General features: G+C 38.5%; 6 protein-coding genes and 8 long non-coding RNA genes across 17 annotated transcripts; 5 read left to right on the top strand and 9 right to left on the bottom strand.

Annotated features, from left to right (window-relative positions):
• The first annotated feature begins 3,120 nt into the window (after window positions 1-3,120).
• LOC108607442 (choline/ethanolamine kinase) lies at window positions 3,121-6,584 on the top strand. Of its 2 annotated transcripts, none has more exons than XM_017998275.2 (8): window positions 3,121-3,312; window positions 3,696-3,802; window positions 3,873-4,245; window positions 4,301-4,453; window positions 4,659-5,029; window positions 5,086-5,151; window positions 5,273-5,341; window positions 5,408-5,467. In XM_017998275.2, exons 1-7 carry the CDS (start codon window positions 3,178-3,180, stop codon window positions 5,301-5,303), a joined length of 1,236 nt encoding a protein of 411 aa, XP_017853764.2. In that variant the 5' UTR covers window positions 3,121-3,177; the 3' UTR covers window positions 5,304-5,341; window positions 5,408-5,467. The 2 variants fall into 2 exon arrangements, with proteins under 2 accessions (XP_017853764.2, XP_017853762.2); XM_017998273.2 differs by lacking the exon at window positions 5,273-5,341 and adding an exon at window positions 5,893-6,584 and having other exon boundaries at window positions 3,137-3,312; window positions 5,408-5,825.
• A 13,744-nt stretch (window positions 6,585-20,328) lies between these two features.
• LOC108603358 (maker616) lies at window positions 20,329-21,362 on the bottom strand. The gene is made up of 3 exons (XM_017992103.2): window positions 21,210-21,362; window positions 20,509-21,147; window positions 20,329-20,451 (listed from the first exon to the last, which is right to left on the bottom strand). Exons 1-3 carry the CDS (start codon window positions 21,277-21,279, stop codon window positions 20,423-20,425), a joined length of 738 nt encoding a protein of 245 aa, XP_017847592.1. The 5' UTR covers window positions 21,280-21,362; the 3' UTR covers window positions 20,329-20,422.
• Window positions 21,363-33,398: 12,036 nt separating this feature from the next.
• Window positions 33,399-34,031, bottom strand: LOC108604888. The gene is made up of 3 exons (XR_001915365.1): window positions 33,931-34,031; window positions 33,690-33,830; window positions 33,399-33,621 (listed from the first exon to the last, which is right to left on the bottom strand). It is a non-coding gene; the product is annotated as an uncharacterized LOC108604888 (long non-coding RNA).
• A 346-nt stretch (window positions 34,032-34,377) lies between these two features.
• On the bottom strand, window positions 34,378-34,869 carry LOC108605152. The gene is made up of 2 exons (XR_001915372.2): window positions 34,761-34,869; window positions 34,378-34,707 (listed from the first exon to the last, which is right to left on the bottom strand). It is a non-coding gene; the product is annotated as an uncharacterized LOC108605152 (long non-coding RNA).
• Window positions 34,870-35,227: 358 nt separating this feature from the next.
• On the bottom strand, window positions 35,228-35,827 carry LOC117135029. Its single transcript, XR_004458954.1, has 3 exons — window positions 35,721-35,827; window positions 35,570-35,640; window positions 35,228-35,514 (listed from the first exon to the last, which is right to left on the bottom strand). It is a non-coding gene; the product is annotated as an uncharacterized LOC117135029 (long non-coding RNA).
• Window positions 35,828-35,978: 151 nt separating this feature from the next.
• On the bottom strand, window positions 35,979-37,025 carry LOC108602204. Of its 2 annotated transcripts, none has more exons than XR_001915237.2 (4): window positions 36,878-37,025; window positions 36,659-36,808; window positions 36,354-36,592; window positions 35,979-36,272 (listed from the first exon to the last, which is right to left on the bottom strand). It is a non-coding gene; the product is annotated as an uncharacterized LOC108602204 (long non-coding RNA). The 2 variants fall into 2 exon arrangements; XR_001915236.2 differs by having other exon boundaries at window positions 36,659-36,818; window positions 36,878-37,022.
• Window positions 37,026-37,159: 134 nt separating this feature from the next.
• LOC108602196 lies at window positions 37,160-37,610 on the top strand. The gene is made up of 2 exons (XR_001915235.1): window positions 37,160-37,269; window positions 37,328-37,610. It is a non-coding gene; the product is annotated as an uncharacterized LOC108602196 (long non-coding RNA).
• A 536-nt stretch (window positions 37,611-38,146) lies between these two features.
• LOC117135032 lies at window positions 38,147-38,724 on the bottom strand. The gene is made up of 2 exons (XR_004458957.1): window positions 38,616-38,724; window positions 38,147-38,549 (listed from the first exon to the last, which is right to left on the bottom strand). It is a non-coding gene; the product is annotated as an uncharacterized LOC117135032 (long non-coding RNA).
• A 771-nt stretch (window positions 38,725-39,495) lies between these two features.
• On the top strand, window positions 39,496-40,069 carry LOC117135030. Its single transcript, XR_004458955.1, has 2 exons — window positions 39,496-39,600; window positions 39,667-40,069. It is a non-coding gene; the product is annotated as an uncharacterized LOC117135030 (long non-coding RNA).
• A 3,101-nt stretch (window positions 40,070-43,170) lies between these two features.
• Window positions 43,171-43,730, top strand: LOC117135031. The gene is made up of 2 exons (XR_004458956.1): window positions 43,171-43,265; window positions 43,337-43,730. It is a non-coding gene; the product is annotated as an uncharacterized LOC117135031 (long non-coding RNA).
• A 473-nt stretch (window positions 43,731-44,203) lies between these two features.
• LOC108605453 (male-specific sperm protein Mst84Da) lies at window positions 44,204-44,681 on the bottom strand. Its single transcript, XM_017995141.2, has 2 exons — window positions 44,576-44,681; window positions 44,204-44,519 (listed from the first exon to the last, which is right to left on the bottom strand). The coding sequence occupies exon 2, from the start codon at window positions 44,500-44,502 to the stop codon at window positions 44,344-44,346; it is 159 nt and encodes a 52-aa protein (XP_017850630.1). The 5' UTR covers window positions 44,503-44,519; window positions 44,576-44,681; the 3' UTR covers window positions 44,204-44,343.
• Window positions 44,682-60,416: 15,735 nt separating this feature from the next.
• LOC108596026 (protein madd-4) lies at window positions 60,417-115,681 on the top strand. The gene is given in 21 exon segments (XM_033294856.1): window positions 60,417-60,772; window positions 71,639-71,727; window positions 81,664-81,774; window positions 81,836-82,167; window positions 83,130-83,313; window positions 86,118-86,262; window positions 90,499-90,628; window positions 91,457-91,559; window positions 91,767-91,862; window positions 93,638-93,856; window positions 93,937-94,235; window positions 99,427-99,467; window positions 99,470-100,579; window positions 100,646-100,751; window positions 104,794-104,914; window positions 106,040-106,162; window positions 112,658-113,029; window positions 113,884-114,285; window positions 114,398-114,560; window positions 114,673-114,725; window positions 114,727-115,681. Coding segments are annotated over 20 exon segments (4,236 nt in total). The 5' UTR covers window positions 60,417-60,772; window positions 71,639-71,673; the 3' UTR covers window positions 114,799-115,681.
• Window positions 66,442-67,866, bottom strand: LOC108607802 (formin-J). 2 transcript variants are annotated; one of them, XM_017998841.2, is made up of 3 exons: window positions 67,671-67,864; window positions 67,184-67,618; window positions 66,442-67,127 (listed from the first exon to the last, which is right to left on the bottom strand). In XM_017998841.2, exons 1-3 carry the CDS (start codon window positions 67,731-67,733, stop codon window positions 66,492-66,494), a joined length of 1,134 nt encoding a protein of 377 aa, XP_017854330.2. In that variant the 5' UTR covers window positions 67,734-67,864; the 3' UTR covers window positions 66,442-66,491. The 2 variants fall into 2 exon arrangements, with proteins under 2 accessions (XP_017854330.2, XP_017855200.2); XM_017999711.2 differs by having other exon boundaries at window positions 66,879-67,120; window positions 67,671-67,866.
• On the bottom strand, window positions 96,062-97,483 carry LOC108607801 (opsin Rh5). Its single transcript, XM_017998840.2, has 3 exons — window positions 97,191-97,483; window positions 96,794-97,140; window positions 96,062-96,740 (listed from the first exon to the last, which is right to left on the bottom strand). The coding sequence occupies exons 1-3, from the start codon at window positions 97,430-97,432 to the stop codon at window positions 96,172-96,174; spliced, it is 1,158 nt and encodes a 385-aa protein (XP_017854329.1). The 5' UTR covers window positions 97,433-97,483; the 3' UTR covers window positions 96,062-96,171.
• Window positions 115,682-120,526: the final 4,845 nt, after the last annotated feature.

Here is a 120,526-nt window from a genome sequence, read left to right as displayed (position 1 = left end):
AAAACCCTTTGTTTTTATTATATTCTGCATTGCTTTGTTTTTGTCTTTTATGATTCATACATAAATACAATTCTTAGTAAATTCCCAAACACGTCATTTTCTTCTTTATGCAGTTCAGTTTGATCGTCACTAACAGCGATTTTTAAATTACCTATTTACGTTCTAACCAGACAAAAAACTTTATGATTGCTCCACGTTTTTTGTTTTGTTGTTGTCTGGTGCGTTTCGTTTAATTTCGCTAATCTCTGCAGAGAGAAACGCTTATCAGTGCAAACAGCTTGATACATTGTCGCTACTCTTGATAAGGTTGTTAACTCGTTCCCGTCTTTATTTTTTGCGTAAAGCTCGTGTCGCACTTCAAGTCAATCACCCATATTCGGCACTACTCATACTCATGTGGCAAGCGATAAGGCTCATAGTTCCTTTCATAGGCCCTAAAGTCTGTAGACAGCCAGCTCATGTGAAGCTCAAGCACACGTGCAAAAATATAAATAATACAAAATATGTGAGTTTTTACTATTACTATTAAAAGTAAAATCATGACGAAGTTTTTTTTTATTTTATTTTAATTTAGACTTTAAGTTTTTAATTTATTTTTAAGCCAGGGACTTACAACACATATATAGCAATTGAGGAAAGTCTCATTAGTAAAAGTCTATTAAGCTTAAGTGCGTTATTTTATCGCGAATCATTTGCAGTGAATTCGTTGCGGTTAATAGACTTCCATTTGACGAAACGTAATTAGCATTCAGAAATTAGTAGCTTGTTGTGGTTTTCGGGGTATTTCTCGCAGTTGTTTATAATAAACTAGTTTGTGACATATTCATTCATAGTGAATATTTATATTTCTCTTTATTTACTAAATTATTCAAATAATTTGCTGAGTTCAATAAACAACTATTTGCGGTTTCAATAGATAACGTAAGCAGTAAAGTCATTCATTGCGATTCACGTGATTTAATTGCAAATATTTAGCTGAAACCCATTATTATTACCATACAAACATTTATATTGACGCGTAGTTACAATAAACTAAATTACGTATGACATGTAATTATATCATAGTGTCAATAGATTGCAACAATGTAGGCAAATGATAGTAAAGTGTATATAAAAAATAGCTATTTGTTAAAATTATATAACTAGTTAGTTATAACTAATAGTTATTATGATTATGAATACGTAGTAATTGCCTATGACACGTTTTTAAAAAGGAATGCAGAAAATCTAATCTGGAAACTTAAACTTATCGCTTTAAAAAACTTTTGAGCCAAAAGTTTAATTTAATATGTAACTAACCGGTGCTGACCTATATATTATATATATTGTATAGCAATCTAGCTGACTAGATCTATAGAAACTAATCTGCTTTTTATTATTGTAGGCCTATTTTGCTCTGGAGTTTAATCAGTTTTAACGTTCAATGATCGTCATACTTCAGTTGGGATTTTTTCTAGAATTTCTGTTGATTTACGATTTGACTTGACTGATTGTAAAAACCACTTGACCGCATTAATAGTATATAGTATAGTATATAAATACTTTAACTGAACAGATGATGTTGCTGACGACCTTTTCGCACAAGTGTTACTAGTGTTGATAAATCGATAGCGATAATTGCATTTGGCCTAATAAAAGTTAATATCTTTTAAGCCTTTTTTCTGGGTGCTCTGTCTTATTGCACTTTTCTTGAGGGTTATCTACCATGGCGTAACAGTTAATAGTCTTTGCATTTTACATTTTACTTTGTTTTGTTGTTTTAAGTCTACACCAGTATTTTTATTGTTATTTAATTGCGTGCTACATGGGGCGTTAACTTGATAAGACTTTCACTTTGTCTGTAAGCTCGGAAGTTTAACGGACAGACATATGTATATTTTCTTATCGTTCCGCAATGCAATGGAAAATTCCATGCGTGTAATGCGGGTGAGCTATACTAACAAAAGGCAATATCAATAAATATAAAAATATATTATGCATTTGATTTCACATAATAATGAACAAATAAAACATATATAGTTCATTCTCTTGTATTTAAATACAAAGTGTATAAAAAGTGCAGTAGAGACTGGTTTCCAAATTTAAGAGAGTGGAATTTGGTTAAAGAGAATAAAGAGGACATTCAATCCGTCGAGAATCATCTCGAAGGGCGGAGAGTAAATGTATGTACATATATATGTGAGTGTAGGGAAAACGTTGATAAGTATAAGTACCTGATCTAGTAATTTTACCTGTGTTAAGCCTTTACAGATTTATAGAATATTCTAGATAGATTATTTAAATCTCCCTTACTTCACCTCTTTAAAATACTGAGAAACTGCTAATAAAATATTTAGACACCAATAAATTACAAAGTAGTCCAGCGCTAGTTGCTAGCACTTGCTTCTTTTAGTTATTATATTATTTTTGTACATCAATTAATAATGTATATAAATAATAAAAATATTTATACATACCTTGTTTTTCTGTCTTTAAGAACCATAAATCTTTGTATGTAAGTAATATAACTATATACATATAACTCTAACGTACTACTTCAGTTCGAAGTGTCTTGTACAAGATTAGCAAAAATACTTTCGATTAACAAATGCCTAATTTTGTATTGTAGTAATTTAATATTATCCCTTTAGTGTGGGGTATGGCTCGATTTAACGCTAGCAGGTGTCAATTAAGAAGTTTTTACCTGTTTGCCAGACATTAACACGCAATATAAATAGTTCGTTCGTTCTAAACATCTGTTGAGAATCACAACACGTTAAAATTTTCGTTTTCTAGCTGCCGACTGACGTCTTTCTCATGGTTACGGCCTAAAGTCTGTGGGCTAACATATGTTTCCCTTAGCTGCTAGTTTAAGGGGTGTGTGTGTAAAGCGGTAGTGGTGGGTGCTGCAACCACCGCAAGAGCGGCAGGTATATATATATGTATGTACGTACATAGAAAGAACATCGGGGCGAAATTCATTGCGCTCTATGCCGCTGCCGATGAGTCAGTTTGTTATTGACTGCTCAGCTGTGAGGAACAATTGAATCTTAGCCGCATATACGTCAATCGAAAGAATTTTGCATTCGTGTTGGCAATTGTAGACAAATATTTTTTATATAATTAGAACTATAATATACATTTTACTGCGAATTTTTGCATTGAAATTATATTTTGTGCATAAGTATAACGCGTAGTATGAAAGAACGAAATCGTTTTAATAAAAATAAATCACGCCGTCAACAGCAGCAGAAAGTTAAAGAAACTAATCAGAATTGTTGTCTACGCAAACATTGCAAATATGAACATATCTGGCAACATTTTCGACGCAATGTAAGAGCTTAATTTCCTTAATTTAAATCCAAAAAAGGCAAAATATAAGCTAGAAAATAGTTGGATTATTTTTAGCACATTTATTAGACCTTGTCAGATTTATATAGCAAGCATTTACTATTTGCATGCAATATCTAGAGTATGTACTAAAAATTTAGTACGCCTTTAGTACAGACTGTAGGCATTGCATTCAGATATATTTATGCATTTAGTATATAATAAATTCAACCGCAACTTTTTGCCTCCAACTAACTTTAGCAGCAGCAGGCAATTGTTTTGTCAATTTTACAACTGACACTCTCTTATGTTACAACACTCTCTTTATTTTCTATTGCATGTGCTCTTTGCTTGTGCGCTTGTTCTCTTGGCACAACCCCAAATAGGCCACACTCGAGGAAATTCGCCAAGCAGCGTCTCGAATTTGCCGTGACTATCTAACCGGACGCTGGAAGGTGGTTACCCCAGAGCAACTTATTGTGAAGCGCATCAGGTGAGTGCCGGCGCATCAGTTGAATAACCTTTACACATACTATATAAACGTTATATGTTATATATTACAGCGGTGGCCTTTCCAACTTTTTGTATTACGTAAGTTTGCCCGATGTGGATGATTTCGACGAGCAGCAATTGTTGGAAGTGGAACAGCAACAGCAACAGCAACAACAACAGCAAAGACAGCAAGGAAATGTTAAGCACGTCATAGCCGCATCGACATTGGCTAAAAATAATTATAAAAACTACAACGCAAGCGGCGAGGCGCCACATTTGGGGGCCAACGATTTAGCACAAAATACTGTCGTGGGCGTGTTGGATGAAGACGACGACGATGACGTGGCCAATAAACAGGCAAATAAACGGCAGCGTTTTGATAGCGATAGCGGCGATTCAAGTTTGCTGAGACGACTACACGCACCAAAGCATGAACCGCGTGAGGTAGGTCATCAAAGCTAAACATTTGTTATATATGTATATATTTAATTGTCAACAGGTGCTGCTGCGTATCTATGGACAAACCCATGGTGATCACGCATTGGAGAGCATGATAACCGAGTCTGTGGTGTTTGCCTTGCTAAGCGAGCGCAATTTCGGACCCAAGCTACATGGCATCTTTCCAGGTGGACGCATTGAGCAATATATACCGGTAAATACAATCTAGGGTGCCACAAAATTTCGAATCAACCTCAAATCTAATCAAAATCAGCTTCGAGTTCGTGCGCTTTTTTTGGGCAAAAGCTGCTGTGTTTCCTACAATTCGGTTTAAGCGATTCTAGACGTTGATTTCTCGAGATTTCTTTGGCACCCCTGTATATGTTTCACTTCATGTTTTTAACTAAATATTTTATTAGGCACGCTCCCTGCACACCACTGAGCTTGGCGATGCGCGCATTTCAATGAAAATTGCTGAAAAAATGGGTGAAATTCATAGCTTGAATATACCCATGTCAAAGGAACCGGATTGGATTTGGAACTGCATGGATCGTTGGCTTGCAAGCTTGGATAGCATTGTCAAGGGCGCAATGGAATCCAAGCCCGACTCAACGGAGATGCAAAAGCAGCGTGAACTGATGAGCAGCATCGACTATGTGCAAGAGATTGCTTGGTTAAAAGCAGTGATAGATGCTGGCAACTATCCGGTGGTCTTTTGTCACAATGATCTGCAGGAGGGCAATATACTGATCAGACAGTCCAACAGAATTGAATCTATGAGCAGCTTGCGGTAGGTTGCAAACGAATTATAACAATGAATTTATAACTAATGGTTTATCCAATTAGTTCCAACTTTGATGAAACTTTGGGTGATAGTCTGGATGGCACTAGCAATTTGGATGCAGATGACAAGTAAGTTTGTGGCTTAGTTCGTCACATGCTAACATTTACTTCAGTTGGCTGCTAACCCGTATTTATTTGCTCTTTTGCCAAAAATTTAGTTGTAAGTTCTAAAATCTAACTACAATTCTAGCTGGCCCAATTGCTGCGGTCTAAAAACTTAATTCGAGCCTGTTAAGCCGGCTTAAGCAAATACATGCAGGTTATCCATGCCATCATACATTTTAAAATTGAACTAAACAAACGTTCTCTTTATTGTGATATATAGTAAATCGCATAGTCCCTCGCCCTGCGCTGAACTGGACACCACAGATGATTCGGCGCTGGATACCAGCTTTATGTCAGATCATGAGCCGGATCTCATTATCATAGACTTTGAATACTGTGCCTATAACTATCGCGGCTTTGATTTAGCCAATCATTTCATCGAATGGACCTTTGACTACACCAATTCACAATTTCCCTACTTCCATCACTACAAGCAGCAATATGCAACAGCGCAGCAGCGACGCGACTTTATAGTTACTTATCTAAGGAAATATCATGACGATGAACACTATGAACCCACAGGCGAGGAGCTGGATGCAGTTGATGCTGAGATACAATTCTTTACCATGCTGTCGCATCTGTTCTGGAGCTTGTGGTCGGTCGTCAATGTCACCTCTACCATTGAGTTTGGGTATTGGGTGAGTTACTTAAAAATATACTGAAATGGCAAACGGATTTTTAATTAACATTCTTTTATATCTTTAGGAATATGGCGTTGCACGCATCTTGGAGTATCAGCAACTGAAGTCTGCCTTTTTGGCAAAATGATTTACAGCTGGGTTGGAGTTAAATACTTAATGAAAAGCACTTAATCGAATCGGATCGAATCGAAGCGTACTTAAGTGGCCTTAACTTTAACTGATAACACTGATTAGACAGGAATTTTATTTTCCAAACTAGTTATTGTAGCTTACACACACACACACACACAACGGCTGTAACTAGCAAAGAGCTGATACCCTTAACCTGATTTGTATAAATATGTAGCTTATGTTTAAGTATATAATTGCTGAGAAGAAAAGTCAAAATGTAATAACAATTGCAGCTGTGATTAATTATGTGTGAGCCATGTACTGTTTGTTGTTGTTGAAAGATAGCAAACGTAACTTAATTAAAGTATTAGCACAACATCTTTAACTTGCACACAGCTTGCTGAATTGGCTTAAATTGAATTTCTTGCATTTTGCCCAAACGAATTTATTACTCGTTCGAATTTATTTCGGATTATGGTATTATGTTCAATTCTATTGCTTGTAGCACATTTATTTTAATTGCAACAACAATCAACAACAACAACAACCATTACAACAAATTCTGTTTTTACTGTACCTTCCTTTAATCCCTAAATGAATTTAGTTTATATTTATGTGTTTAGTGTTTAGTAGTTTTGCGTGTATGCGATTAATAAATAAATATTTAATAAATACTCAAGGGCAGTTTAAATCTCAAGTTCAGCTGCAGGCATAAATGTTGTGCAGACCTTTGTTTAGATTGTATATAGAATTTAGTTGTAATCAAACACGCAGACCAATGTTTGATTAGCTTGGGTGTAGCTGCTAATTAATTTAGTTAGGCAGCAAGCTTGCATGTTAATTGAGTTTTTATTGAAAGATAAGACAGACAGGACTGCACTCAAAACATATCCGCAGAGCCAGCATAACAATTCATCATCAAAATGAAACTGCAGCGTGCTACGTGTAGCTGCAACTGCATGGGGCATGAAGTGCAGTATTGATTCCACATCTATTTTGTATTCTCATGTGTTTAGCGACTGCTGCGCATGTTTATATATATTGAACAATAGTCTGTCATGCCCACGGACACGGACACGGACACCCCGCAGACAATTGCTTTGAATTACGGGCTGAGCAGTCGAGCAAGCGAGAGCATAAAGGGCCGAAGGAGCTGTTGCGCCCCAAATGATTTCAAGTGCAGTTTGCTGCAACCGCAAGACAAGACAAGATAGCAGCATACAGGACAACACCGAACAAGGACATGGACATGCCACAGCAGCAGTAGCAGCAGCAGCAACTACTGACTGATTGTTAAATAGTTGTGCTATGTGCTATGTGTGGCTCTCTTGTTTCATTAATTAAAGATGCGCTGCATTATGTGCCATAGTAACGGCAATTAAGTTGAACTGTGTGGTCCTGACAGCCTTATTGTGCTTTTGAATTAAGCTCAAAGGATTTGTGTAATTGCTTGCTATCTTTTACAGGACCTGCCTCAGCTCCAGCCCCAGCCACTTGTCTATTGATTTACCTATTGCTGCTAGTCAATCAATTCAGTCCGAATGAGACTTGGAATTAACTCATTTGATTTCACTGAAAGAACTCTCTAAGCATAAGCTTTGATTCCAGCTTAGATTTATCATACGCAAAACTCATTGCCCAAGTCATAAATCACATTTTCTAATTTAAAGTGTCTGGCAGCCAAAAACTAATTCCGTTTCTCTCACCTTCTTCCCTTTTGCATAAAGGGATACAAATTGCTGCAGGCTGTGTGTGAATTCAACATCCATTTGTTTACCTTTCAAATCAAGCAACCAACTTGCATTTACATTTATTTACATTAAATTGACACTTGGGCAACAAGAGTAGTGTATCTATGGGTTACAATCTCTAGTTTACATTGAAACTTGTTGAACTGGCACAGAATGTGTGTTTAAACAGCTTAATATCAACATAAATTTGCTAACTTCTATTTACTTTAGAAGGGCATTGTTAAGATGGTAGTCAAAATAGTAGTATATGCTATAGTTGAAAATGTGTTGCTCACTACTTTACATTAAATTCATGCTACTACCTATCAAAAACTTATGTTGTTAACACTAAAGATAATAACAGACCTAATTGCATTCTGTTCTTATGCGCTCAACAAATTAATTGAATGTAATATTTGCTTATTTTTAATAAATATAATTACAAATTGAATTAACGCAGATCTACAGTCTGTATAACATCTTATATAAACTAACTTGGTCAACCTAGCTAAACAAATTGATTGTAAGTTAATATATTGGAATTATTAATATTCTTGCACTGCTTGTTCACAGCTTGTTTAGGCGCCAACAGTCCATACACAACTGACCGACCTTGCTTGCTGCTCTACCTGCCAGCCTCCAAGATTCAGATCACAGTGCAATAATTGAATGACGGGAGAGCAAGTCCTTCAGAGAGCGTAAGCGACAGCAATGATGCTCGTCTTTCTAGATCGCCGCAGCGAGCTGAACGACAGCGTCACTGCTCAGTAAGTGATTTGTAAACGAGCTCACTCTCAGTTAATCTGTCGCCTACATTAGGCAGCGCTGCTCTTTATCTATATGCGAAGTGAGGGCTGCAGCGAACTGAGCGGAGATTATCGATTTTCATATGCGTAAGTCGCTGCTTTTAACGCCTAAAGAGCGCAGTGAGTTGTGGAAAAGTTTTATTTTCGATCAGTCCTAAGATCACGTAGCCACTAAGCAGTAACTAAAGGTCGCTTTGACTAAATTGCATAGGTGGCGTGATCTACTCAACTCAGAATCAATTGGATAGCAATAGTAAGCTTGGCTAATCATTTCACAATTATTGCAAGCACTGATTTAATAAAAACACATTAATAACGCAACAATAACGTTGCATTATTTGAATTGTTGCATCTAATTGTGACTTATTTAATATTTAATATGAATTGATTCTGACTAGGGGATATGCGATCAATTGAACTGAACTTTCATCATATATGTATTTGATTATTGACGATTTAGCATTTTAAGTTTACAACCTTGAACGTTTTTTATTGTTGTTGCTATAGCGCTTAAGCAGTGAAGCAAGCCCAACCTTAGGCAGGTACTAAGAAATAATACAAATGTGTTTTGATTGATTTTACTAAAAAAAATATTAAGATTTAGTTTTGCCGTTTATTAAATTTTGTTGTTGCACATATAAAACACTTGATATTTGAATTGCAGTCAAATATCTCAAGGGGTGACTTGACAATTTCAATAGTTGAAACAATAAAACCCCAACTTATGGCTAGAAAGAGATGCCAAAGTCAAACGAAATGAAAAGCCAAATAGAAACTGCCAGAAAAGTTGTAAAAAATCCAAAACAATAAATCAACTTTTGCTGCACTTGCACGTTTGACAGTGTCCCAAGGGACGGCCAGCTGAGCAATATAGCACTGGAGCCCAACCCAGTCCCAGTCCCTTAAGTTAGAGAATAAAACAGAAGAGGACAGAGCATTTTGCCCTGGCAATGCAACTGCAAGTTGTCTGTCTGTTTGGTCTGCTGGCCTGTTGAGTTTCTCTCTTTAGCGGAAGTGCAAATCTTGTCAGCACGATACGTAGTCTAGATGGGCCAAGGCAGGGGATGGGGCTTTGTTGCACAAAAACTTGGTCAAAGTAATTTAGAAGCAGTTTATACACAGCAGTCGGCCGACGCCGCCTCCGCCGCCGCCGCAGTGAGCGGCCAACAAAGCTGACCACAGAAATAAAAAAGAAACTACAATAACAAAAGCTTGGAAACCATTGTGGGCGTCAAGCAGGATGGAGATGCACTGAAAAATTGAAACTTAAATAAATATTGAGAAAGTTGTTTGCCTGTTCAGAGAGTTGCAAAATTCTCGAGACATTTGCTGATGAAAAAACGGATGCTAAATGAAAATGTTGAGGGCCAAGAGCGAGAGACAGTTAGGCAATTTTAACTTTTATTAGATGCAGCAGTGTGTGTGCGTGTGTTTAATATTCATAAATTCAAAAATAATATGACGTATGATATATGCGGTAGCTAAAGTCGAAATATAAATGTGAAGCATATAAAATTTTGTCAGGCCATTAGTAACGAAACTTGCGGCAAATTATATATTTCAGCTGTCTGCGTTTTGGCCAAGTTAACTACAGCGACGACAAGTCAATGATAATTTGTCAAAAAGGCTTGGAGTTGGTAAATTTAAAGAAATTTAGCAAGGATCAGCTACTTCAGTTGCCTCTTTGTATAATTTAAATCTAAAATGAGCATGTCAACAAAACAGACAACTTAATGAAGCTAGCAAACATATTGTTAGTGTGCTGAAAGAGATGGTGTGGAGGAGGGGCGGGGGAGGGGAATGGGGGCTTGAAAACCTATAAACATGTTGATTACATTTGCAAGATTAAAGCAGACATAATCAATCTCGACGATTGCCTCCTTGTATGCTGCTCTGGCAAGCTGATGGACTGAAAGACTGACATACTGACTGGCAAGCGCTTCGAGAGTGCGACAGAGACAGCTTTCTAAATGCAAAAGGTGCGAAGCGCTTTACAGACATCGCGCTGACACAAAGAGCGACGTTTGATTAAGCAAAACGCCTTTGGCAGCAGCCAGGACATGACACCTACATCACACAGCTGTTAGCCCCCAACCACACCCCCAACCTGATGCCTCTCTATCTCTTTTGCTCGCATGCCTTTACTCGCAGCGCTTTGTGCTGCTGCCAAATGCAATCAGATTACACTTCGTTTGGCGTTTTGCTGTTTTTTATTTTCAGCTGCTGCTGCTGCTGCTGCTGCTAAATTGTCAGTGATAACACAAAGCGAAAGTAGCGGCGAAACGAACATAGCATAAGAAAAAAAAGTATATGTATAAAAGTAGAAGCAGAAAAAATAGGGTGAATATTATGCAAAGTTTGCCATTAAGTATCAAGTATACGACATGGTCAACCAGGAGAAACTCTTGTAGCCTGCGGCTATGCAGTCTATTTTACCAGATCTCCAAACATTGTATTCAGTTTGTTATGCATGTGTCTGCAACGCATTGCCATTATGTATATTATAATTTGTTGCGCCTCCAGCTGTTTGCTTAGTTGCGACCAGAAATCGTAAAAAATGCCAACACGCCAAGATAGCCACAGACGCCAGACTGAATGAGATAGCAAGCTTGTATATAGTATAGTATGTGTATATCATTACATTTGTATTATGTTTATATAGCATGACACATATAGTGCGTGAAATTGGTAAAAGCAGTTGCCTGCTGACTGAATGCCTTTTGCTTTATGCATAAGTTTGTGGTTCGTTGGCTGTGACTATTGTGTGTGTGTGTGTGTGGGTGTGTAGTTGGTGGTAGCGCCTGGAGCTAAGCTTGGTCTACAATATTCTTGAACTTGCTGCCTTGAGATCTGCCCAAAATTAAGCTAAACTGCAAATGCTTTAAATACCAAAGCAACGCACTGCAAACATAAATAAAAACATAATAAAAAGCATAACAAAAAATTAATTTTGTTTGCCAGCATCTTGATTTTCGTTTTGAAATAGTACATAAAGTTAGACAGCAATGCTAAAAAATAAAAACAGCTTTAGCAACTATAGCAAACAAAAAATATCAAATTCAAAATAAAAATTTCATAATAATTTATTGTAATTTAATTGACATAATTTAAGGACATGTATAACTTCATAATATCCTTTTTCAATTTTTGATATGTCAAAGCAGTTAATTGTAAGAAAATATTAAATTGTTGCAGTTGCATTTCCACTTTAAATTGTTGGTTGCACAAAATTTTAAATTTAATATTGATTATTATTAAATAATTACAATATTTACAAAGCCTGCCAGACGTTTGTTTAAAAATATATTAATTTGTACCATTATTTTTTTATTTATATATTATATCATGAGAGAGAGAGAATTCAAAAATTTTAGCTTTGTAACACCATGTCGATACATTTTTGTATTTATTAGAAAGAAAACGTAATTAAATATTTATCAATTTGCAAACTTAGAGAGTAAATTTAAATTTAGTTTAATATAAAACGTTTACTATTTTGTTTATATTAAATTTAGTATGAGTACTGCAAAACATTATTTTCTCTGTTTACCTGCACACATCTGGCAATTGTGTGGATAATTGACACACACTGACTTGGCAACACCACAACAGCTGGGGGTCCAGAGTTATGGAGGCTTGTAGGAGAGAGCTTGTAAAACTAAGTGACAAACAGAATTGGAAACCGATGCCACGCGCGCGTCGCCCAAAAAAACTTTAAGAGTCTTTGGCTGCAGCCCGAGATAGAGACAGAGACAGAGGCGGAGTCGGAGTCGGAGTCCGTCAAAGTTTAATGATTGTGCGGTGGCGCATAAAGTGCAAAGCAAAGTACAACATTGAGAGAGTGCAGTTTGGCCTTAGGGTAGAGCAGTGTGGGATGTGTGATGCGGATGGTAGCAAAGGCACTTCAGGCAAACACAAAAGCCAAGTGTAAGAAGCTGTGAGATTTGTGCGCTCTCTAACTCGCTCTCGCCCACACACACTTGGACTCAGACTCGAGTCTCAGTCTCACGCGTTGCAGTGCTACTGAGTCTTGGGAAACTTTTGAACGTCTCTTGAGAAAATTCACACCTCAGGACCTCGGCGAGCAGCAAAACTTGAACTTTTAATTTGTTCTAAAGTAAATTTTTGGCAAAACTTTAAGTCATACTCGGTATTGGGTAGTTTGGCTGGCTGGCTGGCTGGCTCGGCTGCCTCGTCTCTCTCTGTATGCGACATATGTGGCGCCACACAAAAGCGAACCGAACTGGGGGATGCATGCAATCACATACGCTTCAACCAGGGAGGGGCAAGCGACGAATGTTTGGCATTTTAACTAAAATTGCTTCAATGGTTTTCCACTGGCCGCAATCGATGCCGCCTGATCCTCGCCCCTTTAGCCAGCAACCTTCATCCTAGAGCCTCTGTTGCTTGCAAAAACTTTTTCAATTAAATTTATGTGCAAATAAAATAAAATTGTGTTATAGTACTCGCATTTAGCGCAGAAAGCCACGAAAATCGTTTAACAAATTCGCAACATTGACGAATTGTTCAAGTGGCGTAATTATTTATGGGTTTCAACGTAGCGACAAAATAAGCTGAGTAAGAATTGCAACTGTAATAAAATTCAGTTTAAGTAAATGCTTTTTGGAGATGGTTGACGGGGTGCATCAATCAATTTATCATTAATAATTATGAGATTTCAGACTGCCAGCAGCATGATTTAAATTAAAGTATGCAATATATATTTTAAATGTTAAATTATGCTATGGCCTTCATTCAAGCCTTAACTTGATTTTGTAGCTTTTCCTTTGCTAAACATAAAGTTTAATAAATATATGCAAATTATGCGTACACATATAACAAAGTCATTTTTCGAAATTGTTAAGATTAGTGTGTCAACTTTTTGGACACAGCTCCCCGAGTAGCTGTATACCCATATGGATGCGTCATCATCATCATGATGGAATGAAAAATTGTCAAATTCCCCCGCCGGCAATGTCCAAGTGCCTTTGTATATATACATATAAATTTTTTTTATAAGTTGTACATCAATAAAAGAAAAGGCAAGTGGCAAAGAGAAATAAACAAGTTTGACTTGTTGTTGTTGCAGTCAAGAGGAAAACTACACAGAGAGAGAGAGAGAGAGAGAGAGCAAAGTCATAGGGCAAAGGGCAAGTGTGCAGAGTCAGGCAAACAAAGCCAATATAATAAAGGAAAACACAACAATCATATTTTTATGGCAAATGCAAATAAAAAAGGAGCAAAGTGTAGAGACAGGACGAACAAGCAGAGCAGAGTTTCTTGGCCTGTCCTTGCCAGGCAGTCATTGTCACGTTGAGAGCAAACTTGGCTTAAACGAATAGCTAATGCTTTTTATAAATAAATAACTAAATGTTAACTTTGCAATTATTTAAAATAGTTCTTATAGCAAAGTCTTTCGTTAACATTCATATTTTGCTTAGATTTTTTGCTGACTTAGATTTTCTTATTTTTAAATTCCTATCATTACTGCAGTGAGTGTATTTTGATCCTTTTGTCTGACTGTAGTAGGTGGCACTATGCTTTGGCGGTAGCCGATAAAATGATTTGCGTACAAATTGGTTTGGGCCAAATTCGATTGAGCTGTGGGAATATGCGGCGCCCCTTTCGTTAACCAAGTTAACGCGCAAAAGGCAAAGTGGAAAATATGGCAAAAGAGCAACGCGAAAAGGCAACAGCAGCAGCAGCAACATGGAAATGAATCGAAAAAATCGTTGGCCAACGCTTTCTAACTTCGCAAAGGGCTAAAAGCGATTTGTCTGCGCCGAGCTGCAAAATATAAAAGCGGAGAAGCGAAAAAAGCCTTCACGGCAAAAGAATTTGTTCGTAACTTATTAATACATATTAATAAAAATGTCAAACGCCAAAAAGCTTTTGTGCTTATTGAATTTTTGAAGCATTCCTTACGCCATTGATGGCTGGCTTTTGTTGACGCCGCAGCAATCTCTGCCGCTTGCCAAATATGCCGGAAAATTTTAATGATTTCCCGTCATTGGAGACGTGTTCTCACGGACGGACACAGCATAGATCTCAGACTGACATACTAAGTAAATGAAAACAAATCGACTTGCAACGAGTCAGCAAAAGTCGTCGCGACTGCATTCATTAGAATTGTCTACTCTGTCTCTACTCTCAGCTGCTCTGCTGGGAAGCGATATGCCAAAAAATCGCTGACCAGCATAGAAGCCACAGCCACGGCATTCGATACGTCATCATTAGTCTTATAGCCACAGTTCGTTGCATTTTTGCTAACTCATGCCTCAATTGGCAAATGATGCACAGCAGTGAATGCAATGAATAAAATCCTTATATATATTTTTGTTTGCAACAGCTGCCATTATGCTGTGTAAATAGAGTCAACATTTTTATTTATTTTTGAAGCACGTTATCTTATTCAAAGCGTTAAGCTGCGTTGGATTTTACCAATTGGCTTAGGTAAATACTAAAATAAATAAAATGCAGCAAACACATGTGGCCAATGCTCAGTTGTTGTTCTGAAAATAAAAATGTTATACAAAATTTCCATGTTTGGTATTAATTTGCAGACACAGCAGCCACGATCACAAATCCTCACTGCTTGAGCTTCGAAGGTCGACTGAGCCCTTCCTCGCTAAGCTGTCATCGATATAAAGTTGATGCAGCCTACTTACAAAAGAGTTCGAAGAGTAAGAGGGGGAGCGCGTTAAGTGAAGTGCGCTTATTGCTTAGAGAGTGGCCTAAGCATGCCCGCTCTCTTTTTTTTCGCTCTCGCGTAGCTGCGCTGTCTATCGTGGGAAATTTAACACGCACACATACAAGAAAGCATCTCAGCTTACGCCAATGCATGGTAGAATAATACAAGGTAGCGGACTGAGCTCTTAGGTTACTTAGCTTCTTCTTCCTTTTTGGGCTGGCTTTCTCCTCTCGCTTTTTCGTTTGTATAGTGTGAGCAGCAGCAATGAAGGTAGGGTGTAGCGCGAGAGACGTGCCGAGAGAGGAAGAGCCAGATCGCACCTTTTCTTCTACCATGCGCCAAGCAAGCGGCGCAGCGCTCTGAGTAATGCTGGGAGCGTAATTGTGGCTGCATAAGTCAGCAGCTGCTTGGAGAGCGCCAGATTTACCTAGAAGTCAAATTTAGTAGGCAAGGGCTCAGTCGTCCATTGGAGCTCAAGTAGTGTGGATCGGTGATCGCGGCAGCTTCATCAGTAAATTAATTGCAAATGCTGGTATGTTTTATATATAATATTATATTTATTTATTTTCCAGCACATATTGAGTTCAATAACAACAATTAACATACAAATTAATGACAATTAATTTTAATTTCTGCAGGTTGCAGTCAATTGCAGGTTGAATGTGTCAAAATATTTCGCAACATGTGGTCCTCTTTACGCATACACAGACACACGTACGAATTAAATTGCTCATATTTGGTTTTATTTTGTCATTTTTCGCACTCAAAACGAGCGAATTAATTACGCTAATTGAAGAGCCAACATACACATGAATAGAAGCTGTGTGTGTGAAAGAGTTTTAGTTGTGTGTGGCTTTGGCTTTTCAATGCAATTTTGATTTAAAGCATTTGGAGTGTTTTTTTTTTTTTTTTGGTTATTTTGTAACTTTGCAACAGTTTTTCAATCAATCGAAGGGCATAGAGATCTAACTAGCATTCGCTGCTAGCCTTTAATTACCGAAAAAAACTAACAAACAAACAAAACTAAACTCAATGTGTAATTAAATTATGCAAACAAATGAAATGAATAGAAAGCGTCTGCAATAGACAGCCAAACGTTGCACACAGTTACTGCGATAAAACTTTGCCCAGGCAAACTGCCAAGGCAGGTTTCTGTGTCTGATGTGCTTTGCATGTGGAAAGAAGCTTCAAGTTCAGCGGTGAACAATGTAAATTCAATTGGTAAAGAGCTTGGCTGCAAAATGCAGACTCATAATATTTATGCGTAAAACTTAATGGACAGCGCGACTTGGTGCTTAAATTTGCTAACCAAAATGCAAATGCAGTCAACGTAGCAACGTAGCAAAAGCTACAGCAGCCGCCCCAGTACGGAAGTTGACACTTAAGTTTCTAAATCCAATAAAAATCACATTAGCCCAGCGGCGGAAACTCTGTTGGCAAACAATGGCGGCGACCAGCCGCACTGACACTGAAATGGCGGCGTTGCAGGGGCGCGAACAAAGTGTGGCCGAGTGGCAGAAGTGGCAGCGGGGGCAAGTACAAATCCCCGCGACACATTTAGCTAAGCCACTTGAGGCACGACTTACGCGAGCCAGCTGAAATGCTAATGATAAGGCCAAGCTCATGCTCTTAGACAAAAGTGCCCAAGACGCTGGGCCATCAAAATATATTCAGATGGAGGCCATAGTATGCTTTTAATATGCGTAATTTAAAATTGAGGCTACTAAACAAATGGCTAATGTAGCGGTTACTCAATTGTCCTGACAATGGATTGGAAATGGCATTTCAATAAGGAAACTCAGAAATACAGTGAATGTTGGGAAATGCGAACTAAATTGACAATGCTGTGCACATTATCGAATGTTTGAAATATATAATGTTTTATTATTGTTTTGTATATAAATTTGTTAGCATACATGTTCATACGTATACGTAATATGTATATACGCTTATACGTATACGTATTATCATATAGGTTATTAGCGTTTTGTTAATTGTGAAAATAATTTTGTTGGTAAATATATTGAAAAGAAAAGAACTTGTTTTCTTGCTTATTTAAATAAATTCTTTTATGTAAAATAACAACTTTGATTTAAATAACTAAAAGCGGCTTTAAGAGATATCTTAGAAAGCTGTTTTTGGGTAACATTTGTTGAATATATTCTGATGTCGATATTGTTGTTGTCTCTACTGCTGCAGTTGTCTCTATATTTATAAATGTTGCTGTTGTTATTGTTGGCGTTTCAGTAGTTACAACTGAAGACGGTGTTGGCGGATCTGCACTGCTTGGAGTAGCTTCAGTCTCTAAAGTTGATTCAGTGACACTTGTTGTTGTTATTGTTGGCGCCAACGTTGGATTACTTTGAGCCAAAGCGTATTGCTGAAGCAGCAGCAACATTAGCACGCATAATAAAGACTGAAGAGTATTTAATTGAGTATAAAAATAAAAATAGCTAGCTTAACAAGGTCTTACCATGTTAAATGTAGTTTTAGAACTAAATTGCTGCAACTTCTGACAACTATTTATATAAGAGTGTAGCTGGCATTCATATCGCTCACATTCCTTACAATCAATAGAACACAGGAAGCAACCTTAGATAAGCTGCAATGCGCTAATGGACTGAGCATGGTTTTCTATTACATATTTGTCCAATTAGCAGCTATTTTTAGAATGCTAAAAATAACTGACATGTTTATAGAATTTGTAATGTAAGGTAACTTGAAACAATTTATAATTTAATTATGTTTATTAATTGCATTAGAAAAAACTCAAACATAAAATAGTTTCCAATTACACGTCCACATTTATATTTGCAAAGAGTGCAATTTTTTTTTATTAAATACACTTTGATATGTGTCATTTTTTCATCAAGAGCTTCTAATCTCAAATTGTTTGACAGATGGGTATCAGCCCTTTCAAAGGCTGACATTAACTGTTGAAAGGCATATTGAAAATTGTATGCCTGAAACTGGCATAGAGAGCTGGGAGAAGACAGACTCACTCTTCTTCTTGTGGCAGGCAACTCATCATCAACGTCAGATGCAAAGTGAAAGATGTTGGTAGAAATTTTTTAGCCATCAGCGGCAACAGCAGCAGCAACAACAACAACAACACACAGCTTCAGTTACTTTTAGTGTGTTGGCAGCTCTTTCTCTCTCAGCGTTCACGCAATTGCATTCACCGTCTTCGTCTTGTCCTGCATAAGTGCCGAGTGCTTGCCGCAAATAAATTTGATTTGCATGTGCAAATGAACGTGGAATTGAATTTCCTTATGCATGAAATGTGCGCATAATTGGTCTATGGCCAACACACATACAAGCACACACACACACACACAAAAGCTTTCAAACGGAGCATAGACATTCAGTGTGAAAACTAAGGATATATATATATATATGTATAGCCATAGCTATTTGCTGTCAGACAAGTGCCTTAGTTTGTAATTGCTTGTATATAAACTGAATTATTGTAGTAAAAAAAATATTAATTTTTTTAATCAACACCTTTATAGCTAAATGGCTTGCAACGCAAGTGGCTACAAATGCGAGAAGTTCTCATTGTTCAATAGCTGGCATTTCGCTTTGTGTTTTTCATTGATGCGAGTGGTCATCTGACTGTTGTCATCGCCCAAAAAGCAGCAAACACACTACATTATACTCATCGCACTTTACCCACTTGACGAGAAATACAATGCCCATTGCAAATAATGTTGGAGAATCTGAGCAGCAGAAGCAGCAGCAGCAGAAGGACTTGCACTCGAGAACTTGAATAATTAAAAATACAATATTGAAGTGCAAACAGTTGGCAAAACTGGAGCGCTCTGTCGCTGACATGACATGGCTGTCCTTCTGGCTGCACTTAGCTAAAGATATCCACTTACAGGACAACTCAGCTGCCGAGGCCAACCACCCACCGACCGACCGACCAAGTGGGAGTATGCTGACAAGCTGTGCAAACATTCGCAGTCAGAGGCCAGGATAAAAATGCAGCATCAACTGTGATTTGGCCACAAGTCATCGGCGTCGTCGTCGTTGGTGGTGAGTGAATACGTATGGATCAGATAAATATAAGGATAAGCAGTTGGCATCACAGTATTGATTGTGATATGTTGATGGTTTGCTAAAAGTTTAGAGCATGCAACTAATTGTCAATTTATAAAATACATTGACCTCATTTCTTAAGCAAGTTGGCTAAATAAAATATGTATCTCAAGTCGAGCCTGATTTATCGCAAAACTTTCTGGTATGTAGGCTAAGTAGTCCGCCTCGTCATTGTCAACGGTTTTTAGCTTTGTTTTGCTCTCTTAGCCATTTGGTATTTTACTGTTACAGCTACTGATGCTATAGCTACTGTTACAGTTACTGTTTTATTTATTGTTTGCGCTCATTTGAGTCAATTACGACAAACGGAGATTGTTAATTGTTTTGCTGCAGCGGGGCATAGCGCTCAAGTCCAAGACAAACAAGTCACATCCTGTACGGTGCTGTCCTGTGCTCAGCATTTTGTGGGTGGTTGAGTTTTGTAGTATTTATTCGCTTGTCTTGTTGCCTTTGTTTTTATGCTGCTGTTGCTGCTGCTTCTGCTTATTGTTTGGCTTTTGGTCTCTGTTGGCCTTTGTTTGTTTGCTTTTGGCCAATAAACGGCCAGGCTGCAGCCCCCCATTCCTTTTCGAGGGTTGGGTCAGTGTACCGCGTGTAATGGTGCGTTGAACGCTACATTTGCTCATCGTCTGCCTCAAAGCACACACATACACACACACACACTGCCACATGCTCTCTTCTTGCTGTGGTTGCCACTTGTTGTCGTGCCTCTTGCGTAAACTTTAATTGACTGTCAGTTCATTGAGGTAAGTTTTAATTAATTTTTTTTGTTTTCCCAAGCAAGTCCACTTGGACTTGCTTAGTGTTAAATGGTTGGTAATATTTGTGTGAGCAATACTCATAGCTAGCCAAGTGGCGCGTTAAGTTTGTCACTCAAATGTTTGGCTAATTGAGCTTAGACAATTTTGTGCTCAGCAAATTTTTATAACTTTATAGAAGAAATGCAAAAAAAATCTAATTTTTCTATTACACATATATTCTTTTAATTATCTTATTTTATAAGTCGCATTAGTTTTATACTCTGGGCAGAAAATTACATACATATAATTATTCCATCAGATTATTGCTTACAATTTAAAAGCGAAATTTATATGCTATATATAAGTATAATTTATGTTAACACTTTAAATTTGAGTTGCGTCATGATAAGTTCATTCAACTCAAGCGTGGTATAGTTCGTGCACCTAAGTAATAATTTAAATTATATAATTCAAGTAGCTATAAGCTTACTACAAGCTTACCAAAATGCCACATCTTGAGGCTATGAACTGTTTTCAATTTTAGAATATTTTCCAACTGCATTTGCTGAGCCTTTTGCTTCTTTGAGCCTGCTGCACTGCCCGGTGGCCGTATCACCTTGCGCGCCTTCTTGCCCAGCCTTATCGATTCGACAACTTTTAGTTTTAGATCTTGAGTTTGTAGTCGCTTACGAAATGGTATTCTTAAGCGCCAGCGATTCATATTGCAGTTATTTTGTGGCTTGAAATCTATAACACTTATTGTGCTTCCATTGCTTGCAGGTAGCTTGAGATTATCGCCATAGGACTTCTTGGTTACAGACAGCGCCGCATCCATGGCCATTATATCACGTAAACGCTGTGACATTTCGGGCAGCTGACCTATCTCGCTTTCTTGTTGTCGTCGTTCTTGCAACTTGCGCAAATAGTGCTCCTTAAGAATTTCTTTGCAACGCTGACGTCGCTGCTCAGCTAGAAAGTTCTCCGATGGTTTCTCTGTCAGTGCATTGCTGTTGAGCAAGCTCGACTCTCGCAGCACACTTGTAGCTGAAATACGTGAGTAGTCGTGATCGCTTTGAGTTGGTGTTAGGCTCTCAATGGGCCTGCAAGTTGCAGCTCCTCTAAATGGCAAAATGTTTTTGACTGCGAATTTTTGATCAATTTTGTAGTATATAAAATACAATCGTTGGTAATTCATAGCTTACGTTTGCTTAAGCCCTTATCAATGCTGCAAAGATTCAAACCACTAATTTTGAGCATATTTTTGATGGCCATTTAGTACAAATATTGATAAAAATGTATGAATAAATTCTGTTTCTGAATCACAGCAATTTTGTTTATCTGACTATTATAGTGTTTTGAATTTTTTTTTATGTTCTGTGCACCTATGGTACCTCAATAAATGACAAACAAATCTGAAGCTGCTTAAAATAAATAAATTTTAGTCTTAAGTAAAGAGCATTATTAAGCAGTAGCTCATTAATATTAGCTAATGCCCAAAGATGTGCTTCATTACCGCTGTATCTTTCGAATTTAAACTGCATTACGTATTTTGTAATACTTAATGCACGCCGAAAAGGTCAATACATTTTACCTGACCCTCATTATCAACCTGATCAACACCATCGTCATCATCATTCACATTCTAAAGCAAGCATGTCCAGCAGCCGTAACCGAAACGTGCTGCTTCTCTTGCTCTTAGTGGAAGCCTCGTTTAGAAAAATTGCTCACGCACGGGTTTGTCTTTTTCTTTTTTTTTCTTCTTGTGGGTGGTTATGGGTCGGGAGATTTTAAGTACTATTAGGTCTGTGGTTTGCTTTGCTCTTGATTTTGTTTACCATTTACCGTTCAACATTTTCAGCTGTATATTGTGTTCGTCGCCTAAGCGCATTAAAAGTTTATTTTTATTTTTTTTGCTTTTCTTTCGGCAGTTACTCTCTTTATTTTGTGCACTTTATTGAAAGCACATCACGTTTTGCACCTGATTTGCCGGCAATCCTTGGACATTCTAAGCAGGCAAGCAGCAGCAGCTTAAGCCCGAACCCAAAACTTCTGACCTGTGCTGCATACGAAATTTTCTACACTGATAATAATTAAGATTAATTGTTTTTGTTTTGAACTGTCTTAGTAAATAATTTATGTGGTGTAGAGTTCTTAAATGTCACAATAGCTTAAGTGGTTTGTAAATATTTAATTTGTTTTAGCTTTTGTGCTAGTTTTATTTTTTTTTTGCAAATTAGCAAATGTTTATCTTATTCTCACTCATATTTTTTCAGTTGCCTGCTAAAACTATACCAGGTTTCACCTTGTCAGTGCTTAGGTCCAAAAGAAAGCTGAGGAACTTTAAATGTATCTAGTTAAAAAGCATTACTGTTATCAAGAACATTTTTTCCAATTGGAATTCAACTAAGACTAATAACAAATATTTTTGACGTTTAAAATTGTTAACCATGCATAATGGTATTAATTAATTTAATTTAATTTAAAAAAGAACTCAACCAGCAACAGTTCTGTTCTAAAAGGTCAGTGGCTTCTTCTCCAATGGCTTTTCTGTGACATTGATGTATATATGCGATAAGGCTTTCTTTGCATGGAAGTAAAATTTTAGGTGTAGTGTGCATTAGCAGACATCAAAATAATGTATTTTTAACGCTTGTGGCTTTGTTTATGAGATTGTAATGCATTGACAGGAAATCTTTGGGTATCCAACATTTGGGTAATATGTGTAGTTTTTTAATTATTGCAAGCTCACCACACGAACAGCCAATGTAATATAAATAGCTCTCCATAATAATTTAGAGCTAGTGCTTTACGGGAAACCGAAATGGTAAGGCCTTTTTTAAATCTTTTGGTATGGAGGAACTAAGGTATAGAGTCTTTTAGCTTACTAGGTTATTGGGGCTCCTTTTGGTTCTTTATCAACATGTGGACTCGGCAAAGGGTCAAGGAGAAGCACCTTCCTTTTGTCGACTTTTCCCTTATTGGCCGAGTTGTCCACCAACAAGAACTACAATAGCACCAATATCAACTGATCCAGCCTTCTGTGAACAATTTCCCTATTGGCCCACTTGTATAACCATACAACACGATCTTCAACAACAATCAGTACGGAAACCAACTCCACGTCCAAAACCAACCCCACATCCGCATCCACATCCACATTCAACTCCATCTACAACTTCCAACACAATTTCCACACCATCTTCGACAAGTGTCAGTACGCAAACGGTCAGTACGCCAACCTCTTCGACGACATATGCCGGCATTTGTGACCTTTGCCCAATATGGCCTCCATGTCAAGCTACAAGTACGACTATGTCAACCACATATCCAACACCAAATCCGACCGAACCATCCAAAGCCGGAACTAATGATCTGCCAACCGATTTATGCGACCTCTGCCCATTATCTGAACATTTGTCAAACAACTAAAAACCCAACAACAATTCCAACATCGACAACTGCAATCACAATTTCTACACCATCAACAACAATCAGTACGCCAATTAGCTCAACTCCATCGTCAACAACTTTAAGCACAATTTTTACACCACCTTCGACAACAATTAGTACGCCTATATCCTCAACCTCCATCTTCAACAACTATTAGCTCAACTCCATCTTCAACAACTATTAGCACAGTTTCTACACCAACTTCGACAACAATCAGCAGGCCAATAAGCTCAACTCCTTCTTCAACAACTATTAGCACAATTGCTACACCATCTTCGACAACAATCAGTAAACATCCAACACCACATACCCATCCAACTCCACATACACATCCAACTCCACATACACATTCAACACCACATACCCATCCAACTCCACATACACATCCAACTCCACATACACATCCAACTCCACATACACATCCAACTCCACATACACATCCAACTCCACATACACATCCAACTCCACATACACACCCAACTCCACATACACATTCAACTCCACACACACATCCAACTCCACATACGCATCCAACTCCATCTACAAACACACAATCTTCAACAACAATCAGTTCGCCAATAAGCTCAACTCCATCTTCAACAACAATTATCTCAACTCCATCCTCAACAACTATGAGCACAATTTCTACACCATCTTCAACAACAATCAGTACGCCAATAAGCTCAACTCCACCATCAACAACTATTAGCTCAACTCCATCTTCAACAACTATTAGCACAATTTTACATCATCTTCGAAAAAGATCAGTACGCCATTAAGCTCCAATCCCATCTTCTCAACAACGCAATTAGCTCAACTTTCCATTTCTCAACAACTATGGCACAATTTTACACCATCTTCAACAACAATCAGTACGCCAATAAGCTCAACTCCACCATCAAAACTATAAGCTCAACTCCATCTTCAACAACTATTAGCCACAATTTCTACACCATCTTCGAAAGCAATCTCAGTTATACCAATTAGCTCAACTTCTCTTCAACAACTATTTAGCTCAACTCCCTCGTTCACAATTAATTCTACACCATTTCAACCATAAATCAGTACGCCATAGCTCAACTCCATTTCAACAATTTAAGCACATTTTACTCCATTCTTCGACAACAATCAGTATGCCCAATAAGTTCAACTCCATCTTCAACAAACAGATAGCTCAACTCCATCGTACAGCCTCACAACTATTTGCCACTACATGTTACACCATGTGGCACTGATTCCAGTCCTATGTCATCTCAACAACTTAAGCACATTCTACACCATCTTCGACAACATAGCTAACCCAAAAGCTCAACTTCCATCTTCACAACTGTTAGCCAATTTCACACCAGTCTTCTACAACAATTCAGTACGCCGAATAGGCTCAACTCCATCTTCAACAACAATTAGCTCAACTCCATCCTCAACAACGATTAGCACAATGTCTACACCATCTTCTACAACAATCAGTACGCCAATAAGCTCAACTCCATCTTCAACAACTATTAGCACAATTTCTACACCATCTTCGACAACAATCAGTACGCCAATAAGCTCAACTCCATCTTCAACAACTATTAGGACAGTTTCTACACCATCTTCGACAACAATCAGTACGCCAATAAGCTCAACTCCATCTTCTACAACTATTAGCACAATTTCTACACCATCTTCGACAACAATCAGTACGCCAATAAGCTCAACTCCATCTTCAACAACTATTAGCACAATTTCTACACCATCTTCGACAACAATCAGTACGCCAATAAGCTCAACTCCATCTTCAACAACTGTTAGCACAATTTCTACACCATCTTCTACAACAATCAGTACGTCAATAGGCTCAACTCCATCTTCAACAACAATTAGCTCAACTCCATCCTCAACAACTATTAGCACAATGTCTACACCATCTTCAACAACAATCAGTACGCCAATAAGCTCAACTCCATCCTCAACAACTATTAGCACAATTTCTACACCATCTTCGACAACAATCAGTACGCCAATAAGCTCAACTCCATCTTCAACAACTGTTAGCACAATTTCTACACCATCTTCGACAACAATCAGTACGCCAATAAGCTCAACTCCATCTTCAACAACTATTAGCACAATTTCTACACCATCTTCGACAATAATCAGTACGCCAATAAGCTCAACTCCATCTTCAACAACTATTAGCACAATTTCTACACCATCTTCGACAACAATCAGTACGCCAATAAGCTCAACTCCATCTTCAACAACATAGCACAATTTCTAACTCTTCGACAACAATTTCAGTACGCCAATAAAGCTCAACTCCCATCCTTCAAGCAACTATTTAGACACAATTTCACACCAACTCTTCGACAACAATCAGTACCGCCTAATTCAGCTCCACTCGCATTATCAACAACTTTAGAGCACCAATTTCTACACCATTCTTCGAACAATCAGTACGCAATAAGCTCAACCCTTCTTCAACAACTAATTACACAATTTCTAACCATCTTCGACAACAATCAGTACGCCAATAAGCTCAATCCATTTCAACAACTTTAGACACATTTCTACACCATCTTTCGACACAATCAGTACTACCAGAAGCTCAACTCCCATCTTCAACTACAATTACGCTCAACTCATCCTCACAACTATTAGCACAATTCTACCACCATCTTCGACAACAATACAGTACGCAATCAAGCCTCAACCCATCTTCAACAACTATCTAGCACAATTTCTACACCCATATTCGGACAACGAATCAGTACGCCATAAGCTCAACTCCATCTCAACAACTTATAAGCTCAACCCTCCATCTTCAACAACTGATAGCACAATTTCTACACCCATCTTCGACAACTAATCAGTACGCCAATAAGCTCAACTCATCTTCTTACAACTATGTAGCCACAATTCTAACCATCTTCGAAACCATCAGTTACCCAATAAGCTCAACTCCAATCTTCAAACAACTATTAGCACAATTTCTACACCATCTTCGACAACAATCAGTACGCCAATAAGCACCAACTCCATCTTCAACAATTGTTAGCACAATTTCTACACCATCTTCTACAACAATCAGTACGTCAATAGGCTCAACTCCATCTTCAACAACAATTAGCTCAACTCCATCCTCAACAACTATTAGCACAATGTCTACACCATCTTCTACAACAATCATACGCAATAAGCTTCAACCCATCTTCAACAACTATTAGCACAATTTCTACACCATCTTCGACAACAATCAGTACGCCAATAAGCTCAACTCCATCTTCAACAACTATTAGCACAATTCTACACCATCTTCGACAAAAATCAGTACGCCAATAAGCTCAACTCCATCTTCAACAACTATTAGCACAATTTCTACACCATCTTCGACAATAATCAGTACGCCAATAAGCTTCAACTCCATCTTCAACAACTATTAGCACAATTTCTACACCATCTTCGACAACAATCAGTACGCCAATAAGCTCAACTCCATCTTCAACAACTATTAGCACAATTTCTACACCATCTTCTACAACAATCAGTACGCCAATAAGCTCAACTCCATCTTCCAACAACTATTAGCACAATTTCTACACCATCTTCGACAACAATCAGTACGCCAATAAGCTCAACTCCATCTTCAACAACTATTAGCACAATTTCTACACCATCTTCGACAACAATCAGTACGCCAATAAGCTCAACTCCATTATCAACAACTTTAAGCACAATTTCTACACCCATCTTCGACAACAATCAGTACGCCAGTAAGCTCAACTCCACCTTCAACAACTATTAGCACAATTTCTACACCATCTTCGACAACAATCAGTACGCCAATAAGCTCAACTCCATCTTCAACAACAACTATTAGCACAATTTCTACACCATCTTCGACAACAATCAGTACACCAATAAGCTCAACTCCATCTTCAACTACAATTAGCTCAACTCCATCCTCAACAACTATTAGCACAATTTCTACACCATCTTCGACAACAATCAGTACGCCAATAAGCTCAACTCCATCTTCAACAACTATTAGCACAATTTCTACACCATCTTCGACAACAATCAGTACGCCAATAAGCTCAACTCCATCATCAACAACTTTTAGCACAATTTCTACACCATCTTCGACAACAATCAGTACGCCAATAAGCTCAACTCCATCTTCAACAACAATTAGCTCAACTCCATCCTCAACAACGATTAGCACAATGTCTACACCATCTTCTACAACAATCAGTACGCCAATAGGCTCAACTCCATCTTCAACAACAATTAGCTCAACTCCATCTTCAACAACTATTAGCACAATTTCTACGCCATCTTCGACAACAATCAGTACGCCAATAAGCTCAACTCCATCTTCAACAACTATTAGGACAGTTTCTACACCATCATCGACAACAATCAGTACGCCAATAAGTTCAACTCCATCTTCAACAACAATAAGCTCAACTCCATCCTCAACAACAATTAGCACAATGTCTACACCATCTTCGACAACAATCAGTACGCCAATAAGTTCAACTCCATCTTCAACAACTATTAGGACAGTTTCTACACCATCATCGACAACAATCAGTACGCCAATAAGTTCAACTCCATCTTCAACAACAATAAGCTCAACTCCATCCTCAACAACAATTAGCACAATGTCTACACCATCTTCGACAACAATCAGTACGCCAATAAGTTCAACTCCATCTTCAACAACTATTAGCTCAACTTCATATTCAACAACTATTAGCACAATTTCTACACCATCTTCGACAACAATCAGTACGCCAATAAGCTCAACTCCATCTTCAACAACTATTAGCACAATTTCTACACCATCTTCGACAACAATCAGTACGCCAATAAGCTCAACTCCATCATCAACAACTATAAGCACAATTTCTACACCATCTTCGACAACATTCAGTACGCCAATAAGCTCAACTCCATCTTCAACAATTATTAGCACAATTTCTACACCATCTTCTACAACAATCAGTACGCCAATTAGCTCAACTCCATCTTCAACAACTGTTAGCACAATTTCTACACCATCTTCTACAACTATCAGTACGCCAATAAGCTCAACTCCATCTTCAACAACAATTAGCTCAACTCCATCCTCAACAACTATTAGCACAATGTCTACACCATCTTCTACAACAATCAGTACGCCAATAAGCTCAACACCATCTTCAACAACTATTAGCTCAACTCCGTCTTCAACAACTATCAGCACAATTTCTACACCATCTTCGACAACAATCAGTCCAATAAGTTCAACTCCATCTTCAACAACTATTAGCACAATTTCTACACCATCTTCGACAACAATCAGTACGCCAATAAGCTCAACTCCATCTTCAACAACTATTAGCACAATTTCTACACCATCTTCGACAACAATCAGTACGCCAATAAGCTCAACTCCATCATCAACAACTTTAAGCACAATTTCTACACCATCTTCGACAACAATCAGTACGCCAATAAGCTCAACTCCATCTTCAACAACTATTAGCACAATTTCTACACCATCTTCGACAACAATCAGTACGCCAATAAGCTCAACTCCATCTTCAACAACAATTAGCTCAACTCCATCCTCAACAACTATTAGCACAATTTCTACACCATCTTCGACAAGAATCAGTACGCCAATAAGCTCAACTCCATCCTCAACAACTATTAGCACAATGTCTACACCATCTTCTACAACAATCAGTACGCCAATAAGCTCAACTCCATCTTCAACAACTATTAGCACAATTTCAACACGATCTTCGACAAAAATCAGTACGCCAATAAGCTCAACTCCATCTTCAACAACAATTAGCTCAACTCCATCCTCAACAACTATTAGCACAATTTCTACACCATCTTCGACAACAATTAGTACGCCTATAAGCTCAACTCCATCTTCAACAACAATTACCTCAACTCCAACACCATCTTCGACAACAATCAGTACGCCAATAAGCTCAACTCCTTCTTCAACAACTATTAGCACAATTTCTACACCATCTTCGACAACAATCAGTACGCCAATAAGCTCAACTCCATCTTCAACAACAATTAGCTCAACTCCATCCTCAACAACTATTAGCACAATGTCTACACCATCTTCTACAACAATCAGTACGCCAATAAGCTCAACACCATCTTCAACAACTATTAGCTCAACTCCGTCTTCAACAACTATCAGCACAATTTCTACACCATCTTCGACAACAATCAGTACCCCAATAAGTTCAACTCCATCTTCAACAACTATTAGCACAATTTCTACACCATCTTCGACAGCAATCAGTATACCAATAAGCTCAACTTCATCTTCAACAACTATTAGCTCAACTCCTACACCATCTTCGACAACAATCAGTACGCCAATAAGCTCAACTCCATCTTCAACAACTATTAGGACAGTTTCTACACCATCATCGACAACAATCAGTACGCCAATAAGTTCAACTCCATCTTCAACAACAATAAGCTCAACTCCATCCTCAACAACAATTAGCACAATGTCTACACCATCTTCGACAACAATCAGTACGCCAATAAGTTCAACTCCATCTTCAACAACTATTAGGACAGTTTCTACACCATCATCGACAACAATCAGTACGCCAATAAGTTCAACTCCATCTTCAACAACAATAAGCTCAACTCCATCCTCAACAACAATTAGCACAATGTCTACACCATCTTCGACAACAATCAGTACGCCAATAAGTTCAACTCCATCTTCAACAACTATTAGCTCAACTTCTACACCATCTTCGACAACAATCAGTACGTCAATAATCGACAACATCCAGTACGCCAATAAGCTCAACTCCATCTTCAACAAATATTAGCACAATTTCTACACCATCTTCGACAACAATCAGTACGCCAATAAGCTCAACTCCATCATCAACAACTTTAAGCACAATTTCTACACCATCTTCGACAACAATCAGTACGCCAATAAGCTCAACTCCATCTTCAACAACTGTTAGCAGAATTTCTACACCATCTTCGACAACAATCAGTATGCCAATAAGCTCAACTCCATCTTCAACAACTGTTAGCACAATTTCTACACCATCTTCTACAACAATCAGTACGCCAATAAGCTCAACTCCATCTTTAACAACAATTAGCTCAACTCCATCCTCAACAACTATTAGCACAATGTCTACACCATATTCTACAACAATCAGTACGCCAATAAGCTCAACTGCATCTTCAACAACTATTAGCACAATGTCTACACCATCTATCAGCACAATTTCTACACCATCGTCGACAAAACAATCAGTACGCCAATAAGTTCAACTCCATCTTCAACAACTATTTAGCCACAGTTTCTACACCATCTTCGAAACAACAATCAGTACGCCAATAAGCTCAACTCCATCTTCAACAACTGTTAGCACAATTTCTACACCATCTTCTACAACTATCAGTACGCCAATAAGCTCAACTCCATCTTCAACAACAATTAGCTCAACTCCATCCTCAACAACTATTAGCACAATGTCTACACCATCTTCTACAACAATCAGTACGCCAATAAGCTCAACACCATCTTCAACAACTATTAGCTCAACTCCATCTTCAAACAACTATTAGCACAATTTCTACACCATCTCGACAACAATCAGTGTACGCCAATTAAGGCTCAACGCCATCTTCCAACAATTTATTAGCTCAGATCCATTCTTCCAACAACTATTACAACAATTTCTACACCATCTTCGTCAACAATCATACGCTCAATAAGCACACTCCTCTTCAAACAACTATTAGCTCAACCCATCTTCAACAATATTAGCACCGAATGTCTACAGCATACTCGACAACGATCAGTACGCAATAAGCTTCAACTTCCATCATCAACAACTTTATTGCACAATTCTACCACCATCTATCGACAACAATCAGTACGGCCAATAAGCTCAACTCCACTTTCAACAACTATAAGCTCAACTCCATCTTCAACAACTATTAGCACAATTTCTACGCCATCTTCGACAACAATCAGTACGCCAATAAGCTCAACTCCATCTTCAACAACTATTAGCACAATTTCTACACCATCTTCGACAACAATCAGTACCAATAAGCTCAACTCCATCTTCAACAACTATAAGCTCAACTCCATCTTCAACAACTATTAGCACAATTTCTACGCCATCTTCGACAACAATCAGTACGCCAATAAGCTCAACTCCATCTTTAACAACAATTAGCTCAACTCCATCCTTAACAACTATTAGCACAATGTCTACACCATATTCTACAACAATCAGTACGCCAATAAGCTCAACTGCATCTTCAACAACTATTACCACAATTTCTACACCATCTTCGTCAACAATCAGTACGCCAATAAGCTCAACTCCATCATCAACAACTTTAAGCACAATTTCTACACCATCTTCGACAACAATCAGTACGCCAATAAGCTCAACTCCATTCTTCAACAACTATTAGCACAATTTCTACGCCATCTTCGACAACAATCAGTACGCCAATAAGCTCAACTCCATCTTTAACAACAATTAGCTCAACAACTATTAGCACAATGTCTACACCATCTTCTACAACAATCAGTACGCCAATAAGCTCAACTGCATCTTCAACAACTATTACCACAATTTCTACACCATCTTCGTCAACAATCAGTACGCCAATAAGCTCAACTCCATCCTCAACAACTATTAGCACAATTTCTACACCATCTTCGACAACAATCAGTACGCCAATAAGCTCAACTCCATCTTCAACAACTATTAGCACAATTTCTTCACCATCTTCGACAACAATCAGTACGCCAATAAGCTCAACTCCATCTTCAACAACAATTAGCTCAACTCCATCCTCAACAACTATTAGCACAATTCCTACACCATCTTCGACAACAATCAGTACGCCAATAAGCTCAACTCCATCTTCAACAATTATTAGCCACAATTTCTACACCATCTTCTACAACAATCAGTACGCCAATTAGCTCAACTCCTTCGACAACAACTTTAAGCACAATATCGACAGTAACAACATCAAAGACGACATCACCGAAAGTAACCAAGCACCATCATATACATTATCACCATTTACCAAAGCCTCCAAAATTGTCCCCACTGAAGCCAGTTTTTCCACCTCATCATTTGCCTTTGCCACCACTTCCTCAATTGCCAGGCATCCTACCGCCTCCCAAAAAACGGCCAAAACCCCCAAGTCGACAGCCATCAAATAGTAATCTGTCGGGAAGTAAAAAACCATCATCATCAGTTCCCATAAAATTATCTTCCAATAATAGTCATCAATCTTTACATAATGTTAAGCCTGCACGACCAGTCAATGCTTCTCGTCCTAGTTCTGGCAGTATGCAGGCATCTAAAAGGCCTTCTAAGCCAAATACAGTCTCTCGACCCATACAGCGGCCAATATCTCGTCCCCCTTCAAGACCACAGAGTCCTGCTCCTCCAAGACTACCAAGACCACCGATTCCTGCTCCTCCAAGGCTACCAATACCACCGATTCCTGCTCCTCCTAGGCTACCAATACCACCGCTTCCTGCTCCTCCTAGACTCCCAATACCACCAATTCCTGCTCCTCCTAGGCTTCCAAGACCACCGATTCCTCCTCCCCCGAGGCTACCAATACCACCGATTCCGGCTCCCCCTAGGCTTCCAAGACCACCGATTCCACCGCCTCCTAGGCTACCAAGACCACCGATTCCTCCGCCACCAAGGCTACCAAGACCCCCGATTCTTCCTCCTCCAAGACTACCAAGACCCCCGATCTTTCCTCCTCCAAGGCTACCAAGACCACAGTCACGAAAGTAGATAACTCGATTACTAATACTACAAATAAGTAAAGTTTTGAAACATCTATTTTTTGTATACAATATGTAAAATTGAATTTAAATATATTATTGCATGTTTTTTTTAGTAGGAGTCCAGTCTTTCTTATATAACTAACTAGAACCTTAATATCTTTCCGAAGATGTTAACAGCATGGCCCACAACCACAGCCATAGCAACTCCCGCAGCAACTTCCACAAGGGCTACAGCAAGGTGAGCAACACGAGTAGCATGGGGAACAGCAGGGGCTGCAGCATGACGAACAGCACGATCCGCAACCCAAATAGCAAGGATAGCACATTTTGTTAATCTAAAAAATTAATTGATAGAGACAAGAAGAAATAGTACAAGTATTTAGGAAATAAATAAATACCTCACCTTCTTCACAGGTACTGAATGTATACAAAAGACAATCGACTCAGTAATGGATTATTGAATTTACAAGAACTTGCGGAAGTTCTCCAATTTCAATAAGCAAGAAAGTCGATTTGTGTTGTTTATCTTAAGAAAGACTAGTACCTATAATTTATGAATATGTATAAATATAAATATAAGTAAAAAAATGTCAAAGTGTATAAAAATATTTATATGAGCTACAAAATCTATGCTTGTTACATACCCCAAAAACATGAAACAGCGGACAAAAATCACTTGATGTTTACTGTACAATTTACAATTGAATACTGTGAATGCTCCACATTTTTGATAAGACGACAACTAATAAATTATTTGAATTCTAATTTCAAGGCCTATTATCTGCTGCACAGCAAACAGAATTATTTCAAATTTGCATAACTTTATGATATAGCCCAGTTTACAATTTTTGCAGAGAATCCCGAATTGTGGATGTTGCACAGATGACACCATATAAATGTTCTCAATTCTAATTTTAAGGCATATTATTCGTTTTAGAACGAACAGAATTAATTTAAATTTGCATAACTTTTCCTTAAAGTGCAATTTACAATTGTTGCAGTGAATTTAAAGCAGTGAATTTAAATTAAAGTGTTTACGAATAGCCTAAAAAGACATAATATATATTATATTTAAATTTCAATTTCAGTTTTCTATTATTTCTCACATCATTTATTGTCTAAATTATTTGGGGTTAAGATAAAACGTTATATTTTTCCTTATTTTCTTCTGCAAGAGAGATCTTCCAACCGCTTCAAACTAATATCACCTGCCCGCTGCTCGAAAAGAAGGCGAATCACATTGATTTTAGCAGCAACGTCCGTGCCAAAAGCCTGGACCGCTTGGTCCACACCAACTATTGAATGGGCCGTTAAAAGGTCCATAACAGGAATCATAGAATCCGCTAGGCCCGCAACCACCGCAACTTCCAATGCAGGCTCCAGGATAGCACGATTGACCGAACATATTTGTTTGATTTTAGCTGAGAATTGTAACTTGTACACAGAATATTTGATTGTTTACTTAAATACTCACATCTCGTCACACGAAAAAAGGAAAAAAAAAGTTTTATCTTGTGAATTTAGCGTGTGGATTTATGTATTTTGAGCAATGAATTGGTTTCGACTGAGCAAAATATAAACTGCCAACTTAAAGGTATAATTTAGCTTATGAACAGTTTGACAAAGCCTACTCGGAACAAATCTAATTATTATTATCTACATTAACGTCATTACACTAATTCAAAAAGATGTGCGCAATAAAGTTGGGCGAAACCAACTTTGGCTCAGGTATTAGAGTACTTACTCGTTGCTCCTACAGACAGAGACACAGATGGGCACGATTATACTGATTCCGTTTATCTTACTGATCTGTTGATTCTTATATATATTTGGATTCTCTCACACCTTTTTCCCCCTGTTACGTACATTTGCATAACTTAATAATACCCCTTTCCATTTCTTTAAAAAAGTTTCTTTAAAAGTTAAAAAAATTTTTCAGCTATAAAGTTACTTTTATTTTTGGTTTGTCATATAATTGTTTAAAATTTTATAGCACAATTCCGAAAAGGGCATTATACTTGAGTGAGTCTTAAAAGGGTACCTCGATTTCTTTCTGAAGTTAACAGTAGCCACATCCACCGCAGCAGGATCCACAAGGACCACACTGAGAGCACGGAGAGCAGCACGGTGAGCAACACGGTGGACAGAACTGTGGATAGCACTTGGGTGGACGGAACTGATAAAAGTTTGAGATCTGACAGCACGGCATGTCGATGATAAATCTAAATCTGTGTAATATACATTTTTGCAAGATAAAAAGATACTTGTATTAAAGGCTATTACCTTCAGTTAACTTCACGGAAATAGGCACACAGATGGTGTATCGTCTCAAGTATTGTTTGATTGCCAAACAACTGCGTTACATATCGGAAAGAAAATAAAATATAAACTTCACATACATATATTTATAATGTAAAAATCCCTTTTAACTTACATGCCAATATGGTTACTTCCGGTTTAGTTGCGAACTGATACTGATATTTTATTTGGTTATGTCGAGAGGTAGTCCAAAATAGGAAGTCAAAAATACAAGGGCTGCTTTGATGCCGAAATCAATATTTGTAAATTCAAATAATTAAAATCTTTCATTAAAAATTTACAAATTGAAGTTATTTATTTGGATTTAAATATTTTCATATCATTTTCCATGGTAATATTGACATAGCACCTATATTTCGTTCTGAAGATTGTTAACAGCAACCGCCACAGCCGCCACAACCACCACATCCGCCGCAACCATATCCTGTACCACAAGCACCACAAATGCCACAGCAGCCGCAACATGGTGAGGTACACGAGTATGCACAGGAGAGACATGGGGAGCAGCAAGATCCACAGGCAGAATAACACATTTTGATGGGAGTTTTCTGTTAACTTCTTCAAGGAAAAAGGTACAGTTTTGAATTTAGGGACACAATTGACTTGTGTAATTGATTAGTCTGCTCTGCTTAAAATCAATAATAAAAGTCCTTGCGTCCTATATTTACTGTGCAAAAAGTGATCACCAACCAAAAAAACATAAAACAAATAGATGAAATGTAATATATACAAAAAATAATTTACTCACATGTCTGGAAATGAAAAGGGGTGTGAGATGTTAAGGGTATCAACTTCAAACTGCAATTGTTTGAATTTCTAATACGTTTTAGAATCAGAAACAATTCTCTTAAAAAAGACCCCAACGCCTACTAGAATTTATTTTTTTTTTTCGTTATGTTTATTTATGTGCATTGTTTTTAATTAATATTCTTTAAGTGTAATGTAATCACCATTAAAACGTAACTTGATGCCAACAAGAGACGAAATCTGAGGAATGAAGAAAGATATTAAGTAATAAATGTTTCATTATGACAATCGAAAATTCACACATACATAGATCTTAATTCCAACGTATGGCTAAATCAACAAATTATTGTAATACAAAAATCAAAAATCAGACAAATAGCTTATGTTCAATATGTTAAATGTTTCATCGAGTGCAAGCAGGAAGTGTACTCTGCAGGAATGGGGGAAAACGTCCTTCTATAAAATTCTTAAATCAGTACAATAAATTAGTGTTCAATAATTATTACGCTTAGCTCATTTGCCTACCTTTACTCTAACTTAACTAAATATTTTTCAATCAGTACTTTTGTTTTTAGCCATTTTTGGAATTATGACATACTAACAATTTATACTCTTCAAATTTCGATTTTTATATTCGAATACAATGCTTGTTGAACGACTGCTAGATAAAAATTGTGAAATATCTGCAGTTTATTTTGCAGATTATAAAATAAACATATCATGGCTAACTCTGATTCCATATTTATTAAATTCTAAGCGACACAGCATGCCGCGACTTTAACAATGAGTAAAATCATTTTACAAAATGTATTATGCTTAGTTTAATACCGACATTACAACAGCTCATACTAGATCAGTCGAAATTTTTATTTTCGACCTTCTTGCTTTTTTCCTAATTTTCGTGTAACGCGAACAATGTAAATTTACGGGATATTATATTGCAGATTGTTATTAATGTTACCTATCAATTCGCAGCTTATATCAATTCACAATGTGTCAATGGCCATGTTATCCTGCTGCCTGCTTAGGATCATGCGGCGGTTGTGGGCCAAGTGGATTCTACGATCCCAGCTTTGGACCCTTTAATGGACCAGTCAACAGTTGGTGCGGGCCGTGCTGCGGTCGAGGACGCTGGTGTTGAGCAACAAAAATTCATATTTTATGGTTATAAGGTTTTCGCTTACAGAAGAAATTTAGGAAAAAAATTTTTGTGTTTATGAAGCAAATTTTCTATGAATAAAAAAACCAAAACTATTTATATAATATTTTCAAAGTATTTTGCTGTCTTAGGCCGGACAGTCTGCGCATTTGCATGATATTTTGCTGTCTAATAATAAGCCTAAGATACACCGATAATTTATGGTATTATTAAATTATTTCTTACATCAACAATTTTGTGTCAATTTATTCGGTTTAAATTCTGTATAAAGGTGAGTAAATAGGCGACGCATGTAAAAGTGCGCATGGTCCCATTCATTATAAATTAGAACAGAACAAAATAGCAACAGCACCACGATATCGAACTGAACATATGATATGCAGTTCGGCAGCGTATGCATCCCTGTTTTACAAGCACCGTCAGTCAGTTAATATCAAAAGGCATTAAAGCATGTAAATATGTTTTTATCGAGTTTAGTGCAAGCGTTTATAACCAATTATGCAATTGTCAGTTGCAAGATTATCTGCAGATTATCGACGGCAGTTCTCGCGCTATCAAATCGGTAAGTCAACAAGCATATATTTCATATTTATTAAATAGTATTTTATATTAACAGTTAATTTACAACGGGACCCCACCTTTCCTAGTAGAATTGATAGAGCACCTAGATTTCCTTCTGAAGATGTCAACAGTAGCCGCAGCCATAGCAACCGCCACAGCAACCTCCGTAGCAACCGCCACAGCAGCCGCCGTAGCAACCACCACAGCAACCTCCACAGCACGAGTAGCACGGAGAACAGCAAGATCCGCATCCGCATCCATAACATCCATAGCATCCGTAACACATCTTGAGGGATATAAGACTATAAACTTCTTCACGGAAATAGGTACAATTATATATTGATTTGGACGCAATAGACTATGATTATTGAATAGAAATTAGGAGCTGCTTCTTATGGATTTATATGGCTATTGACATATAATTGTAAAAGCTACAAGTCCATGCGTCCGTTTGATAACTACAGGAAAGGCTGGTACCTGTTGAAAATAATATTTTAATGTTTTCTGCAATAAATATTCTAATCTTTTAATATATTTACTTACATGCCCAAGACAGAAACAAAAAGCACACAAAAGGTGAGAGCTGTTTAGTGTATCAACCAAAATATGTTAATGCCATACAATTCAACAAGAGTTTGGGACCTTAAAAATTTTGACAAATTTTAAACTCATGGATTACTTAGTTTTCCAAATTGTAGCTATCAAAGCAACTTGGCAACGAAATAGAAAAAAAAATTGAGATCTCTTTATGAAATAAATTTATATTCAACCATCCTATTCATGAAAATTAATTTCAAATAATTTTTAACAGCATAGTCTTTTTTTTAAACTTTTTCTATAAAATCTTGGCGATGTCCTAACTTGTTTTACTCTATTATCACCCATTAACATCTCATTTTGATTTCATTAAATTTACATGAAAGACAATTAAACAGGCTCCAACTCTTTATGGGAAATCAGGTCGCACCATTAGCTTATTAGAATTGTCTTATTCTCAAAAGTTGTCAGAAACTTATGAACTTATTTAAGGTCATCATAACATATCTTTATTAACTTAAACTCATGTTAACTCATGTTAACTTTAAGCTAAAAATCAAATTATCGTTGCACTAAATATGGCCTAGTATTAAATTCGCTTGACTCAGAGAAATTCTGAAATAACCCAAGCTTAAATATGTTCACTATTCATAAACATACGGCTATCATTGGTTAATTATTATTTATTCTGTGGATGATGTTGTATTTTTTTAAGGCCAAAGCTTTCATATACGTATTTTATTAGTTTCATTGTTCTTGTAATTTATTTTTCTTATAAAGAAATTATATTGTCCTTTGTTAATATTTGTTTGGTTCTCACTATTACATTTCATAAGCTACAATCTTAAAAACTAAGAAAGCCATGACATTAAAATTTGAACAAGTTTTTAAGATCCGAAACTCTTGTTGAATTCTATGGCATTAACATATTTTGGTTGATACACTAAACAGCTCTCACCTTTTGTGTGCTTTTTGTTTCTGTCTTGGGCATGTAAGTAAATATATTAAAAGATTAGAATATTTATGGCAGAAAACATAAAAATATTTTGTTCAACAGGTACCAGCCTTTCCTGTAGTTATCAAACGGACGCATGGACTTGTAGCTTTTACAATTATATGTCAATAGCCATATAAATCCATAAGAAGCAGCTCCTAATTTCTATTCAATAATCATAGTCTATTGCGTCCAAATCAATATATAATTGTACCTATTTCCGTGAAGAAGTTTATAGTCTTATATCCCTCAAGATGTGTTACGGATGCTATGGATGTTATGGATGCGGATGCGGATCTTGCTGTTCTCCGTGCTACTCGTGCTGTGGAGGTTGCTGTGGTGGTTGCTACGGCGGCTGCTGTGGCGGTTGCTACGGAGGTTGCTGTGGCGGTTGCTATGGCTGCGGCTACTGTTGACATCTTCAGAAGGAAATCTAGGTGCTCTATCAATTCTACTAGGAAAGGTGGGGTCCCGTTGTAAATTAAATGTGTTAATATAAAAACTATTTTTAATAAATAATGAAAATATATGCTTGTTGACTTACCGATTTGATAGCGCGAGAACTGCCGTTCGATAATCTGCAATAATCTTACAAATGACAATTGGCATAATTGTTATAAACGCTTGCACTAACTATAAAAACATATTTACATGCTTTAATGCCTTTTGATATTAACTGACTGACGGTGCTTGTAAAACAGGGATGCATACGCTGCCGAACTGCATATCATATGTTCAGTTCGATATCGTGGTGCTGTTGCTATTTTGTTCTATTCTAATTTATAATGAATTTAATACATGGGACCATGCGCTCTTTTACATGTGTCGCCTTTTTACTCTTACATAATAAGCGCACCCTTACACAGAATTTAAACCGAATAAATTGACACAAAATTGTTGATGTAAGAAAAATTTAATAATACATCATTAATAATCGGTGCATCTTTCATTGTTCTTGTAATTTATTTTTCTCATAAAGAAATCATTTTGTCTGGAACTAAACTTTTTTTAATATTTGTTTGCTTTTCACTATTTAATTTCATAAGCTACAATCTAAACAAGTGGACAAATTAAAGCCACCAACTTTTAGATACACTTTGACTGGACCACTAACATACACACATACGAGGCGTCAAATCGAACAAAAAGTGGCTGCATAAAATGTCTCGTACGATTGAGCCCAGGCAACTTCGTGAACTGTCGGGCTGAGTTTCGCAGACCTCGAACACTCTTTGCGAAATCAATGCAGTGTTGCACATCATTGCTAAGAGGCTTTCAACGAATTGAGGTGGGTGCGCTGCGAGCGCGTATTATCTTTCTATGTATGGCATTGCTTAAGCAGTGTTGAAGCAACAGCTGCCAGCGCACTCATAAGCGATCGTGTGTGCGAGTGGCCAGTTGCAATAAGAACCCATTTGTATGTATGCGTCCGTATGTGTGTGCTTCTGTTTGCAAGCCCAAGAACTTCAAAAATTCAATTTTTATATTTTCTGCCGCTGACCGCTTCTAGGGTATGTAGGGTATATTGAATTTTTCAAGTTCAGCAACAGGTCAGCGCAATATTTTATTACTTGTGCAGGTCAAAATAAATATATTGAAATATATTTTAAGGGAAGGATGACACTTTTTAATAAAAAAAAATGCAAGTGAAGCGCATGTGCATGTTGATGTATACTCGTTGCAAACATTATTTTATGATAATTAATTATTTATTGCTATTTAAATATTTCTTTCCTAGATAATAAAATAATATAATAAAGCATTGGAAGCATTCTGCTAGAACAATAAAATATATTTCAATATATTTATTTTGACCTGCTGCATTTGGAAAAGTTCAATATACCCAATATACCCTACAAGCGGCCAGCACGCATGAATGTCTAACAGTGCAAGTGCGCGCCAAATTCAAATTTAATTTGCCGGCGGGAAACACAAAATAGGCAAACAAACGCTCGGCGTCTGAAAATATAAGAATGCGAACAGAAGCACTCACATATGCACGCACACATGCATGGGGCCTGATGCAACTGTTCATTCGCACTCATAAGTACTGACATATGCAAATGGGACCTGATGCAACCGGCCACTCGCACTCACGAATGTTCGCAAAACCAAGTGCGCTGATATTCTTTGTGTGTATGCGTGCATGTCTAAGAACATGTGTGTGAACAACAGCGCACTCATAAGCAAGTGTGACACACAAAACACACAAAAATCTAATTTTATGAGTCGATTGGACAGTTGATCAGGCCCCATTTGCATGTTGCATGCATGATGTGAGTCTTCTGTTCGCAACCAATGCTAAATATATAATTCTCCCATACAATTGTCAGCCGCTTGGCGCTTATAGGTATATGTGAAAATTCCAATGCAGCAAGATCAACAATTATATTGAAAATATTTTCATTGTTTCAAACAAATCTGCCATGCTTTGATTTGATCTTAATTACCATACCAAGAAAATTTAACTATTAATAATTATTATTATTATTAATAATATTATCTAAAATAGATGTTTGCATATATTTCAAGTATATTATTTTGACCTGTCAAGTAATAAAATTATTGTGTGAACGTTCTTGAAATTGGCAAATTCAATATACCCTACATACCCTAGAGCGTCAGCGAGAAAATATAAAAATTTGATTCAATTAAGTTCTGGCTTCAAAACAGAAGCACCAATTACGGAGCGCTCCGCATATGGTTGGCAGGGTAGCACTCACGCTTATATGGGTGCATATTAGTGCGCTGTTGCTTCACACACATGCTCAAAGGCATGCAGCATACATAGAAGAGAATATGAGCGCGTGCGCAAGGCGCACCCCCTCATGCAGGTTATTGAAAGCTCTTTAGGCATGAATGCGCAACACTGCATGATTTCGCAAAGAGTGTTCGGTCGAAATCAGACCGAAAGTTCACGAAGTTTCTGGGGCTCAATCTCGAGAGAACGGAAAATTTTATGCAGCCACTTTTAGTCATGACGCCTAGTGTTTGTATGTTGTGCTTGGACTCCATCGCACAAATGCATGCACTCTATTGAACAATTAACACAAAACAGCGGACGCTCGAGCAACGATGCAGCGCCGCAGCCGTCGGCAGGCGACTTTGTATGGCGCTTGCACGTGCAACCCGATTCTATATGAAAATTGAAATTGTAAATTAATTCAAATTATATTATCAAATCGTTTGAATTTTCACATTCGAAAACATCTAGGGCAATGTTTGTACCTTATTTCAGATTTTAATGATTTATATAGTATAGTTTTTTTTTTTTTCTTTTATATAAAGGGGGAGAAATAAAAAAAAAAAATAAATAAGCTACTGATGAAAACTGCTTTGATTCTTTTGCAAGTTTTGTCATCAGACGGACGGACAGACGGCAGACAGATGACATGGTATATTGATCAGTTTGTCTTGCTGATCAAGAATATATATACTTAATGGGGTCAGTCCCTGTTACATACATATGCACAACTTTATGATATTCTACAATTTTTTACAAAATTTTAATGTGTATAAAAACTAAGAAAGCCATGAATTTAAAATTTGAACAAGTTTTTAAAGTACCAAACTCATGTTTTATTATTTGGCATTAACATATTTCGGTTGATACAGTAAACAGCTCTAAGCTTTTGTGTGCTTTTTGTTTCTGTCTTGGGCATGTAAGTAAATATTATATATTAAAAGGTTAAAATATTTATTACAGAAAACATTAAAATATTATTTTCAACAGGTACCAGCCTTTCCTGTAGTTATCAAACGGACGCATGGACTTGTAGCTTTTACAATTATATGTCAATACACATATAAATCCATAAGAAGCCCCTATTTTCTATTCGATAATCTGTTGCGTCCAAATCAATATATAATTGTACCTATTTCCGTGAAGAAGTTTATAGTCTTATATCCCTCAAGATGTGTTACGGATGCTATGGATGTTATGGATGCGGATGCGGATCTTGCTGTTCTCCGTGCTACTCGTGCTGTGGAGGTTGCTGTGGTGGTTGCTACGGCGGCTGCTGTGGCGGTTGCTACGGAGGTTGCTGTGGCGGTTGCTATGGCTGCGGCTACTGTTGACATCTTCAGAAGGAAATCTAGGTGCTCTATCAATTCTACTAGGAAAGGTGGGGGTCCCGTTGTAAATTAAATGTGTTAATATAAAAACTATTTTTACCAAAAAAAATATGTGCTTTGATTTTTTCATACTCTACAAATTACCAGAAAGATGGGAGCAATGATTAATATATATTATATATATTATAATTAAATTAACTACTTTGTTAACGTAGGAAGTAAAATAGGATTGCTTTTCCTATATTCGAAAACATAATTTAAATTCACCAAAATCCAGACATAAGGAAAGTAAATGTCTATATTGTCAAAACATTCAAATCACACAATATTCCAAAGGTTTGGCTAAATGAATTAATAAAATATGAGTTTAATAAAGTTGAAAGAATTCTAATTAAGGATTTCGTTGGAGAAACAAAATTTAATTGAGTTTGCTCCGCTACAGATGTTATAAGTGGAATATAATGCCATTAACAATTCTTTTTTATCCTGACTATCCTAAAATTGATTTAAAAAGAAATTGTAAATTTGTTGTTTATTTATTTAATAAGTATAGTTACTGAGGATGTAAAATAAGACAATTGTTTTCCCTGAATTTCTTCTGTAAGCGAAACTATCATAACAATCACAATGTAAACAGTTTCGTTTGGTTGGATTGACCATAAGGTGTTAGCACCAGGCACCTCTCCAAATCGCAGGACAGCACGGCCCACAGCGGCTGTTGAAAGGTCCGTTGAAGGGTCCAAAACTGGGATCATAGAATCCACTTGGACCACAACCGCCGCATGATCCTAAGCAGGCTGCTGGATAACATGGCCATTGACACATTGTGAATTTGATATGAGCTGCGAGTTAGGTTAGATAAAGACAAAAAGAATAGAATATTGTAATTTAAACTTACATTGTTCGCGTTACACGAAAAAAGGAAAAGGTAATGAGGTCTGAATGGTTTTAGTCTTGATTTTTAACTGACTAAATAGAATTGTTTATACGATTTTGAAGCGTGCTCAGATGTGAGTGAATACTCAGGGTGAACTAGAATTTAGTTTACTTACTTCACTTTATATAATTTAATTAAATTTTGAAATGCTAGTACCCACATACCCATTAGAACAGATTTTATGGTCGAGTAGCTGCTCTTAGCAAAGGTGTTGCTATTATAGTTCATAATTAACTAGAGAGAACCACATAAATGAGATGTGTTGGTTAAGATAAAAATGTCAAGAGCATGGAGCATGGAGACAAAAGCGGAAATTAATGCCACACATGCTGTGACAAAACTGAATAAATTAAATGATATTAGTCGCTACTTTGTGCGCGCTCTCTACGCTTGTGGTGTTGTCAACCTTGCGTGTGACAGCTTCCCAAGCAAAGCCAAGTGACTTGTCAATGCTGTCAGACCAGCACTCAATCGCTCGCCTGCTCGCTCTCTACAGCAAAATTTAGTGCGAAAATGTGCAAATTAGATTTTGTGGTTGATGCAAAGGCAAGCGCACACCTACGCCCCGGCATTGCTTTAATTACAGCCAGTCAACGTTGCGTATACGCAACAACTTTTTGACACGAAGCGTATGAATTAATTAGCAATCGCTAGCAGACTGAGGTACTTCTATTTACAAGCCCCTTTTGTGAAGTCTACCTAAGAAATTGATTGTGTGCTGCGATTAACAAAAATAGTTCAACTACAGCTTGCATACAATTATAAAGCCATTAATGTCAAACGTCCTGACACAGGACACACATTCGAACAATTGCTTTGCCCACACGGACAGACAGACAGACAGAGAGAGAGAGAGAGAGAGAGAGAGAGAGAGAGCATTATAATTGATTACACTGGGGAGCAGCTTCAGTTTGATGTGGCTACCCCAAAAATACAACCCAAACTATCAGAAGTGCCTCCTGCCTGCCATTTACCAAGCACTTAAAAATTGTTTTCCGGTTTATTGTGCGTGGCTCAGTTTTTGGTGAGGGTGTCTGGCAGGCAATTTGTGTGTCGCCAGCAACTGTCAATTTGCATGTCATAGGCGATAATAAACAAGCTCATACATACACACACACAAACTTAACATGGCAGTGCACTCGTAAGTGTCCAATGCACATAATACAGGAATAAATGTTAATTGTTGTAAAATCAATTGTATGACTGAGCATTTTTCAAGTCCTTTTTTTCTGTTTGTAGCAAGCTCTTCAAAAAAACAATGCCAGACAGTTTATTTATTAAAAGCAATTGTTAACTAAAGCTGTATAAGTATTTAAAAAACAATTGTCGAAGCAATAGAGTTACACTTTATACTGTCATCAACACACATGCCTCAGAGTTCATTATTAAGTAATATATTTAAAATTTATTTAACTATTGATAATTAACACTATCCCAAATCTGATTGGGGTTTTCTCAATCTTTGCAATTCTTGGGTTTATAAGCTTATATAACTTTTTCTTAAAGGAAAAAAAATTTAATTTTAAACTTTTTTAATAATTTTTGTGGTATTGACTATTAACTTCCATATATAAGCTATTTAACTTTTTCTTAAGGAAAAAAAAATTAATTTTAAACTTTTTAATAATTTTAAATAATTTTTGTGGTAATTGACTATTAACGACAACTATTTATATTTGACATTTAATTAATAAATAAATATCAATAGAAGTTTTACTTAAGATATACTTATCTTTACTTATGCTACTATTCTTCTCTATCGAGATCTGCACGATTCTTTCTCAAAATTGCTTATTATCGAAAGCTTTAGGGATTGACTAATCCTACTACACTATTGGAACCAATAGAGATATCATTTATGATGTTTACAGTCATTATTAGTATAAGCTTTTAGATATACACGTCTTTGTATATATATATATATATTATATATCCTATATTCTATACTCTACAGAGTTAGACTAAAGTTAAAAAAAAGCTTCTGCCTGAATTGCTTGAATAAGGCAAACTCAAGTCAAAATGCATCGTTGATACGTTAATCGTTTGAAGCAGCGCAAAGCTAATGCCAAACAATTTGTCAATAATACGTATTATCAGATTTTTGATTGAAATTTTTGCATTGTTTTTATTTTTGCCTGTTGAGTGAAGATTGATTTGCTGCAATAACAAAAACACCAACAACCTTAAGAGAAACAGCAACTCAAACAGCAAGTAGAACAAGACTAGCAAAAGAATTTTAGAGCACAGTGTGCAGTTGTAGATGAAAATGATTGATTTGCCATAATGCCAAAGGCAAAAGCAGTGATGAGGTGGTGGTTTGAGTGATGGCGGCTTTTGAGTCGTCTCCAAGCCAACGCTATTTGAGTTTGCCAATTGTTGTTTTAAAGCATAGCGCAGTGGCTGGTGCAGAAATGCTTTTGCTATTGCCAGCAGGCTTCAGCTAATCATCAATCAATCATATGGCCTGCGATTGCCCCAACCACACGGCCATTGAGTTAAAACAAAAGGCAACTTGCTGCGCCGTAATGTATGCAATGCTTTTGTTTGCACTGCACACACAAAATTATGCTACGGCTATGTTTACTCAAACAGAAGCTGAGCGGAGAGACAGACGGACAGACAGACAGACAGACACGGTCTTTATCTCAGACTGCCGAATTTAATTTCAACTGTCAATCAGCATTGAATACAAGTCTGTGCTGTTCTGAGCTACTGTGTTGCTCTCGCTGACATTAAAACCGCATTTTAAGCGCTTGCCAACGTAGATTGCGCATACGCAACGCTGACGACAGGTAAACGTAGCAGGCAGCCGGCCAAAACCGAATTGATTGTAATTGACACTTATTGGACAGCCGATGCTCAGCTGAGTCTGAAAACCTTACTCATGTTGACTTTGAGCCAGTCCGAGAAAATTCGAAAAAAGCCAAAAATAAATCAATAATAGCCAGGCGAGCAGCAATAGCAACTCATAAAGGCAGTCAAATGTATATTCAATTATAATTGATTAACGCTAGTTTATAAACAAATATTTAGCAAATGCAAAGCTATATATGTGTGTTGATTGAATGAGCATTAAGTTTGGCTTCAGTCTGTGCAAAGATATATAAGAGATTATAAAATAGTGTATACCCTAGCATATTCAATAGATTTGTTAGCTTGGGGTCAGCAGCATATTTACTTGATTTAAATTCATTGCAGTGCAGCTCAAGAGCTTAAGCCTCTACACACACACACACACACACACACGCACACATATGAGTGAAGCGTAGCTGCGCGAAAGTTTGTTGAATTACGAGCTGACTTACTTGCCATGCATTGTGCTTACTTACGCCTTCTTCGTTAGCCAACCAGGCGTTGGAATTTAGCAGAGAGCTCTGAACCGATGCTAAGTGCAGCTTCCGAACTCTACTCCCATCCATTTGCTTCGAACGTTGCTGCATTTAAAGTTTGAGCAAAGTTTTTAATTTAAATTGAGCAGTGCAATGGCAACTCCAGCGGCAGCTGCAGTTCCAGCTGCATCTGCATCTGAAGCGCATCCAAACGGAGCTGGGGACGCGCTTTCAGTTTGATTGACGCAATGAATGATTGCCAACGGATTTTGCACGCTCTTCTCTCTCTCTCTCTCATAGCCCACAGACCTGCACTTGACATGCAAAATCTTTCTACTGGTCGTTTATTTATACATCTGCCTACCGTATTGGACTTCCAGATGCTCAACTTAGATGTTGTCTATATAATAAGAGTTCGAGCTTTAATACTAAATTGCTACATTGCTTATACATTTCATGCTGCAATAAAATCAACAACAATCAACAGTCAGCAGCACAAAATATCATAATATATAAATAAAACGCTCATCATATTTTTATAACCACGTGGCACATAAAGATTTCCATCGTCGCATTTCCTAAGCACCACACACTACGCTACGGAAACAGCAACTGCCTGTATATTTTTTCTTCTTGCGCTTACCCAAACGAATTTGTTGCTGCTCTCTGTATTGTTGTTGCTGTAATCTTTTTGTTATGTGACCAATAAAGTAGGCGGCAAGCAGTTCGCCCCGCAGCCCCAATGCGCAGACTGACCAAACGGCATGAGAGTATGTGGGTGGGGGCGTGGTCTGGCGAAGGCGTGTTAGCGTACAAAATTGGTACGTAAACCCGGCATAAGCCAAAATGTGCAATAAAAGGATTTGTGTGAGAAATTGCATGAGCACGCATTTAAAATCCACAATTAAGTGTTGTGTTGTGTGTGCGCGCGTGTGTGTGTGTGCAAAAGTTGACACCGAGTTCAAGAGCGTGGGTCCAGCCACTCTAGAGGGTGTGAGCTGAACACAAAAAAAAGTACATAAATAAACATGAAATAAATATGTAATGAAATGCGGTCAGTGGGTGTGGACCAGGAGCAGAGCAAACAAAAGCGTTACAAATTGTTGAGCTGTTGCGACACGATTGAGAAATGATTTAATGTTGTAGTAGCAAAGTTACTAGAGGTAGGACATATTACAAAATAAGCAGAGAATGAGCTACTAGTTTAAATATATATATATTGTTAAATAATAATTAGTAATTGTAATCATTATTAATTAGATTATTGCTGTTTAAAGAATTACCATCGATTTAGAAAATGAATGCGAAATAATTCGATACTATTTCAAAAAATTAAAATGTTGAAAATAATTGATCAGAATAATGAATTTTCTTAATTTTAATTTTCAATCAAATTATTGAATAATTTAAATATTTAAGCGTTGGAATTATTTTGTAATTTAAAATGAAACATAAGACAACAATGCTACGCTTAATATTCAAAAGTTATTAGTAACTAATTAAATATTGAACTATTGGAATTTCTATTTATTAAGATTAAAAATACCTCAGCTCTGCCGGTTATGGTTAAGACGTGAGTAGAAATAAGATTAAAAAATAACTACGACTTTTGTATTATTGCTGTTAACTAGTTTATTATAGATTAATTCAATTTATATTCAGGCCTAAAAATTACATAACTATTAAATTGCGTTCATCATCATTTTTATACTGGCAATGTAATTCAAATTGACATGCACATGCGTTTTCTCTCTAAATTAGTCATAAATGAAAGCACTTAAGTAAATGTTACAAAGCCATGTTTAAATATAATTTGCTTGGGTCATAGGCTACTTAACCTAATGCAGATATCAAAGAGCTGTGCATGCCAATTAGGTTTTGGCCAACGGCCTGAGTCAGTCAGTCAGCTTGGCAAACAATATATAAAAGCCAACTCTTCTGACTACGTGTGGGGCAGGCCTGCAGATAAATCAAGTTTGACGCCTTTGGGCAGTGCCTTGTTAGCAGTTAGCGATCCGTTGTTGTTGATCTGCAGTCTTTTGTCTTCGTTAATAAATACTAAGGTAACTGGGCGTGTTGCTCACAGGTAATGTGAATAAATTGATTAGGGTTCATAAGTTTAAGCTCAGCCCAAGCTCAAGCTTAACTAAACTGCGTAGGAGCTTGAGTTCATTTCAAATTAATGTACAAATGAAATTGTAAAAATTTCCAAACAACAATTGATAGCTTGAGCAATAATAGAAATACTTGGGCGGGCCAGAGCGGTGGGACGGTGGCACAAGTAAAACACACAGTTTTAAAATAAATACAACGCAGAGCTTGTGTACAACAACTTGAAAACTTTTGCACAAACAGCACTAAAACAATAACAAACACACACACACATACAAATATACATATGTGGGCTCTGGGCCTTCTACTTGAGTGGCAAGGGAGCAAAGCCTCTAAAGCGCTGCTGCATGTTTGTTTACTTTGCTTGTGGCGCAACAGCAGCAACAACAACGACAACGCCAAACAACTTTAGCAACAGAACAACAGAAAGTTTCAAGTGTACGCTTGTGGTAGTTCACCTAATTTTATTTTATGCCCACTGAGTGTGTTGGCAAATCAGTTATAAGTGCAAATGAATAACAAGCTAAACAATATATGTATTAATGTATGGAATGGAATTGAATAGAAGAACAAGAGCTAGTGGTCATTGCGATTGACAATGGACTGTGGGTAAAACTGCGAATACTCTGGCATATAAGTAATTTTTTTATGTCAAATATTTTAAATCCATTTTAGCTGATATAAATAATTTTAAAACATTGTTATGGAATGAAGCTGCTTAAATTGGAAATAAATAAATAAAAATTTATATTAGGTTAATTAACACATCTGTTAAGTTTCAATTCAAAGCATTGAAATCAAAACTTATGCCAGCATTTTCGAGTTTTTACAAATAGTGCAATGCTCAACTAATTTTGCTTTGAAAACTCAATTTGAAGTAAATATCAACGGAATATTATTAATCACAATGAAGTGACAATAGATACCAGAACCTTGTTCTACATATTTTTATTTTAATTTAAGACCAGAAGCATTGCTTAGTCATGTCTCAATCTCAAGACATATTTTATTAATAAACATTAAAAAACATTTGACAATTGTGCCTTGGATCGATGCCAAGTTAAGTTTGCTGGCTAACTAGCATTGCAGCTTGCAAGCCCAACTCATTTGATAATCAATTAAATATTCTGTGACCGCCCGTTTTCAAATGAATGCCACATCTTGAACATATAACGAACAAAGCGTGGCTCTTTGCTTAAGATTCATTCATTGGTTTTTCTTTTGTGACTGCGTAATTGCGTTTAATGAATTCAGTAAAATGAAATTGAAAGAAACAAAGTCTTGGGTTGGATTTTTTTACTTGTACGCTTCGCTTTTCATTTTGCAGACATGACAGCGCCAGTGCATGCAAAACCTTTTCTTATATACATGTGTATGTGTGTGTGTCTCAGTTTATAGTACACACAAAGCCAATTAAACACTTTGGGCTATCGATTTTGCATCTAACCCCAGACTCGATGTAGCTTGTCGATTCCCTAAGCAACTTGGCATCCTTTTTGGCGTTTTGGTTATTCGGCAGCTGCTGCTGTTGCTGATGCTGCTGCTGCTGTTGCAAGTGTTTTAAGCACAGTTTTGGGTAATTGACATCTTGACATCAATTACCGCAATTTTAGGGCTTAAAGCTTCTCAGAGCTCAATTTAGCAATTGAGGTGCCCACAACAGCAGAAAGCAAATATTATGTGCAAGTGCTTCAAGGATTTATAAATAATTTAATCACACTACTAGTAGCAGAGAAATTTGCGCATTTTTACAATAGCGTTGGCAATTGTCAAATCTATGAAATTGAATCATTTTTTTTCGCTTTTGCTGCTTTGCAAATTTTTGATAGTGTGACTTCAACAAACTTTTGTTGGCCATGGCTTGCTGGCTGGCTGGCGCCTTTTTGGCCAACGAGCGTAACAGTTCTAAGCTGTCAGTGGGAGCTCAATGCGCCAATGGGGCCAGACTGTCAGGCTGCCAAAAGCGGGTCAGGTCAAGCTAATGCACATACATACATACTATATATTGAAATCGGAGCAACAACAAGCAGTTGCCATTGCAGCTGTAGCTTTAGCTGTAGCAGCTACAAAGGAAATGTCATTGAATTTTGTTCTAGTGAATGCTGCTGCTGAGGCATCAAGATGTGAATTTAACGCTTGGCTCTTGTTTCACTTTGGTTGCTAACATTTTCAAGTCATTTTGGTAATGGAATGACTTTTGAATATTTGAAGAGCTTGTTCAGCTTGTACACGAGCGAACAACTGCAGACTGCATTGGCAGAAAATTCTTGGGTACTGGGAGCCGTTTATAAATCCATACCCAACCCCCCCATATCTACTACGCCCAACAATCGTCGCTTTGAAATTTTCATGAACTTGCTGCTGCTGCTGCATCGTTGCTTTGTTTGCTGCTGCTGCTGAAGCTGCTGAAGCTGCTGCTGCTTTCCTTTTTAATTTTTAAGCTTCTTTCGCTGCGCAGTTTTCAATTTGCTGGCATGCAGCTATCTGTCTATCCAGCTATCTATCTCTCTGCGTAACTACAACTATTTTCGCAACTCGCAAGGATATGTTAAAAAGCGAATACGAGAGCGCGCAGGGGGTGCCAGGGAGTGTGTGTGTGTGCCAGGGCAGCAGCATCAATTGCTCAAGTCAAGTGTCAAAGTTTACAATTGCAACATAAGCGATGATTGGAGAACTGGCGCTGCGGGACTTTAACTGTAAGCTAATGCTAAATGCTAAAGGGATTTAAGTTTTAACGCTTACTCTCTGGCATTGAAAGGCGGCAAAGTGCGAATGTTCTCACTCAAGGCGTGTAAACTAGCAAGACTTAAGTCAAATTTTTAAAATAATGAGCTTAGATTTGCTATAATGCAAGAAAATTTGCTTAAGATAGTGTAAAGTAGTTTAAAATATGCCGAATTGTTATCCAATGTTCAATCTCACTTTTTTGAAATTTGATTTGCTGTCATTGGGAGTTCTCTCTGTTCAATTACAGCAACTAAAATATTACAGCAAAAATTATTGAATCTTATAATTCTACATAGCAATGGGCTTAAATGACTTTAAACCTTTTCTGTTTGCCCCATTGAGCAATACAAATTATATCAATGCCCTATAATTTTTAAGTAAGATTCAAGACAGTATTTTAAAAATTTTTTGATAATAAGTCTTCGGTTGTACTTTTTTCAATTGCCCAGGAGATAAATGTTGTACCTTTATCTTTTATAATCAAAAAGAATGAAATAAAAGACTTATCAATGTGATTTTAATAAAAATTATCTTTCAATTGCCGTCTGCGATGCCAAAATAATAAATTAATTAGTTTTGCGATTACTTTTCAAAAGAATATAAATAGACCTATAAAAACATATAAATACTGTGCGAAAATTGTTTGATTTTATTTATAGTTGAGCCAGAATTTTCAAGCAGAAGTCAACTTTTGTGAAAGCTTTTTGCCAGGATATTTCCCATTAGCAAAATATGCTAGACAATCCTTAATACAAATCGTTGTCAGCAAAATGCTTTGAAAACACTTCAAGCCAACTTTCTCAATTAGCAACAGACATTACTTTGGGCTATAACTAATGTATACATGAACTCAAGCTGGCGACTAATTAAAATAATACATTGCCTTATCATAAATAATAAAAGACATGTCCGCTCCCCAGCACCCACTTGTGAGCCTGAGCCTGAGCTGCTAAATAATCTTTTTGTAGAGTGTTTGTAGTCAAAGGTTATGCTCTCTCTCATATTTATGATCAGTCTATTATGGGGCGTTGCTATACATATACACATACAAATGAAAATCCGTGTGTCTATTGTGCATTTTCATTTTCATTTCCATTCTCATTTATGTGAGAACATATTATTTATGCGTGCTTTTGGCTTTGACTGTTGTTTGCCTAAATTGGCATCAATATGCCTGCCACATACCAGGGCCACGCCCAGCACGCCCACTGTCGCTACAGTGTTGACTTTTTGCGCTTGCGGCTCGTGTGAGGCATTAATGTTAATAATGCATGTGGCAAATGCACGGCAATGTACTCGTAAATAGTTAAAAATTATATTTGATTACTGCGGCCATTGCCCCAAATGAATACACAGCAGCCAACATCAGAGGCTTTAGCTTTGGCTTTGGCTTTGGCTTTCGCTTCGGTCGGTCTCTCTTTCCTTTTGTGGGACAGTTGGCGAATTGATTTTGTTGCTGTCCGAGGTCCGAGAGAGCGTGCAAATGTTTTTATCGTAAATTGAGATGAATTGTTTAGTAGGCAATTTGTATAAGTGTTGAGCAGGATGACACACACACTCACAAAGGCAGTTAAAAGTGTCTCTTATGTGCGTAAACAAATCTTATTTTATTTTGTTACTCTTACTTAAAATGTTATGAGCTTTTTATGTCGCAGTACTTTTATATTTGAGTCAATATCTTAAGTCAAAGCAACAAAGAATTCAATGACAGTATTAAGCTGAAGATTCTTTAGATAATGCAAACATAAAAAGTCTCTTAGGCTTATCAAAAGTTCAATCTGCTGCTGCTGCTGCAGCTAATTTAGAAATTAATAAATTAAGACAAATTAAAATAAATAAATATTTAAATGCAGCTTGCTAACATTGACTTTCAGTTCTATTCGTAGAAAAGCTTCTCGTTGCATTTGACCGTCTCTGTTGGCCATCAGCCTAATGCAGTTTTCTTGTTAGCCGGTTGTATTTTAAATGTCAGTCGGAAGTTTTTCCACAACCGGTAAAAATGACATGCAATTTAGCCCCAGACGGAGAATGTAGAGCGCTCTTTTCAAGGCAATTAGTCAAATTTTGTGGCTGAAATATGCACGAGCTGAACGTTCAGTCGAGTATTTATTTTAATTTCGAAAGCCACCGCAGTCCAGACAACAGCATCAGCATCAGAGACAATGAAATAAAAAGAATTAGACTCGACTGACCTTTCAACACCATTCGTGCGTGCGTATCGAATCTTAATTGAAAACACAGCCAAAGAACAAAGAGACGGACAGACTGACTGAGAGATAGAGAGCGAGAATAAAGGATAAACTACTTTACAAAATTGTAAACATTTACATTACATTTAAAGGTCAGCGTCGTCGTCTGCAGGTGATAAAAGCAATATGTTTAAATCCATCAAGGGTCTCGGCCTAATTGATAACCAGACAAGCGGACGGACGAACAGAGCAGTGGAGTTGAACTCAAGGGTTAAGTTGCGTGTGGGGTCGTCGGCTTAAGTGTTGCAATGTGGTCAGGTAGAAAATTTAAATTGGTCATGCTTAGATTTGTATGCATTTCGCTCTCCACCCCTCCCCCCACACACCATAAAATTGTAGCTCATAATGAAAAGTTATGTGATAATTTCTGGCTACTCATCATTATTCAGATCGATATAGCAGTTGGCCTATTGTTTGGCCATCGCGGGTGTAACGCATTTTGATTTTGTTTACCTTAACTCCATAATTATTAAAAGGTTTTCTTTGTGTGCAGCCTCTTAAAGATTTATGTTATTATGGGATTATTAAATATGATATACAAAAATGCATCTAGAGAAACTCTTCAGATATCTTTACAAGTACAAAGTTATTTTTATTAGGAAAACATCTGTTTTGATACATTGAACAAAGTTCAAATAGTCTAAGCATGATTTCAATTATTTAGTTCGGAATTATTCGAAATTATTACAAAAGTGGTAATAATTGAAAATAATCTAAAAAATTAATTAAAATATTTTATATTTATTTCAATATGTTAAGTTTCGCACTTCCGCATTAATATTAGAGTAGTTGTAATTTAATAATTATTTCACCTTAAAATTAAAAATAATCTAGACAATTATATGTTATGTTTTCAAATACTTTTACTCTTTTTTAATAATCTCGAATAATTAATTTTCAATTTACGGTAATTATAATTAATTAAGTAATTAACAAAACTCGAAAATTATAGTTAAATCGAAACGAAAATGATTAAAATTATTATATTTTTGTATTTAATGGGCATGTTTCAAACTTCTTTTTATTAACCTAACATTTGTTTAATTTCTCTGAGTGTGTAAAAATATTATTCCTTTGCTTGCGTATGCGCTTCAGCAATTGCACTCGTAACCAGCTATGTATAGGGAAAGGTAAAGGAAATAATTCTGAAAATAAAATTACATAATCATGTTGGGCAGTCAACCGAAAGCTTCACTAGAGGATACACTCATCTGTATCTGAGTATCTGGGCCGTACTATTGATACGCTGCATGCCAAATGTTAATGGCAATAAAAATAGCAAAGCAAACTATATCTCTTTGCTTCGCTCGCGTGTGGCATCAACTTTAAAATGCAATTGCCACACATTTGTTAAATTGTTCGCTTGCATTTCAATTGCTGTTGTTGTTGTTGCTATCACAGCGACTGCTGCTGCTGCTCTGTTGCTGTTCTGATGTGTAGTTGCTGCTGCTGTTGCATCTCCATATCCTGCCCATATGAACAATTATGTGTTTGCATTGCTGCCGCCCGTCGATTTCGACGGCCAGTAAAAGTGCATTCGATCGAAAAGTTTTCATTATGTTCAGGAGCTCACTTGGACCAGACCATGCGGTGGCCTCTGTTCAACATTCGAGGGTAAGGGGCAAGAACTATCTACGCTTCAGTTCATTTATTTGCAGCATGCACAAACGTACTTGCAACTACCAAACACACAGACATACACACACACACACACACACATACATATATAATTCAGTCAACTATTTAGCACTTGCACAGTGGATGAAATGGCCTACGCACAGAGCCATGAAATTGAATCGTAACGTAACGATGAACGAGCTCTGAGCGCCAAGAACAAACTGAACATAAAAAAAGATAACAAGACAACTGCAAATGAAGTGTTTATACACTATTGTTAACGATTTTAAATTTGTAAAGAATAATTGCTAAAGAACATGGCGTAAAAGTAACCAAACTAATTTGCTCATCTTCATTTTTATTTACAAACGAAATTTAATAAGTTTTCAAAGTCTTTAATTCGTTTTTAATTTTAATTTGTTGAGCTTAACACTATTGCAATTTTTTTGGTCATTAAGAAAAAAATTAAAAAAAAATAATAGGCAATCATTACAACTAACACGGGCCCAAAAAAATTAATTTCACATTTTTCAATAAGTTAATTAAATATTGTTTATGAAAATATTGTTTATTTGTTTCAAACTATTTTAATTAGATATTTATCTTACACAATGTAAATATTTGTTTACTTCAAATAGTGTTCCAATTATAAATATAATTAAATATTTATATTCGAAGCAATAAAATATACATTCCAAAATTTGGCATCGCTTACTAGTAAGCTAATTTAAAACAATTACAATGCGTATGTATATTGTCTAACATCCACTTCTTTTCCTCTCTAAATAGACAATATAATTTCAGTGAACTTTTTCATAATAATTTTAATCAACTTATGAGCTTGAAGCACATTTATTTGATATACATATGGCAGCTCTCATATATTTGGAAGCGAACTTCTGCAAATTTCAGTGCAATACAATTTATATAGTAATTACTATAATTATAATTATTTACGCATACAAAATACGAAGTGTGGCATATGCAGAAAATTGCAGTTCAGTTGAAAATCAACTCAGCCAGAGCTACGCCTCATTTAATTTATGCCGCCTCTGCTGCAATGGCTCACAATTGTTTGTAGGAGTGCACACACACACCCTGCATATGCGTGTATGTGTGTGTGTGAATTCGTGTGATTTAAATAGACAACAATAACGTTTTAATTATGCCCAGCGTATATAGCTTTCAATTTCTAGCGCTGGCTGAGCGCCAAAAATTGTTATCAAAATTTGTTGTTTGTATTTGTCTAAAAATTGAAATTTTTCTGCAGCAGCAGCAACTACTAACCGTTTTCACTATTTGTGTGTGTGCGTGTATGTGTGAGAATATTTGCAGGTGGCCATAAAAATGTTAAATGCGATTAGAGTTAATATTTTGTTGAACTGCAAAATGTTTATAATATGATTGCCTAATTATTTACGCCTGGTTTAGCAACGTTAGTTTTTAATTTCAAATCTGTTTCCTGACTGTGGCCCAAATAAGCGGAATTTCCTGTTCCCCAGCCCCAAACTATGATGGCCAAGCGTGTGAAAATCCATGCACATTGTTAACTCAGCTATGCGTTTGGGCTTTATCAATTGCCCGCTTGCTGTATTTTCCATAAGCCTCTATAATAAGAGTACTACTACCTTATGATAATTTCTTGTTGGCCTATTTAGCTTGTGTTGCTGTTGGGCGTTAATAGGCTTAGCGCAGAAATATCTCAAAATACGTAAAGTTATTAATGTCGTACAGCTGAATAGAAAGCGCGTTGACAAATATTTGGGGGACCCCCAGCATTGCCCAAGGTTTCCATCATATGCATCCAAAGTTTCTAAACTGTTAAGCGCATTAGAAACTGCGCTCACAAAAAGAATGCAGTTGCATAATTGAATTAAAAATGTAATGCAAATACTTATTTATTTATTAATTTAACTTTAACTATAAACAGTTCATGCTGCAGTTCATGTATTTATTGTTTATTGTTTTATTATATTCATGGATTATTATACAAAAATAATCGACTCTCTGCAGGAGTAATTTTAAATAATTATTACGTCACCAAGAATTAGTCCATTTGTAATTTTAAATAGCTTAGTTTGCGTTTTCATGAGCCAGTTGAACCAATTTGTCGTTAGACAGACCGTTAATTCAAATCTTTTCAGTTGGGATTTTTGTCCAGTGGCTCCAAAACTGTTATCCGTTGCACTCCAACTCGAACATGCTGTTAAGCTTAACAGTGCTCAAATTTTAACATTACGTGTCAAGTTTTGAATATAACAGTGCTCAATATTTTACAAATCTCTGTTTTTAACATTGCTAAGTTTCTCCTGCTGTAATAATTATTGAAAACAGTAACACATGATATAATGATTGTTGTGATTAAAGTGCACGCACAGAGCATTTTATTTAAAACTAAAAAAGTTTTATAATTATTTTCAATAAAATTAGTACTAGGTGCTGGATTTATTTATTTAAATTAAGCTTAATAGTTTAACTTAGTATTTAACAGTAAAGTTTAATACATTAACATTTTCACTCGATTTCTCCACATTCTGCTCAGTTGTTAACATTACAGTTGTGCTCAGTTTCCCCTCTGTTCACTCATTGCTTCACATTTTCTGCTAAGAGTTTAACAGTTCGTTGGTGATTGGTTATGTTGCTCGTGTGGCACGAACAGTTTTCAAGTGATTTTCTGTGCGTATGGTTTATGCTAACGGTAAAAATATAGTTGACGGACATTCATAAACGTGCGCTTGTGTTGGTTTCAAATAGTGTTGCATTAATCGGTTGCAATTATATTAATTAATTAAAAATAATGTGTTTAAAAAAATATATATATTCATAGAAAAAAAATAAATAAAAGCACACAATTTTTGATAAATAAATTATAAACTTTTTGGCAAGATTTTCAAAAGATATTATGTGCGTTTTTAAAATATAAACAGCATTGAAATATTCAATAAATAAAAATTAAAATTTGTTGAGTAAATTATAAGGATTTTCTGTAAAATACTTTTTTTTAGAATCTTGCCAGAAGTGCAACTAATTAATTAATTACTGGGCATGGTTACCGCAATGCCACCCAATTAAATATATTAACGTACAGAATATAAACAAAAACTTTGTGTGTTTTGTTTGTGATTTATCAACCGCATTAAAAAAATTTCAGACCTCAAAGGCAAAAAGTTTGCGGCGCCGTCTTTTGATCTAATAGGCAAGAAAAAGCCGTAGCCGTAAAGCTGAGCGAGGCGTGCAGCAGCAGCAGCAGCGGCAAAAGATAAACAATAAAAAATAATTATAATAAATACATCATAAAGAAAATGGGATAATCCGGGTAGAGCGTAGAGCTTCAGCTTCAGTTAACGAAAACTTTTTGTCGCGTTTCGCGTTTCTTATTAGAAAATCCTTTTTACGCGTTCGCAGCAGCAGCAACAGCAGCAGCCAAAAAGCAAGCCCCGAAAAAAATAGAATAAAATTAAAGAAAAACAACGAGTGAAGAGAGAACAACAACAAAGCGAAACAAAAGAAATTGCACGTTTTAAAAGTTTCAGTGTTGTGCGATTTTTTTCGTGTCCTGGCCAGCAGCAAACAAAGTAAAAGTTAGAGCGAAAGTTGTTGTGCAACGTGTGGCAAGTGCGGCAAAAGTACAACAATAGCAACAGCAACAACAACCGCAGCGCAGCGTGCAACTTTAATTCGATTTTAGTGTGTAACAATCAGTGCGAAAAGCGGCAGCAACAGCAACAGCAACAGCAACAACAAAAGCAACTGCAACAATTGCAGCAAGGCCGGCGACAACAACAAAAGCGCAGCTTGCAAATAAAAAACGTTGACGGTGGCAGTGACGCTGTCGTCGTCGTTACCTGCACACAAGCAAAACCAACACAGAAGCGCCGCTAACGTGTGTGGGAGCAGCGAGCGGGCGCGTATGTGTGTGCGTGTGTCTGTGTGAGGAAGAACAGTAAAAGTGGATTAGTAGCAGCAGCAGCGACAGCAGCAGACGCCGCCGGCTGCGCATTTGGCGTTTAAATTTGTATTTAGCACTTGGCGTCGACTGCGACAGCGACTGCAACTGCGACGCTCTCATTTTGGATTTAATGTCGAGCGTTTAGCGTGTGCAAGTCTTTCAACTCACGACTGTTGTAAGTACACAGAAAAAAAAGCAGAACGAATAAATCAAAGATAAAATACTTAAATATATTATAATACTATAATAACTATAATACTTCAAGGGGGTTTGAAAAGTCAAGTATTTTCTACAAGGGTTAAGCAAAATTAAGGATTAATCATATCAAACCCCAAGTCCTTCTGATGCGAAGTCTGAAATAATTGAATTGAATGGGATTGAATCCCGTATTCAATCATTTCATCAGTTCATCATTGTTTTTTTGCTGTGTATAAAAACTGGCAGTTTTGGTTTTTTATTTAAAAATGACTGCTGCTCTCATTGCACTTTGCACTTGCAGTTGGCATTGAAGCTGCCTTAGTAATTAATTTAAATTTAAGTTAGAGCAGCTTCAATCCCAATTTTTGCCTTCGATTATCTATTTTAAGTGAATTCTTTTACCTGAATGACTAATCCCACACATTATTCTTCGATTGTCAAGCTTCAAGCCATGAGCCCATATATCAAAACTTATGTATTAAAAAGCTGTCAACTGGCTTTTAAGGGATATAAATGCGCAACTAAGAAAAATGTGTGTGGTAAAATTTCTGTGAAATGTTATACCGCAATGAAAAGCAAAAGGAAAACAAGTTGTCAGTTTTGTGTGTGTTAATCCTGAGCTCAAACAAACCAACTGAAGCAAAAACATTAATGAAGGACCACAGGACGCCTTGCAATCAGTTCCAATTGAAACAGACTACTAGACTATATGCTGCTTCGGCTTTACCGTTGCAAATGTAACACGAACAGCACTTTACACGATGAGACGACACGCAAGCACCCAAGCAAACGAGAGAGAACTGGGAAACAGAGACAGGTGGAGAAGGATGTGAATGACAGAGGCCAAGGTGTGGGATCAGCAGACAGGACACACACACACACACACACACACTCACATGTATTTAAGTCCTTTGGACATGGGACAAAGCCAAGCGTTGACATTCACACATTCTCTGCTCTGTTGCCTGCAACTTCCTGGGGCAGCAGTCCTTGCTCTCGTCTGGGACTATGACTTGTGCTTACTTTTTGGAGTCGCTACGCGTCGCCCCCTCAAAAATTCTCAACGATTCATAATTTACTTAAAAAGTCGACCGAGACGACATAATGCGCCCATTGTGTACTCTAAATTTTAAGATGCTTTCGTTTCTGTATAAAAAGAAGAGCGGGAGAGCTTTAGATTAACTACGTTTATTATTAGGCCGTTTGCCTGTCTGTCTCTCGGTCTGAGTACTTGTATTTATGATAATTCAAATTGGGTTCAAGCAGGGCTCTCTCTTGTGCGTTTATTTATGTCTTTATTAAGGCCAAGCCGATTGCATTTAAGCTGGCTGCCACCTCTTGTCGCCGCTCAAAGTGCAACAGCGGCATATTCATATTCAACTGAGCTCTATGCCTCACCATAAACATTTTTATGTGCCGCACATAAAGTTTATTTAGTTGAAGAAAATATTGCTCTAAGACTTTGGCATTTTATTGCGTGATAAATACATAAACATATAAACAAATATACACCTCTCTAAGCATTTATATATATGCATATAATTAGCTTGTAATCATTTATGACTTTGTAAATTGAAATTTTATTGCTTGCGCAAATTGATTTATGAATTGATTGATTTTGTTTAAAAAAAAGGATTTTGTTTTCTTTGAAATTGCACTTAGGCTTATGATTTTATGAAGAATTTTATGCAGAACGAAATACGAAAATATGCTGCCATACAATCGAATAGAGTAAGCATTTTATAGAGGTAACTAACCTATAGGAGTGGGCACTAGTTCAATCACTGCCTACTAGGCAACCAACTTTACTAAGCTAAACTAATACGCTAATAGGTTTTTAAACAAAGTTTATGATAAAGAAAAAGTTACTGTAAAGAAAGATGTTGACTTTTCTTTTTAATATTGTAATAAAGTTAATGTTGTTCTAATTCATTTTCTCTACCGTATATTTTTTTTAATAAAATTAATACACTGCCTTTTTTACACTTTTACGGAAGATTGAAAATTAAAATTATAGATTATGAGTTACTTGTATAAATATTGAATAAAAAATAAATTTCTAGTGAGGTTGCTTCAATAGAATGTTGTTTATTATTATAGTATTTTATATTATTATATTAGGTTATTAAAATATTCCGTAGTATAGCTATTATAAAAGTTTTTTCTAGAACCATTTTTCCGCTTATAAACTCAACTCACTCCATTATTTAGAGTGTTTATAAAGAGCTAATTATGCTTAAGCGAAAACTTAAAAAATTCTTTCTGCATCTTTTAGTAACTTGCCTCGAAGATTATGTAAAGACAAAGTTATCTTATTTTCGACTAGGAAAACTTTTGCTAAATGGTAATGTCATACTAAACCACAATATGCTTTTGCTTCAGCCAGAACCGAACATTGCCTGGGCGAGTGTTGTAGTTACTTTAAGGGCTTTTGGAAAGATGCGACACGTGCCGCGTTAATGCAACTGCTTAATGACAGTCAGCGAACCCAGACCCAGACCCAGATACTGCAAATAGAACCGAAACCTATCTAGGTGTGTGTGTGTGTGCGTGCGTGTGTGTGTGTCTGTGTGTGTTAGGCACTAAATTATGAAAGTGCATAAAGTTGCTGCGTTGCTCAGCAGTTTGCCAGGCAAAAGCAAAGGCACTTGAAAGCTGCCATGGAATCAAAGAGCAGCAAGCAGACAGGCTCAAGTGAGAGGAGCTGGAGTTGGAGCTGGGAGCTAAAAAAAGTTTCGCACAAGTTGTAGTCGTTGTCGTCGTCGTCGTTGTGGTGCCAAGCACCTGTGTGTGTGCCTCAATCTGTGGCACACATTCATTGCGACAGTCGACAGTCGTCAGCATGAATGAAAATTCTCTGCTACGCAACGGGGTGAAAATTAAAATAAAAAGTGGTAACAAGCGTCGAAACTTTGCCTACTTGCTAACGTTAACGTTCCATACGCTTGTATTTTATTTTATTTTATTTTATTTCCTTTTGATTTCTTCTACTGTGCACTAAGATTTTGTTCTTGACTCCTGCGTCGCACTTCAGTTGCTGCTGCTGCTGCTGCTGCAAGCCTCGAGTCGAGTAGCAGCTCGAAATAAATCTTTGAATGGCTTTAACATGTTTTCAGCACAGAGCGCGCAACTTTCGTCTGCTCTGTGATTTATACATGTTAAATAATTTATTGTCGACAAAAAAAACCGACAAAATAAAATAATGAATAGCAAAGCATTTCTTACTTGGCTCAAATGCTTTTAACGGCTGCACGATTCTAAGTGGGCTATAGATTTAGTCGTGAGAGAAACTGTCTTTACTATTTTCAAATAATCTAATGTAGCCATTGTTCTATTTGATGCTTTAAAAAATTTCTTACAGTGCATGACGAAATTCTTGAGTGGAATTCAATGAAATCGAAGCGCGTTGCATTTGCCAACGATGACGGCAATGCGTTTGCTAAAGTTGCATCTCTCTACACCTTAACATCTTCCTATCCACACACACACACACACACACACACAGAGATACTCACACAGCTTCTTTGGCTCATCTCGGGGCTTTGCGTTTGACATGAGCGACGACTTCAAACTGCGTCATGGCAGCGGCAGCGGCAGCGGCGGCGACGTCGGCATTTCGAAACTTATTGCTCGGCGAGCTGTCAGCTTTCAAATTGTTGTTGTGGCAACCACAATTTCTGGTATTTTTTCTCTCAATATAGATGACTGCAAATTCGATTTGACAACATGCGCTTGTAAGAAATCATAATGAGCAAAAGAGCGTGAACAAGTTGAGGGAGCGGGTGCGAAGGGGATTTATTTTGACTGCTCGTTAGCGTCATCGCAGTTGTTTTGCATTAAGCGAAGCACACACACACACACACACACAGCTGTTGCAGCTGCATATTATAAACAGCTTGCAGCATTGTGACTTTGCCTCGAGAGAGCTTCAGACAAAAGGTCTCATTGCTCGCTCTACCTGTGCGTGAGTTTCAATGAAGCGTTGCATTATTCGCTGACCGCGTCGCCGCGTCGCAGCTTCGTCTCTCAGCCGTTACTAATGGCAGGTAAATACAATTGCCACACCCACCCCGAACGCCCATATAATACTATTAAAATGGTAATTAGCAGCTTGCAGGGCACGAGGGCTGACACTAAAGTTTAAAAGCTTCAAACAAAAATTGATTTATAAGCTTTGTTAGCTTATTAACAATTGTCTGTTTAAAACTACCATTAAATTATTAATTTCGGTTTCAAATAAAATATTAATAAAAGCTGTTATACTAAATAAATAATTATTGATACTGGAAAATTTACTAAGAAAATCAAACGTTTCGCTTTTTATATATAATTGTTATAATTGCTGAAGAATTGAAGTATCAATTTAGAGGGAGAAGTTAATAATTACTCATTAATATATTAACATATTGATTAATTGATATGTATTTATAGAGCAAGAACTACTTTTACAATATTAACATTTATGTCGTCAATTAATTTTTAATTAATTTATGTTTGCTTATAAGCTCATCATCAAGGGAGCTACTCCCATCGTATATACTTTAGTTGCCACCCTCGCCCTCATTACCGAATCTAAGCTTACCTTAAAAATCTATTCAGCGTGGCTTAAAACAACATCTGAGGGTCTGACCTGCAGTTGGTTTTCAATTCGAATGAATCTGGCAACGAGCTGATTAGCGAGTGTTAACTGCGTAGTCTGGGCTGCTGTCGTTGCTGACAGGCAGCTGTTGAGCTGGTTGATGTGATTGCGGCTTGTTAGCTGATATAATAATATATTGCTATTCAAATGTCAAAATTAATAAACCGCTGATGGCTGTTTAATGAGACGTCGCGGCTTTTGCCAGTTTGTGTCATCAATTGGCTTTGCGGTGGGTCCCCCTCGCCTTTGTAAGTGGGTGTAAGTGTAGGGTGTGTGGCTCTGGCTTATTAAAAGCCTTTAATTATGCCTTGTGAGGTGTTAATTGGCTGCCTACAAGTTAAGGTTTGGATGACATTTACGTAAAATGTAAAATAATATAACACAATTGTTTTTTATCGGGTATCATAATGGGCTTTATTATAAAAATGACAATTACCAGTGTGAAGTAATTTTAATTAGTGTTGCCGCAAAAAGTGGATTGATTTAAAGTAGTGATTGAATATAACTCATTAAAAAAGAAATAACTACCTCACTACAAAATGAATTATTAATTAAAAATTCTGATATACCTAGTTTAGCTATCTGCTTTGATTGTATTATTAACTTTTTTCAATATAATTTTGTATTAAGCATTTGGATCATGCAGACAAATGATTATCGGAACTGTATAAAAAGCAAAGCAATAGAGGATGAAATTAGCTTTTATTTAATATAAAAACTTTCATCTAACTGACAAATATAATTATTTATATGAGGTATTCGCTGAAATTCATAATTATTCAAATGGCTCAATGCTGTCTTTAATCTAATTAGATTCCATTTGAAAAAAGTTTTAAACGGCAACACTGAATTTAATAAAACTCGGAATGAAAAACACTTTAACCAAAAGCTAGTTATTTATCAGATTTTATTTTTATTTGCTTCAAAATATAATTGAATTTAGGTAGAGTCTGTTATATACTTTAACAATATTATTTCATATTGTTATAAAAAGATTTTAGTTTGGTTTTTATAATATTTTATTGTGACTTTATTTTTACATGTCGTTAGCTTCTAACTAAATCTGTTTGGCTTTGGTTAGTTCATCTTTTGTTGGCTTGGCGTGCTCTCTTTCAAATCTCAGAGAGTCGCTTGTCTCTTGGTTCGAATCCGAAGCGACATGCGTATCGGTTGGATAATGCTCAGCGATAAAGAGACGCTTAAGGAAATTTGTTTTCTTGCGAGACTGACTGCTGAGCTTGCTGCCGCTCATGAGGAGTCCAAGTTTCTTAAAGAAACTGTTGCCTTTGCGCTCAGAGGAAAGCGTCGGCTTGTTCTCAGTTATTGGCTGCATTTCGTGCTCTTCAATCTTGGACTCTGCTTGCTTTGCTGGCAGCCTGTATATGCCGTTGCTTACTTTCGGCTGTTCCTTGGGCAGCTCTTGCTTGAGCTGTTGAGTTGCTTCTGCTATTGGTGGTGTCTGTTGCTTCTTGGCGAGAGTGCGTGCGGCAATGCGCCGATATTGGACCAGGTCTTCGGCTGAATTGCGGATGCGTGAGCCAAGGGAGTTCTGGAAACTGGTGACGCTATCCATGCGGTTGAGGCTGCCGTTAGCGCTGAGCGGTGCACGAACAGCGAGCCGCCGTTGCTCTTGGCCGCCTGGTATTGAATGGATTTGCTTTTGGCACGCTTTGCCTTGGATTTGAGCTGTGGACTGTTGTGGTTAAAGATTAGCTTTCAAACAGGCAAAACTAATAATGCATATCACACCTTAGCTGCAGCTTGGATTGGCTGCGGTTTGGCCACTGCTGTTTGCCTGGGATTCATTTGGTAGGCACTTGCTGCTGGAGCTTGTTGCATGCGATACCAATAGCTGTAGTCCGGACTTGGCTGCATGGGCTGATAGTCGTACTCGTACCAAAGCTGCTGCTGGGGCTGGGACAGCGACTGAATTCTTGGCTGCATATGCGCCATGGTTAAGTTTAAGGTATTTACTTCAGCTTCACCTTGCTGTGTATAATATTGTGGTTGCTGCTGTTGTTGCTGCTGCTGTGGCATGTAGCTGAAGGCCTGTGGCATTGTGGAGCCGCCTGTCATGAATGGTTGTGGCGTCTGATAGGGATTGCCAACAAAATGAGCATGAAAGGAATTACGCATGGCCATTGAATGCCAATTGGGTGGCTCCGAGCGCCACATGCTGCTGCCCTGCAACATGAAATAAATTAAGATACAACACACACATAAAATTGCAACTTACATTGCTAAGCAGTCTGGGTGGTAAATTGCTTGGAGCTGGATTCCTTTTTGGTGCAGCTGCCATTGCTTTGAGCACTTGGAGTTACTCGGGCTACTTTAGTAACGACTTGCATAATCTAAGCTCAACACACAAAACAAATATTTAGTTAGAAACTACACATGTTTTTTTTTTCCAAAATTTTAATACAATAAACAAAACACGACAACTTGACAGTCTAAGCAATGTTGAATGTTCTTTGGGTTTGCCACACACACACATATGCAAACATTTTTGATGAACCAACGCCGCCAGTTCATTTTAATTGTTCATAATTTATGAACTTGTCGTCGCTTTTGTTGTTGACGACATCATAAAAATCTCGGAAACATAAACAAACAGCATTTTAGGCAATGCCACGCCCCCGAGCTCAACCGCCCAAACAGGCAAACAATCTGTGCATAGAAATGAATTTAACTTTGCTGAGAGAACAACTGAGAGCGCGAGAGAGAAAAAGAGAGAGAGCACAGCTGGCACCTCACATGGCTTACCTTTTTTTTAATTAGGGTAGAGTGGGTGACTCTTTACCTCTTAGGGGGTTGCAGACATCGCTTTTGCTAATTAAAAGTTCAATGCGCAACATTTGCAGCAGCAACAGCAACAACAATAAAAGAACAACAAGTAAAACAGCCACTGACAATGACAAAGAGAATGGGCTGAATAAAAACTGAATGGTACAACAAAAACAAAAACAAAAATAAAAAAAGGAAAACAAGCACCATAGTTAATTTATTTCAAGCGCTTGTGCTTCTTGTCTCCTGCTTTTGTCTGTGGCTGCTGTTGCTTTGTCTGCTCGTCCGTCTATCCAGCTGTCTGATTTCGGTTTCTGTAGCGCAATCAGTTTTTAATTATTTAATTAATTGCGCAACGTTATGCAAATGCTTAATGGAATTTTTTCTGCCCTCTGCCTGCAATGTGCATTGCAATTTCCAGAATTTTGCAATTGGCTGCTGCATCCTGCGATTCCGGGTAGCGGTTTAAGAAAATCTGCCAAATTATTTCAATTATTTATGGTTTAACATGCAAACTGATTGCACAAGTGCTAACAGTTATTGTTTAAGCGAGAAAAACGAGAACAAAATTAATGATCAATTTGTGCATCTCGGATTATGCAAACTGATTATACGAGAATGATTCTTAGCTCGTAGATTAGCGCCTATTTCTCTATTTGATGAATAATTATAGAAATCACAGTATTGTTTATAGTCATACTAGTCGTCAACTATATCCTTGCATTCTTTTATAGCTCAAATTATAATTTTTTATCATGAAACACTTTTACTAAAACTACTTTTATAAAGTTCATAATACTTTATTGGCCATTTGTATGTCTATGGACTTCAGTAAAAAGTTTTATTTAATTGTTTTGAATGATTTATTTAATAACCAATCAATGAAAATATTAAAGCATCGCGAAGCGTAAATGATGTGAACACAATTCTGTTTATAACAAGGGGGAGTCTGGTTTCCTCCCAAGTTTTTATCTATTGAGCGCTTTCTCAGCAACAATGAAGCGAATCTTTCGTTCAGTCGCAGCAGCGGAGAGCGATCGAGCGCTTATGAACAAAAATCGCAAATGAACAAATCTCTGAGTGGCTTTCGCTCTCATCTTGCACTTATTGCATTCTGATCAATGTGAGTTGGGCTGTCATATTTAATATGGTATAACTAAACAATTTGTTTTGCAAAAATATTAATGTATAATTTACAAGCAGCTCTAAAAATGAAAAAATTTAATTTGGAACTTTTTTAAATGATTTTTTCTCTTAAATAATGTACCTCAAGAACATAAAATGTTTCTAAATTTATTTAAATTAGTGCGATTCTCTTAAATTATAAATTTACAATTAAAGTATTATTTTTGTACATAAAATGAAATTTTTAATATCGTATATTTAATACGGATTGTTTCAAAAATGCGAATTTTATTTAAATTGTTTGTAATTAAAATGAAAAGCTGAAAAAATTTGAGTTTATGTGGGACGCATAAAATATGTTGAAAAAATATCAACCAAAATAAAAGCATTATAAATTATGTTAAATTAGCATGCTAGCAACCCTTGAATACTAAATCCAATAAATCTCAAATTAACCCCATTAGAATTTTTAGTCAAGCCATCTAATTACATTACGTTGGCTGCTCTCCCCACTTTCGAACTGCCCCACCTAAATTTCAAGCAGCAGCAGCCACCACCAAGCGGCAAGCAGCGAGCAGCAGCAAGCGGCAAATACGCAAACATAAAAACCACATAAAGTCACCTGCGAGCTTTTTACACCCACGCTTCAAGTTAGATTGAGGGTTGCGAAAGAGCGAGGAGAGTATGAGCGAGAGAGAAAGATTTTATTTATGACCTCACTTGTGTTATTTGAAGTTATATTTTTGATTTTTTCGTAGGTCGACATATGCCACAAGTGTTGACAACCGCAAACATCACAGCGCCTGTCACAACGCATTCCAATTGAGTTGTGGCACGTTTGGGATTGGGGCAGACACACACACACGCAGACGCACACGCATACTCATGCATGGGCGAACTTTTATCGGCATGCAGTAGGGGCATAATTTTTCCAGCGCCTACCTAGGCGTCTAATTACCAAACATGCTGTAAACGTTGCGGCTATTAGATTTTTTTTTTTTTTTTTTTGAACTTTTACTGCTTCGTTAGCTGGCTTGTATCAAATATGATACATGGCAAACTTTGACTTGGCAAAGTTTTAATAATGCGCGGACGCTGACGCTGTCATAATTTAATGCCCAGCGCTTCGCTCTCCCGCAGCAATTACAATGTATTTTTAGTGTTTTCCAATTTGTGGAACGTGCTCGATGAGTTTAAGTGCTCCCCGGCGTGCATTTAAAAGCGGAGCCATTGATTAAACCCAACTAAATGCAAAGGGCATAAATTTAGACTGCATAGTGAGCAAGCTCTAATATAGCTTGGAACTGCTTGGAAGTCATAAATTTAGGGTAACAAGATTTAATTTAAGGCACTCCTTTATAATATTAAAACGTTTTTTATATTCATATAAAATTATTAATCGTTAGTTTGAATTGCAGCTTGGTTGCTTTTTAATATTTTGTGTAGCTAATTTATTAAATGTTTTTAAGCTGGATTGCTCTTGACTTTATTTAAGTCGAAGGTAAAAGAAAATTTTACAAAAATGAAATCGGTATTTAAAATAAAATTTGTTGTCTTAAAGATAACTTATTTGTATTAGATTTATATTCAATTTATTCGTTAATTTATACATTCATTATATTAAAATAAATATTTTTGTCTAAAAGGATAAACTGAATATATTTTACCAATTGCAGCTTGCCTGTTATTTAATATTTTGTTGAGGCTAATTTATTTTATTTATTTGACGCACCTTGACGCCTTAGACTTTCTTTCTACCGAAAATTAATGTAAAATAAACAGCAGTACCCGCTGCGATTTTAAGGAATCCAACACGCATAAATCTTAATTAAATTTTCGCTTCCCAAGCCCAAGAACTGAAAGAAGAAATTCTGTTAAATAATTTCACTGCTGCTTAAGCTTAAAATTTTCCACTCGTTGCCCCAAAATGTTGAAGTGCAAATTTAACGCGTTTGCTGCATGAAATGAGTAATGTCGTTTGTACTTAATTTGAATGACAAATGTTTCACTGTCATAAACGTATTTATTGGCTTAGCCTACCTAGCTTTGTTATTTATTTGTTTTATATAGCGAAGAGCTAAAGTTTGCTAGCTTAGCGCTCGTTATTTGTTGTTGCAAATGTTATGCTTAAGTATGCGCTAAATTTTGTTGGCAGGTTTTATTGATTTAGGGGCTTACTTGCAGACGTAACTATTTGTTTAGTTAAGCTAAGGTAAAGTGTAAAGCAAATTATGCAGCAATATTTATATTCACTATTGCAGCAATATTAAATTTACATTTAATTTTCTATTGCAGCATGAAATCATGATTACCAGAAAGTGCAGATAAAAATGACAGCACACGTTTATTGGAATTCTAAACAAATACGGGCAGCGCTGCTTTTGGTAAGTGTATTAAGTATAAATAAATAATGCGTAGCTAGCCCAGCCTATTTATAGCACTTGCAGCTAAATTTAAGCAAACAAATTACCCTTTTTACATTTTATATTTTAAGCTACGCATTTTTCTAAGCTTGTCTCATTAACCTTCTTGTCAGCGTGCCATATAAAAGCTAATTAAAATTTTCCTTCTCAGCGCCGTAACTGCAACTTAAATATGCGCACACAAACATAATAATAATAATAATAATAATCATAAAAGCCCAGTTGACAAGAATTGTGACAATTATAAAACCGCAATAGCCCCAAACATCAATGTCTGGGCCTTCAACGCTGCCAAGTTCATAAATATTAAAGCAGTCGCAGCAAAGTAAAGCAGAGTAGAAAAAGGCCAAGGCATCGAGTTGCTCCGAAAATGTAATAAAACATCAAATTACCAATTATTTAGCTTGGTATAGGGCCAAGTGTGTTAACCCTTTTGTTTGCCATGTGTTTTGTTTGCTGCTTTTCGCTTGAAAATCGGCAAGGGGCAAGCATCAAGTGGCACTTACAGCGGCGGCAACACGTGCCACCGCCGACGCTGTGTGATTGCGGCTGGCGCTACGCCGGAATTGATAGAGCGACCGACCCATGTACAGTTCAATGCGTGAACTGCTGGTCATTGGCTCTTTTGCTGATCGAATGTGGGCAAAAAGGATTAGGCCTGCCCACAACTTGTTACTGGTGCGCACATTACCATAATGTGTTTTATCTGGCTGCTGACTGCGCGCCTCTGCCCCTAGTTAGAAATCACTTAAGACGCCTCATACTTTCACCCTAATCCCAAAGCACACTCGGACCCCCGCCCAGCCAACTTTAACTGCGTGGCAGTTTATAGGTTGATTGTTTGCTGTGCATGTGTGTGTGTGTGTGTGTTCGTGTGTTTTGTTTCGAGTTGCGTGAAATTGCAAAATCAATCAATTCGATTACGTATACGTAATATTTATAAATATTTAATGTTAAGCTTGAAACGCATTTTTGCCGTTTGCCTTCGATTTAATGTTATGTAAATGGCATTGTCTACATCAGCATTGTGTATATACGTGTGTGTGTGTGTGTTAGTACACTCCTGGGAGTTCTCTGCTTCGACTACTTGGAATTGCTTACGAAATCTAATAACACCGCAATGCAGGCAGTTGCCCACCAAATTGCTACCATTGTTATATATAGCATATATGTATGCGTAAGTAGCAGCTCAAGCTTGTGCGTAACTCTATTCTGGTATTTGGTGTGTTTCTTGTTAATTGATAAGGCATGTCGAATTGTTAGTTTATTGGCTCATAATTTGACTTGCTCGATAGGCTTACAACACTCATGTTTAACAAATATTTTTTTAAATCCCTTTACTAAATCATTGTCGAAATGCCATTTCGACGACTTGTTAATTTAGCTTAATTATTTATTGCATTGTTCACATGCTGAGCAATTTACGCATTTATATCGCTAATTGTTCATTGGCTGGCTCGCATTTTTAGTAAAAAACTTTTGGTTTTGCGAGCTAAATTTAGTTGTGCTTTCAACTGTGTGTGTGTTTGTGTGTTAGAGTAGAGTTTATAAAATATTTAAACGTTTGTTATATGTAGCCATGCCACACGAACTTCGTACCACAAAACTCAGGCATTGTTGTTAAAATAGTTGAAATGCATTTTTATTTGCAACTTGCGCGCGTTTAAATAAAATGCTGCGCTTTTATTTCGTTTCTGTCTGTGGTGCAGCAAAAGTTCATTTAATTGTTTTAAAATGTCTGTGTCTGTGTGTGTGTGTGTACTGTATGTGTGTTGCGTGCTTTTTGCTGTTTTATTTGCACGCATAATTAAACTAAAACACGCATCTGTGCTGAGCTGCTGAGCGAGCTGCTCTGCTATGTTACGAGTCGAAATGAAAAAGTCAAACAGTGGCATTCGATGTTGTTATAGTAAAAATGTGGTAATACCACATATCGAAATACAAATCTGTTAAATTTGTTTGGCATTTTTTGCGCTCTCGTATTGAAATCAATAACTGTGGGCAGTTGCTCACATCAATTTTGATTGGTTTGATTGAAAGTTAAGGCCTTAATTAACATGTGTTATAAACTATATGAGAGCTTAATTGAGGTTTCAACTCTTTATATATAGTTAGCTGCTGGCTTTTGTTGCCAACAAATGTAGTCATCAGCTTGAATTGTTGCAGCAGCTTATGCGTTAAAGGACAGAGAGACAGCGACAGCTCAACAGTTGAGCATCATCGAATATTGTCTGACAGTTTTACGCATCGTCATCAGCAGCAAATTGCTTCGTATTAATCAACGTCGGCGTGGCTGCCGCCATATGAAGCCACCAAAACGTGTGTCCTGTCTACACTGACACCGAACTGTATGCACCCATCACCGCACCACTCCCCTCTCTATTCGAGTGTGGGCAAGCCAACTGGTGCGTAATAATTGCTTGCCCATAGGCAACTTCACAGATACAGACACACACCTGGTTAGATATGTGTGGTTGTGTGTGTGTGTGTAGCTTCTGTTACTCAGTCATGTGATTAGCCGCGCTTACACACACACACACACGCATGCATTTGTATTAGTGTGTGCGTGTGAATATTTTTGCGGGCTTGGGGTGTATATGAAATTATGCGGAAATTGTTGCATATTTAAGTGGGCACGCGTGAATAGCTGCTGAAAGCTGAAAAGTTTGAATCTGTTCGTGTGATCATCACAGGCGCGCCTGCAAAACTTTTAAACGGTCAGGGAAATGCTGCAAAACTTGCTCGTTCTCGTTGCGTTGTGACTGCAACAGGAATTTATTTCGGAAAACAGCGGAAAACCCCAAACGCTGCAATGCAATTATTAAACTTCAAATTTACTCGTTAACATACAAATATTTTGATATTTGATAAGCATAATAAATGTTTGTTAGTTTGCTGTTCGAAATTAAATCAAAGCAAATGGTTTCGCTAGCAATTTAAATTGCTCTTTAAAAACAACAAATGAATTTTCGCAATTCTAGCTGTAATTGTAATGCATAACTTTATGTTATTATTATTATTATGATGATTTTGTTTTGTGACTGCTGCTGCAGAGAAAAAACTTTGAGTAATTGCCGAAAGAAAAAGCAAAAGGCAAGGAATGCAAAAGAAAACCATAAACTGGGCAGAGTACAGTTATTGCAAGTAGTTGTCGTAATCATGCCTTCAAATTACGTATGTATGTATACATATTATATATGCATGTATACCCTGTAAGATTGCACAGTGATCAAAGATAATGATTCAAAAATTAACAAATTTTGCATTGAATAGAAATAAATACAATAAAATAATAGCAATATCTTATATTATTATAATTATTTTTTCATTATTTTGATTAAGTGCAGAGCCAAAATATCAATAATTTTATTACTTCACTTTTTCTAGATATTTCATATACCCAAATTTGCTTTAAAGATCAATTTATAATTGCTAGTTGATAAATTTATTGAAAATTCAGAAATTAGGTTTAAGGTTTTGACTAAATCATAAATAAATTTAACTATAATAATCTATTCAAAGCATATTACATTTGAAGGCTTCTAGTTATTTCTAGAACATCTGACAGTCTATTGTTAACACTGCCTTAACTATAACTATTATTGGCAAATGTGTGGGCGTGTCGTGGGCAGTAGCTGAGCCGCGAGGTTAGAGCTTTATACAAACACACAAATAAACAGAGTCTCAGTCGCTCAGCAGAGTAACAATTGCTAATGTACAATATATTTCATGATTCTGCAGTTGTGACGTTTTTTTTTCTTTACTCGCTTTTCTTTCAATGGTTTCTTATTTAACTTGGCTTTCAGCTAGACTAGACTTGCATTCCTTTATTCATTCATTTCATTCAGCTCCAGTTTAGCCACACAGCTTCCCTACTATGCTCTGTGCTTATCTTTGCTCTCTCTTATTCGCTCGTCTCGTCTCTTTCATTTAAACATGCTCGTTCAGTGTTGTTTAAGTGACGCGCCGAGTACTTGAGGGGTCTGCCTGTTTGTGTCTAATGAGGGGATGCTGCGGCGGCTGGAAGGGGATTGGGGTCTTGTTGATTAAGAGCTGAAAGTTGGACATGACGACGCCAACGACAATGCTTTCAATTGGTCACAGACTCTAAGAGAGAAGTTTTAACATCAGTTTGAATAGGCTTAGACTGAAACAACTTTAGTTGGCAAGAATTTTAAAATAGAAAAGCTCTTTGATTTTTTATTGAAAGATTTTCAAATTAGATGTCATAAGTTCACTATTGAATTATTAATTAAATTGCTTTCAATACACTTAGTTCCAACCGATATGCCCTAACAACTAGCGCATAGTTAACATGAAAGGAAAAGAAATAATGATTTACTTTGGCAACTTTTTGTTGTTGGAAGTTCTTGTTCAAGTGCCACTAGCAGTTAGCATGCATGTATGTATGTATGTGTGTATTTGTATATAAGAACAATAAGCGTACTGAATGCCATGGCTACCAAATGGAAGCAAAAAGAAGAGAAGAAAAAAATGCCAGTAATGAGACTTGTCCATTTGTGGTAATTAATTTTAATGCTGAGCAGTGACAATGGCAACTCCGTTGACCACACGACAGAATGTCAATGGACATATTTGAAGTGTGTGCAGAGCTAAATGAGAAAATAAACGAACTAAGCGACAAATTGAAATTAGAAATGGCGAGCAGCCAAACTGGCAGCTTGGTTAGGAAGTGTGGGTGTGTGTGTGTATTCTAGTAATTAGTTCCAGCTGTGGAGCCCAGCACACACCTGAACACGGCATACTCCACACACACATAATTTATGTAAAATTAAATTACGAACCGAGTAAGAGAGAGCGAGAGAGAGCAGAAACTTAAGTCGTTTTTGTCGCCTCATGTCGCCAAGATTTAATCTTTGTATCAATTTGTCGAAGTGTGTGTTACACTTCATATAAAAAATGTTTGGCTTGCGTGCCGAAGGGCTTGCCGGGAAACGACGACATGAAAGCCTTTTGTTGTAAATGGGGCAGGTCCGAAGCAGCTCCACCCCCTCTAACTAACACCCTACCCCGCACCTTTTGTCGCTGTTATACAAACACTCGAAACTCGTCTAATGCCTTTGTGTGCGCTTCGCTTGTTGTTGGCAAGGATTCTGCTTCCACTTCTCGAGTGGATTTATTGTTACGTGTAGTAAATATTTTTTTCGTGCCACCATCCAAACTCCTCCAGTGGCATTTCAATTTGACTTTGCGTCCAAGGTTTTGCGTGAGCCACTAGCTTCAGTTTTTTTTTCTTCTGCTGTTTACCTAGTGTTCAACTATTCTCTCCATCTCTCTCTTGGCTCTACTCTGACTCTCTCTCTCTCTCTCTCTATCTCTCTCTGTCTGCATTGTATTGCTCTGGGTCTGGGTTTGGGCTCGATATTTGTTTGTTTGCTTGGCTGCCTAGGTTCTCTCTTTGGTCGTTGAGGGCGTGTTAATGGCTTAGGCGTAAGAGTACTTGACAAGACTTTGCGGTGAGTGTGCTCAGACCTAGAAGAAGCAGCAGCAGCAGCATTTGCTGAAATGATTAATGAGATAGTGAAGCTACAAAGTCGCAGACTGAAGTCAAGTAGATTGAAAATAATAACCAACATTTATTCATTGTTAAAGCAGATACTGGCGCAATGCAAAATTATATTTTCCAATTCGTTTGCTGCAACTGTTTGCATGTCTGTCAATTTGTCAGTAGCTGCTTGAAATGTTGGTCCTTTGACACGTACACAACAAGAACAACGACAACAAGTAATGCCCACCGGACGACTCCTACTCTGGGCCAAAAATAAACTTTACTATAGCCTCGAACAATTGCTCGAAATTGTAACACTCTCTTGTAAGCGCATTAGCCAGCGAGCCAACTGAAGTTGCTGCCTCTCTCTCGCTCTCTCTGTCTAGCGTTGCCATGCACTGTCTTCTAGCCCCTTAACTATCCTGTGAAATTCGTGCATTTTATTTCAATTTCATTTCGATTCCATTTTTGAGTTAATGACTGCAGGACATGCAAAGCAGCACGAAAAACGTTTACAGCCCCCCCAGGCCCTGCCCCTTTTATCTTTGCTTTTGTCAGTCAACGCTCTCATTCTCGTGCTCGTGACATGCCAATTGATTACTCGCGCCTTAAGCGCCCTATCGATGATATTTATTGACAAAGTTCTTGGCAACATATAAAATGTTTGCTTTTATTTTTTTATTTTTATATATCTGTTTGTTTGCTGGGCCTGTTCTCACATATGAGAGAGAGCATGGAATGCATGTGGGCTACAAATATTTTACAGCTAGACTTTGATGGCAGTTTTTGCAGAGTTAGAGGTTCATTGATCTACTTTCAAAAGAATTGTAAAAGCTTGATTGCTCACGTTATGATGCATAAACTTGCGCTTATCTTGCAGATATGTCACGCATTCCGAAATTTTGCCAAGCCGAATAGCAAACACTTTTCGAATTGCAAACAAAAATGTGCACTAAGCTTTAAAGTTGCTGTGGGCCAAACAATTGGGCAACAACAGTTGCTGCAACCTAACCCAACAAACTTTTTTTGTGCCGATAAACTGTGAAAAAAAAGAGTTACAATGCAAAGTTGGGGGTCAGTCTGGCTGGGAAGCCATAGCGAAGTTGAGCGACGACGAGACGCGCAGCAAACCGGAAACAGTTAACAACGGCTAAGCTCTTGGCCACTTACGGCCGTTAAATGGCATTAAACTGCAGCCCCAACATTGGAGTTTTTGGCGTTGGTTTTCGTAGCGTTATTTACGTTACAGCCGGAGGCAGTTGCTCCATATACATATTGTATTCATATACATATATTATATTTTTAGCTATGAGCCTGGGTTTGACATTTGACCTATGCGTATGGCAATGACTATGCCTACGACTATGCTGTGGAGCATGTGTGTTAAGTGCTGCCATCGAAAATTAATGACAAGCTAGTGTCAGTCAAACGGATAGACAGGCCCAGACCGTCAAAAAGACAGTTAGACAGGCAGACAAGCAGACAGATGAGCGCGCGCTGCTCGGTAACCAACCGGTGCTAGAGCTAGGACAAAAGCGAATCATCAATTCAGAGCTCCTGTTGCCCCCGTCCGCTAAAGCCAGTCGAAACCATCTCACCATTCATCCGAGCCATCCCTTGTCATGTCAGAGCGAGAGACTCAAGCTCGGAGCATGTCTCATGCTTATTGTTGTTGCCATAGCGACTCCTTGTAAAACTTTAGCGCAGCTCTCTACATTGTTGTTGCCATGCTTATTTGTTGTTCTGTCTACCTTTGTTTCAGTTTGTCGCCTGCCCGCCCGCTCCCTCCCCCCTTCACATTGGCAGCAACCTGTGCAACCTTTGCGCATACGAAAATTTTCGCTCATTGACGTTTTGTGCCGCCTGTCGCTTTGCATTTGAATAAATAACTGACGTGACGCAACAGACACATTACCCAACAACACAAACACAGACACACATACACATGTGTACACACAGATACATGTACAGTTATACAAACAAACAGTTACAATACAATACAATCAACTGAGACAACTTTGCTTACCTGAGAACCAGTCTCGAATCCAACTGAGTGACAGTCTAATCGTCTGGCTGACTAACTGACTGCCGCACAGCATCTAAAGCAACCCTAGCCTTCGCCTGTTGTTCGCTCCAACCCCGACCTAACCAACCATACTTTGCCATTTATGCAAAAATACTGAGCAGCCGAGTCCGCCCCGCCCAGCCCCCTTCACACACCTTATGCCTTAAAATAGACTTGACAGTCTCTACTAGCTTTCTCACTCTCGGTTTTTGCCAATATTAGACTGTGGTACAATTGAGCTGCAACGTTGATTAAAATGATGCTAGCAATGCTTTAATGAAATTCCTTAAATCGTTGGATTTAAAATCATCGTTTCTAAAAAGTCTAAAAGAAGAGCGACGCTCTTTTTATAGCTGCTTAATTTTAATTACATGCCATGTATTGATTGATCATAAAATCATCAGTTTTCAAATCATCGTTTCTAAATAGCTGTAAAAGAAGATCATCACTTCTTTCTGCTTGACTTTAAATACATTTTAGTGTTGTTAAATCACCGGTTTCCAAATAATTGTTTATAAAAAACCCCTAAAGAACTTTCAAGCTACCGCAATATGTAGTTCGGTTCTGCCTCAGTTTAATTACATGCTCAGCCAGCAAAGTGTTCAAATTCCAGTTTGTTTGCCTTAATATACTTTTCAACGCAAACCTTTTTATTTGCTGTAAATACATTATAACGGTCAGAGGGATCCTAATCTCTGAGCATTAACCATTAACCTTTCAGTCAAATGCACGCAACAAATTCATAATTTTCGCACCACTGTGCACATTAACTAACTAGCTACAATGACTTCCTGCCCCGACGATGATGATGACGAGGACGACGACGAAGCCAAACACACAAACACACAGACAGTCTCGACATTTGACGTATGTTCGTATATGTTAGTGGGTGGCATTGTGAACTGTGTGTGGACTGTAGGCAAAGTGAGTTATTGAAACGGTTTCAACTCATAAATAAATAATTACCGGATTCGCATAAAATGTGCCTTGTCCAATGTTTGCCGTTTGCTAATGTTTTTCCTTGCCAAGCACCCAAAGAGAAGCCCCAATCTCCTCACCTGCCGCCACGTGTACTGAGCTCTCTTCAGTTGCGTTATATTTGTTTTTCTAATGCTTGTGCTGAAGTTGAGGCCTGGCCATTATTAAAGCTGAGCTGACCAGGTGGGTGGCAGGCAGCTTTGCTTTGTTCCTCATTGGGTTTCAGCCCTCAAACACTTGAAACGTGGTAATAGATACTTAAATAGTAATTTAGTAGCTTTTCTAACCGCATGGATGGACATATGAGATTTTACGCCGATTTTGCTAAGAGTTGTTTTTCACTTGCGTTCGTCTATGTGTGTGTGTGTGTGTGTTCGCTTTTACAGCCTTTATGGCTATACACTTGCTTTATCAGGCATTCCATCTTGTTGGCAGACTGCTCCATGTGTGTGTGTGTGGGTGGTTAATAGGTTTTTACATATCCCAAGCTAAACTGCAATAAAATGCTTTTGTCTTTGTCTTTTACTCTCTCTCGCTCTCTTGCTCTTTCGAACTGTCTCTCTGTCTCTCTGTCTAGGTGGCAGCTCATGTTTCATGTAGCAGTCAATTTATGTAGAGTGAGTGGGCGTTGGGCTTTTCACTTGTCGATTTAGTAGCTGCCTGGACCTTGGACGCTGTAGTCCATTTGCCGCTGATTTGCCTTTAAGATTAGCCTTTCATACAAGAGAGAGAGAAAGATCCAAGAGCTTGTTGGCTGGCTGTTTATTGTTTGCCGCTTTGGCAAATACACAGAGCCTTGGCTTAGACAAGTTGTTAAGCCGACTTGTGGCCATTTGTAGCTTGTTAGCCAGTCATTTTGCTGGTTAATTGCAGGAAAAGATTTTCACAAAAGATTAAAACTACATTACACTCGAACGTTAGCTGAGAATTTATGAGCAGTAGTGTATTTAAGCCAAATGCTTAACCCATTTAAGCCGCCCCCCACCCAGGACACGCCATTAAGCGTCTCAGCGCCAAATCCCGTGCGCTAACCCTTGACACGCCAAAGTCGAGATTGTTTTCAATGCCTGGCGGCTTCCACATACGTGTGACGCGTGTGTCCCGTCCCCAGGTTAATGCGCCTGCTACTCCGATATGAAAAGCACAGTCGCTGCCAAAATGCAAATTGTTAACGTGACTTAAGCGCAAGCCGCGTACGATGGCAGCAATATATGTAAATATGTATATACCAGACTTTATATATTGTGATTGTGATGTGCGAACAAAAGTTATAAATATTAATGTTGACTTTAGAGTAAAGCAGCGTTACTAACAATAAGTCTTCTTTATGCTTTCTGAATTGCAGACGAGCTGCTGCCTGTTGCTTTCATCCAGCGCTTGGGGTAAGAAACTGAATGCCAGCCAAGCATTTGATGACACTTGGAATACAGCATCCGACTTGGAGAATGAGCTAGAGGTAAGTTTTATACATACAGAAGCTTTAAGCTTATCTAAATGCAAATTGTGCGCATTTGCAGCAACAGAAGCGTGCCAAGGGCGCTCAAGGTGGAGGTGGTGGTGGTGGCTCAACTGGATCTGGTGGCGGTCAGTGGTCATCTTGGTCGGAATGGTCCACCTGTTCGCGCAGCTGCGATGGCGGCATTATGCAACAAATGCGTCGTTGCAGCACCACCGGCACTTGCCGCGGCGAGAGCGCACGCTATCGCATCTGCAACATGCAACCGTGTCCGGAGCAGCAGGACTTCCGTGCCAATCAGTGTGCCGCCTACAACGATGTGCCCTACGACGGCACCCTGTACAAATGGACACCCCATTACGACTACGTCGAGCCCTGTGCGCTGACATGCAGGTAAGTTCCGCTTTGACTGCTGCTGCTGCTGCTTGCCTCATTTATTGTTGCATATTAAAGTGCAACACACACAATACTTTGGTTTGGCTTATGGCTGCACACTCATTATTCATCATGGCTTCCGCTATGGCTATAGGCTATGTTGCCGCTAGTGACAATAAAAAAAAAAGAGCTATCCCTTTTATGTATTTTCTTTTTATTTTCGCTGCTGGCGTAGGACGTTTTCGTATTTGCGGTTCAAATTAGTGGCAGCCATTTGGGTTTTTGTGGCATTTGCGGCACTGAGCTTTGCGGTTAATCCGTTTTGGGTTAGTTTTTATATTTTTGCATGTGTATTTATATATGCGAAAGGCTTTATAAATCATTTGCTAAGCGTTGAATTTGTGCAATTTAGCTGGCAAATGTATGGCCCGTCTGGCCAAAGAGATTTTCTCATGGCAACTGCAAATAAAGTGGCTAATAAAGTGGCATAAACGAGAAATGCCAGAGGTTATGCGAAAATAAACGTTGCTCTGTATGCAACGTAAAGATTAAACAAAGGCAAAGTGTTTTTAAGCTCAGCATTAAGAAGTTTATTTAAATAGAATTAGTTTTTGCAACCAAATGTAACGATTGATAATTAATAATCAATTAAATTGTTATTGGAAACTAATATAAAATGCAGGTAAAATATTTTCCATTTCTCATGAGAATAGGTTTGTTGCTAAGTTGAAATTTGAATTTTTATTATTTTTACAGAAGCAACTTAAATAAAGAATTGTCTTTTTGATTTTGAAAGCAGCTTAAACTCCTTGAATAATCGGCTCATTGTCAATATGCTTTTAACTAATCAGGCAGCCATTACCGAAGCATTTAACCAAGCATAACTAGTCATCAGCTATGACAACAACAACAACAAATACAACATATGTTGATAAGCATCTTTTATTTAATGTTTCACTTCACACACACACACACACCAGGGGCCACCCGGCGCATCTTACGGAGGACATCTCACCGGAATCGGCAGCTGGCGGAGTTGGTGAGCACTATGATGCGGAGCACTACGATGAGCAGAGTGTCATTGTGCAATTGTCGGCGCGGGTGCAGGATGGGACCCGTTGCCGCTCCGGCAGTTTGGATATGTGCATACAGGGCAAATGTCAGGTGAGCTTTAGCATATCGATGTAATCATAATGTTTAGCCAACGATATTGCACACACACACACATACACGTGTATGTGTGTATTTTCGTATGCGCGTGTGTGTGTCTGTTTTGGCTTGATAGCTTCCTTCCTGGGCCGTGGCTTGTGTGTGGGCCGAGCCTTCCACTTAGCTGCGCTGCCGAAACTGAGAGCAAAATGATAAATTACAACGACGTTGGCGGCGCAGGCAGCAAAAACAAAAGGCTGCAATATCAAACGTACTTACGTATGCATAATACATACAAACACACACACACACACCTATATACATATATGTAGATTGCATAACACATGCGCCTTTGTATCATTATGCTTGTGAGCATAAATAAATCATAAAGTTGGGCGGAGCTCTGGCTGCAGCGCTGGCGGGCAGGCAATCGACTCGGTTATGTTGCGGCTGCTACTCAAGTCAAAGGACAACTATTGAAACGCCAATAAAGCGTGCGCCTGCCTGCCTGCCTGCCTGTCTGTCTGTCTGTCTGACAGTCTTGGCACTTCACTTTATAGCTGCAATTTAATGCGTTGCAAAGTAACCTGTGAAATTTAGTCATAATGCCAGCGAGAGTTGATCGATGGCATTTAATATGCGCAAGTGCTTTTTGGCAAAGAGTTTGCCATAAATAGTTAACAAATGTACAATCTTACTAAGGTATAAATTTATTTAAATTTTTATTAATACACGAAAAAAATACGGCATAAATAGCCAGAAGTTAAGTTAGAATATAAATTCTCAAAATTTCTTAAGCCAAGTATCAAATACTTTTCCTTTTCAATCCCGAATATTCATAAATTCAACCTTAAGTAGATCTTGAGTATTGAATACTGGAGTATCGAACACTAGAGTATCGAATACTAGAGTATAAAATACAAGAGTATGGAATATTTTATCTTAATTGGAATAATACTTAAATAATCCTGGCTTAGATTAAGTTTAAAATACTTGATTTATTCGCACTTTGGTTTTTTCTGTGTAGCTGCGTACAACTTTTAAAGCTCAGCTCGCATGCAAAGAGGTTACATTATAGGAAAGTCATGGCTTTGGCTTGGCAGGCTTACAACTACAATAATGTCAGGCCAAGTTGGCGGCGACAGCGACAAAAAGCCGTAACACAGCAATAGTAATAACAACAAAAAAGCAGCAGAAACGTGGGCGCATTAAACGCCAGGCAACGCCTGCGAGGCTTCACTGTGTGTGCCAAACTCTTGCGCCGTGGTTTGTTTGACTTTCAGTTCAATTTGCTGCAAGTGTGTTTGTGTGTGTGTGTGTTGCCTGTTGGCGCCTTATCCGACTTTTGCCTAGTTTACGCTACGCTTTGCCGTTCTGGCAATGCTGCCAAATCGTCACCCCAATTTGTTGTAATAAACGCCAATATGTCATGCGGTTTACGTTGTTCTCTAGACATTGCGCGCCCTCGAGCTCTCCAGCTACAGCTCCAGCTACAGCTGCTTGCCCAACTGGCATAACAAGCTGCGGGCTTTGGGGAGCAGCAGCTGCCGCTAGCTTACATATGTCTAGGCTACATATATCTGTTGCAAATAAATCAAAAAGCAAGTTGCCAGTTTGCGGCTTTTAATGCCACCCGCGGGCTCTTGCTCCTGCCACTGTTTGTCTTTTGGTTTAAACACAAAAAGCAACAACCCACACACAAAAAGTGAAGCACCATTTTTTTGCTGCTTGATGCCTTTGACATGGGTAGAGCACTACTTAATGCGTTACAGTCTAGAATAAGTGGATTAGTCGAGCCGGAGAGCTGTCATTTAATATTAGCAAATTCCTGGAAGCTCAGCTTTGAAAATAAATGTAGCCATTAATGAGTCCGAATTTAATTTTAATTTCTACGAGTATTTCGTAATCTAATATCTAAATACAGTACACTGTAGTTCAATTTACACATAATATTTGTCCATTAATTATGCTGTTTACCAATCTTGGCGAGCAAGCAAACAAGGCCAGCCATTCAGTTAGCCAGCTTGATATTTTATTTCAAGGTAGAGCACATCAAACTATAAGTGCTGCACTAGCTGAGCTGACGACCCATATAACGTTCTAGTTGCCATAATTTAATACTTTGATGGCACTCGTGCTTACATGCATAGCACAAAGTTAAACAACATGCCACATAGTAATTCCTTAAATACACAACACATATTTTTTACAACATTTGTAGGACTCTCAATACAAATTGAGGCAAGTGGGCGCCCGCGGCCCCAATAGCCGCACAAGCATATTATTTATACATAGTAAGCACACACACACACACACACACACATAGATAGATACATCATAAGTAGATACAAGAAACGCCTGAGCTTATGCAACGAATTCTCATTGATTTCCATATTTTATTTATTACAGCTGCTTGTGCCCTGCCTTTACCTGTATGTGTGTGTTTGTGTGTGTGCGTGTCTGCTTGGGTGTGAGTGTTTGTCGATAGGTTACGATATGATACCGCTAACAGTTGATTTACACTTATTTACGTAGCATTTTTATACGTTTTGTTTTTGTTTGACATTCATACCCATTAACATTCTTCCTCTCTCCCTCTCTCTTCTTCCCATCCTTCCTATATTCTTTCCAAAGCGCGTAAAAAAGAAAACTGCAGTGATAAGCCAAACCCGGGAAGTCCAATTCATCCCAACATACCGATCACACGAACTATCTACTCGTGAGTACCAGCAACCAAGTTATGCCAAATATTAATTGATCTAAGGTATCCTTGCTGATTGGGAAACTATCGAACATATCCATCTATCTATATCTTTCAGCGCGTCGGCTGCGATTTGAAAATAGGCTCAACAAAGAAGATAGACGGCTGCGGCGTTTGCGGCGGCGATGGCAACTCCTGTTCACAACCGCTCTATTATTGGGAGCTGGCACCGATGTCGCAATGCTCTGTCACCTGCGGCGGCGGTAAGTCCTTAGAACCCCGCACATACACAGCCTAGTCCTTAGTGTAAATAAACAAGTGGAATATGTCAAGAACATTGCCTCAGGCACTGCCAACTGGCGTGCTATGTTGCCGTTTGTAATCCCTAGCCCGACTCTATGCCTGGCTGGATGTCTCATTGCCTGCAGCCAAAGAGAAATGCTGTCAAATTTTTTACGTGCTCCTCTTTTATATGTATATACAATGTATATGTAGCAGTGAGCTATTTGTCGTGCTCATTTATTTTCATTGAATTGGAATTTGTTTCGATTGAATGTTTGCATGGTAATCGAGTGGCAAGTTCCCTGCCCCACCCCCCGCCACAACAATTGTTGTTGAAAACTGTTTGGGCAATTGCTTAAAGTTTTCGCTAGCTAGCAAGCATGCATGATTAATAGTCCCGGCGAAATAATATATTTGGAGACTAAAGTTTCTCGATTAGCTTCACTTCTTCTCTACCCCACACCCAGCCCAACAGGCCAACCAACAAATTGCGACTTTGTTAGTCAGCCTAAGGTTAACTCGTATTTCTTTGGCACGGTCTCATAAATTGGCTTGCATGCCAACGAACGAATAGACTTGTGCCGTCTTTTTAGCCAAACTTGCAAAGTATGTATGCGTAACATGATGAGCTGCCACATGACTTAGCAACTTGCCTCAAAAGCTACTTAACTAGTGGCATAACTGAAACGGAGCTTCATTAGCTAATTGTGGCGCGGCTTATGACAGACAGACACATGCAGTTGAAGCTTGTGTAGCTTGACGCAAATCAGCGTGATTGTCGTTTAATTAAATGTTTTCAACTCTGTTTGTAAACACTTGACAAAGCCATAAGTTTTAATAAGCGTGTACTTAACTTACAAAGTTTCTTTTAAAGGGACGTCACTGCGAGTTGGTAGCTAATTTGTTAACATTAGCCTGCTGTCGACATAAAATATGCATAGGCACTTTACTACTACTACCACAAATTCAATTAATAATGAATGCGGTGGGCCGCGCTCAGAGCCAAAGCCAAAGCACATTCAACAAAAATATGAATGGTAATTAATCTTAAAACGAAAAAATCGATTCAAACTGGAATTTTAAGACGACACACATAGCACAGTAGCATATTTTGTATAGCACGCAAAACTTGATGACGGCGTTAAAGCAAAAGAAATGAGAAACAAACAAACATTAACTAGCACACGGGTCTCTCCCTCTCTAATGTCCTTGAATACTGTTGCAAGCCTTTGGTGTTGGTTCTGTGTCGACTTTGAGCTCGGGCTACAATCAACTGGCCTCATGCATTTTTAATCAACTTTTACGCCAGCTTTTTCGGCCATTAGGCCATCAAAAATTCGTGTAGGAGAAATTGGTTTTGATGCCTTGATGTGTGTGTCGAGCGCTCGCTCAAGCCAAAACAAATAGCAAAATGGCTGTTGACTTGAACATTAGAGCAATGGCCAAAATGTGCTTCATACTTTTGTTTTTCAGTTTTAATTGCAATATCGTTTAATCGACGTAGGCGTTGCCTCCCATTTGGATCCTACGCTGCTTTAATTACATTTCAGTGTTTTAGACTTGCGTAACTTGTGTCACTAAAATGTCAAGTGCGCGTGCTGAACTCAACTGAACTTCTTGGCTGTAGCCTTTAGCAATGCATGTGGGTGTTGCTTTGATATTATATTTGATGTTATACTTATCAACGTCAGCGGCAAGCAGCTCCACATAATTCCACAAATTTCAGCTAATCAATTATTTCGAATTATAGATGTTTGGCTCATGGGCAACGCCCCGTCAATATGCGAGTGCATACGTGATGTGGTTAAAATTGGCTGTGAGCAGCTTGTTAACAATCATGTGTGTGTGTGTGTGTGTGTTTGTGTCTGTCTAATGGACACCTGGATATGCTGGCCCAAATCGCAGGCTTTTAAATCTAGGTTGACAAGTTAGCACAGAGCGTAGAAAATTGGATATCGAAAAGCAATTTTTAAAATTAGAGCATAAATATTAACCTTTTGCCAAGCTGAGTAAACACTTTATTAAAGTTCAGTTCGACTGCACTTAATATCAATTTAAGCATTGTTCGAAGTTCATGCTAAGCATAAGCATTTTGCCCTGCGCCATAAATTCTCATCAATATTAACGATAATGCAAACTGACATAGCTTCCAGTGCTTAATATTGACAACATGCTGGAAGCACTGAGCTTGCTAAATCCACTGTTGACCTCATGATGCCAGCAACCAGCCACCAGCCACCATTCAGCAGCTACCAGCAGCTTCACCCTTGGCCTGACAGCAGAAAAAACTACTCTATACTATATACATACATATGTGAGCTTTAGCTTTAGCTCTGCTATCAATGAAGCCCGTGGAACATGTTGTCGAATTTCTCTATCCCGCTCAGTCGCTTTTATTCTTACAACAATTGACATAAATGCCAAGAGAGGATATTACCAATTGCCTTAAGCCAATTGTGTCATGAATACGCAGCTGACGTCCCTAGGAGCGTGCGGGCTTTTGAGGATAAAGATGACATTGCACACAATGAAGCTTATAAACGAAATTCAATAGCTGAAAATCGGCGTAGCAGCTGTGAGCTGAGCTGTGAGTTGCAAGCACTGAGCTGAGAATTTGTGCGCTCTCATATTTTGCACTGAATGTGCATTGGCTAGAGCTCTGGCCAGCTACTACTATTTTTCAAACTGACAGATCGTTATGGCATTATGCATTGTCTGACTGTTTGGCTGTCTGCTATCCACACGCTTTATCTACACACTCTGAGCCTGCGTCTGTCTCTGTATTTGTGCTGCCAATTTCCGTTTGTGCCTTTGCTGCTGCACCCAAAAAAGACAAAAAAAAAAACTCAAAGTCAGTTGCAGCTTCAGGTCTCCCGTTGCCATTTGGCTTAGCACACAGGCTCCATCTGTTTCTTCGTTGCCATTTAACCCATTTAGTGCCACCGAGTTCAAAGTGAATTAAATACCGAACTTTATGGCAACTTTTAAAAATTGTTTGTTTTTTGTCTGCGTTTGTGTTTGCTGCAAATAAAAAGAGCGAGCTCAACTTTGTGAGTTGAGGTAGAAAATTGCAAGCAGAAGCAAATAAATGCATTTGTTGAGCTTAAAACGCTTGGCGCTTATTATTTCTGACAGTTCTTTTGGAGTTATGAAATATTTGTCTATGACGCTGCCCAACAATGAAAATGTTTCTGGCTCAAAAGCAGCTGAATCTTCTGAATTTTGACCGGTTTATTACAAAAATTACGATAAAAATTATATCTCGTTTAGCTAGCTTTTGAGTTTTGAAGATATAGTGGTTTCTATTGTATTTTATAGTCAAAAGTTTCAGTTTGGGTAAAATTTATTTTGTAGTTTTTTCGCTTCTTTTTGTCATTATTGTTGTTAACATATATATAATTATTATTAAGCGATTAATCCCTTTAAATAAAAAAAACCAATAACCATTGTTTATTACTGAAACTAGAGCTAGCACAATTATTTCCCAAAATAAGTTAACTCATGAAATAAAGGAACAAACAGAATAATTTGTTGGGCAGTGTTAATACAGGTTACGTTATTTTATATATTTATTTATTTAATTAGAACAGTCGACGGTAAATGAAATTGATTAGAAAATTTATTAAAAATTAATTAAAATAAGTATTTTAAAGCTTTCTTTGTATATTTGATAGAAAAAGAAAAAAAAATATATTTGACTCTTATATATAGTGGAAGAGTTAGACAAGCTAAATCAGATTAAGAAAGTCCGAATCAGATCTGTGTTAATGTTAGTTATAAATAGTTAGACTTTAAATAGAATTTTAGAATGTAGCAATTGTTTATCATTTGGGTCTCGGGGTAAACCTAAGTTGTGTTCGATTTGAGCCTTACACGTTGCTTAAGGGTTAAGTCCTTAACGTTCCTGGCGGCGACTGCTAAACGTGCTGCCGCCGTGTCCGTGACTGTCTTAAGTGCCTAAGTGACATTAAAGTTGCAACACAACGTACATGCCCCAGACTCCTGCCCCGCTATTCCCACTGACTTTTATTGATTTTAAACTGCAGCAGGCAGCAGCAGCAGCAGCAGCTACGGCGCTTAGTCAGGAGCGGGGAGTGAGCGGAGGCTACGTTTGTCTGGCTGAAAATGCCATTTCCAATTTGACTTTACCATAGTTGTACTAACGTTAACTTCGCCTTTTTTCTATTTTATTTTTTCTTTTTTCTGCTGCGCTTTAGGTTACAAAATGTCTAATCCTGTGTGCAGGAATCGTCTGACTGGCGCTGATGTCGATTTGACGCTCTGCAGCCAAGCTAATCGCCCGGAGTCGTCGGTGGTGCCATGTAATACACACAGCTGTCCACCGCGGTAAGTAAAACGCTGCATGACAGCACCACCCAACCACCCATCCCCTACCAGACAGTTGGAGTTGGGCCCACCTGCTCGGCTATCAATTTAAATGGCATTGGTTATCGTGCGCACGTTTTGATTGCCTACACCCCCCAGCCCCAACTCTATTATCGCCCCGTTGCACGACTCTGATGCTGAAGCTAAAGCTGACTCTGACTATGATGCTGAGTCTGGCTTCGGGGGCTTGCCGCACTTATTTATCGTTTTGTGACACTTGGGAGCGGGAGCAAAGGCGAAACTGAAAACTTTTGCGCCAAAATTTTGTGCATCTCTCGCGCGCCCAAGCTCCTCAAATTCTAATCTCCGTTCAGTGTGCGGTTGTCCATTGTCGGTTTTTGGTTTTCCTTCCGCCCTCAAGCTGCTTTGCTTACTTGCTTGTCTTGTTTATTTGTATTGCTCTTTGCTTGCTCCGTTCCGTTCCGTTCTGTCTGTTTATTGCTGTTAGCGGCTTTGGGACCGCCATTGAGTGCGACATCAATTATAGCCTCTGATTTTAGCTGTCTTGAGGTTTCTACTCCGTTTACTGCAACATTGGGGATTTGCTAATAGTTGCTGTTTGGCAGCCAATTTCAGTCCTGATGACAAATCAAATGCAGACAGCATTAGCCTAAAGCGCTTCTTCGCTTATTTATTCAAGTCTAAGCAGGCAGCATTAAATGAAATGCACTTTAGTGTACAACTCATTTCAAATATGAACGGAAGGGGGAGGGCCCAACAATTTAGACGAACTAATTTAGCAAACGCCAACACTTTTTTGAAACCACTTGTCCGCCTACTTTTCCGCAGTTGGATCACCGACGATTGGAGCACTTGCAGTCGACTTTGTGGCCATGGCTATCGCGAGCGCATGGTTGTCTGTGCGGAGGAGACCAACGGCATTAAAACGAGGGTAAGTGCAACAAAAAAGAACCGAAAGGAATAACCGAAAGTGGCTATTACCGTAGCTCAGCGCTCTGGGGCGCCGCCACAGTTAAACGTTGCTAATTTTGTCAGTTATGCTTCTTTTTGCTGTTGGACTGGACTGACTCTCTCTAGACTCGTCAGACATATTATTACCATGTTTTCTCACACTTTTTGTTCGCTCGTTTCGTAACAGGTTGCAGATATTATGTGCCGCACACCAAAGCCGCCAACACAGGAGACCTGCATTATCGAGGAGTGTCCGCACTGGGAGGTGGAGGACTGGACTGGCGTAAGTACTCGAAGCACCAACAACGTAACAAACCAAGCCAACTAACAGCTCGTGTAATAATCATGCACTTTGGCTACCAACTACCGACGTAGCTGTTGATGTTTAAAGTAGCAGCAGCAGCTATTCGAGGGCGAAGACGTTGACGAGGTCATGTCTGGCCACAGTGTATATTTAGCTAAATGTGTGGACTTGCCACTTGGTTGCATATACTCTAAGTACTTTAGAGCTTGGGCGGTTCTAAATAGTCATAGTCATTTAATTGCATTCGAGGCATTGCTTTTAGTTGAGATTAATTTTTAGTTAAAACTAAAATTCGCATGAATTTATTTCAACAAATCGACACATTTCGAGATGAGCGTGCTTACGCTTTAAACAATTTTAAGAATATAAATACATTTAAATTTATACATAACTATACGTGAATATCATTATAATATTTTAACATATAATGTGTTATTAATTTAGTGCAACTCTGCATCGAATTCTCAAATTTGTTTCTCGATAATGCGTCGATATGTAAAGTAAATTGAATTTTTGATTTAGTTTGTGTTTAAGCCTTAAGTGTATTTAAAATTCGTATGTTAGCCATGCTTTAGTCTTTTGCTATTTTTCTGCAACTTACTTTGCTTGCTGGCTTGTAATAAGCCGATAGACTCGACTCAAGACTCAACACACACACACACACTCTCATATTATATTGGGAACTGAACAATGGCAGGCGCTTAACGTGGCCCGTTCCCGTCGCTGGTGCTGGTCATAGCCCATACAACTTAATCAACTTGGCGGCCGTCTGCTGCTTAACTGAAGTTTGTCTGGCCGCAAGTTTCTCATGCCAAATCCGACTTCAGTTCGCTGCTGTTCACTTAAAGTGCAACTTTATTAATGGCTGCCTTTGGTTTAGCTATGTGTGAGAATTAAAACGGGGTGAGGGCTGTAGCTCAACAGAACTGGGACTTGAGTTTTGGGAGTTAAGCAGCTTGCTCGCTTGCTGCTGCTTGTGGTGTCAAGTTTATGTGCTGCTTAATTGAATTGTCTTGAGTTGGGAAATGCAGTTCAGCGGATGTTACTCAATGATACTTAAAAAAGTTCAGCACGGGTTTCGTTTTTTAGGCTGCGCTGCTACTTTTATTACTTTTGATATAAAGTGAATAACAATGTTTTAAACTGATGAACTGCAGCCTATTAGCAACTTTTGCGTGGCGCAAACTTTTGGGCTTAAGCTGGCGCTTGCGCTGCCGCTGCCAAAAAAAAACCTTTTATTCGCTTTTTGTGCTTAAAGCGTGTGGGAATTTTATGTTTTTGCACATTAATAAAATAAGTATATGCCGCAGAAATTAAGCGCCATTAAAATGTGCATAAAAGCGTGTTGCGGGCAGCGGCAAGTGACTTACGCATGAAATGCAAATAATAAAAAATAAGCAGAGACTGAAACAGGACGGCGTGAGCAAATAAACATTGGAGGGGACGACGTTACACATACGCCGCGTGTGACTGACAAACGCAAACAATATGAAAATTTGCATTTGTATGCGTGAGCGCGTGCACGTGCTGAGCCACGTCTTTAGCGCTTTTTGTTTCACCAACGTCAATGGCAACGCCACTTTCCACTTTCACTTGAAACTTTTCACGACAGCACTTCGTCAACGGCATACCCAAGCCCAAGCTCGACATCATCTTTTGTGCAAACAAATGAATTTTTATTGCCTTCCCTCATGGCAGCGAGTTGAACATATTGCGATAATTTATAATGCTTATGCTCTCCACTCCCCACTTAGTGCTCCGTCTCCTGCGGCCAAGGCATTCAGATGCGGGGCGTCGAGTGCAAATCGACAGATGGCAGCCTGAGCGCCAAATGCGATCCGCTCACCAAGCCTGGCAGCATGCAGCAGTGCTCCACGGGCATTCACTGCGATGGCGGCGGCGGCGGTGGCAGCAGCAGTCATAACAAAGGCGGCGGCACCATCATTGTGGGCAGCAGTCGCGCCCTGAATGAGGTAAGCAGTCAGTCAGTCAGTCGTCTGTGTGTCAAAGCTACAGCTTAAATGTAATACTCTGCTTTTGAATCCCTTAGCAGCGTTCGCAGCATAGGCGCATGGACAGCTCTGACCTTGACGAGGACGAGGAGGATGATGATGCGGATGAGGAAGTTGAAGATGTCGATGATATGGAGTCGGGTCAGGACACAGACGATGGCGAAGGCTTGTCCTATGCGGATCAGCCCTTGCGCTATGCGCATCACACGCAATCGCGACTGCATCACGAGACTCCCGAAGAGCCACGCACCATGCGCTTAATGAGCGGCAGCTCCAGCAAAAATTACAATACCAACAATCGTGGCAACGGCGGCACGGATTTGCCATCACTGGATCCCACGTAAGTTGATAATTTGAATAAATATGATTATAGTATTTATATAAATAAACAAGCTTACCCGGTGGATATCAGTTTTCCGATATTATATATATCATATACCCAGAAGCTTTTTTTAGTACAAACAGGAATCCAAAAATTTGTCGGATTGCTTTAATATATATTATATATTAGTGTGTATTAATCTTTGAAGGACCCATTGTCGCCTAATCGTTAATTCAGAAACAATCCACCATTGCCTCGATTTCAAATTGGTGTGAATATTTAAATTTGGTCGTCTGACTGTTTTACACATTACTGAGCTATTAATGGTGATTAGATTAGGAGTAACTGGGAGGAGCCCGCAGCTCACTTAAGATTTGGCATAATATCTTCCCACATAAATCCTATTGAAACATTTGGTTGCGTAAACATTTCGCTAAACACGAAGTTTATTTTATTCGTTCAAAGTATCAGTTTAATTGCTTTATAGAGCAATGTAAATTGAACTGCCCAGCAATATTTTAGCACTGGCAATTAGGAATCTTTAAACTTAAACAATTTCAATTTCATAATAATATCCAGAATCATGCCACTTTTACATAGTCTAATTATCGAGCACGTTTGCTTACAGTTGTAGCCACGTGAGACACACTTGACATAATATATTCATTTGTGCTTTGAAAGCTCAACATTTGCGTACTCTTCCAATCTTCATAGTAGTTTTTTGCCTCATTAGGCCTGCTATTCTTGCAACTTGCAACTTATCCTTGGGATTACAAGAGTCCATACTAGACTCACATAACACTTATACGAAATAAGAAGACTGTCTATGTTGCCTTGCATGCGCCCATCATATGTCTTGAGTCAGTGTCACTATTCCTTAAAATTAAGGCTATTTAGACCGAGCTAGTGCCTTGATAGTTTGTGCCATATTCGTGTTTATGTCTCGAGTAGCTTGTAAGTACAGTAAAGTGCGCCTAATGACAATTAAAGTGCTGCCTTTTAACGAGGCGCCTTATTCTGTTTGTTGTGGTTGTTGTTAGTCATTGAAGATAATGTTTATTGGAAAGCGATAAAGTAGCCGCGATAAGCTGTCCAGCTTGGGATTGAGGGCAAATATGTACACCGACTTTAATTAGCCAACGATAGAGCGTAAAACACATCTAATGAAACCTCTGGCAATGCGTACAAATCAAATGCTTTTAACTGTTAATTGGTATATGGGGAATATATAATATAATATGATTGTGTGTGTGTGTGTGTGCCAAAATAATAAATTACCGGCACTGATTGGGGCAACTGCTCACACTCGGCTCTATCTTTGTTATTTATATGACTGTATATAGAAGGAAATTAGTCTGTGTAAACATCAGCGGCGTGTTGGGGGATGTCACAAAGTGGGGATGGAGAATTGGCGGGTGCACATTTCCGTTGGCAGCACAAAAAAAAAGTCGAAATTTCTATCGAATTTGAGGAAATGACATGCTTCAAGAGTTGATAACTTAAGTGGAGTTAATACGTGTACTTAGTTAAAGAATTGGAGCAGTAAATGGCAATGAGTCATGTGGCTGGCATTTGAGAGAGGGAAGGGATTTATTAATACTTCACTTGGGAGCTTTGGGTGAACTCCAGCGGACTCTGCGCTGTCTGTTTCGCACTAATCCATGTTAACCCATGTTGCTTGGTTAGTTCTTGATGGACTGTTTGCTTCTAGTATTCTAACTCTTCGGGTTGCAGTCAAGTGCCTTCCTTACTTATTGTTAGGCTGGCTGCTTTCTAAGAGCTTGCTGATTCCACGTCGGCAGCTAGAGAGGTGGCCAGTAAAGAGAATGCAACGGAATTGTCTTTTTGAATGCCAACTTTTTTTGGTTTGTGTATTTTCGGAACTCTTTTAGTTCATTGCATGTACAACATTAATTATAGTTAGATCTTTAGATGTGGCCAAATCATTTGTCCTTTAGTTCTGCACGCTCATAGCCAAAGTATCGCCACTAACACTGGCGATACTCTCACCACCGCCACCACCACTTGAGCTCGTGTGTTGCTTCTCTCTTATGCCCAGCCAAGGTAAACGTCGCTCCAGCTCCAGCCTATACTTTGGATGACTTGTCGCATACACCCAGGGATCCAAGCAAGAGACACTCTTGCACGCCAGCATGGGCAGCATGGAAATGAAGGGCGTGATGAGCTGCTGCTCGCCAAAGCAGCCAATCAAAGCCACCACCGAGTAGGGAGTCCAGGCCAAGACAAACAGCATGTAGATAATCAATGCTGCTTTGGCAATGCGCAGCTCCACGCTCATGGAGTCCGTGTTGGCATTTGCCGCCAGCGATTTGACGTTCATCTTTTGAGCCTGGGCGGCCAGCATGCGCTCATGCGAGCGCACATGCGAGAAGAGCTTGTAGTAGGAGCAGAGTATCATGACCATGGGTATGGCATACGACCAAACGAATATGGTGCGCACAAACAAACGATTGTCGTCCGTATTGGTCAGATAGTCAAAGGTGCAGGTGGTCAAAAATCCCTCTAAAAGTTCAAAAAAAATGAATAGAAAATTGATTTTTGGCTTGTGAGCTTACCAGGCTGATAACGTCCCCATATTTGAAATAGCGGCAGCACTGAAAAAGGCGTGGCCCATAGCCAGGTGAATATAATGCACATAATAATCTGTCCATAGCTCAGGCGTCCATCAATGGGATTCGATATGGTCTTGTAGCGATCGAAGGCTATGAAGGCGTTAGTTATAGCAGCGCCCATGCCCGAGATGCCGCCATTTAGCGCATAAATATCGCAGCCAAGCTCACCGCCCACAATATAACCCAGAGCGCCATTGAGCAAATAATGCGGCATATTGGTGCACATAAACAAATCGAAGATGGCCAGATTAAGTATCAATAGATTCGAAGGTGTGCGCAGCGATTTGGAACTAAACACACAAATTTAATTGAGCTTTTCATTCTGCTGATTGCCACTTACGTTGAAAATATCCAGAGCACCAAGCCATTGCCGAATAGATTCAAACACATGAGCACACAGAACGCTATATAGATGCCAGCTTTATAGTAAATGGGCGGTGCACGAAATCCGCGCCAATGCGCGTGTACCATGTGCTGAAACTCGAGCGGATAGTCCTGGCCCAAGTAGACCACAGGTCCAGCACTTGCATCGTTGCTTTCATTTAAAAAACTTGCGTACGGCTGCGGTCCGCTGAGATACATTTTCGTTTGTCCGCCTCTCTCTATATGAACATGCTTTCTAGTTAAGTCGCCGCTTCGGGCTGACCTCTGCCACTGTGGCTGGCCAAGTTTTTATACTGCTCACTGCAATTTAATTAAGGTGATTAATAGTGTCTTCAAGTGCACATACCAAGTGCGGATTAGCTGGCCTAAGCCCCAGTGTCTTAGACATTTTTGTGTGCGGCTCAAGTTACGGCATGACGCGTGGCCGATGAGCAAATAAATTCTCATAGTACGAATCTAGACTAATATAATAAGAAATATATAAATGAATAATTCATTTAGTGAGTTCAATAAACATGAAAGTCAAATGGGTTTAGCTTCAGGTTCTATTTAAATTCAATTGACATATATTGGAATATATATATTTTTTTCCAAGGAATTATTTTGCTGCTGAACAGAGAACTTCTATGAATTTCTATTTCCATGGAATGCATTGAATCCTTTGAATAAATATTACTTATTTTAAACTTTAATTCTCACCTAGACATAACTCACGTTGAATTGCTAGCTTCCGCCTTAATGGCATATAACTCCTCGCATATTTCACCATCAGTTTGCAGTTGTGTGGTCTTGAGCCCTCGCGCAATCACTCGAGCATTGACCTAAGCAAACAGCGCAGTAGAAGGTTTTGCTAGGCGGCTCATTGCTTATGGCTCTCAAGCACTTCGAGGAGAGCCAACAAACTGCCGCTTTTTATTTGGCTCAAAAAAGTCATTCCATATGTATGTATTGTATATTGTATAAAATATATGTTTGTACATTCTGTTTGCTTGGCCACTAAACTAAAACTATTGGCGGCCTGTCGCCGGCGCCGCCATAAAGTCGCGTCTTGATGCCGCCGAAAAACCTTTTGCCCTTGTTGGCGAGCCATACAGAGAGAGAAGAGCTGCGTGCAAGGCAGACAAACAAACACAGGCAAAACTATATAATATAATGAAATATGAATAAATAAGCGAACAAAGCAGACAACAAGTTTGCAGTTGGCTAGCGGCCCCGTTAATGGCATCGATAACCAGGCGCTCGGTTATTGAAACAAGTGCGACCTACTTTAGAAGCAGCGCGCGCTCATCCAGATGCTTATGTCATTGGCGCATTTAATGGCATGTGTGGTCTTGTTTTTGGTTCGGCCGCAGTTACATTGTCAAATCAAGTAGCGACGACAGTTGTGTTCTCTGACCGTCAGAGCGTACGCGTTATTGCTGTCAATGCGGTCATTAAAACCACTTCTGCTGCCAAAGGCCAATGAAACTATTTGGCTGCCTGACGTAAGAGCGGGTGGGCTTGGGGGAAGTGGGACTGTGGGGTGTTGTGTTAAACATTTCTAGCATTATTTTTGGGGGGGGGCGGTGGTTATAATACGCATTCTGGCATGAAATGAAATACAATGTGTAAAACGTGGCGTTGACTAGTGTTGCATGCCCCTCTGCGTGGCGTCAGTTTGTCAATTTTCTCAGTTGAAGTGGACAGCAGAGAACATATGCAATAGAATAAAGGTGGCATTTAGTGTCGCAGCGCACAGTTGACAGCAAAATCTGAATTGCATTAAAATTTTGCATACAAAACATAAGCTCGAAATATTTGTATGCAATTTCCAAAAATATTGTTTTAAACTTTTAAAGCCTGCAATTGCATAAAATTTCGAGACACGGATTTGAGTTGTAAATGTAAATGTCAAACAGTCAGTACTAATTTGAATATGAGACCAATTTTAAGATCGAGCAAGTTGGAATATCGATTAGCTTATATATGTTTAAGCATTGTTAGCGTTAAGAGTTAAAGTAGTAAGTAAGTAAGCCTAAGAGAGTTGGAAGAGAAAGTTAAAGAGTGAGCCGATAAGGTTGTTAGTTAAAGTAAATTTACATCTTAACTGTCTTTTTGTGTTTTAAGTTGTACATTACATAAAATGCCTTTAATACTTTATATGGTCACAACATTTAGAATATACTAAATGCATTTATTTTTAACGCTTACAGCTTTATCAAGGACAACGACTGGTCTGCCTGCAGTGTAAACTGTTGCTAGGGCATCGGCGACGCTCATTTTAATGTAATTTTTTTGGAAACTCACGCCTGTAGCTAAGTGACGATACGCTATGCGAGCGGTGTGAAGCGCATGATGAAGTGAGGTGTGTGGGATCGTGATGCTGGCTCGATGGACTTGACGATCAATATCCCAGGGACTCCATCAAGGTCGGCGTCTCCGAGCCCGGCAAGACTTATGTCTGGCGTGAGCAAGGCTACACCAGCTGCAGTGCCTCCTGTCTGGGCGGCGTGGAGGAGCTAATCATCAACTGTGTGCGCGAGGACAATGGACGTGTAGTCTCCCCCTTCCTCTGCTCGCCGGAGACCAAGCCGGAGGCGCGTGTGCGCACCTGCAATGATCGCCCGTGTCCGCCACGCTGGAACTACTCAGACTATACGCCCTGCTCCAAGAGCTGCGGCATTGGCATTAAGACGCGTGAGGTGCAGTGCATCCATGAGGTGACGCGTGGTGGAGAGAACACTATGGTAGTGCCCAACAGCATGTGCCCGCAGCCACCGCCGGCGGATCGTCAGTACTGCAATGTGCTGGACTGTCCAGTGCGCTGGGAGGTGGGCGAGTGGTCCAAGTGCTCGCATACATGTGGTTATGGCATCAAGGATCGCAAGGTGGAGTGCAAGCAGATTATGGCGCAGGAGCATAAGATAGAGCGACCCGAGTCCATGTGCCCGAGTGTCAAGCCGCCAGATAAGAAGCCCTGCAATGTCAAGCCGTGCCCACCTGAAGATCCCAAGCCGGTGATACAAATCAGCAACTCTACTCACATACAACACGATCCGAAGAAGACGAAGATTACGCTCAAGGTGGGTGGAGCTGGCGTTGTGTTCTTTGGCACGCAGGTGAAGATCAAGTGCCCGGTGAAGCGCTACAATCGCACCAAGATTAAGTGGAGCAAGGACCACAAGCCGCTGGCACGCTCGCGCAAGTTTAAGGTGTCCAAGAAGGGCGCACTGCGTATACTTGATATAACATTCCGCGATGCAGGCATCTACAGCTGTCACGCCGGGCTCAGCTCGGCCGAGATACACATTGAGGTGAAGGCCAAGCCGGGCCAGCAAGCCGAGGAGCTGGAGCGCCAGGAAGTTGGTAAGCAACTTAAATGCTTGGCATATAATTTTCAAGTGTACTTAACGCGCTTATCTTGCCAAACAGATCGCCTGGTGCGTGAGCGCAGCGGCACGGAAGCGCTTACCTCAGCCGACATGACCTCAGCGCCCAATGGCAGCAGCAGCAGCAGCGCCGATGGCAACACTAATGGGTAAGTAATGCTTTAAGCTTTAAATTTATTTAATATTAAATTTGAGAGCAACTCACTCACGTTTCGTTGGCTTAACCTAATTCGATTTAATCTCTGTGTCTGCGTCAAAATTCAACTCGTTGCCACGTTATGAGTCAAGCTGTTCGTTCAGCTGTCTTGCTTATCAGGGACTGTTTGCTTGCTTTACCTTGTGTACAACACGTCGTATACACAATATGTACACCCCCCCCTACAACTTGAAGTGGTTACTCTCTGGTGTCTGCTGGTCAGTTATGCGCTTGTTTCCTGTCGTGTCTTTATCTAGTGCACTTTTGCTACACCGCAAGCAAAAGCAAAAGCAGGCACTTGTTTCCTTTTGGCACAACAACGTGCCGCACCGGACAACGCTGCGTATGCGTGTTATCGCCCTTTAAGTGTTGTCTGCCACACACCTGCACAGCTGCACACACACACACAAACATTTAGTTTAGTTCTATTTGCCTTGGCACTAAAATTCTATGGGGCGAGTGCTTAACGCAACACAACAAACTGTAAGTAAATTTCATGCTTACTTAAATGTGCTCCCCGCTCTCTCTCCCCACTCCCTATTGAGTTTTACTCTTTGCTGCTGCATCACGTTGAAATATTTGCAATGTTGTTTTGTTTATTTAAGTTTTACTTTTTGTGCAGTTTGGACTCGAGTCTGTGTGCTTTGCTCATGAATGAATTGAATGGGAAATATTGACTAAATGAATGGTGAGACGTGAGAGCCGCCAGCTCTTAAGGCAGCAAGATATTTATGGGCCAATAAATATTTTTACGTAATAACTGCTGCTTGGCCTGACAGCATTTAAAAGCAATTTGTGCTTTAACATTTCTGCTCATTTAAACAGCAGCTAACTTCAATTTGGGGCCAAGTATTTGAAAGTCGATTAGCTTTAAATTTAACGAACGCTGTCATTTGCTTAAGCAGCGCTTAAGCTTCGACGCTGTAACTTGGCTCGCTTCTTATTTTATTTCGCAAGTCTATTGAGTAGCTCTACTTGCGAACGCACGTGTGTGGCTTATTTTGCAATTTGGGTTACGTGTTTGGTGGGGGCCACGAGCGCTTAAGCATGCCCAAAAATTGCATACAGACTTCTCCCATATGTTTCGCAAACCGACGCGACGACCCGCGCACGACCTGCTTAATGGTTAAAAGCAAACAGCCAACAGCAAAATGCATTTTGGCATTGCCACAAGCTCACAAATATACACACAGCACAAGACTGAATTGCGCGCGCGTGTGTGTGTGTGTGTGTGTGTGTGTGTGTGTGTGTGTGTGGGTTGTGGGTGGGGCTGCAAATTGTTGGCATTTTTGGTTTACAAATGCATCATCAACGTGGCCATGCTCATCGCCATTGCAGTTCGCAAAGTGTTGCCCAACTTTTGGCGAGCTGTTAAAACAAATATCAACATGTAACTCAATGCAGTTGCCAGAGGGGGAAGCGGGCTTGGGGCTGCTGCTGCTTCGGGCCACTTTTGATCGCATTTTAAATGTTTCAAATATATATATAATATATACACGTTGTGTGTATTTATTTTGTGTATAAGCAGCATGTTGGGAATATATTTGGTCAAACGGCACAAATTTCTGTCAATTCTATATGCAACATAGAAATATGCAAATGTATGTGTGTATTGCATATAAATACATATTTGAGTTGCCATGCTGCATGTTTGTCCTTTTCTCTGCCATTAGCCTGCATTAAACATACATATTTTGATTTTTTTCCCAACTAAATTTAATTTATAACTAAAAACAAAAATACTTATATTTATAATGCAGCTGAGTGCAGCATAAATAGTAGTATTTGTTATGATGAATTGAACCGCAAAATATTTGGCATAAATTTAAGAATTTGTTTATTTAGATTCAAGTAACTTACACAGAATTGCAGCATAGGGGATTTGATGCATGCATGACGGCGCCATAAATATCAATTACAATAAAAACTAAGCTGAGCAATGCAAATAAGAGAAAACACAATGAATATTGATTTTGTCACAAAACAAAAAGCCATTGAATTCGTTAGCAAAGCAGCCAAGCCAAATGCTTTAAGCATATCAATTGGCTATAAGTTAATGAAAAGGCTGGCAAAATTGACTTTAAGCTGCTCTCAATAAAGTTAACACTTTGATTAGTTGTAAGCTCATTGGATACATTTTCTATTTTCGAAAAAAAAAACGATTACTTGTAGTTCAGCCAAACAAATAAAAAAATCGTAGCACTGGTTATAGAACAAAATCAATGCTTTGCTCTAAAGGTTAAATGACTACTTGCTTGTGTCATTAATTAATTACTCAACTACTTTAATGATAATGCATAATTTTATTTTGCCACTTGTAAATCTGTTCACTTAATTAATTTTTTGGAAATTGAAATGTGTGCGAATTGGTTTAGACATATTTTAAGCAAGCTTTTCAACAAATTAACAATTAAGTTGTTCTTCAAATGGCAATATTTTATTTGAATACAAATAATCAATACAAATGTAGGATGGGATGACATTGTGTGTAAGAAACAGCTGTGATCAGTGAGGAAAGAGACAAGGGAAGTGTAGAAGTGTTCAATCAGTACAGTCGTAGAAGAGAGCGCCAAGAGGGCAGACGTGAAATAGCAGTTGCAGTATCGTGTGTATAGAAGTGAAGAGTTCTGTGTAAAAGCCAACAAGCACTAAAGTTACTTTAATCTATATATTATACTATACACCTAACATCACTTAACATTATCAATATCCATTAAATAAAGATATACATTTGTAGTACATAAAACCCTACACAAATATGCATGCAGTTTCTTATATTCAGCTTAGTCTGAGGACAGTCCCACGTTCAGTTTCTAGTTGCAGTCAAAACAAAAAACCACCCACATCATACGATGGGCGCTCTCTCAGCAGCGACGCTCTCCTTCAGTCACAGCGATCGAGCGCTTCTCCCACAAGCAAACGTGTGAACTGATTACTTATAACACTAAAAATTTCTGTCGCTTACGCTCTCTGCGCGGTATGCGCGCTCACCTTTAATTCCTGCACTGTGATCAGAGTATGAGGCCCTCAAGCTGGTCAGTTGTGTATGGACTGTTGGCGATTAAAAAAGCCGTGAACGTGTTGCCTGCAGAATAATAAATATTACTCATCTGTTGAGTTAGCTTGAGCAAGTTAGTCCATAGCAGTTGTATAGTTCGTTATTACAATATAATGAGAAAAAACTCCATTCAGATCTGTATTAATTATCATTGGTGCCCAAAGGATAAAATAGAGTTGTATGCTGTAGCATTTTGCGATTAAGAGAATATAATCAATAAACATTTATAATGCAGTGGCTTAAAAGTTACCGCTCACATTTACATGCATAAATTCTTATACAGTTTGACATTTTTATATTTTAATTTAGTTATTTATGAGCCACGTCGCTTGGCCAATATATGAGAATTCATATTTAACAAATATTTCTGTTTGAGTAAGCCAAACAATGTGAAGGATTTGCCACTTAAGGCACTTGCCCTTACATTTCTATGAATTTTGTGTGCATGGCAAATGTAACAAGTGCACAACAAAGCTCAATTGTTATAGTATATATAGTATGGTCTACTGTAGGAGCAAGCGAGAGGGAATGCTTGATATTTTATTTTTACGTTGCTACAAAAGCGCAAAGACTGCAAGGGGGTGTTGGCTATGTTTGGGGGATTAGTGCTGCAGGCTATGGCCACCGCAAAATGCCACTCGAAGCATTGTGTGTGCAGTCGAACACGTGGACCAGGAATCCAAGCATCCTGTGCGTTTGACATTTTGCTCTGGCAACAGCTGCAGCAACAACAGCAACAGCAACAGCCACAGCAACAAAAGCTCAAAACAAATCTAAACAACGTATTTCCGTTTTTGAGGTCGGCTTGGGGTCTATTGTTACATTAAGTGTGTATACGCCCCACTGTGTGTGTGTGTGTGCCTATATGTATGTGTGTGCGTAGCTTTAAAGTTTTAGAATTGGAATTAATTTGGTTCACTCACTCTGTCGCTTGCAGCTCCACACGTCGCCGGCAACAGCAGCAGCAGCTGGAAAGGATGCAAAGTGGACGAGAGCGCAATCGCCGGCCCAAATCCGATGGCATGCAGCATGCGGATAGTAGCATAATGGAGGACGAGGTGAGTTTGCTATGCCTACCATATATATGATTATGGTATATACCAAATGTTGACATTTTAAATATGTTACGCCCGATTCCGCCCGCAGTCGGCAGACAGCGATTGTTAAGAACAAGGTTGGCCTGTCATTGTGTGTGTGTGCGGCTTTTGGATTTGTGGCTGCCAATGTGTCCTTGTGCTGCTTGTGCTGTCAACAGCCACGTAATTTGATAGTTTTTCACTTGACTCTGCTCAGCGCTGTACAAATATCTGCAGATTACTATATCCAACTGCCTGCCAGCCAGCCCGAGAGCCCGCCTGGCTGGCCCGCCTGGCTGGCTGACTGCCCAATGTTGGCAGTTGAGATTTTGTGGCTTGAAAAGTCTGCCTGCTATCCCGTTTTATTTAACTAACTGACTGGCCATAATACGTACAAACATGTATATAATGCGCTTTGGAATGAAATTACGTATACGTAACGTTGTTGGCAGACAAACAGAACAGAACAGAACAGACAAAAGCAAAGCATAATAACCTAAAAACCAAACTGCATCTACTGCAACAAACTTAGAGCAGGTAGTATTGCCTTTACTTTTGTATTGATAGACGTCCGACTTGGTGCAATTCCGTGCTCTAGAGTTTATCAGCATACAAATTAGCTTAAATGCCTTGATTGCCAAACTGCGCAAATTGAGTTTGCAAGCTTAAAAAATTGCTGCTAAGCAGCAAAAGCTGATTTAAGCCAAGTCAAGAGCTTGGCAATCAAATTGAAAATCAGTTCAGCTTATAAATTTATAAACAAGCTGTGGAACATTTGTATTTTGTATTTGGCTGTGGGCATTGTTAATGCCAGTTGGGTTAAATGAGATTGATGGGCCTCTAAGCTTTGCACACAAAACCAAAGAGAATTCGTAATGATGAGCAAATAAGTAAAGTAGAGTAGTGCCAGATTCTCCCAATAAACTATTTTAAAGCTTGAAAAGAATATTTGGCCATGATTAATGCATATTGATGACAACAAAGAACTTGTACACCATAATTAATAAATACTTTTGTCACAAATATTTTCTCTTTTCCCATAACCAATACGCTTCCAACTACAAATTATACTGCATGATATTTAATATTTTTGCACACATCGTATAGCATTCGCAATTAGTGCAGGCCCAGGACCGAATTCCTCAGCCGGCGAGCGCCAGCAGCGGCAGCAGTCGCACCAAGACTCTGCTGGCCATGCCCTATTTTCAGGCGTTGCTGAGCAACTTGCAGGTGAGGCAGCAGCTCCAAAGGATTGCTGACTGTATTTATTTGTTTTTTGTTTTTACTCTTACGTTTGCCTCGCATATTTCTCGCCTACATTGTTCGTTCGTTTGTGTCTCTTGTGTTTCTCTTTTTGATTTAAATGCATTCATTTTTGTCGCTTCTTCGTTCGCTGCAGCTGCTGCATTTTTTCATTAAATTCATACGCCACATACGCCCACAAATTCACGAGTGTGTGATTGTGTGTGTGTGTGTGTGTGTGTGTGTGTGTGTGTGTGTGTGTGTGTTCATATATCGTATTGTAATTGCAATTGTTAGTCAAGGTAGGCGTATGTAGTAGGCCCAGTGCCCAAAAAGCTGCTGCTGTGTAATTAGTGCCACTGCAAGTGGGCGTAACCTACTGAAGGCGTTGCCCATTCCGTGTGTGTGTGTGTGTGTGTGTGTGTGCAAATTGCCAAAGTTCGTTCTGCACACACACACACACACACACACTTTGGTATAAATTTGAATCGTATGCATATTTGTCTTTGGTCTGATTGGGAACTTGCCCCCGCACCTCAACTAGCAGCTGCTTGTAATTTGTCAAAGCAGCCTGCAACTTGCAACAAATGCAGCTGCTGCTGCTGCTGCTGTAGCTAAATGATAACAAGCTTTACTAAAATAAATTAGTATGCAGCAAAAGTATCAATAGCTTATTTATAAACTCTGTTCATTTTATGCATGTATATAACTTTTAAATTGTTTTAGTTGTATTAAGTTGTAATCTTGAGGCAGCTTCTATGTAAAGTTTTTAGTTACTTGACGTTCATTTCATCAGCTGTTGTTCAATTAATTTGCTTGCATGGTTCAGTTCAGTTCAGTTCAGTTCAGTTTAGCTGCTTGCTCTCTCTTTCTCTCTCGCTCTCTCACACTATCTACTTTGATTTATGAACACGTTTTGTTTTTTCCGTTTACTTATATGTGTAAACTGCCAACACACACAACAAATACTTGCAACGGCCCCCACAACAAACAACGACAAACAAAATATATATATTTTGATTTCTCTATATGCAATGTAGGTAAACGTTCTTGTCCTTTTATACAATACTCCATATTTCATTACATTTCCTTATGCATATTTCATTACGAAGCGCGCACAAAACTGTGCCACACAAATTTGTGTTTAATTTGCAGAAATTATGAGCAATTTTAAATTACTTAAAATAGAATTTTTAATTAAATTGGCGCCGAGCACTTTTTGCGCGCTTTCGCCATCAAAGGCAATTTCTGCTGACTTTTATTTGCGTTTTGTGCATTGTGCAATGAAATGAGCAAACAATTGGCATAATTGCCAAGAAAGCCAACCACACAAAATATAAAAAACGAACAAATCTATGCGCATATAAAAGTATTAAAAGGCTAAAGGCAGAAGTCAAAAGCACAGCATGTTGCATTATTTTTAGCCGATTGCAATATATATATAAATATGTAATTAGCATGCATGTGATTTTGAATGAAATAACAGTGCGCAATTGTTTTGCAGTCAATGCACTTAAATGATAGTTGAAAGCACTTAAATGTGCAATTAATAGCAAACAATTGATTGATTGAAATGCACCGCGTCAAACATATTTTAAAGCTGAGATGCAATAAAAATTATAAAACCACTCAAAGTCAAAATGATTTCAATTATGTTATCAGCACGAGTTCAAAAGAAATGTCTAACGCAGCCTTTGATTAAATTTCAATTCCATTAAATTATGATACGCTGCGCTATACAAACAACAATTTAAAAATCAATTAAATTAATATTATGCGCTCACATCATAAATCATTTAAGCTTTATCGCTTGTCAAACATTCAATTTAATAAACTCAATTTAGTAATATTCACACAATTATGTTAACTAAATCTTGTAGCGCAAAGTTAACTGACTAAATTGCAAAATACAACACAAAGCATTTGTTTGTTCGTACTGTTGACTGCATGTTTGCTATTTATTTTTATTATATTTGTATAATTTCTTTGCATGTCACCATATCAATCAGTGTGAATCACAAAATTACATTACATGCTGCTCTATTTATATTCACTATGTGTGTTTACTCTATGCACAATATATGTGCAACTAATTAATTATGCATTTTCAAAAGTTTTTTAATGAGCAGCAAGCGCTCATTGCAGCAGCAACAACAACAGCAACAGCAGCAGCAGCAACAGCAACGCTCAAAGTAAGTTTGTATATTGGCTAGGTAAGTGCCACCACGTTTCCGCCATCTACATATATGTGTGTGTATAAATATATTTATGTGTGTGTGTGTGTGTGTGTTTGTAAGCGCAACAAACAATTAGCAACAAATTTTTTGCCACAAACTTAATTTATTAATTGAAAAGTTTTTTGACGCGCGAGTTTAGCAGCGTTTGCTGCTCTCCCTGGCTGGCGCTTGTTCGCTTCGCTCTTTCGCCGTCACTCCTCATCAAAGTATTATTAAACCAAACAAATTTTCGGCATAGAAAATTAGCTTTCAGTCAACGTTGTTGACGGGCAAGCCTAAAAGTTGCCGTTGAGTGCCGTTGCCGTTTACACCTGAAGCTGAATCTCATCGCTGTCTCGGTGTTTTTGAAATATATAGCTGCGGTTTTTATAACTTTATGTTGCCAGTCAACCTGGCATAAATGTTGAATAATTTTGTGTTAAAAATGCAAATAAACAATTAAGTTAGTTTATTAAATATAACTATACGTATACGTAATAGTAATGCTAAGCTCAGATGGCTGTGCAGCAACTAACAGGCTTGTTTATAATTTAAGTTAATTTATAAAAATGCAAATTACAAGCAAGTGCAAGTTTGTTGCATATTACGTATACGTAATTTTTAATGCTAAGCTCAGTCAGACTGTAGCCAATCGCTTGCAAGCTTGCGCTGCATCACTGATATACTCTCCTCATACATAAACCGTATGCAGATTAGGCAAAAAATAATTTACGATGCACACGGCTAAGCGCAACATAAACTTTGAGCTTTGATTTAGCGTATACCGTTAAAGCTAGTTTACCGTTAAATTGTGGGCGACCAAACAACAAAAAAAAATTTAAAATCGAAAAACAAGCATCACTTGATGCTTTAAGCGGAAAGCGATTTTATCTAATTTGCGCAGAATTTTGAACATTTTGTTGGCTGACCAACAAAATAAGCGAACCGCAAAATAAAAAAAAAATACAAAATATAATGTACAGAGAACCATTTTCAATATTGGCCAGACAGCAGCTTTTAGCCGTCTCACCAACTAGGTGTGTATGTGTATGTGTGTGTGTGTGTGTGATAACAACAATAATAAATATTCGGCAGGCCTGCGGCACTTTGATTAACTCTACTGCGGCCAGCGTATACAAATTATTTTCCATAATTATTAAAAATACAATATGAGCACATAAGTATGACTGTGTGTGTGTGTGTGTGTGCGAGTGTGAAAATATGTGTATGTGTGGTATTTGTGGTTAAACATTGTGTGTCATATTAAAAAGCTTGTTAAATGTTGCATTAAAAACTGACACAAAGAACTTGCAGTTTTAATTGCGTATACGCCTGGGGGGCTCGTCAAGGGCTTGTAAGACTTAATGCACAAATTATAAAGCGAACCAAATATATGTAAGAAATTAATATGAGTACAATTTTATAAAGGATATCACTTTACGTGGGAACTCAAATATTGATCTTGGTAATAATAAATGAATTATTAATACCAATTCCTCAATCAATTTGTTTCCTGACAATGTTTGCCAATAATGCATTCCAACAACTTTTCGGCCAATAAGTTGCTATAATTATAAATTGTGTGTGCGTCTCTTTGAACGTTCTTTCAACTCAAAATGCTTTAATGTATATTTCTTATTGAAATAGCAGTTAGAATTAAATAGGTTGACATGAAGAGAGTGAAAATAGATAATTAATTGCACTAAACAATGATTCATAGTTAGATAAAAACGACTTTGATTATTAAATTATGTATATATGGTGCAAACAATTATATTATGTATTAATAATATGAAATGTGTGAAATGTGACTTTACTTCTTGACAACTTCTTAGGCGATCACTTAACAGGCTACCGAGTAACGATTAACACTATTATCCTTCTGTTGACTCTAGTCAACACATTCCAATCAAATTCCCACATATATATTGCATAAAAAATTAATAATATGCATTACTACGGCAAGTGCCTTAATGAGCTGTCTTTAGAGCTGCTTTAACGCATAAGAGGGCGCTTCAATTTGAAGTGTGCAATACGCAGAAGCTAATTAAATGCTAATCCAACGCCTCTGACATCATTGCAATTGGATCAAGTTGCCGCTGTGCTGCGAGCTCTTTACTCTCGCTCATCAAATTTAATTGCATTCAATATCTTCAGCTGCTGCTGCTGCCTTTTATGTGCGTAGTTGTGGCTTTATGGCTTGCCAACAAATCTTAGCGATTTCATTGCAAGTTGTTCATTAACTGCCACTTGAGTGGGGCATCTTTACAATGCACTGAGCTGCTGAGTTGCTGCTCAGGTGAAGCAGCACTTTGATGATTTGCTGGGCTGAGCATTTTCTGCTGTGATCATTTTGCATGTAATTGCAACTGCTTATTGCGAATTAGCTGAGCTGGGTTGGGTGCTACATCAATGCCTGCGACATATCAAATTTATGGCTCGACACTTGGCCTATTAATTATGCCGCAGCAGACAAATTTATATAGCTGGCAGCCATGGTCGGTTGCTTCGGTTCGGCTTAATAAATTTGCCAGCGACGCCAGCAAAGAGAGAGAGCCATAGCTTTTGTCGCAGCGCCTATTAGTCCAGTCTAGTTTTGCCAAAGCGCAGGCTTGTTGGCTTTTTAATTTTGATTGCGACTATTTATTAATGCGCAGCCAGCAGTCGGAGCTGAAATAAAAGAGCCTGAAGCGCTGCTGCGCTCCACTTAAGCCGCATGCAATATTTTCTGCATTTAAACTCGAATTAAATATAATAATATGTTGCATATTTCATGAGAAGGCTCTGCGCTTTGGTTGTCTCTGGCAACGTTCTGGGGTGGAGTCCGTTCGTCTGACTGGGTGAGGCGTAATAATTTAACGATGTGCGTGGCTCAAAAATTGTTATGCCTTTTGTGACAATTGGCAAAAGGGAATGCTGCTAATGAGAGCGGAAAGAGTTGCAGTTATCACGCATGTAAATCAAGAGAAGAAAGTAAAAGATTTTATTGCTTAACTTTATACAGAGGCAGCAATTAATTAAATGTTGTTAAATGCAACGTAAAGTGACTTGCAAAATTTTGCCATTTGCACTTAAAGTGCCAGCTTTTCACTCAAAATGTGTCTGTCTGTGTGTGTGTGTGTGTGCATGTGCGTTTAAGCCAAATGCTCTGCTTATGGCTAATTATCGGCTTGGCATATTAGAGACCCTGAACCTGCGCCGAATAAAGCAGAGCAGAGAGAGAGTAGCGCCCAGATTAGGGCAGGCAAAAGTTAGGCAAACACACTCAAAATGGTTGGAAAGTTTTTGGCCAAAGTGCTAGTCGGTAGCTGTAAATGGTAGCTTACAACAACAACAACAACAATAGTAGCAACAACAATGCTCGCTGCGATTGCGATGGCAATTGCGATTGCGGTGTGACAACAATAAAAGGCTATGGAGGCGTTCGGTGTTGGCGCCGAGCTACAAATGACAACAGCACTCACACACACATAAAAGCGCAGCAGATGCAACTGCAACAACAGCAACAGCAACAGCAACCAGCAGCCGTATTTGTCGGTTTCAAGTGCCACTTGGGAAATCATCTTTGTGTGCGGACCGAGTCGAGGCAGCGGACTCGGCGCTGCTGTAAATGAAAACGACCAGCATTGATGCTGACAGTGAGACAATGGCGCCTGACAATAAGCCAGCAACAGCCGCAGCAGCAGCAGCAGCAGCAGGCAGGCAGGCTTAATATGTATGTACCATGAGTGGGTGGGTGGGGTTGGTGGGTTGGGAGCAGAAAAGTCGAAAAACCAACTGCATATGCACTAGCACATTTTTGGCCAAAAACCCATTGGCCGCATTTGGTAGTCAAATTTTTGAGGCTGAGTGCTAAGCAAAATTAGTGCGAAGCCTTGTTGTTGTCGATGTAAATGTGTGTGAGTGAGTGAGTGGGTGGGTGGTGAGTGGGTGTGAGTGTTGTTTGAACAGCAATGGGTTCAATGGCTAATCGGATTTTGCAGTACGTAGTCAGTCAACGTGAAGCAATTGATGAGGCCAATTCAAGTGTGCATGCATGAAAAGTCCACTTATACACACACACACACACAAACACAAGCACACACATGTATGTATATATGTACGCGTTATTAAAGCGGAAACGGAAACGCATCGTCGGCCATGCACCTGCAGCCTAAACAACTGGCGTTCGATTAATGTTGCTGCTGCTCTTACTGTTGCGCTTGGCCTGCTCGCTCGCCAGCCTCCAACATTACTCATTCAACTTTGGCTCTGGCTCATTCCACAGCTGCTGTGGCCGCTGCAGCGCTTTAAGGACTCACGTGGGCAGCAGCTGCTGCATGGCGAGGCGCTCAAATATGGCCTCGATATGGAGCCGCAAAGCTTCGAACAGGATGAGCCCGTGCGTCTGCACACCAAGGATCTGCACACCGAGGCGGGACGTGTGCCCAGCCAGCTCAGCACGCAGACAATCGCCGAAGAGGAGCCGCCACATATGCCGCATGCACGCTGGGAAACGGCAACAACATCCAGCACACCAACACCCACGCTCAGTCAGCAAGGAGCGCAGGATGCCGTTGGTCAGTACGCCTATAAATGGCAGCTGGGCGAGTGGTCCAATTGCTCACAGCAATGCGGCGCAGCGGGCATCGGCCTACAGGTGAGTTAAGCTACGGCCCAAAAAAATATCACTAGCTCCATGATTAATGGCGGAGTAAGCATAAACCAAAATGATGAAGAACTCTAAAAAAAACCATGAAGCAAAGCTTGAGCTAAAGTTTCAAACAGCTTTAAAATTGAATGTTGCCGCTTTAGCCGTTGCCCAATTAAAATTAATTTGACGTTGTCCTAAGGCTTAAATTCTAGCAAATAGATATTGCCTTTTTTATTAATATAATCCAATCATCTTGCATCCCATTTGTGTACTTCTGAAATAAATCCTGTTTTTGCGGCAAATTAATTCAGTTCGCTTAAGATTTAACAAGAATTCTGTTTAATTAACAGCATTTGGCAATTTCTTTAGAACCCACTATTGTAAACAAGCCAAATTTTCACATTTCCACTGCTTATAAATTTCCTATGGCAGTGTCAAACATCATTTTTTGTTTTGTTGAAGAATTTAACTTTATAAGCAAATTAGCTGCTTTCTTTTTTGACCGACTGTGCACACAGGCGAGAGAAAAGCAAAACACAGAATGTCCCCAAGCAATAGACGACATTTATGCAATAATTAGCCAAATGCAAGCACTATATGTATATAGAGTGTATATATATACTTGAACTCTCAGCCCTAGCTGCACACTGGGCGTTCGCTCGCCATAAAATCAAGCAAGAGTTTAAATATTTTAACAGGCAGTGTGGCCCCGCAGTCTATGTGCGGTTCCTGCACTGCCTGCTGCTTGCTCCTTGGCTTATTCACTTGTTTTATGTGCCGCACACAAAAACACAGCGAAAAACAACAAAACAAAAAAAAAAATGCAGGATTGCAACATTTTTTCGGTTCTTCCATAACAGCGCCGCACGCTGAGCTGCCGCCGTGAGGCAACAAAGACGACGGCAACAACGTTGTCGATGTCAAATGGCAGCGGCAGCAGCAGCAGCAGCAACGTTGTCGACATTACCAGCGAGGATGTGGTGGAGAATGCGCAGTGCAGCGCCCAGGGGCTAGAGATGCCCAACACGTTCCAGAGCTGCGGCGATGAGCCCTGCCCACAGTGGACCAAAGGCGAGTGGAGCCTCTGCCAGCACTCGCGCTGCCACGGACGCAATACGGCCGTACAGCGGCGGGAGGTAAGCTGTCGCTATGAGAACGGCAGCTTGGGCAGCGCTTGCGATGAATACGAGAAGCCTGCGGCGCGTCAGGAATGTTACAGTGAGCGCTGCAAGGGCGTGTGGCGAGTGGAGCCCTGGTCCGAGGTGGGTGTCAACTCTTCCCGTTTCCCTTTCACACTCTCTCATCTCTTATTAATGGTAAATGTAACTTTCCTTTTTGCTTTGATTTCTCGTGCTTGCTTGTCTGCTGCTGCAGTGCAATGCGCCCTGTGGTCGTCAGGGCATTAAATTCCGCATTCTGCAATGCGTGTGGTATGGCAGCCGCCGGCCCGCGGGCAATGTCTGCAAGCATCAGCCACGTCCGGCAGTCATGAAGGTGTGCAAGAGTCCGCCATGCCAAACAGCCAATCCCAACCACGGTGAGTACAATGGCAACAATAGCCCAACCTTTTAAATAATGCAGATCATAGACACACACACATAAATAAGTTAGCAACTGAAAACAAAAAGTAACAATTTTTGTATTTACAGCCGCTGCCTGTCGCGACAGCTCCCGCTATTGCCGCAACGCTCGTGCCATGGGCCTTGTGTCGACTGCATCGCTACAAGGAGAAGTGCTGCGGCTCCTGCCAGCCCAATCAGTACGAGTTGCAGTAGATAAAATAGTTCGCCAGCGATTACTACCTAAGGTTAAGCTTAAACTAAAGCCAGCGAACATTTTCTGGAAGCAAGTGCAATGTGAACGTAACGAATTCAATTTTGAAACTCAATTCAATTTATTGCTGCAATAATTGTTTGTTTTTCTTGGCGAGCAAGAGAGATAGAGCGATAGATCGATAGACAGAGAGAGAGCATTATGTGCGTCAATACGCAATTAAAGCAAATAAGTATTCACAATTAAACTAAGCGCAAATATCATAAGGATTTGCCCACTGGCAAATAACTTTGCCAAACTAACCAGTGCGGCAGCTCTGCTTTGCTTTAAGCAATTTGAAAACACAAAAATAATCGAAAGTAATAGTTTAAACATTACCGTCAGGCGCTGCTACTACAATGAAACAATGAAAACACGTTAACCAAACACAAACATTTCCATTAGCAATGCGTATATAGTATATTAAATAATTACACACACACACACTGAAAGTTTAGCATTTGTTCAAGTTTATTTGTTTAGCGCAATGCATTTTTAGTGTTTTTTTTTTGCAAACGTCTAAATAGTATATAAACTATTACCCAGCATTTAATATATACATAGACTCATTCACAATTCGCTTAAAGAGAACGCAAAACGCACCATTTAAATTTTAAATAAATTTAATATTAATAATGTCAGCAGACCTGTTGCCGTTGCCTAATGTGAAAAACGACACAAACTACCATATATATTGTAAATAATTTAGAGAAACCTTACTAACTAAGAGATCAGCTGCAGTTTTTCTGTTTGATATCAATTTTCTCAATCATATAATTATTCCAACCAAACTTGTACAATTTTGCAATTTAATTTCGCGCATTAAATATGATAAAGAAATATTTATATCGCATGGATTATAACAAATTATTAAATGTCCAAATATTGTAAATACAAATTTGTAGCTAAAAATTTGCGTTTTATTTTCCAAAAAAGAAAAATGGATACGATTACACATTAAATATATATTAAATACTTGTAATTAGTTTATATTTTTTATGAACAAATTGTTTTATAAATATGTATTGACTAAACGAAAGCGTTTAAAGTTAGCTGCTAACTATAGTTAATGAATAACGTAATTAAATATTGCAAAATCTGACGAATGTTAAACGCAGAGAACCGAAACTATTATTAAAAAGTGTTAAGTAAACGTTATAAAATAAAGTACATGCATATACTACATGAGAAAAAAATTAAAAAAGAAAACATACCATAACCAAATGTTAAACATAATTATGCCTACACAAACACACACACTCACAAACACAATTATATAGCATAAAAAACTATACATTGAAATTAAAATATAACGAATAATTGATATGGATAATTGAAGCAAACTGCAAATACATTTTGAAATGTAATACGATGGCAAATGCTAAATTGAATATTGTAAGTAACTGAAAAGAAGTGAAATAAATATTAAAGATTAAAAGCAATGTGCAAATATATCAACCTGTTTTATTATTTTTAATTTTTGTAATTGCTTTATTAGAAATTGGTAATTAAATAAATCTATAATGCCACGTTCAATAGGGAATTGTCCCTTCATGCAGACGCGATCCTGCGGAGAATAATTGAACTACAAGGCATCATGTGGAAAATAAGCGAACTACACACGCTCAGTGAAAGTTTCATGCAGTCGCCAAGAGAAAGCGCCACAAAAATACAAAATCTGAAAATAAATTGTTCGCCACAAGAGAGCGCACTGGGCGTAATAATTTATTTTGTTCACCACTAGAGGACGGTTGCAGCTTGTGCGCCATCTAGACGTTCACATTACGCACTAAAAGTTTGGTAGCCAAGACAACAACCTATACGTCAACCTATACACAAGAAAAATCTATTGCATATCTTTAGGTAAGCCTGCTCAACAACGGAGATTTGTTATGTAAAAATTGTCATCCAATTCCATATATATTCAAAATTGTTGGTTTGCCACACTCATAGGACGAAACTATATCAGTCTGCATCAAAAAAATATGGAGTCATTATAATATCCAATAATTTAAGCTAAGGCTTAAAACTAGAACGAAACATTTAATAAATATATACAATTAAATAAAAACAATTGATTCAGCATCCTCTCAAGAAGGACTAGCAGCTATTGTAAGTTTTATATTATGTACTTTTATAAAAAAAATATTAATAACTTTTAGCCTAACTACGCCCATGGCAAAAATGTTGACTTTATAATTTGTGATAAAATTTATAAGAATGATACTCATCAATTTAAAATGAATCTCATTTTTGCATTTATAAATCTTTGAATTTACGCTCAAGTTAAATTTCTAACAATGTTGTCGCTGGCTGAGAACGACAGTCAGATTGCAACAGGAAATTGTCGATTTGTGTGCCATTTAAAATGCGCTCTGTGTGTGATCGCTGATGTGAATGCAAGCAACATCCTGAACGAACTAAAATAACAACAACAATACACGGGCCAGCCCGTTGCATAAGCATAATGCATTGCTACAATTTGAGGCAATTAATTTAGCTAGACTAAAATAGTTAATGAAGCTATACATAGCTTATTGATAAAGCATTTACATCACACGTTAAAAGCACTTTATTGTCATTAAATCAATTGTTCAGCAGTTCATTCAATATGTTTGAGATTTACAGCGTGCGAAGCACAAATACTTTGCTAATGATAAAAAATAGTTGTACTTTTTATAAAATCAATACAGCTGCAGCAGCAAAAGTTTTATTTCTTAGCATTGAAATAATATATTGAAATTGAAGTTGATGCAGAAATAAATTGCAATGAAATGCGAGACTTCAAAGCAAAAATATTGCGTAACAATAGCTGTTTATCTTATGCTCTTTTCTTACCCCTACCTTCAATAACATGTGTATTATTAGGCTAGTAGAATATTTATTAGAATTTATATACAAACGCCCGTTATTAGGCTGAAACTCGAGACGCGTTGAAAGACAATGCTCCTGTTATTTGCACAACGAACAATTCGTATCGGCGCAATTGAAAGCGTAGACACAAAACACAAACAAACAAAGAGGCATACAGTATAATGATATATGTATAGTATAAGTAGTTGGAGGCCCAAGTGACAGACAGGCAATGTGAATGGAAACAGCCCGAGCCGAGCCAAGCGAACATTAGGAATATTCTAAGCTCTCGCCTGCTGTAGGCTGCAAATCAAGGCAATGAAAATTCAAGAGTCAACGAGGCGACTACTAAATCGTTGCTCAGTGTCAAAGGAAATCATATTTCATCTGACAATTAGCGGCACTGTGCCGACTGCCGACTGACGACTGAGTTCATGCTCTTGCTTTTTTAATTGTCTGCTATCCAGCAATTGAACTGGATTCAGATTCAGGCATAAATATAAAACAAACACAGCGCTTAGCTTAGTACGTAACGTAGCTATAATCACTGTCTTCAAATTCAATTAAGCGAAATTGTGTCATTCGCGTGTCTAAATGTAGATGGGCTATGATTATGTATATACTATATACACAAATGTCTATGTATAAGTATGTGCTGGCATCCCTCACTCTGCGAATTGCTACGCCCTCGGGAATAAGTTATTATTTTTAACGATTTTAGTTTAAGCTGCCTGCAAAGTTTTTTTTTCTCACAGCTTGTGGCTTTTTTTTTGTGTAGCCTGCTTAATTGTAAGACGAAATTTGAATTAGAATTTTATTAGAGTTCCGCTGCACGAATAGCCGAAAGTTTTGCATATTTGATATATATTATTATAACTGTGTATATCTTGATTAAGAACGACACTTGTTGCTGTTTTTTTTTTTTTTTATTATGATTATTGTAGTTGTTGTTGCTTAACACGTCGCACAGTTTTGCATATGTTGCGCCTACTGCGACGTCGACTGCGACTGCTGCGTTGGCTGCACTGCAACGCTATAATAAACATTCATAGCTATGCGTGTGTGTGTGTGTGTGTTATGATTCAGATCAACACTTGACGCCTTCGCAGGCGTCAACGTTGCGTGCTGCCGCAGTCACAGTCGCAGTCGAAGTCGCCGAGGCCGTTTTTCTGATTTTGGTTGGGATTGGATTGGATTATGACACGAGCTCAGCTCAGTTGTGTCCAATTTCTGGTACGGGAAGTGTCGATCAGTCTTGCGAACGCGTGCGCGCCAGCCCAATCAGAAAAACAAAAAGGCAAACGCATAGAGTATACATATATATATATACCAAGCAGATTGGATTACGCGTAGTGCTCTCAATAAATATCCTACATCCTATTCGCGCTGCAGCTGAGAATGCCGACCATAACAGAGGACTGCATCGATGGATTCCAACAGTATTACTCCAGGCCGCCAGAGCGACCGAAGAAGAAATCTTTCAAGCAGATGATCTACGATGAGGAGGATAACTCCTACTTTGGACGCACTATCGAAAGCTGGGGTAAGTCTAGTCCTAGTTCTAACGCTTACGTAAGCATCGCGAGCTATGTAAATCTTTATAAATGTCAAGCTGTGCCAGTTTGAATTAAATCAAAGTCTTTTGTCGTCAGATTAGCGCGCTTTCGACAAAATAATAAATATATGCACACACACACACACACACACACACACATAGAGAGAGCGTGTGTATGGAAATCCACCCAATCTAATGGCTCATGTGTGCGCCCATTTTTATTGCCAGTTCCCCCTCCTGCTCGCCGCTCGAGGCGCGTCTGGCAATTGTTTGTCGTTCTCTTTGACCTTTGGCGCACAAATGCAAACAAACCCAAGTGCTTTAGTCTATAGGGTACTTGTTGTATTAGTAGTAGTAGTAGTGGTCCAGCATGCCGGTCAATTATGTTATTATGCAATCAGACTCTGGACTTATGCATTTGTGTGTGTGGAGCTGACATTGACTAATAATTCCTTTTTGCATCTCGAAATTTTCGGTTTCCATCAGACGCAGATTAAACTAAACCAGTTTAAATTATAATAATAAATTAGAATATCAAAGAGAGCAAATGCATTCAAACGAAATCCTCGAAGTTATTGTCATGAGCAGCTTTGTTAATTAATTTAATATATAGTCTCATCAAGCCAAGAACACACAACTAGTGCTAAGTGCACTTTGGAATTGACATTACGTAGAGAGAGTGAGAGCTGCACCTGTAAGGATTACAGCGCAGGTTATGCAAGGAAACGGAATCACATTGTCTCAGTATCCGATTACTGATGGACAAGCCCACATTAACAAGCGATTGCAGTTACACAACAGCAACTGCAATAGTCCTGCACTCAAGGGTTATGTGCGTGCCACTCTCCTGCCTGCCTGCCACTCAATGAATCGCAATCCATTTAGCGTTTGGATTGCTGTCAGTCAATGAGAGAGAGAGAGTCCCGCCAGTCGACTTGCCACTTAAAGAACAGCTCGACAGCAGTTCACAATAGACATGGACATAGGCCAAGCTAAGCGAAAAGTTCGCACATCCTAACTAGCTGGCCAGGCAACAGGATAACTGTACCTGAAAAACTAAATGTAAGCCGGTTTGCTGAAGTTTATTTTGTGTGTGTGTGTTGCCCCCACCCCACCCCTCGTCAGAACTTTAATATTTCCGTTGGCATTTTTAATGCATATGCGTAATGTATAATCGCTGCCTGCTTGACTACGATATACCCTTTGAAACATAAATATTTAATGCTGCTGCTTTATCAACTGGTTTCAGGAATTTTCAATTATGATATAGAGAACACTTGTGG

This window comes from Drosophila busckii, unplaced genomic scaffold (genome assembly GCF_011750605.1).
Source record: "Drosophila busckii strain San Diego stock center, stock number 13000-0081.31 unplaced genomic scaffold, ASM1175060v1 hic_scaffold_53, whole genome shotgun sequence".
Taxonomy (NCBI): domain Eukaryota; kingdom Metazoa; phylum Arthropoda; class Insecta; order Diptera; family Drosophilidae; genus Drosophila; species Drosophila busckii.
Note: the sequence above shows the minus strand (reverse complement) of the source record. Positions and strands in the feature narration are given on the sequence as shown.

Excerpts from the sequence above, each read along its gene's own strand:
- LOC108607442 (XM_017998273.2), top strand. The coding sequence starts at position 3,178 with ATGAAAGAACGAAATCGTTTTAATAAAAATAAATCACGCCGTCAACAG. Across the intron at positions 3,313-3,695 it reads GGCAACATTTTCGACGCAAT|GCCACACTCGAGGAAATTCG; the intron begins GTAAGAGCTTAA and ends AACCCCAAATAG. Across the intron at positions 4,454-4,658 it reads GCATTGAGCAATATATACCG|GCACGCTCCCTGCACACCAC; the intron begins GTAAATACAATC and ends ATATTTTATTAG.
- LOC108603358 (XM_017992103.2), bottom strand. The coding sequence starts at position 21,279 with ATGGCCATCAAAAATATGCTCAAAATTAGTGGTTTGAATCTTTGCAGC. Across the intron at positions 21,148-21,209 it reads TGATAAGGGCTTAAGCAAAC|TCAAAAACATTTTGCCATTT; the intron begins GTAAGCTATGAA and ends AAAAATTCGCAG. Across the intron at positions 20,452-20,508 it reads CCTCAAGATGTGGCATTTTG|GTGCACGAACTATACCACGC; the intron begins GTAAGCTTGTAG and ends ATTATTACTTAG.
- LOC108605453 (XM_017995141.2), bottom strand. The coding sequence starts at position 44,502 with ATGTGTCAATGGCCATGTTATCCAGCAGCCTGCTTAGGATCATGCGGC.
- LOC108607802 (XM_017998841.2), bottom strand. The coding sequence starts at position 67,733 with ATGGCAGCTGCACCAAAAAGGAATCCAGCTCCAAGCAATTTACCACCC. Across the intron at positions 67,619-67,670 it reads CACCCAGACTGCTTAGCAAT|GGCAGCAGCATGTGGCGCTC; the intron begins GTAAGTTGCAAT and ends TTCATGTTGCAG. Across the intron at positions 67,128-67,183 it reads CAATCCAAGCTGCAGCTAAG|TCCACAGCTCAAATCCAAGG; the intron begins GTGTGATATGCA and ends TAACCACAACAG.
- LOC108607801 (XM_017998840.2), bottom strand. The coding sequence starts at position 97,432 with ATGTATCTCAGCGGACCGCAGCCGTACGCAAGTTTTTTAAATGAAAGC. Across the intron at positions 97,141-97,190 it reads GTGCTCTGGATATTTTCAAC|TTCCAAATCGCTGCGCACAC; the intron begins GTAAGTGGCAAT and ends TTGTGTGTTTAG. Across the intron at positions 96,741-96,793 it reads ATGGGGACGTTATCAGCCTG|AGGGATTTTTGACCACCTGC; the intron begins GTAAGCTCACAA and ends TTGAACTTTTAG.